At 37.7% G+C, this 144,179-nt stretch overlaps 1 protein-coding gene across 1 annotated transcript; it reads left to right on the top strand.

Annotated features, from left to right (window-relative positions):
• Nucleotides 1-29,746: 29,746 nt before the first annotated feature.
• LOC308633422 (uncharacterized protein) lies at nucleotides 29,747-30,123 on the top strand (the record flags this gene model as incomplete). Its single annotated transcript, XM_081266239.1, has 2 exons — nucleotides 29,747-29,815; nucleotides 30,034-30,123. The coding sequence occupies 2 exons, from the start codon at nucleotides 29,747-29,749 to the stop codon at nucleotides 30,121-30,123; spliced, it is 159 nt and encodes a 52-aa protein (XP_081122365.1).
• Between the last annotated feature and the right edge of the window lie 114,056 nt (nucleotides 30,124-144,179).

The raw sequence follows: 144,179 nt of genomic DNA, 5'->3' as shown, positions 1-144,179 counted from the left end.
TATAAGGCTTTTGTTGAAATTCCACTAATTATTTTAATCATCACTCATGATTCTTCTAGGCACAGAGTTTTGGTCACATTTTCATAACCCTAAAATCAATAAGGATTCTAATTATTCATTGCTATGGTACATTTTCATTATTGGTAATTCTAATGACCATGTGTATTGTAATGAAACAGTCCTGTATTATTTAAGATTAAAAAAAAAGTTTGTGGTAGATACAGAGATTAGTCTGGGATTAAAAATTCAGATTTAAAACATTTTAAGGGGCTGGGGATGTGGCTCAAGCGTGCGGCCCACGTTCGATCCTCAGCACCACATACAAAGATGTTGAGTCCGCCGAAAGCTAAAAAATAAATATTAAAAAATTCTCTCTCTCTCTCTCTCATTCTCTCTTTAAAAAAAAATTTAAGGACGAACTTTATCTTTTGTTTGCTAACGTGTGCTGTTTTCTCTCAAGGAAGAGAAAAGAAGACCATTTTTTATTTTTTTGGAGCTGGATTATATTGTATTAAATGTGTCTCTGAATAGTAAGGTGTACATAATATCTTGGTAAATTTATTTACTAAATTCTCTTTGTTAAAAATGTCTTCATTCTGACTGGGGCTATTTCCCAGAGGTGCAGTAGATGTGTGGTGCAGCGGGGACAGGAGGGACTCCCAAGCCCATGAGGGGTGACAGCATTCAAGCACATCCAAAGTCACTGGCATATCAGTTCCTTTGTTTGTTCTGGGACAATTTACCATTATCTGAAATGACACAAAGGGCTTTCTGCAATTTAATCTGAATATATTTAAATATGCTGAAGTCTTCCTATTATAAGCCTGGAAATATCTGCTGCCTGTACAGTACTTTGTCAACTTTTCTTCCATATTGTCACCAGGGCATTGTTGACATGAAATTCTGGTCATGTCATTCTGCGTGAGTACTTTCTGCACGTTCTGGGGCATGAGGTTGGAGTGTTTGAGCAGGATGCAATACTGCCTTTCCCCAGCCGCCTCTCTTAGCATGGTTTTACTGGTGTATCATAATTGGACTAGTTTTCTGTGTCCTGATTTGACATTTATATTTGGATGACAAGAGAGATCTTAAGTGAACATGTCCCAAATGAGCTTCAAATATGCTGCTTCCTGCCACAGTCTTCTCCTTTGGTCTTCCCATATTAGGACATGGTCATTTTGTTCTCCCATATTCTCAGGTCCAGATTCTGGGTGTGTCCCGATGCTCTTCTTCAATATCCAAACCATGACCATGACCATGACCCCCATTGCTTCTTCACCCTCTTGTGGAATCTAAACAGGGCAGTGAGTGTACCTCTGGTGCAATGAGTCAAGTCCTGATGTTTCCTTGATCAAGCCTTTCAGAAATGCCTCATTGAGAATTCCTCAGAAAGTATAAAGCTGATGACCTGCTCTCCCTTTGTTCTCTGGCTTCCCTGTGCCATTACACCTTCTTCATGTCAGCAATGACCTCCAGTGATTTTTAGCTTACCCCTATGGGAATTCTCCTGCTCCAGGAAATCCTTGTGGTTGGAGTCTCTTTATGCAAATGCCACATGCTTCCTGAGGTCTTCCCTGAAAAGGCATCTACACAACTGCAGCCCTGCCCTACTCTACACACACACACACACCATCCACACCATTATCCCCTATACTGCACACACACATCACCCACATCCTTATCCCCTACACCACACACACTACACACACACACACACCATACACACACTACCCATGCATACAGCTCCTTACATACCTCTCATGTATCACATACATATACATACATTACTACACATCTCCACACCCATACAAAGACATATACCCTAGACACCCACACTGATACCATGTACAAAGGCACACCCAAACAATACAAACCTCACACCCTGTATTCCCTACACACACACACACACACCCTCACCACATATCCCCCCCACACACCCTCACCACATACCCACACTGTATCCCTCCACAGACATTTCCTGTTCCCTTCTGCTCAGCAGGCACATGGCCTCACATATAACATATTTCACTATTTTAGCTTTTATAGGGATATTTTATCCACTAAAATGTCAGCATCAGGAGAGATTTTTATCCATTGAGTTCAGTGCCTGCCCAATATCTACTTATGGAATGAGTTAAAATACATAGCAGCATCCAGTAGTTACTATATACAAGAATGAAACAAGACCTTATTCCTTGAGCCCCCCGAGTTTCTGTGTGGAATCACAGGGGTATGTAGGAGAGTGTCCACTGGAGGGTCAGAAATCCTTGCTCTTGTAAAATATGCTGGTCTGCTGCTCTGCTGCCTTGATTTGACATTTGTAAGAATGTTCTATGGAATAATAGTCATTGGAGAAGCTCCTTAAGACAGCGTGCATGTGTGTGTGTGTGTGTATGTATGAATGCACACACTGGACAATGCATGTATTCATATATCCAATACATCATGGAATTATATGTATATACATATATAATATACATATATGCATAATATATGTTTGTAATGTACATATATGCACATATAATATACTGTTGTATATTACGATTATATGTAACATGTAATACATGTACATGTTATACACATATGTATATTACATGTGTGTATACATATATTTCCATGATACATTATTTATAAAAATGCCTTGGTACTATATGACTACATTCAATTCAAGAAGGATACTAGACACTGTGAGCAGCACCACACTGAGGTCTAAGTCCACGATTAGGAATGAGAGTTGGGCATTGCTTTGCTAAGTTGTGGCCCCATCAACGTGCATTTTAGATGTTTTAACAGATAGATTTAGTGGTCCAATCGAAGATATTATGAAGACATAGAATGAAAAAATCGGTATAAGACTGAGAGTCTTACACGTGTCCTCAACATATTCTCTTAATCTAATTAAAAGAGCCACAGCATCATTTTTCTTTCAACAAATGTTGACTGATCACTTACCACTTGCCAGATGTTTTTTTTTTTTTTTTAGTGAGGAGAAAGGACAGTACAAAGTCCTGCTCTGGTGTGGCTTACCTGCTGGTGGGAGAAGAAAGAAGGTAAATGAATAAATAAATACAGTTGACCCTCATTGAGGGGTGGGGTTGATTCCACGACCCTTGCCAAGGATTCCAAAACCCAGGGATGTGCCAGTCCCTTCATATTGGGTTAGGCCTAGTATTTGCACATGACCTAGGGCACACCCCTCTGTACACGTCCAGTCTTCTGAAGATGGCGTGAAGTATATAATACCACATAAATGATATGTAAATAGTTGTATTACGGGCAACTATTTGCCATCCACGTTTGGTCGAATGTGCTGATGCGGAATCCACGAGCGCAGAGGCGGAGCTTGTTACCAGGTCACGTGGTGCTCAGCACACGTGGAAGACAGCGATTGGTGGGACCTGTCGTGTGACCTCACGGTCTGACATAAGGCAGAGAGCGGTGCACACAGAGAGTTCCAGAACAGGTAGGCGTGGGAGCGGGCTGCGGGTGCAGGCGCAGTTCCAGGAAGGCCTCAGTGACAATGTGGCGTCTGAATGAGGACCTGAAGGAGGGGTGCAGGGGCTGGGGTACAGGGGGGACACTCCAGGCTGTGCATGTGGGCACCGAAGGGACTGTTGGCCTCGAGAGCGACAGGAAGGACTCCTGTTTACGGCATCCTCAGATAGAGGGGAAAGGCGGGGTAGAGGGGAAGAGTGAGAAGCGTCAACCAGGTGAGAGTAGGGATGAACTTTGAAGGCAGGGCCAACAGAATTTTCCAAGGCATTGAATATGAGAATGCAAAGGTGATAGGAAGTTCTAGAATAATGGAATTGCCTTTCCTGGAAGAGAAACCTGGAGGAGAAGATTTGGGTGGGTGGGTGGGAGAATTGTGTGTGGATCAAGAGTCAATGCTGAACTAATGAGAAAAAAAGTGCTGATTAGTTATTCAAGTAGATATGGTCGACCCACATGCAAAATGCACATGCATTTTAAAATATGTTCTGAATCCCTTTTTACTGTCTGATATTTTGGTGCAGTTAATAAGCTGATTGTAGCTCACATTCATTTGCCTGGAAAATTATATTTAAACTGATTCAAGGACCCATGTATCCTATGGGTCTTTGTTTAGACAAACAGGGGATTCATGAGGAACTAGATTACTTTGCGCAGCCCTCCCTCCCCAAATTAAAAAAAACAAAACAAAACAACAACAACAAAAAAACCACTAACAGGAACTTACACAGGCTTTTAGGGTATTTATCCTGTGTAGGTAGACACAGAGAATGTTCTCCAAGAATTCAACTAAAGCCTTGGAAAATGGTAATCTGTAAGGTGCAAATCCACTTCTCTCTTTGGGAGACGTTGAGTTTAATTTTGATTAAAGTTCTTCATTGTGCTGTGAATTTTTCTGTTTGAGAGGTTTCACTTGGAGGAAGAGAATTTCTATCAGCATTTATAATAACTATGGTGTGCTCTTGCTCTGCATCCTGCTCTTAACTGGATAACAGCGTGCACAGAAAGCATAGTAGGAAAAATGGGATGGACATATGTGCATTATTTTTAAAAAACAAGTATTTTTCTTTAGCATTTCACTCTGGATCAGAAGAGTTACCAGGGATTTTGGAGAGTCTCAGTGTCTTAGAAATATGTTATTGTAAAATAGCAGAACTAATTGATTAAGGATTAAGAAAAAGTTTAAGTGAGAGAAACTAGATAATGGTAAGACTGGTAAACTGTTCTGTTAATGCCTCTGAAACAAGTTTTGGTGTAAATGGAAGCATATCCTTCAGTTTAAACTAAAATTTAAAAAATTTATCTTCTTAGAATTATTCTTCTCCCACCCCAAATACTTTTCTCTTTCAGGAAGAGGAATGGGTAGGGCTATTGATTCAGCTGTTTGTTTTGGAATAAATAAAATATACTTTCAATGGACTTTTGAATTATGACTTTAACTGAAAGTAGATTTATTAAGTCAGTGTCTATGGACTGATTCCATGTATTTAGGGATCCCATTTGCTTATTTAAAACGTAAGTTTGGAGAGTTGAGACTAGGACTGAGTTTCATCATCCCTGCTTTTCCCCTTTTTTCCCTCAAAGCCAAAATAATTCAGAGTATATTTGCATTTGGCATTAATTTTTAGTTGAAATGTAGTTGTAAAATAAATAAGAGGGGGCAGTTTGCCTCCACTCTGAAAAATTTGGTGAAGGTTAAGTTATCAGTGATTCAAGCCAAACCATATTATACATGGCTATTCAATTGATAGAAATGGTATCCATTAAAATTTTTTTCTGTGGGCTGCTAATTGCTATTTTCAGCCTACAATTTCTTGCAGATGATTTGTTTGAAACCATGATTGTGGCTTCTGCTAAATCCTTTGAAATTCAGCCCTTTAATCCTATGCTGTACAAATTGTTTTAAAAGTACTGATCTAATTAAGCAAATTGATGCAAATATCACTTGCCAAGACCAAATTCTTTTTGTTTAATGGACACTCTTTGTTCACATCATAACTTTAATTAAATTCATGGATTATGACATGCACAATCATGCCTCAATCATCCATAGCATTGATGTCCATGAAATTGGAATGTATTTAGGTTTTCATGGCACAGAGTTGTTGCCCTGAACCTTGCAGCTTAAAAATACCTCCAACCGTGCACTTATTTATTGTTGTTTGTTGAGTCTCTGTAGAGCTTTTGTCTCTATGGACAGAAATTGTCCAATGACATATAGCTAATAGTTAGAATGATGCACTGAGGAATGATCACAACAGTGTCTTTTATACTCACCCAGTGTATTTTCATTTCAGATGTTGTATTTTTCATCTTTAGAAATTCTATGAGTCTTTTATATCTTCTTTGCTCACTAAATTACATTCATGTTTCTCTCTAGGTTCTTGAGTATAAGAAACACAGCAACTGTTTTAGCATTCTTATCTGCTAATTCCATCCCCTTTGTCATTTCTGAGTCGATTCTAAATTAATTGATCTCCCAGACATATTACCCTTCTTTTTTTTTTCCTGGTAAAGTTTGATTGCATGTCAGTCATTACTGTCTACATTGTGACTGGCAATGTTAGTCATTGTGATTGATGTTTGGTGTTGGTTTTTGTTGTGTATCTTTAAGTAGTGTTGGACTGGGTTCTGGGTGCAGTTACTTATAACCAGATGGATTCTTTCAAGGATTGCGTTTAACCTTTGTAAGGGGGGGGGTCTAGAACAGCCTTTTGCTTAGGGCTAATTTAGTCCCATTTCAAAGGCAATGCTTTTCTAAGGATGTTGCTCAGATTTTAGGAAGTCTTTCCACTTTGGCTAGTGGAACCACAAACTTATTTCCAGCCCTCAGCTTTCTAACTGCTTGTACTGTTCTGTATAGTTTCGTCTCATGTAGGGATCAGTACTCAACTGAGGATTTGAGGGGAGTTTTAAGTCTGCAAACCTTAGGAACTGTGTCCATGAGTATCCTTCTTCCTGATGCTTGGTGAATTCTACTCACCTCCTTTCAGACTCAGAACTCTGTATTCTCGGCCAAGCCAAACTCTCAGGCTTCTATCTGGAGGTTCAGAAAGTGCTTTTCACCGTGCCATTGCCCTGCATACCTGTTTTCTTCTGTCTGAACATTATTTCTTGTGCTCTGTGTGGGTTTCTAGTTGTTTAAGGTGGAAGGACAAATCTGATTGCTGTTAATTTTGGCCAGAAGAGGAGGTTTTATGCTTTGTGTCTGATAATTTGCTTCACATACTAAGTTGATGAACTAAGAAATTCAGCAAATGCTCGTTGAGTACATGCTAAGCTTAGATGTCAGGTTGAGCGCTCAAGAATTAAAGAAAAATCAAAATTTGCACTTATTTCTCTAATACACTCAGATAAACAGGAGGCAGAAGATATGGGATGTCATAAAAGAGATAAAATAATATAAGGATGTAAAGGGTGAAATAGGCTGACTGGACTAAGAGAGCACATGCATGAAAACATAAGAGAATGAAGAGAATTGGTGTAGAATGAAGGTGTATGGCAGGGTGGGGAACAGGGAGAGGCAGGGAGAGGCTAAGGCAAGGGAGGCAGGCAGGGGGGTCATTAAAGCAATGGGGAGTGACTTTAATAGAGCTGTGTTAATGCCTGCCTCTTTGATTTTTTTATTAGAACATTTCATGCTCAAGAGAGACAGTTTATTTTCAGTGCCATATCATAACAATAACATAAATTCTTAAAAAAATATGTTTTGGAGTTTGTGGTAGGCTGAATAATGGTCTCCCCATGTATGTCCATGACCAATCTCTGGAAATTTGCATGTTAGTTTATATGGCAAAAGTCACTCTGCAGCTGTGATTAGGTTAAGGATCTCGAGTGGGGGTTTATCCTGGTGGACCTCATGTATTTACATGGATAAGAGGATGGCAGGAGTCTCCAGAGTCAGAGGAGAAGGAAATGTAATAATGGAAATAGAAACTGGAGTAATGTGCTTGGAAGATGGAAGAAGGGGCCACAAGCCAAGGAATGCAGGTGGCCACTAAAGCTGAAAAAGGCAAAGAAACCAATTCAGAGCCTCTAGGAGGAAGCAGACCTACACATACGTTGATTTAACTCAGTGAAACTGAATTTAAAGTTGTGACCTCCAGAACTGTAAGATAACACAATTATTTTCCTTTAGACCATTACATTTTATAGTAGTTTGTTACAACAGAAATAGGAAACTAATACAGATTACATATTCAAAATAACAAAGTATCTCGGTTATTTTTTTTTAATATCTAAATGAAATAGAAGAAAAGAGGATGAGGAAAGAACATATGAAGTTACTTGTACTGGGCTTTTTCTGTATTGTGTTGTGTTACCTTGAAGTCTATTTTGGAGTTTCTACACAGAATGCATTATTGGACACAAAGGAAAATAAGGAGGTTACTGACCAACATTGTCTCACCTTTTAACTCTGTAAATTTGTGGACTGTTTAGAATCGAGGTATCATTTTCTGATCCTTCCAAATCAATAATTGTTGTTATTCTAGACAAAGTAATAAAGGTATAATTTAAGGAATAATAGTTGACTATTCTGAGTGTTTGACAGGATTAGTTTATTTAATCATGACAAAAAACTATAGATGGATATAATATTTCTATATCTCATTTTGCAGACATAGAAACTGAGGGTTGGAAGAGTTAAGTACCTCATCCAAGGTCACCCAAATGAGATGAGTTAGAGCTACTTTTGTCCTCTACTCTCCTGCCTCAAGAGCCCAATTGAAGAGGCAATCAGAAATCCATCTGTCACAGAGTTTGTTTATAGTCTTTGAGGACAAGCTTTATGTGAAGATAAGTAATCATGGGTAACCCTGGTGAGAACAGGTTTCTCCTAGCCACTCCGCCAAACAGGCAAATCTGTTTTCTGAAATGACAGGGATTTTTCTAAACTCTGTGCTGTGTATCATGAGATTCAACTATTTGAAGCAAGTTGACTTATTACTTGAATTAAAAGAAGACTCAAGTCAGATGGACAGCTCTTTTTTTATCAGATACACTGTGGACTCAGATGGAGGGACAACTCAGTGTTGCCTAACTGCCTGTCTTGTTAAACATACTAATGCAATTCTCTGCCTAGATGGTTAAGACAACCATGTGGATAGGTGTTGTACAATAGAAATATAATGTGAACCACAGACATAAGCTACCTATGTCATATAAAATTTTTTACTAGTCACATTAAAAAAAGAAAATGGAAAAGATAACATTAAAATATGGAACTCAGTATTATCGAGATATTAGCATATCAGCAATCGACATAAAAATTAGGTAGGATGAGATAACTGCTTTATTTATTCACACCACATCTTTAAAATCCAGTGTATATTTTGCACCTATGGCACCTCTGAATTTTTTTTTTTTTGCCTTTAATCTGTTTTCTTTTTTTTATTGATTATTTAAAGCATTACATAGCTCATGATATATCATCTTTCATACATTTGACTCAAATTGTGTTTTGAACTCCCATTTTCACCCCAAATACAGATTGCAGAATCACATCTGTTACATATTCACATTTTTACATAATGCCATATTAGTGACTGTTGTATTCTGCTACCTTTCCTATCCCCTACTATCCCCCCTCCCCTCCCCTCCCCTCCCCTCTCATCTTCCCTCTCTACCTCCCCTGCTGTTGTTCAGTTCTCTCCCTTTTTTTCCCTCCCCCTTGCCCCTCATAACCTCTTATAATTTTATGTATCATTGAAGGTCTCCTACTATTTCCATGTGCTTTCCCTTCTCTCTCCGTTTCTCTCCCCGCATTCGTCTTTGTTTACTGTAGTCTTTTCCTCATGCTCTTCCTTCCTGTTCTGTTCTTAGTTGTTCTCTTTATATCAAAGCAGACATTTGGCATTTGTTTTTTAGGGCTTGGCTAGCTTCGCTTAGCATAATCTGCTCTAATGCCATCCATTTCCCTGCAAATTCTATGATTTTGTCATTTCTTAGTGCTGCATAATACTCCATTGTGTATAGATGCCACATTTTTTTTTATCCATTCATCTATTGAGGGGCATCTAGATTGGTTCCACAGTCTAGCTATTGTGAATTGTGCTGCTATAATCATTGATGCAGCCGTATCCCTATAGAGCCCTTTTTTAAGGTCCTCAGGGAATAGTCCAAGAAGTGCGATAGCTGGGTCAAATGGTGGATCCATTCCCAGCTTTCCCAGGAATCTCCATACTGCTTTCCAAATTGGCCTCACCATTTTGCAGCCCCACCAGCAGTGTACAAGTGTGCCCTTTTCCCCACATCCCCGCCAACACTTATTGTTGTTTGACTTCATAATGGCTGCCAATCTTACTGGAGTGAGATGGTATCTTAGGGTGGTTTTGATTTGCATTTCTCTGATTGCTAGAGATGGTGAGCATTTTTTCATGTACTTGTTGATTGATTGTATGTCCCCCTCTGAGAAGTGTCTGTTCAGGCACCTCTGAATTTGACTGAACTATATCTCCAGTACCAAAACTGCATGGACCACAGGTCACCATATTGGGCTGCGTAGTACAACTGAACTCTAAGTAGGTCATCAGACATCTTGGTGTCCAGTGACATCCTGGAATTAAGGGAAGATAGAAATTCTCTTGCATTTTCAGGTTCCCAAAAAGGGTTCTATAGGAAATAATACTGAAGACCCAGGATGTGCTTTGCAGTGACCAATGATCGTCATGGTCTGTGTGTTTTGGCCATTAGAGAAAAGAGCCTCTGTTGCTCTGGTGTAGGAGGCAAAACGACCTCTGTAACTGCTCATACAAAAGTCCCTACACATGTAGATGTAATTATAACAATGCACTTCGCTGAGAAGCGAAGTGGTGTTTTGCTAGATTTCAAGTTATGTTGAGTGTGTCATAGTCATTGAACTAGGACACTCCCAACAGTAGAAATGGCAGAGTGTGTGTGTGTGTGTGTGTGTGTGTGTGTGTGTGTGTAATTCATGAATGATAAAAAAGTGGAAGATGATGTTTCTAGTTAGGGTTTCTGAGAGCAGCTGTAGATCAAGCAGCACTCCAACAGGATAGGATAAAGGCCTCTTACTGGGACCTCCCTCACCCCATCACTTCCTTCCGCAGTTTTTTTTTTTTTTTTTTTTGCTCTGTGAACCTGCTTCATTTACTTGCTTGTGGAGGATGAGCTTCACCCTTTACCAATAGCCTTTCAGTTTGTCCTTTCACAGGCGAGAGCATTCTCATAGAGTATGGCTCTTGTAGAAGAACACAGGAGAGAACAAAATATAGCTTTTGCCTTTTAGTTTACTACTAGAGGTGGAAAATTATGAGTTGCAGAAGAAACCCTTGCTGCAGTTGAACCTATGAGATTTCAAGTGTTTTTCTAGTTAATACTGATGCAAACAACATATCTGATTAAAGATCCCAAAGGCTCTTAGTAAGGGATAGTGTCAAAGCATCTTAGGGTTTGAGAGCTCCAGCAACTAAAACATTTTTTTTTATCACTTATGCCAAAGGAGATAAATGATTCATAGAACAAAATAGAACATTCAGAATAGACATGGATTCAAAGAGAGAATTAAGAATATATTAAAGGATATTTAAAATTCCTGGGGAAGAGAAGTTTGTTTATACTGTAACTGTCTAGATATTTGGGTACAATAAATTTTGATATTTATCTTGTTTCTTATATCAAAATAAATTCTTGCTAGACAAAAAATTTATATATCACATATAAAGAAATGGGATTGTTCCTGAAATGTCTAGAGAGTAACAGGTAAATCATTTAGACTGTATGCTGAGATCAGAATCAAGAGTTCTGAAAAACAAGGTTGGTGTTGCAGATACAAGACTGTTTGTAGATAATTGTGAATGCTTAGTTGAAGAAAGGAGATTTGGGCTATTGGCCATGGGATAGTCCTGGGTATGGCTGTTGTCCAGGAAGATGATCACTTGTTTGACATGTTAGCCTGCTGTATTAAATTCTTAGATAGCATTATGGAGCTCCTAAGCACATCATGATTCTAGAATCTCAGCTTTTCTATGAGAACCTTTCATTTGTCAAGTTTTTTATGTGTTAAATGAGTAAAACTTCACTAACGAATGCTGTCAAAATAAAATACTATTGGTGTTGTTTCCAAAGATCACCACACATTTTTTTTTCTCAATAGTCCACTGATTCCTGGAGAGAAAGAATTTACATGTATTTATCTCATATTTCCAATGTTGGCACAATGCTTGCTACATTTAACACCTATTTATACTTCCCTAATGTGCCCAGACACTAGCAGTGCTAGAAGACCCTGACTAGCATATCAGATGCATTCCCTGCCCTGTAGAGCCTGTGGTCCTGTGGAGGAGACAGGCAACTAGAGGAGGGCAGCTGAGGATGGAAGGGGTCAACAGTGTCTTCTGTGCAGGAGGGCATGCACAGAACTTCCTTGGATCTAGGGTAAGGATCAGGAAAGAATTCCTAGAGAAAGTGTCCTATATTCCATGTGCTAGTCATGAGAGCTCCAGACTTTCTCTGGAAGGATCTGCTTTGGGATGCTGGTACCAGCAATTCCTACCCATCTTGGTAGTCTGACAGTGATCTGTTAGCTTCTGCAGTAGGCGACACTAAAGTGAGACTGGCAGGCAGGACTGAGGAGGAAGAGACTGTTGCTTCTTTTTGTCAGTGTTCCCTGGGAGTGGCAGTTAACAGCTTTCATTCCCAGGTGTTTTTGAAATTACCCACATGCAGCATCCCCTAAAAGGCAAAATATACCCCTCCTTATTTGTCTCAGGTCCAACTTTGTGCTCCCCAGTGTACCCCCAGGAAGCAGCAACCCAAGGAAACACCTGGCCAGTTAGCCAGTGCTACCTCTGAGCTTCTCAATTTTGAAGATTTGTTATTGCAGGCCTAGGGCAGGGAAGCTGCTTTTTACAGGCCTTATCTATGGGCTCTTATAGTACTTTAGCCTTTTAATGTAATACCTGTGAGATGAATCGCCTGCATTAAATTCCTTCTGTTGACACATCTAGCATGGTTTCTAGTGTTTGGGTTGTATCTACAATTTTCAGGATTAAGGGTTTGCTATGTGAATAGCAGAGTGCAAGACTTCCTGGAAAGTAGAAAAACTGTATTTATGTAGCTGAGTGACCCAATTCTATTTGCATCTTAGAGGGTGTGACTTAACAGGAAAATAAACTGGTATAGAATAGAGTGGCAATAGGAAGTTAACTAGCAGTTATAGACATTCACCAGCTGCCACCCATTTGCTTAAGATCATTCCTGAGTATTTTCTCTTTTTTTCACACTTCAGTCTATTAGCAACTCTCACCAGAGGGCTCTTTTTCAACAATTCTGACTTAGCACTGATTTTTTTAAAAATGTTTCCCAGGTGGATTTGTATGTGTCCTCAGCCCTAGCTCTAGATCTGAGATCCTTACACTCTACCCTGCTTGAGAATCATGGGGAAGGCTTGGCAAACAGTACATTGGAGGTTCTGACACAGTTATTCTAGAGTAGGGCCGGAAATTCATTTCTGGTAGGTTCTAGGTGATGCTAAAGCTGCTGGTTTAGGGACATAGTTTGAGACCTACTGGTCTAGGCAGTGGTCCACACGTGTGGACCACTGGTTCTCTCCTGATTTATCTTTCTACATTCCATTTTTCATTATACTTGCCAGTCAGATTTCAGAAAAGTCAATTAGATCAGATGAACCTCTATATCCCTCTTATTTCCTGCTTTCAGGATTTAGAGAGCTTCCAGCACAATTCGAGGAAAATCCAAAGCCCTTTACCAGACTGCACCACCAGGTATCTGGCCCTGCCTACCCCTGGGAGCTTCTCTTAGTGCTCTGCCCCTCACCATTGCTCTCGGATCCTGCTGGTTTTCCTTCTGGTCAGTGTTTGCTGTGGGCTTTTTCCAGCTTCCTCTTCACCACTGGATGTCCTGCCCTGAGTATTCCCAAGCCAGCTCCTTATCAGCCAGGGCTCAGGTCAGTTGTTGTCTCCAACTTCCACTTGCAGAATTCACTCCCCATCTCATGGTCTGATTTAATTTTCTTCATAACACTTACCTTTTTCGATTAGTTGATAGTTTTGTTCTCTCTCTTTCCCTCTTGGAATGCAATCTCTGTGAAATTAGGGACAAGCATCTGCAGCACCTAGAAGATGACCTAGAATGTTGGAGCCACTAGTAAATATCAGGTGAATGAACAAAATACAGTACTATTGTAAGGAAAAAATATCCAAGGAAAAGAGACAAGTACGCTTATGTGTGTTTCAGTCTTCCTGGTTTGCCTGGGACTAGACTAGGAGATTCTTAGGATTTGTGAAATGCTGAAACCAGGAAAGTCCTTGGCAAGCCCAGTAGGAGTTCACCACCCCAATGCTTAGAGGTCTTCCAACACTTGGTTATATACTAGCACTCTCCTATTCAGGTCCCTTATCTTCTTTGGCTTCTTAGACAATTGTAGCATTATAGAACCAGTATGCTTCTTGAGAATGCATCCTGTGTTTTGATATTGCTTTCAGGTAAGACCAAAAAAATTATTCTCAGTTTCTTTGCTTATCTCATCCTATTTGACAGTACTTGTTGTTAGGAAACAAACAAAAAAATCAAGGAGAGGTTACTTAGGTTTAAATTTAAGGCATTGGGCTCTATACAGCTCAAGGACTTTTCAGGGTGGAACTTAAGGCAGGATCAAAATAGGCAAGAGAAAAATAAAGTAGAGAAAAATCAAATGGATGTTAAATGGGAGAAAAAGATCTGGGGGCCAAGATGGACTACCAATTTAGTGAGTCCTGCTCCAATCTAGAAAATAATGACCGAACAAGTTGTATAGTTTTGTACTGATAATTGTCATGATGAGGGCAACAAGTTATTTGGCAGTGGTTCATCTGCCTGCTCATAAGATGATATTTGATTTTGATGAGCTGTTCTTTTCTCCTCTTATGATGGCCTAAACTCATTTCTTCTATGCCCAGCTCCACACCCCAGTTACAGCACAAATTCACTGAGGATCTTATTTTTTCCTCTATAAGTATGTTGGAGATAGGAGGAATATGTACTTAGTCCAGAATCTAGCATAAAGATTTTGGGTTGGTAACGAAGTAAACGAATAAATAACCGAATAGGTATATAACATAGTAATCCTTTCAAAGTTTGTCCCATTACTTCATTAAAGATGAATATGTTTATATACTTAAATGCTGAGATGTTTTCTGAGCCATTTTTTCTATCCATAATCCTAGTAAAAATATAGATTAACACTTCCTGTGGGCCAGATGTAGTGACAGATTTCTTACACTCATTAACTCATTTGAAATAGGTGCTATTATTAATCCATTTTATAGATGAGACTAAGCATTAGCAAGGATAAGTAACTTGCCCAAATTACCTAGCTAAGGACTGCATCCTCTGTCAGCTGATTCCAGAGGTAGATCCCATATCTTTGTTATTTATGTAAGCTATCATCACAGAAAAAAGTGACCTGGGATCTTCTCTTCCACAAGTCCCAAGTGAATTTAAAATGTTTTCTCAAGTAATTTTGCAGTGTTAATGCCAAGTAGCAATTCCTCATGTTTTGAACAGTTTTATCATTTTGAAGTAAACACAGTCATTGCTCTATTTTGATGCAACTAGGACATTCAGGTGCCATTAGAGAGCATACTGCATTTTGCATGAACTGTCTGTCATGTGCCTAATCTCCACCTTGGCTTGTGGCATCATTAATTTTTTTTTTTTACAAAGCATTAGTAAATGAAAGTGCTTTTACAAATCATTCTCTATAAGCCAAAGCATTTTAAAAATAATTTGCTCAACTTCAGAGAGGTGCAGCCCATCAAATATAAGACTGGCAATTAATGCTCATTGTTTGAATGGTCCTGAAATGATTAGAGGCTCCCATGAGGGAGAAATTTGAAGTGGCCACATTTGGTACCAGGTGTTTGAGTAAAGGGTGTTATTTGTCTTGAGATGTAATTGGGGTCAGCTACACAATAAAGAGGTTTAAACTTTATGCCTCAGCTATTATTACTGGACCAACCCCAACCTCTTTCATCAAACTCTGGCTCCATTACCATCACTAACAATCGTTTTTTTCACTGGGAGTTATCAATAAGATTATAGCTATTGTCAGAATCTGTTATCCAAAAATGACTGACTCAGCATTTGAAGTTCAACAGCTGCAGAGTTTGTCATTCAGGAGGACTCCTAAAATGCAGTTGTGTTTGTGTGTGTGTGTGTGTGTGTGTGTGTGTGTATCAAAGTAATGTGTAGTATGTGTGTATGTTAAGTTATGTACCTACACAATGAAAAATGGTTGTGGATTTCTGAGGAATCGTTCAGCTGAATTTGAAGGGAGCAATCCCTTTAGCAGTGGAGATTGAATTGGTTACTATCTGTAAAAAAAATGCAGGAGAAATGAACTAGGAGTTCAAAACCTAGAAGCCACAAATACCATTATTATATTTAAAGTATAGGAATAGGCCAGACATGGTGGCACACACTTGTAATCCCAGCAACTCTAGAGGCTGTGGCAGGAGGATCCCAAGTTCAAAGTTAGCATGGGCAATTTAGATATACCCTGTCTCAAAATGAAAAATAAAAAGGACTGGGGATATGGCTGTTGTAGAGCATCCTTGTATTCAATCCCCACTACCCCACACAAATACTCCAGGTATTATATTTCTACCCCTGAATATAAGGCATATACAGGTTACATAAAAATGATGACAAACAATTTGAGATCTAAACCTGAACAATTATAAAATCTGAGTATATTTTTCAAGACAATGACATGCAGATGCATATTTTTCCAGTTACCTTTTGGTGACATTTCATCATTTTTAGTAGTCTAATGTAATATGAAAATCCTGAATGCATTGGTTACGTATTGGTTTAGTGTATGGAATATAATTGTCATGAAACAGATTCTCTTACTACATTAGGACCATTTAAAAAATTTGCCTAAATGCTTATGGTTTATGAATTTCTGTTATGGAAAACTCTTTCCAGCTAAGATTATTTTAATGACTCTCACTCTAAACTAAGTCTTCACCATCTGTTCTTCATTTTATTCTAAATGATAAGAGAAATTAATTTAAATGCATCATAAAAGTGCTATTTTATGTTTTTAACATCCCTGTCTGGGTCTTGACTCTCAGTCTAAATGTATGTTGGCGATCTCCAAAAACATCTGGGGTAAAACAGCTGTCCTTTGACTTCTGATTTGGAATACTTCCCAGAGAAGACAAGAAATCATTTTTAAATGACTGTATTACAGACTGACACGCCCCCTTTGTCTTCCCTGTCTAAAGTGTGCCATCACCAGTGAACTAGCAAAGGGGGAGTAATTTTAATATAATGCTACTAAGACTTTATATTGACTTTTTATACTCAGGGAGGTTTCTTCTCCTTGGTATTTTTAAAAAATATCAGTGCTTGAAAATTTTGTTGATGATTGATTTAATATGCTTTTTGGTCAAGTGTTAGGCATCACCATTTCTGGAGCCTGGAGAGGTTGGTGATAGTCACAAGTGACAGCAGGAAGTTTCAAATATCTGTGAGGTCACAAGGGAAGGGTGATCCATGCAGTGTCACATCTTAGCAATTGACAGTGTCAGCAAGGGCTCATTGTGAAAACTGAGAAAGGGCTTTTCAATGAGACCACTACAGCTAGGACTCAGCCTGTGCTGTAATATTGCCCAGGGCATTTCCCAACTTCCATTTTCTTTTTGTGCTGTGGAATCACCAAATGTGATAGGTGGCAGAGAACATAAACTGTAAAGTCATTACCTTGCACAGTGACATTATGGCAAGTTTGAGTTTCTCATGATAGACTTGGGGAAGATTCACAGCTGTTTTTGAAGCTGTGGGGACCCTGACAATGTTACCTAGCATCAGTGTCCAGAACTATCAAGGGATGTGTTCTCTGTGGCAGTGAAGACACCTCATGCCTGGTATGGGAGCTGCTCCCATGTAAAACTTGTGACAGGGCACCCAGGGGGTGTGTATTCTCATAGGCCAGCTTCAAGTGCTCCAGTTACAGAATGGCATTTCTTAGGTCTGGCTTCTGGATGGAAGGACTTAGCATCAGTTCCTTCATATAGAATTCCAAGGTATTCAGTGACATTCACTGCAGTGAATAGGTGTGAAACCTTTGCATTTAATTCTAGGTTTTCCCTGGAAATAGAATGACTTGAGACAAAATGAGTGCTACTAGCAGCAGGAAAGCTGAATGTCAATCATGATGGACAGGATTTTGAAAGAGAAGGCACGGGTAGGGTGAGGGGTGGAATAGCTTTTATTAAAGGTCATTGAATGATTGGAGTATTAAAAAAATGATGCAACTTGCATAAAAGGAGAGAAATTCCTGCTAAATGCCTAACCAATATTACTTTAAAATGATTATGGAATATGATACTGTACTCAATAAGTAGAACAAATACCATGATCAGAAATTAATTATATTAAGTACTGAAGGGGCAGTGAAACTAGAAAATTGGGAGAAAGAAAACAGAAAAGGTCTAGAGAAAGGAGAAGTTTTCACAAAAAGTGTTAAGGAAGGGACGAGAGTTATGGATGAGGAATGGCAGGAGAGAGGCCATTCTAAGAAAGTATAAGTTGAACTATTTTATAAGTTCAGTACTATACCCAGTTGTCCACCGGGTTGTGGACAATCAGAAGATTTTATCACTTTGTTTATTTATTTATACCACTGAGCTATATGCCTACCTTTAATTTTAATTTTAATTTTGTATTTTGAGATAGGCCTTGCCAAGTGGCCCAGACTGGCCTTGAACTTGTGATTCTTTTGACTCAGCCTCCTGAGTTACTGGGATTACGGGTGGGTGCCACCATGCTTGGCTGCTTTCACTTTTTATCTATTTTTTTTCCTTTTGTAGATTGACTTTGCTTATAGATGCTAAGCTACTCCAAAACTTAAATTTTTAGAACAGACATTAATAATTTAAATGTCTTTGGTGGGAGGAAACAAGAGTGAAGCTGTTATTATGTAAAACAAAACAAAAACAAAACAAACTCAATTGCTAGAAACAATCACATTTTACCAAACTGTAATTTAAACACAAACTGTGCACACATACACAGACATTGGTGTTTTTTTAATGAAGAACTAGAAATCTGACATTTGACTTCCAGACCAAGATTTCAAAATCAGGTCTCCCATTTTCTATTGTGAGGCAAGTACAGAATTCAGTTTTGACTCCTTTAATTTGGAGAGATTTAGATTAATTTGTTATTATGCTGGATAAGCTGCTGTATGCAAAGGAAGATAATTAAGCACATAGACACAATCTTTGTATAGATTTTTTATTGTCCTCAGATAGGGAAAAATATGGTTTTTCAAAATCATACTTGAATGCTACTGTTTTGTTAAGAGTTTAACAATTTCCATTTCTATCTTTTCATTTATTGGCTTATTATTATTTAAGAAAGGAAAAATCCCCATCAGTTCAATAACAGTGTGAATTTGTTAAATTCACAAAATGCTATGAATATGTAAAACAATATGTAGTAGCTTTACTTGTTTTATTCCTAACTGGAAAGTTTCAGTTTTGCCTGGTAATAGTTTTTTGGCAAACTGTGTCTCCCTCTAGTGATACAAATCATTATTCTTTAAAAAATATAGTAAATAAAGTTGATCCTCTGAAAGAAATATGTGTTCTAGTCCAGACAAAAGCATATTATTAAAAAATAAAGTTAACACGCTAATACCTGGAGTTTGCTTGACTGCTATAGTGGAGATTTTATTTTTTTAATTTTTAATTTTTTTTAATTTAATTTTTTTATTAGCTACACATGACATTACAATGATCTTGGCAATTCATACATTTAAATCATTGGGGTATAACTTCTCATTTTTCTAATGAGATTTTATTTTTTGATATGGTTTTCAGGTAGGTGTTCATTCTATATGATTATGCTCACTTTAGAAAAGTCTTTATAATGTGTGGCTCTCCTAATATATGCCATTTTGTCAGATAAAAAGACAGGCCACTTACCTATTAATTGCTGTAGTGGAAATAGGGAAATATGACAGCATTCTGGACTCCAAAGGATAGAAGCAAATTGGGTGTCCCGGCTCATGCCTAGAGGCCCAGCTACTCTGAAGATGATTTGAGCCCATAAATTTTGATCTGCTGGCTGACATGATGAGGTCCCTTCTTGAAAAGAAGTAAAAAGAAGCAGAAACTCAGTTTACTCTTGGCTTATAGGGTGTGTTAAAACTGCAGAGGTAGATCCCACTCATCCCTCACTCCTGAGTATCCACTCTCTACAAGCTAGATGCTGAAGCTACTCAGGTGAACAAGTCACAGCCATTGTTTGCAAAGTGATGTCACTACAGGACTCTCCAGAAGCATTGAAAAAAATGACCTATACTACTTTACCATTTAAATATTTTTTTCTAGAGTGTTAATTTTGGGACTAGGGCAGATCTACCCTGGACAGGCAAGCCTGACACATCTGCACAGAGGACAGTGTCTGGGGTAGGGGGCTGCAGAGACCTCCTCAAACAAGGCAAGAACAGATGTTGGCTCAGGCTGATTCAGAATTAAACAAATCCATCTAGATAACCAGGATCTTCTGCTTTAAAATGAAAGAGCTCAGTTTCAAAAGTAAATGTAACAAGACCTCAAATCTATGGAGACTGGCCCTGGTGGCTTGGGGTGGGTGTTGAGGGAATGTGAGGTGGGAGTAGTTAGAATGGAGGGGCATGGCCCCATACAGCTCAGCTCCACACAGAACCCTTGAAAGGCAAATGATCCTTACCTTGACTTCCAGTGGACTCATTTGCAGTGAAACCTGCAGGCAGACAGACTCCAAAGGCCGAGGAAGACTAAGTTAGCAAAACTCTGCAGCATAGCAATTAGGAGTTGAGTGGGGTCCTGGTGAGTCTCCAGTAGGCCAGGGACTCAGATGCTCAGGGGTTCCCACCCTCTACTCTCATAGGCTTTCTGGAGTCTAGTTACTTTGAGAGAGACTAGAAGTATTAAACAAGTGTCGTTTCTATTATCTTTAAGGGCTGTATTGGTGAGGGTTCTCCAGAGAAACAGAATCAATAATATGTGTCTCTATATATCACCATTCATCTATCATCTATGTATGTATGTATGTATGTATGTATGTATCTATCTATCTATCTATCTACCTACCTAATTACCTATCAATCATCTGTCTTTTAAGGAATTGGCTCAAGATGGTGACAGTTGGTGGATAGAACGGAGACCCAAAGAAGAATTGATCTTAACAGAATTCCCTCATACCTGTCTGTGCTCAGACTTTTTTTTTTTTTTTTTTTTTTTTTTTAACAGGGATACCAGTCACATTGGATTAGGGCCCACTATTGTGACCTCGTTTTAACTTAATTAGCTCCAAGATGATCCTATCTTTAAAAACAGTTATATTATGAGGTACTAGGGGTAGGACTTCACATATGAATTTTGGGGAGACACAATACAGTCTATAACATAGGCACATGAAATACTTTTGTTTTAAAAATGATTTATAAACAAATTACAGTGACTTCATGTTTTAGTTTTAGGATGGTTTAATACTCATGCCTGTACTATGTTAGGGCCTTTGTAATAACTAATTTAATAGTCTGTTATTAGTTAGGTGTTATTGTTATGCTCAGTCTGCAGATACTGAGGGAAGCAAACAAAGGTGAAGTACTTGCCCACCGATGTGGTCAGGAAGTGGAAACCCAGGCATTTGGGTACAGGCAGGCATTGTAGCCAGCCAACCACACCAGGCATTGTTGAACAGTCCCCAAAGTGATACTATTAAACTTATAGTCAAAATCCTTGGGGGCCCTCATTAAAATGCAGATTCCTGGCTCAGCACCAAACTTACTGAGTCAAAATTCCTGGAGAATTGGGAATGAGGGTATAGTCTGTATTATAACATTACCCTTCCAGGGGCTTTAATGTTCACAAAAATTGGAGAAGTACCAGAATTATTTTTGAAGGCTTATCTAACTCTCCTTCTCTTAGTTTTTGATTCCAGTATTCAGTGGCCTTTCCTATTTTGTAGGTGGGACTTTTGGGAGAATTTATTTACTTATTTAACTAATATTCACCAAGCAATATTGCTAGCTTCTGTGGGTTTACAAGGGTAAATCAGATGTGAAATTTCTCTTCAAAGACCATATAATATTATGTTGATATTATTAGGTTTTGAAATGTTCTTTCAAATGAGAAATATCTGTACCTCATTCTATTTTTAAAGGTTCTATTTTTCATAAATGTGAGTGCTTCTTCTATTCAGGAATGGCTCTATAAATCATGTATTTTAGTTAACTCTCTTAATTTTCTGGTAAGAAGGTGACTAACATGCATTATTATCTGTAAACAATCAAGACTATGTTTTTGAGAGAAGAATAGTAAAAAAATGTAGGCCAGCTGCTGCTATTATTCAAGGCTTTGTATTGCTCTTGGGTTTTTATGAATGTATTGAAGTGTGCAGGTGTGTGTATGTTTGTGATCCAGATAAAAATGTTAAACCTATCATTAAAATAGTTTTTAAAAAAACCTCACATCATCCTTTTTATGAGGAGTAAAAATAAATTCACTAGTTCCTAATGTCCTTCCTCTAAAAAATATGGTGGGAGGGATGTGGTTGCCTTTTTCCCTTTACCACTGGGTGCCTTTGAGTTGGAGGTAGTACTGGGACACAGATAAGCAGTGGCAGAATGCCAGGTCTTCTGTGCATGGAGGAAGTGTTCAGTCTGCTGTGGATGATACAATCTCCAGGGGTAAGTTCCCCTGTGGTTACAGAGTGTGTTGCAGAATTTAACCACTTCCACGAAGAGCTCTCCTCCCATTCTCTTTCTTCCTCCCCACATTTTTCCTTCTGTGATTATGATGAAGTTCAACATATGGGTAGACATTAACCAAATATCCAAATATCAACTGCCCATAGCAGAAGGGGGCTTATGCATTGACTGAATTAATGAATATATTCTTGTTTTTCTTTCTGTGTAGATGTGCAGTGTGGTAGAGGGTGAGGGTAGAAAGGCAGGAAAAATGAGTGAATTTTCTTCTTTTCCTAAGCTCCAAGACTGTTTTAACCAAGATTCTGATACTGTGACACACATCAAAGATAAATCAACTTAGAGGGAGGAAAGGTTTATCTTGGCTCACAGCTTCATTGTTTCAGCCCATTGTAGCTTCACTATATTGCTTTGGGCCTCTGGTGAGGCAGTACAGCACGGTGGGAGGACGAGCACAGGACGTCTGTTGACCTCATGGCAGCTGGAAAGCAAAGTGAGGTGGTAGTGGTAAGAGGAGGGGTGAAAGAATTCCCCACGCAAAGACACTTCGCCAGGAGAATTCCAATTTTATTGCAAAAAGCTGTGTGCTTATATAGAACTAAGGGGAGATGGTAGGGCTTAGATAAATGGCAGGCCACCTGTTTATTGGCAAGTTCTTCCAGATATCAGCTCCCGCGCCCAGGAATTAATTCTCATTGGGGCTAAGGTTCCCCGCCAGCGAGGTTTGAAATTGGCGCCGGCGGCGGGAGAGTTCACAAGGGCGGGAACTTTTCGCGCCACTGCAGAGAAGAAGAAGGTAGGAAGAAGAAGTCCTTAGGGGCCATGTTGGGGTTTTTTCTCTGGGGTAAGGCTGCAGTTTATACTTTTCCCAACAAGGGGCAAGGGTATTCCCTTCAAGGGCATGTCTCCAATGGCCTAACTTCCTTCCACTATTCCCATCTGCCACCTTCCAGTAGTGCCACAGACTGGCAACCAAAGCATTTAATGCATTGGCTTTGGGAGATGTTTAATATCCAAACCATTACAGAGTCATTCCAGTGAATTGGGGTAAGCATTGATATTCAGGAGTAATTTCCTTGAAGGGTCTGTGTAGCTGAGGCCATAGGGTGTGAATCCAATGAATGCTTTTTGTATTCAATTAAGGTTAATTGTCAGTTTTTTTTGTTTGGTCTCTACTGTTTTTAATTGTGAATGTTTTTTTTTTTTTTTTTTTTAAAGCCATACATATAATCAACTTGTCACCTAGCTAGTTGGTGGCAAGGAGCCTGGAACTCTTCCTTGAGAGGCTCTTCCTGCCACATTACAGGACAAGTTCTGACTTTCAACTAAGACCTGGGCTGTTACCTACCTTCAAAGGCAAAGGAAATGACTTGGGTTTACAACAAATAAGTATAATTAAGAACAGACATATAGAGTCTTTCCTATCAATTCTATTCATTAGTTCAGTTTGCTTATGGGTTGGCTAGAACTCAGAGTATGACACATTTGCTTTATATTTTGTAACATGTTAAGATCTTGAGTGAAAAATCTTAATTCACTACTCAGAATGACTGAATTAGCCTTTTGAAAAGATCTTCATTTAAAAGAGGAGCTAAGACAAAAACAAAGCTATTTTGGAAAATCAAAAATTTTTTGATTGCTGTGTGAACAACCAACAATAAAATAATTTAAAAAAAATTTTTTTTGAGTAAAATGGTATTATAGAATAATTGGTGGGCTTCTTTTTCTGTAGAGAAAAATGTAGAAATTCACTTTTCTATGAAAGAGTGCTGTGACTGGAAGGTGGAAGTACATCCCAGGTGTATTAATGTGCTGTATGTAGACTAGAGAGTTTGGGATCTTGTGTTACTTATGAATCACATGCTTTTAATATTTTCCTGGGAATATTCCATGAGGCCCATTTTTCCATTCATAAAGGGAATAGTGACAAAAACATGGAAATAAATTTAAAGATGAGGCAGCTATAGTCACAGAAATCAGGAGGCCACTGAGTGGACGTGAGCACAGCTGGGGGCCCGTGGTGTTGGGGGCCCGTGGCCCACCTCTGTGGCCATCCTCCTCACACCCTGGACCTGCTTTCCAGAGCTTCTTTTCTTGAATATACTTTTGCACATGCCATCCCTGTGTCAGGGAAGAATGCTGTTCCCTAGGTAGTGCTGAATGCTTTCACCATCTCATGGCTTATCTGACCCCCCTCCCAAATCCTCCACGGCTAGGTCGCCTCTGACTCAATGCTGTTCTGAGCAGCATTGGTTCAGCTTACCCCGGTTTGTAATGCTCAACCTAAAATTGATCATTGATTCTAGCTTTTCTAGGAGGATGTGGAATAAGCTCGATCTTTGCCTTTTCTAGAGTACAAGTTTGAAAGCCGTGTTCTAGAGCTCAAGGTTTCTTTGGATGGGATTTAGGTCTACTGCCGGGTGAAAGAGAAATTGAGTTTTCTGGGCTCCCATGTCCACAGACTTTAGTCTCAGTAGTAATGAGATTAACTAGCATGTAGCCAGTACTTACTATGAACAAGCACTGTTTCAAGCACTTTACACCTTATTTCAATTCCCATGGACAATTTAAAATGGGAAGTATGGTTGTTATCACATAGGGGAAACTAAGGCACAGGACAGGCATGTGGTTTGTTCAGGGTCACACAGCAAATGCAGAGTTGGGTTTGAAGTCAGCCGTCAGGCTCAGTCAGGCTCTAAAGGGCTATAATTTAACACCTTTCTTACCATGGCAACTTGGCTTTTGTATATGTTGAGGTCACAGTTCAGCATTTGAGGAGAACATCTGCTGCCATAAAAACTTAGAAACTGCCTCATTAGAGTGTGCCTGAGTAACTGGGCTCTTCTCAAGCAGCATTCAGTGGAGGTAAGTTTTATTTCCTCCACTGAATGTCAACAGTTTTTGGTAGGTGTGTGCATATGTGTAGAGCAACACTCAGTTCGGAACAGCCTTGGCCTGATGGAGAAAGAGAAATGAGCTAAACTTCTTGGAGCATCTTCACATGCTGGCTCTGGGCCTCATCTGTATGGAGGATGGCTTTTGGTCCTTTCTCCAATAACCTCACATGTGTGTTTACTCCTTCTTATACCATGGGAGGTAAGTCTTGAGTCTGGAAAGGATCCTACCAACAGGAGAGCTACAAGTGAGCCTGAGTAAAATTCCCGAAGAGTAGCCAATAGGCAGTTTCCTGTGGCTGCCTTGTTGTAATAATTTGTCGTCTAAATCTCCTCCTCCTCAATTTGTGTTCTTCAAGGATCAAAAGCAGAGCTGATCATCAAGGTCCACTACATAGCTCTCTGATGTAAGCTAACCTGCAAGGACAGCAGGAGTTCATCAGTATGGGTCGCCCTTCCTCAGAATTGAAAACATTCAGCTCTGGGTCTGGCAAATACACCTTTCTCCTAGGTGTGCTTGTGCTTAGCTCCAGGTTACTTTTTCTAAATTGATGACATTTGCCAGGAGTTCATTAGGAAAGGACTGCTTTAATACTTACTTTAATACTGTGCAAAGGAATATCCCCTTCTCTAAGCAGAATTGGGGCTTCACAGTAAGGTGGGACACAAAGAGGCTTTTTAAAATTAATAGCATCTGATTGCACAATAAAACAGTGTTGAAGCAACAGTGTCTTACAGCACTGGAGAGCAGATCCAACTACTTTTTTAAAAAATCTGTTATTTAAAAAAAAATGTTTGTTGTGTGCAAAGAATACCCATAGGTTCCATTTTGAGCCGTGGCCCCTGAACATTGTAAATGGACGTAATCTAGGGTAGCTGGGTCTCAATTCTGGTTGCTTGGTGCTGGCAGCCAATAGGGGGCGCGGTAGAGGTGGCAGTGCCAGGCTGAGAGGAGCCGAATGGCCGCGCCATATGGGTTCGCGAGGACGCGCCTGGAGAGACGCGCCTGGCTCTGTGCTCCTCTCCAATGCCATCTTCTTCCCATTTGCAGCTTCCCACTTCCCATCTGTGCCCACCCACTGGTTTCTCAAAGATTTTTTTTTTTAATTGGCATGGTTCAAGGAAAAGGAATCAGGAATATGTGGGTTCCCTGTCCTAGGTTCACACAGCATTGGAGATACGTGGCTACTGTGACCTGGCCAGCTTTTTGCATGCATTCTTGAAACTGTGATCCTGTGTCACTGCCGGGGGCTGTGCATTTTGCTGCACCGGTGCTTATCACAGTGCTCATGGTACTTTGTAAGTTGCCAGCAAAGCGTTTTCTTTTCCTTTTCATCTTTGCCAGTCCTCTCTACAGACTCTAAAAGGCATCTTCCGAAAACTGATAATTAAAGCTATGGAATCTGAGCATGAGTAATCGTTACCTATTTTGTTTGGGTGCAGCTTTTTAGAGATGATGATGTTCTTGCCAGTAATTATTAGGTTATCACCTTGTCATAGCAACTCCTTCAGGAGACGTGATTTTAGGATAAACGTTAGGCCAACCCTTGCTGTTTAGTTCTCTGATTCAAATAAATGTAGTATTCCAGGTTAACCCCTCACCCCCACCAAACTGAATAGAACATAACTATATGACTGTTTCAAGGATATTTTGAAAACAAGTATTCAGTAAAATATCTGTTTCATCCAGTAATAAATAGTTTACAGCAGCCAGAAATTCAAAATATCACAGCACATTTTGCAGAATACTATCTAGATTCTGCCATCTTGCTGAAAAATTCCTATGTATTACTAGCACAGTTTTTTATTGATTGAAGAGTGAGACTATTTGGTATAGTTAGGTTACCGCAAATTCAACTTTTTCAAAGATGCCAGCCTTAAATAATAGGTACTGGTAGACTCCTGCTTTGTTGATGTGCTTTGGAAGATAAGAGAGTGCTGATTGACAAACCTGAGATCTGCATTCAGGCTGAACACAGGATCTCTTTATTTTTATTTTATAATTATTTTTTAATCAATGAGGGGAGAGATGGGGATGTGGTAAAAAGAAACCGAGTCGAAAGGTTGTCCTCAGGGGCAAACTCAGTGGTTGTTTCTCTTAAGACTGTGATGTAGTATATGGCCCCAGTGGAGACCCTTCGACTTCTTTATCACATTTCTCTACTCCTGCGTCTCAAAGTTAGCTTCTGTATTCAAAGATTCTCCATTGCAGACCCAGAAAGGTAGAGGATGCATAGAATGTTCCTTAATGAATGGCTGAAAGGCTTTTGGTAACAGAGGAAATGGATAGATTGTGTTTCATTGACTAAATCAAATCACAGGCCCCAAAGGTCTGGATTTTAATCCCAGTATCTTTGACACTGCTCACTCCCTCTTCACATATATCTATTCTTACCCAGTTTCATTAAGGAAAGATCTTTGTTTGGGTATTCCTGAATTTCTTAAGCAGCTATTGTTTTTGTTTGGCTTTCATATTTCATTAGGTGAGATACCCATCTTTCCAAATGTGCCCACAAATTACCAGTCTTCATTTAGCAAGTGAAACAAAAATAGTTCAAAATTATATGTAGGAAAAATTTTCCCATCTGAAAATTTGAAGCAGTAGAAGTTGGATTTTGCGAGTTTGTTTTGGGTAAGCAGCAAGCATATTTCCCTTGGTTGGTTCAGCAAAAACATTTCTGTCCCGTCATCTAGTTAGGGATAAATGGCATATTGTGGTTTCCAAAACTGAGACTGCATATGCTGCACCCAAACTTGCTCAGTTTGGGAAGCTCATGAGTAGGCTTGCCTTTGATTTTTTTTTTTAAATTCCCCTGAGTTTCTCTTTTGGCCAAAGAGAAATTTCTTGTATGCCATTCAAAATACTTGAACTTATTTTCAACCCAGAATACAGAAGTAGCTAGTGAGGCCCTTCTCAGAAATTCATTGACATGGAGTCGGGGGAAAAAAGGTAGGAGGAATAGAAAGGTCACAAAAAGCTCTGGTGCCTTTTCCTTTTTCTGGATATTGGTCCACAAAGAGAAACTCCTAAAAGAAAATGCTGATGGATTTTGTGTTGTCTCTTGGGTTTCTCCAGTAAGAGTGTTAAGGTGTCCTTTGATCAGTTTTTGATTACCAACAACCCAAACAGCTTGTGCTTTCTATATGTAGTATAATGTTATATTTATATATGGTTCTTTGAAAGAGGTGGTACAGAGAGAGAGAGCATTTGGGGAAGGTGCATTTAAGGGAAAAATAATTTGGTATTAAGAACGTTTTAGAGCTGGCTAAGAAGTTTACGAGAAAATATATTTATTTAGATTTCTCTAGAATTACCATGATGAACAGCAATGGCTTAAAGTAAAACAACCAAATAAGAACAAGTAGGAGCAACAACTGCTGTGGGCCAGGAGTTGTGTTAGTCTTCCAGGAAACCTCAAAGAACTTAAAATACAGGGTCCCTGTCTTCCTGGAGCTTTTAGTCTAAAGGAAGAGTCTATCATATGTACCTTAATTAAGTACTTGATACTTTGAAAAGGCACAACTTTTGACAGAACCCAAATGCAACTTAATCTTGTTTCTGTAAACTTTATTCAGCGGGATCAAAATCTTCCACCTCTGGATAATATACCTGACCTGGAGGGCCCAGGGCTTTTCTGGTCATTCTCAGGTAGTACAAAAGATTACCTGATCAATTTGAGTCACACAGTCTCATTTCAAGCATTTAACATGTTTGGTCTTAGTAGTCAAAAACTGGATTTTGACCTAGCTATACAGTTCCTCCTTACTTCTTCCAAAGCCTGCTTGCAGTGGTAGGGGAGGCTACAGAGACAGCTCTCCGTGTGCAGTCTCCTATTTCTGTTTTTTTTTTTTTTCTACATCCTTAATTAAGCAGTGGGGTTTAGGAGGGTTGAACAAGTTCTGGGGGCCTTCCTCTGTGTAGTGGGAATGTGCATTAAGCTTTGTTTTGAGATCTGAGTGTTGGAGCCTTGGTTGTGTTTGGGGGGGGGTGGAGAGCTATACTGGAGCCTGGTCACACTCTGTTGCAGGCACCATAAGAGCATTCTCCATGAGTTAGGTCATTTGCACCTTATACCTGGTCAGATATGCACATTCATTATCACCATAAAACCCAAAGAAATGTATCCCTGAGTGAGTTTGATAGCTTATCTAAAGGCTGCAACTCAGTCAATGAGACTGAGGCTTCAAACTCATACCAGCTGACCAGATTCTGTATTTGTCACCTTGATGACATCATGTATGTCCAGGATAAATGAGCTTGTGGAGAAAGGACAGCTTCTGACAAAAATTCAGGGTTAACAAACAAAGAAACACAAGGTGAGAAAGTAAAAAGAGCCTCTGCCCCGCCCCCTTCCTTGACTCCTCCAGATCTGCGAGGTCTGAGGTCTAGGACTGTTTACAAGGGACCCTTGTAGGAAGCCCTGGAGGCCGTGCCACTCAGCGCCGGCCCCGCACCATCACCGGACCTCTGGGGATGTGACAGTGGCTCGGGACATGAGCCCGCTTGTTCGCTCACTCTCAGTGAAAAGAGTTTTGAAATGAGTTCTGAATAGACAGCATTTTCTTTGTGCGGTTGGTAAATAACACAGAGCAAAGTTAGCAAGTTGCAGTGCTTCTGCTTTCTGATTCTATGGAAACTTTTTGTAGGGAGAAGGGCAGGATGTTTTTAACAGAATGTGACCTCACGGGAACACTAGAGGTAAGGAGGAAAAACCTGATGGAGATAACTGAGTATTTTACATCTCAGAAAATAGAGCTTTTAATAAAGCTACAACAGCAGGTTTCTGCCACCTTACACAAAAACAAGTGCTTGGTAGTGTTGTGCAGTTTACATTGATTTGGCATTTGTTTAGATATGAGTAAAAATCAATGGTTTTCTTATGTTAATTTTCATGTGCACATTTTTTTCTTCTTTAGAAGGTAATAAAATATCTGAATCGGGCAGCGTGGAGAAATCCAAAGAGAAATAGCATAAGAGCATTTTGGAACATATCCAGGAAAAGATAATCTTTGACACACCTGTAGGCATTCACCAGGTAAAGGTAAGGCAAAAAAAAAATATTGTCAAAAGTAGATTTTGGTTATTTTATCACATCTCATGGTGGTTTGAACTTTGGGGGGAAAATACACCTCATCATCCAGGACTGATTTTTGAGTGGGGAGTTGGGAGGGGCCCACCTTTTGCCCCTCCCTCTTATAGGCATGGACATGGTAGCCCTGTGTATGTCCACTGTGCCAATGGGCGGTCACCTGGAGTTGTTTCTAATGTCAGCTGTGGAGGAGTAGAGAACATGGTAATTGGGATGGAAGGGACTTGACAGATCATGATATTCTGCTAAGAACGTCAAAGTGTGTAATACTGCAAATGTTACTTGTATAGTATGGAATTACTTTTGGATTTATATTTGCACTGAGACTGACTCATTTTCTATTTAGAATTTTTTAAAAAATCACTTTTTACGGTGCTCAGATGAGAAGTACATCTGTTGCTTACATATAATAAACATCAAATATGAAGATATGTTGAATACTTGAACCGTTTGTTTGTCGCTATAGGAGACCTGCAACATATGCGTGCTGTATGTCTCTTTACTGGAATCTAGACACTGAGAAATCAAACTTTATGGTTCTTCCCTTGAGCAGTGAGATTTGTTTTTTAATCCCTAGCAACTTTTCACTCACTAAAAAATGAACATCATTTAGAACCCTTGAATTGGGTGTTTTGAATGAAGCTTGGGACAAAGATTGTATTGGTCATTATGACCAATACAACTTGAGATTCTTAAAGTAAAGCTTAGTAAACACTTTTATTTATTGACATATTGTATATACATAACATTAGCATTATAACAAGATTGTTTCCAGCATGCATGGAAATCAAGCTGTTGGTTTTCGGGACTGTGTCAGTTTTATGTCTCATGATTGTGGGTGAAGAAAAGCAGTTACAACTAGAGTGGAACTGAAAGTGAGGCTAACAGCAGGTGTTCTGACAGAAAAGAGCTTCTGATTTCTGAGCAATTGGTGGATACATTTGTTGCATACAACTCAGAGCCTTGATCTTTCTAACAAATTCAGATAAATTGCTATCAGATTAACTGGAATGGTCCCTTCAGATCAACTTAGAATACTTAATGCAAAAGAAGTGCTTCTCATGTAAGCCATGTTCATGCAGCTGAGATACAAGGATATTCCTAGCAAATTAACCCTATGTTAAATAAATTCAAAATAATATGCTGCTTTCCTTACTAACTTTATTTTTATTTATTTTTTGGTACTGGGGATTGAACCTAGGGATGCTTTGCCACCAAGCTGCATACCCAGCTCTTTTCATTTTTTTTTTTAAATTTTATTTTGGGACAGGATTTCACTAAGTTGCTAAGGGCTTCATTATGTTGCCGAGACTGGCTTTGAACTTGTGATTCTCCTGCTTCAGCCATCTGAGTGTTTGGGATTATAGGCATGGACGACTGTGCCTAGCTCCTTACTGAATTTTTAGATGACAGAACTTTTTAGATAACCAAACTTTTTAGATAAAAACATTTTCAGTTTGTGGTGTGTGGATTATCTGGAAAGAGCTATATCTCTAATATGAAATAAAAATTAAAATCAAAGATCCAAAACCCCAAATAAATCTTTACTTTGTTTGTTTTTAACTGAAATGCAACTTTATATAGTACCACATAAGAAATGAGAAGTTCAGCCCCTTGAGCACTGTCTTGACCAATCTGGGGAGCAGGGATGTGGGAGGGTGGATTGTTTTCTGAAAACCACTTATAGAAGTTTACCAGCAGAGGGCAGCGCAGAGTAATGAACTCTGAAATGTTTCCAAATACACGTTCAAAAACCTAAAGAAAAAATATCTACTTAAAAGTATTCTTTTTTGAACAATATCTTTTACCAAAATCATATATGTCTAAAATGATAATTAAAAACTTCCAACACATTAATCCTTAAACAGGCTTCTCACAATGTTAAGTGTCAAGATACGAGGGAAAAAAATCATAATTCTCTTAGGTTCCTGATATTGCATTTCAGTTTTTCTTTTTTTGAAATTACAAAAGACTATGATTTCTAGTACCAGAAATGTGCACAAGGTCTCATTTCACAGATTTTTCAGGATGATATTTCTGATGAAAACTCCTAAATTCAGATTCAGGGAAGGATCTCTTATCAAATATAACATTTGAACTAACAGTTTAGGAAGTTTTTCATTAGATCCTATTTCCTTCATGCAAAACAATATCATGTTGTTCTACTTGTTAATTTTTTTTTCTTTTCAGAATTATTATGGTAAACTTTTTTGTTTTATAATAAGACATGTAATGCTCGACAGTTGGACATATATTGGAAATCTGGGAAAAACATACTAGATGGTCTCAAAGAATTTAGAGGACTTTTTGGAAGCATGTTATATTTTATTTGAGGATGATTATAAAACCCTAACTCATTGACCTATGAATAAATATTTATAATAGCTAAATGTCTTTATACTGAATTTTATCCTGTATCCTGAAAGTCATCATTGGAGATTATCATTTTTCTAGGCAGATTAGAATTATAAAATTCTTTTCTCTTTTCAAAAGTTCATGAGTACATAACAAATTGGAACCACTTTTACAAGCCAAGTGACCCCCCATATGTCCATTTGCTTTCTTGGATTTACCTTCTGAGTGACTGTGGCTCATATTGACTTCAGATATTTGACATATCAAGTATCGTTGTCTGCAAAGGTTTCCCAGGCAACTGCAGCAATTCTTCTGGTTCCAGTTAAAAGTGCCCTTGAACTCTCAGCTCATTTCACTTCCCTGTATGGCATAATGCGTGCAGCAGAAGGAAAACACCAAAGAATTCATATAACAGGCTAATGTGCGTGGGTGGGTGAAGAGAAGGATGTATTCACAAAAGTGTCCACTTGGGGTATTGAGTTGGCTGGTTTTGCTTTTTTTTTTTTTTTTTTTGGTATCAGGGATTAAACCCAGGGGCAGTTAAATAATCCACATCCCCAGCTCTTTTTAAAATATTTTATTTAGAGACAGGGTCTTGCTAAATTGCTTAGGGCCTTGATAAATTGCTGAGGCTGGCTTTGAACTCATAATCCTCCTGCCTCAACCTCCCAAGTCTCAGGGATTACAAGTATGTGCCACTAGGCCTGGCCCTTTGTCAAGCTCTTATTTGAATGGGTAGGGGGCAGGGAGAGGCTACAATCCAAACCCTGTGTTCTGGTTTGGACTTTATTTGCTCTCATGATTCATAGATTGACTTTTGGGAGTAGAGTCCCTAACTCTTGCCCTAGTCCCCCCAAGAGCTCCTTTAGGTGCAGATTGCTAGCCTACCAGGGAATGACCAAATCCCTGAGTGATGCCTTCCTTAGACCCTTGCTGTCACTCACAAACATTGACCTTTGCAAATCACGGTTTTAGATCTTGTTTCTTACATAAATCGTGAAGGTGGGAGTAGTCTTGTTCTATTATTATTATTATTATTATTATCATTATTAGTTTTCTTTCTTTTTTTCCTCATTTTTTTATTGGTGCATTATGGTTGCACATACTGATGGGATTTATTGTTACATATCTGTACAGTCACACCATACACAATATAACAACATAATTTGGCCAGTATCACTCCCCAGCACTTCTCCCTTCCCTCCCCACCTGTCACCCCTAGGTCCCTTTCTGCTACTGATCTCCTTATGATTTCCATAAATTCTGTCCCTGCTTTTCTTTTCCTTTTTTGGACGAAAGCTTTCTAAGTACCTTCCAAATAGTTTTTAAAGCACAGTGGAAGGAAGAAATTGGAATCATTGATCCTGTGGTTTGTGAGGGGTCCTGCTTTTTGGCATTGATAAAATAATAAAGATTTTACCTTTTGTAGACACACAGCAGAGTTTGAACTTTATTTTTTCTTCTCTTCCCTTTACTTCTGCTCTTGTTATCATTACTGAATAAAATAGTGACAAGACTTATTGAAAAATAAAGTAATAGATATATAGTCTGCACATCCTACTAATGGAACTCTTTAAATAGGAGCAGATTGCTGATCTAAGGACAGACTTCTGCAGAAATCTCTGTAATACATTGAACTTAAAATCTAGAGAGCTACACCAGTTAATTTTGTGGCATCTTAATCCTGCCATAAAAGTACAGTTATGCCCTTTCTTTCCTCCCCCTACCTCTTACCATTCATTTCTCCCTGTATTTGTTATATTTTGTTCTACCAAAAATACTCACTGGGATATAAATTTTCCATTGAAACATGTCTCAGTAAGCACTTTAAAAAAAATCTCTTGTGGGTCAGTAACAAATTTTATTAAGGACATTTTCTTATATATATGAAAGCATATATAATATGGAACATATATAATAATTACTTTAGCTACTGGCTCTCCTCACCACTGTGATTATTACTTTGAATAATCCTTGGCTTGTTAAAATCCACATAGATAAATGTAATTTTATAGTAGAAAATGTAGTTTTTAGGATATGAAATAATAGTAATCAATTTGAATAAATATTTGCTATTTGTTTTCATAAAAGTTTTAATCCTCAAAAGAGAACTCTGACCAAAATGGGGATCTAGCAGGATCAATGAAACAGGTGGCATGAGTCATATCACTGGCTTTTAATTAAAAGGATGCTGTGGATGTTGGCATGGACTGGGCTACACATAGGCAGTTTTAGAATTTCTTAAGCTGAAATCCAGCTGGAGAGTTCTTAGTCAGATGGACTTATTTTGATAATTTATAATCTATCTGTGTATGCAGAGCATTGATGTTATAGTTTTGATACCTAAATCACAGTTTAAAAATTTCAAAGAGGTATATGAATTCTGAGACTTGGACAGTTATTCCCAAGCCAAAGGATTTTTGCACAAAGCTAATATGTATAATAGGGAATCAGTCTTTCACTGTATAGTTTTGTCATCATGTTTCAATAACTGAATGAATATTCTGAATTAATAAGCATAACGTTTGTATAAACTAAAGACTAGTCTAAGCTCTGCATTCATTGATGGGAACCTTAAGCAAATGTTTCTTTTCATCAGCTTGTTCAAAAGGCATAAACATAATTATGATTCTGAGACAATAACATGTAGACCAGTTGAAATTTTAATTGGGTCGGGATGAGGTAACTTAAAGTTATAGGTTGCCTGTAGTTTTGAGTACTTGGGAGAATCTGGATGGAGTGCATTTTATTTTTTAAAAAATATGTACATATTTATAGTTTTTATCTTACAGGAAAATGTCTGAGCATTAAATCCTTTCAGTAGGATTTTGGAGGATTTGTTTTTTAACTGAGTCTTCAGTTCAAATTACAACAGATAAGTTGATATTCATTGCTTGGAGAAAATATAGAAATGTGGTAGAAATATCAAAGGATTAATTAGTTTTAAAGTTCTCAAAATGCTGAGAGGGGGAGTAAAGAGAAAAGGAAACTTGACTGACCATCTTTCCCCACAGTTCTGTGCTATGTCTCCTTTTAGAGTTCGCTCATGAAAACAGTGCTTGTTGTAGGGTCAGGTCTTGTTACATCTCTGTTTCCTCCTTCATTCTCTATCCTTTACATCACTTTCTCTTCATTTCGTAAACATTAGGGCTGTTACAAAGCTGGAAAAGGATGCAGGGAGTATGTGCTCACTGGGCGGGGAAATGTCTCTCTGCCTTGGCTCCCTTGTCTTTGAAGAGGGTGCCATTCATTCATGCAACAAATATGGGAGCACTTCTCTGAGTCGGTGTTGGTCTCAGTGCTTTGAATATGCTCTCTCATTTAGTTCTTTCTAGAGCTCTTAGAGTCGAGCTACCATATGACTCAGCTGCACCATTCCTTGATCACTTTCCAGAAGTTAAAGTCAGCATATAGGAATTCTTGCACACTCATGTTTATCAGAGCACAATGCACAATAGCCAAGTTATGGAATCAGCATAGGTTCTCCCACAGATGAATGGATAAAGAAATTATGGTATATATGCACAATGGAGTTTTATTTAGCTATAAAGTAAAATGAAATTATGTCATTTTCAGGAAAATTGATGGAACTAGAGACCAGAAGTTTGAATGAAATAGGTCAGAATCAGAGAGAAAAGTATTGCATGTTTTCTCTTGTATGTGGAAGGTAAAAGAAAAAACAGGGGAAAAAAAGATGTCATGAAAGTAGAAGGGAGACCATTGATAGAGGAAGAGGTTAGGAGGAGCGAGGTGGGTGTATGTGTGAGAGGTATTAGGAAGTAAAATTGATGGAATTGTGCTTTTATGTACATATGAACATACCACAGTAAAACCCACAATTATATATCTTTAACATATACAAATAAAAACACCCAAGAGTCCTTATGGGTGGTTACTGTTATTGCCATTGTTCAGGAGAAGAAGCTGAGGTTTTCAGAGAAGCAAGGAAGAATTTTCAAGATCACAAAGAGCCTAGTTACTGCTAAAGTTGGGTTGTGAATCCTACACCACAGCTTTTCTCATTACCACCTTGAAAATAGACCCTAAGGAGCTCATACTTTAGTACTGACATTTTACATTTTTTATTTTGAAATGATTTCAACTTAGAAAAAGTTGTAAGTGCAAAAACTGTAAGCATGAAGAATTCCATACATCTATTTCTCTGTTTCTCTCTATATGCCCATATTTACATTTTAATGAAATATTTGTGATATTTATAAACATACAGCTTCTTTACTGATGCATATTTCAGTGTATATTCCTAAACACACGGACATTATTTTTTATATCTTACATACACACTATGCAAGATCAAAATTATCAAATTAGCAGTAATATAATTGATAGACTTATTCTGGTTACCTCAAAAATGTTCATTACAGTAAACAATAAATAACTACAAAAATAAAGCAAAGAGATTCTGTGGTCTAATACTAAATTTGGGATCATGCATTGCATTTAATTGTCATGTGTCTTTAGTCATATTATTTTAAAAAATTTATTTTTAATTGATAAATAGTAATTGTACACATTTATGGGGGTACAATGTGACTATAATGTGTAGTGATCATATTAGAGTAATTGGCATAGGTGTCTCCTCAGACATTTATAATTTCTTGATGTTGGGAACATTCAAAATCCTTTTGACTAGTTATTTTGAAATACACAATGAATAATGGCTAATTATGTTTTTCCCACGGTGCTATTGAACATTCGATGTTATTCCTTTTATTTAACTGTGTCCATTAACCATTCTCTCCATCCTTCCCTCCCTGCCCTCCTTCCTGGGTTCTGGTAACCACTATTTTACTCTCTACTTCTTTGAGATCAGCATTTTAGCTTCCACATATGAGTGAGAGCATGTGGTATTTGTTTTCTGTGCCTGACTTGTTTCACTTAACAAAATGTCCTCCAGTTCCTTTTAATCTGGAACATTTCCTTAGTCCTTTTCTCTTGTGACCCTGACATTTTTGAAGGGTAAAGACCAGTTAATTTTCCAAATGTTCTTTAAGTTGGGTTTGTTTGATGTTTCCTCATGATTTGATTCAGGCTATCCGTTTTGGGTAGGAATACCACAGAAGCGATGTGTTCCTTATAGTGCAGTATGTCAGAAGGCTTTGTGCTGATCTGTCCTATGACTTGCTCATGTGGGTGAGATGACGTCTGCTGGACTCCTTCAGAACAAAGTTACTACTTTATCTTTGTAAGTGTTAATGCCTTGTACAGAGATATTTTGAGAGTGTGTAAATATTCTGTTATTTTATCTGATTTTTATCTCACTAGTTTAAACATCCATTGATGATTCTTGTCTGAATCAGTTATCTGAATAGAAAACAAAAGAGAAAGTAAGATACACTTCTACACAGAGCAGGGAGCCCGCTGGATAGGGGAGGAGCCCCAGAGCACAAGGCGAAGTCCTTCTCCCTTGCTGGGGACCTCCTTTGTACATTTTCCTCTTTTTTCATCTTTGAGGAATGGAGCTATATGGTCCTTAGAAAACCTGAAATGGATTCCTGAAGACCTGAAACAAATTGTCTTGTGGCTTTACTGAACTATGGGGAAAATCCAATATGCCTCCAAGGATGTAGACTGACTGACACTGATGGAGGGATTTTAAGTGCATTCATAAGTCCACCTACCCAAAACCCAAGGGACAGCTGCTGCTGACCAGGCTGCACCAAACAAAGTGATTCACTCGAGTTTACGCTCTGAGGAGCAGATGAACAGGGGTTGGCAACAGCGGGGCATATGCTAAGTTCAGAGAATTTATCTCAACTATCTCAAAGGAACAAAAGACCTGAAAAACTGTACAGATTGAATATAAAATGAAAGGAAATGTTGTGCTAATCAAGGAAAAATTACAAAAACAGGGAAAGGAAAACCAGAGTAAGATACAAAGGGAAGCGAAGGAAAATGGAGCATAGTGTGTAACAGGTGCTATATTTTTGAGATTCATCTGGAGGATTTCTGGATAAAAGAAAATGATCCAACTTGGATTTCTACACACATCCAAACTATCAGTCAAGTGTGAAGGTAGAATAAATATGTCTGAAAAATATGCAAGACTTCAAATCTTCTTAACTCCTAGGAACCCTATCTCAAGAGTATGAAAGGATGTGCTCTAAAAACTAAGGTTTTACACAGTGAAAGAAAGCAATGTGGATGCCGGAAACAGGATCTTTATTGCAGAGCAGCGAGGTACCTGGGATGTGAATAAAGGAGTTTGGGCATGATGGCTCTGGACCAGAGCTAGAAGCTGACCCATGCAGACTGGAGCGGGCAGGCTGTTTTCAGACAGATTCTCCAGGAAGATAAGTTGAAAATATACCCAAAGCATTGTGAGAGATTTATGTGACTGAAGGTCAAATTGGAGGCCAAATTTTTAATAACAATGTGGAAAAACTCTGCAAACAAACTTTGAGATAATTATAAGGACACAGACCCATATTGGGGACTGGAACTTTGGATAATTTTTAAAAATTCAAATGGATATTGAAAGCAAAACAAATTCCAGGTACTGATTTATTATAAAATTTATTTTAATTTTTTTATTGATTACCATTCCTGTATCATCTCTTTTTCCTACCTTTTTGAGCATATTTATTGACATAAACTTTGTAATATTTTCTGTAGAAAGAGTGGAAAGATTATTTAGTGTAGTTAATTGTTCCTATTTTTAATTAATGATGGTTTTGTTTTTTCAACATCACAATTTATTATTGGGATTGTCATAAATTTTGTATATCTCTTCATTGTTCTTTCTTCAATTATGATAGTAGATTCTTTTCAGAACTGATAAGTCAGTATTATTTACCCAAGAGCCACAGTGATAATCAAATGATTATTAAGGATAATAATGGTATTTAGGATAACACAGAGTCCAACATGGCGGTGGGCGCGGAGAGATCAAGTCTCTGACCTCTTCAGCTGTGCAGGCATAGGGAGTCGTAAACAATCTAAATTCTGTTTGCTCAGGATCACTAGGCAATGCTGAGCTGACCTGGATCTGGGGCGAACAGTCTGGGCCTCTCAGAACACTGAGCCCGGATCGGCTGAATTCAAGCTCCTGTTCGCCTGCTTCCCGCAGACAAACAGCTGTGACTCAGCACTAATCCATCCGGCTGAAGCAACTGGTCAGCCCTTCTGATCCTACGGAGGTAAATGCCAACCGAGCCTTCATAGGTAGTGGCCACAGGTTTGAAACGGGGCTTGGGAGAGACAGTAAGGACCCACCCGTTGCATTGGTTGCCCGGCAAAGGGAAACGAACTGTCACCATTTGCAAGAGATACCACCATGGCAGAGAACTGACGTCATCAGACTGCGGCGGAGGAGATTACTTCATTGAAACCTGCGGCTACAGGTGTGTAATTCCCTAGCCTTCCCTCTCCACACATCGGGGAAACCTTAAGGGCCCCTCCCAGCTCTCCCGTAAGGGCCCCTCCCAGCTCTCCCGTGAGCGCAATAGCCAGACCGAGGGAATCAGACGTGGCGCGGGAGCCGCGGTGCGGAACTCCCAGCTACCGCTCCCACCAGTGCTGACAACTGAGGTCTCTTGCACCAGCTACCAGGGGCGTGGCTACCGGAGGGCAAGTAAAATTCGCTGAGAATTCTCAGCCCCAAGCTCTACAAACTTAGGGTCTGAGGGAATGGCAAACTGGGAGAGTGTGCCCAGTCGTTCATGAAAACAGGGCTCCCGGGAGCAGCAGACCTGGCGTGTAGCCAGTATTGTGGTGAGTGCACCCGTGAGAGGGGCCTGGCTAGAGGAAAAGTGGGAAGTGACTAGACACAAGAGGAGGCCCTAGGCACTCAGGATTGGAGACTCGCCCAGTCTGGGAGGAGCTGCTGCACAGTGATTGGTTCCCGCGTATTGACAGGAGAAACTTGGCCTGGCAGGCACAGTGCCACGTACTGGAAGAGAAGTTAATCAAACTCTAAGACTGCATTTATTAGTATTTTTTTCTCTTTTTTTGATTTGGGTTTTTTTCTTTCATTTTCATTTTTCTTTTTTTGTTGTTTTTTATATTTTTTTCAATTTTTTTCTTTTAATTTTAATTTTTATTTTTTTAATTATTATTATTATTTTATTTTTTCATTTTTTATTTTCTATTTTTTTTTCTTTTGTCTTTTCATTTCTTTTCAATTTTCTTATTCCCCCTTCCTTGAATTCTGCCTGCTTACTCTCATTCTCTTTAGTGACTTCTTCCCTTCCCTTCTAATACCTTTCCTCCCAAGCATCAAATAAATCTATAGGAGTAAACAGTAACTCAGCTGTCAAACAGAACAAGAAGTAACATGAGCAGCTTCAAAAAGCAAGGAAGAAAAGGAGTACAAACAATGCAGGACAGCCTAAATATTCAGGAGGACCTAGAATCATCAGAAAAATGGTCATATAAAGAACTCAAGGAACACCTTAGACAAATGGAATGGAACCTTAAAGAGGATACGAGACAGCAAATTCAAGCAGCGAAAGAACACATTGAGAATGAATTACATAAACAGATAAAAGAAGAAGTTAAGCATCTTTATCAGGATATAGAGATTATAAAAAATAATGAAACAATAATTCTAGACATGAAGGAAACGATAAACCAAATTAAAAACTCAATTGAGAGTATCACTAACAGAGTGGAGCAAGTAGAAGCCAGAACGTCAGATAATGAAGACAAAATATATCATCTTGAAAAGAGTCTAGCCAACTCAGAAAGGCTGGTAAAAAATCATGAGAAAAACATCCAAGAGATATGGGATAACATAAAAAAACCAAACTTACGAGTCATCGGGATAGAAGAAGGTACAGAGATTCAAACCAAGGGAATGAGTAACCTGCTGAATGAAATAATTACAGAAAACTTTCCAGAAATAAAAAAGGAAACAGATATACAAATTGTAGATGCATACAGGACACCGAGCACACAAAATCACAGTAGACCAACGCCAAGACACAGTGTTATGAAGATATCCAATATACAGAACAAAGAGAAAATATTAAAAGCTACAAGAGAAAGGAGACAGATTACATTCAGGGGTAAACCAATAAGGTTAACAATGGATTTTTCGTCACATACGCTGAAAGCAAGAAGGTCATGGAACAATGTATTTCAAACACTGAAAGACAATGGATGCCAACCAAGAATTCTGTATCCAGCAAAATTAAGCTTCAGGTATGACAACGAAATAAAAATCTTTCATGATAAACAAAAGTTAAAAGAATTTGCAGCCAGAAAACCAGCATTGCAAAGCATTTTGAGCAAAACACTACACGAGGAAGAAATGAAAAACAATAACCAAAACCATCAGTAGGAAGTGCCTCAGTAAAGACAGAGGGTGAGGGGAAAGATAATCATGGAGAAACAAACTAAATTTGTTTAAAAAAGGATAAATAATCAAACATGGATGGAAGTACAAACCATATATCAATAGTAACTCTGAATGTTAATGGCTTAAACTCTCCAATAAAGCGACATAGGCTGGTATCATGGATTAAAAAAACAAATCCAACAATATGCTGCCTCCAGGAGACACATCTGATTGGAAAAGACATACACAGGCTGAAGGTGAAAGGATGGGAAAAAATATACCATGCACACGGTCCTCGTAAGCAAGCAGGGGTGGCCATCCTCATATCGAATAAAATCGACTTCAAGACTAAGTTAATCAAAGAAGGACATTATATACTGTTAAAAGGAACCATTCACGAACAAGACATAACAATTATCAATATTTATGCACCAAATAATTGTGGTGCGACATTCATAAAACAAATTCTCCTCAAGTTCAAGAATCAAATAGACCACAACACAATAATTATGGGTGATGTCAACACACCTCTCTCACCATTGGACAGATCCTCCAAACAAAAGTTGAATAAAGAAACTATAGAACTCAATATCACAATCAATAACCTAGACTTAACTGACATATATAGAATATATCAACTATCATCAAATGGATATACTTTTTTCTCAGTAGCACATGGATCCTTCTCAAAAATAGACCATATATTATGCCATAGGGCAACCCTCAGTAAATATAAATGGATGGAGATAATACCATGCATTTTATCTGATCATAATGGAACGAAACTGGAAATCAATGATAAAAGAAGGAAGGAAAAATCCTACATCTCATGGAAAATGAACAATATGTTACTGAATGATCAATGGGTTACAGAAGACATAAAGGAGGAAATCAAAAAATTCTTAGAGATAAATGAAAATACAGACACAACATATCGGAATCTATGGGACACAATGAAAGCAGTTTTAAGAGGGAAATTCATCGCCTGGTGGTCATTCCTCAAAAAAAGAAAAAACCAACAAATAAATGAGCTCACACTTCATCTCAAAGCCCTAGAAAAGGAAGAGCAATACAACAGCAAATGTAGCAGAAGGCAAGAAATAATTAAAATCAGAGCGGAAATCAATGAAATTGAAACAAAAGAAACTATTGAAAAAATTAACAAAACTAAAAGTTGGTTCTTCGAAAAAATAAATAAGATCAACAGACCTTTAGCCATGCTAACGAAGAGAAGAAGAGAGAGAACTCAAATTACTAACATATGGGATGAAAAAGGCAATATCACAACAGATGCTACAGAAATACAGAAGACAATTAGAAATTACTTTGAAAACCTATATTCCAATAAAATAGAAGATAGTGAAGACATCGATAAATTTCTTAAGTCATATGATTTGCTCAGACTGAGTCAGGAGGATACACACAATTTGAACAGACCAATATCAATGGATGAAATTGAAGAAGCAATCAAAAGACTACCAACCAAGAAAAGCCGAGGACCGGATGGGTATACAGCGGAGTTTTACAAAACCTTTAAAGAAGAATTAATACCAATACCAATACTTTTCAAGTTATTTCAGGAAATAGAAAAAGAGGGAGCTCTTCCAAATTCATTCTATGAGGCCAACATCACCCTGATTCCGAAACCAGGCAAAGACACCTCAAAGAAAGAAAACTACAGACCAATATCTCTAATGAACCTAGATGCAAAAATCCTCAGTAAAATTCTGGCGAATCGAATACAAAAACACATCAAAAAAATTGTGCACCATGATCAAGTAGGATTCATCCCTGGGATGCAAGCATGGTTCATTATATGGAAATCAATAAATGTTATTCACCACATCAATAGACTTAAAGATAAGAACCATATGATCATCTCGATATACGCAGAGAAAGCATTCGACAAAGTACAGCATCCCTTTATGTTCAAAACCTTAGAAAAACTAGGGATAACAGGAACTTACCTTGACATTGTAAAAGCTATCTATGCTAAGCCTCAGGCTAGCATCATTCTGAATGGAGAAAAATTGAAGGCATTCCCTCTAAAATCTGGAACAAGACAGGGATGCCCTCTCTCACCACTTCTATTCAATATAGTTCTTGAAACATTGGCCAGAGCAATTAGACAGACGAAAGAAATTAAAGGCATAAAAATAGGAAAAGAAGAACTTAAATTATCACTATTTGCGGACGACATGATTCTATACCTAGAAGACCCAAAAGGGTCTACAAAGAAACTACTAGAACTAATAAATGAATTCAGCAAAGTGGCAGGATATAAAATCAACACGCATAAATCAAAGGCATTTCTGTATATCAGAGACAAAACTTCTGAAATGGAAATGAGGAAAAACACTCCATTCACAATATCCTCAAAAAAAAAAAAATACTTGGGAATCAACCTAACAAAAGAGGTGAAAGATTTATACAGTGAAAACTACAGAACCCTAAAGAGAGAAGTAGAAGAAGATCTTAGAAGATGGAAAAATATACCCTGTTCATGGATAGGCAGAACTAACATTATCAAAATGGCGATATTACCAAAAGTTCTCTATAGGTTTAATGCAATGCCAATCAAAATCCCAACAGCATTTCTTGTAGAAATAGATAAAGCAATCATGAAATTCATATGGAAAAATAAAAGACCCAGAATAGCAAAAGCAATTCTAAGCAGGAAGTGTGAATCAGGCAGTATAGCGATACCAGATTTCAAACTATATTACAGAGCAATAGTGACAAAAACAGCATGGTACTGGTACCAAAACAGGCGGGTGGACCAATGGTACAGAATAGAGGACACAGAGACTAATCCACAAAGTTACAACTATCTTATATTTGATAAAGGGGCTAAAAGCATGCAATGAAGGAAGGATAGCATCTTCAACAAATGGTGTTGGGAAAACTGGAAATCCATATGCAACAAAATAAAACTGAATCCCCTTCTCTCGCCATGCACAAAAGTTAACTCAAAACGGATCAAGGAGCTTGATATCAAATCAGAGACTCTGCATCTGATAGAAGAAAAAGTTGGCTCCGATCTACATATTGTGGGGTTGGGCTCCAAATTCCTTAATAGGACACCCATAGCACGAGAGTTAATAACAAGAATCAACAAATGGGACTTACTTAAACTAAAAAGTGTTTTTCTCAGCAAGAGAAACAATAAGAGAGGTAAATAGGGAGCCTACATCGTGGGAAGAAATTTTTACTCCTTACACTTCAGATAGAGCCCTAATATCCAGAGTATACAAAGAACTCAAAAAATTAGACAATAAGATAACAAATAACCCAATCAACAAATGGGCCAAGGACCTGAACAGACACTTCTCAGAGGAGGATATACAATCAATCAACAAGTACATGAAAAAATGCTCACCATCTCTAGCAGTCAGAGAAATGCAAATCAAAACCACCCTAAGATACCATCTCACTCCAGTAAGATTGGCAGCCATTATGAAGTCAAACAACAACAAGTGCTGGCGAGGATGTGGGGAAAAGGGTACACTTGTACACTGCTGGTGGGACTGCAAATTGGTGCAACCAATTTGGAAAGCAGTATGGAGATTCCTGGGAAAGGTGGGAATGGAACCACCATTTGACCCTGCTATTGCCCTTCTCGGACTATTCCCCGAAGACCTTAAAAGAGCATGCTACAGGGATACTGCCACATCGATGTTCACAGCAGCACAATTCACAATAGCTAGACTGTGGAACCAACCCAGATGCCCTTCAATAGATGAATGGATAAAAAAATGTGGCATTTATACACCATGGAATATTACGCAGCACTAAAAAGTGACAAAATCATGGAATTTGCAGGGAAATGGATGGCACTAGAGCAGATTATGCTTAGTGAAGCTAGCCAATCCCTAAAAAACAAATACCAAATATCTTCTTTGATATAATGAGAGCAACTATGAACAGAGCAGGGAGAAAGAGCAGGAAGAAAAGATTAACATTAAACAGAGACATGAGATGGGAGGGAAAGGGAGCGAAAAGGGAAATTGCATGGAAATGAAGGGAGACCCTCATTGCTATACAAAATTACATATAAGAGGTTGTGAGGGGAATGGGAAAATAAACAAGGAGAGAAATGAATTACAGTAGATGGGGTAGAGAGAGAAGATGTGAGGGAAGGGGAGGGGGGATAGTAGAGGATAGGAAAGGTAGCAGAATACAACATTTACTAATAGGGCATTATGTAAAATTGTAGATGTGTAACCGACGTGATTCTGCAATCTGCATTTGGTGTAAAATTGGGAGTTCATAACCCACTTCAATCTAATGTATGAAATATGATATGTCAAGAGCTTTGTAATGTTGTGAACAACCAATAAAAGAAAAGAAATAGGAAGGAAAAAAAAGAAAAAAATAATAATGGTATTTAGAAGATTTAAATAAAATGTAGGACCAGAAGCTTCTTGTACTGGTGAGCATGTTTGGTATCTATTGGGAGAGACATGCCTGGTCCCCGGTTGCCAAAGTTTCTGTACTTTTTGGTTTATAGCTTATAATTTTACCAATGTATGTTAGTTTCCCGTTTGATGTTGTTGATGTTTAAATCCCTTAAAACCTTATTAAATGTTAGAGAAGAGTGATGTTAGCAAGGTGGCCAACTAGAGGTTGCTTAATGCTTGTCCCCTTAGAAAAAAGGACCAAAACAATGAATAAGAACTATTTTTTCTATAGTGACGGAAGGAGAATGCTGAAGTACAGTAATTGAGTGGCAAAATCTTTGAGGAGTACAGAATCTCAGGATGGCCACAGGGGGAATGAAAGCAGACACTTTCTCTCTGCCACTCCATACTTCCAGGCAGGATCACCTTATAGGAGGTACTTCTCCTTATAGGAAAAACATAAGCAAGAAGTCCCCAGCAGCCTCTGCACCACTGTTTTTATTCCCCCAATACTTTTTTAGTTGTAGATGGACACAACACCTTTATTTATTTAATTATCTATCTATTTATTTATTTTTATGTGGGGCTGAGAATCGAACCCAGTGCCTGGCACAGGCAAGTGCTGTACCACTGAGCCACAACCCCAGTCCCCTCTGTAGCACTGTTAGCAACTGAAGTCTGTGTTGCTGGAGAAGCTTGGAGTCCTCATAGGCCCTGAGCCTAGCTTAGGGAACTACCTGGAGTTCACACACTGCCCTGCTCCAGAGAAGGAGCTCACAGTGCTCCATCCCAACCCCCAGGGGCCCAAGCTGCTACAGCACTACACCATCTTGAAATCAGAGCCACTGCTAGAATGCATCTTGCTTTGGGTCTAGTGGCTACTATGTCCTTTTATCTCTGAGGCACTACTGCCATTGCAAAACACAGACACACACACACACACACACACACACACACACACACACTGGGTTCAATTCTCAGCCCCACATAAAAATAAATAAATAAATAGATAGATAAATAAATAAATAAAGGTGTTGTGTCCATCACACAACTACTGCAGATACACAAACAAGAAAGGAATCAAAGCTTATTACTGTAGAAAATGACCAAATCACAAAAATAGACAATAATAGAGGAAGAAAAATATAAAAGAGCTATAAAACAAGCAGAAAACAATTCACGAATGACAGGATAAGTCTTTACCTATCAGTAATAAACTCCAGCGAAAATGGATTAAACTCAACAACCCCAGGTTAACTTTAAAGATACTAATAAGCTAAAAAGGAAAGAATGGAAGAAGGTATTTCACATAAAATAGTAATAAAAAGAAAGCTGGGTGGCTCTGCCTGTATGAAATAGAATAGTCTTTAAGTCAAAACTGTTACAAGAGTCAAAGAAGTTCATTATCTAATAATAAAAGGGTCAACTCATTAAGAGGACCCAACAACTGTTGGTAAATAGGCATGCAATACTGGAATGCATAAATACACACAGCAAATATTAACATACATGATGGAAAAACATAGCAAGATAATAATAGTAGGGGGCTCAAATACTCAATTTTAACAGTGGATAAATGAACCAGACAGAAAACTAATAAGGAAATACTTGACTTGACTTGAACCTCACTTTAGAACAGATGGACCAAACGGATATATGCAGAACTTTGCATCCAGCAGGACCAGAACATTATAGTCTCCTCTAGTGCATATAGAACAATCTCCAGGATAGACCATATATATTAGTCAGGGGTTCTCTAGAGGAACAAAACCAACATTGAATCAAGCTATCTATTTCTCTCTCTCTCTCTCTCTCTATATATATATATATATATATATATACACACACACACACACACACACACACACACACACACACACACACCCCACATACTTTTTTTTTTTTGTAAAAAAGGGGTTTGTTAGATTGGCTTACATAGCCAGACCTGGATAGTCCCACAATGGCTGTCTGAAGGCTAGACAGTGGGAGGAACCACCTGCTCAGTCCAAGAAGCTGAATTCTCTAAACAAGAGGAATCAATGATGCAGCTCCAGTCTGGGACTGAAGGCCTGGAAACTCCCTTGGAAAGTCACTAGGCAGAGTCCACTTTGGAAGAATGAAGGAGCTGGAGTCTGATGTCCTCAGGTGATCACAGCAGCACCAGAACCCATTCAAGAAGAATTTAGCTTGTGTTTGCTGCTGCTTCCATGTTTTTTCATCAAAATCTCCTATTATAACTGTGCTGTCCACACTTAGGATAGGTCTATGCTTTAGTTCCACATATTTTAGTTCCATGTCCAACTGTATAAAAAAAAAAGAGCAATGCCAATTCTTAGAAACACTCTCACTGAGACACCTGGAAGCCTTGTAATCCCATCAAGTTGACAATTCAGATTAACCATCATACCATATCTGAGTCCACAAAATAAGTCTTAACAAATCCAAAACCATTAAAATCGTATCTAGTACGATTTCCAATCACAACTCCATGAAACTGGAAATCAATAACAAGATCAATCTTAGAACATTCACAGATATGTGGAAATTAAATAGCTATACTCCTGAACAATCAATGGGTCAAAGAAGGAATCAAAAGAAAAAGTAAAAAAAATTGAGATAAATGACAATGATAGTGCAACTTGCTGAAACCTGTGGGTATACGACAGCAGTTGGAGCTTATTGAAGTAGATGCTTAGATTAAAAAAGAAAAAATATCCCAAACAAATAGCCTGATATTATATATCATGGAAGCAGAAAAAGAACAAACTAAACTTAGCAATAGGAAGGAAATAATAAAGATTAAAACAAAAATAAATCAGAGAAAAGGAAAACCAAAGGGAAAAAATCAATGAAACAAAGAGTTACTGCTTTGAAATGTAAATAAATAAATACATAAGTAGTCCCTAGCTAGACTAACCAAGAAAAAATAGATGAAGAAGATGAAATAAATAAAATCAGAAATGAAAGTGGGAACATTTCAACAGATACCTCAGAAAAAAGATCATAAGGGACTATTATGAACAAGTAAATGCCAACAAATTGAATAATGTAGAGGAAATATGTAAATTCCTAGAAAAATATAACCTACCAAGATTGAATCAGGAATAGAAAGTTTTGATAAACCAATTACCAAGGGATTTAATAACCTTCAACAAAGAGAAGCTCAGGACCAGATGGTTTCACAGCTAAGTTTTAATCAATCAAAGAACTATTACCAATATTTTTAAAGCTATTTCAAAAATTAGATCTGGAGGAAATACTTATAAACATATCTTATGATGTCAGATGTTAACCTCAAAAAAGTTAACAATTCAGAGATACTACAAAAGAAGATCATAGGCTATCATCTCTCAATATTTATGCAGAAATCCCCAATAAAATTTAGCAAACTCAATTCAGCAACACATCAAAAATATTATGTATCATGACCAGGTGAAATTTGTCCCTGGCATGCAAGGCTGGTTTAACATACTCAAAGCAATCGATGTGATGCACATTACTAGATAAAATATCACATGTCATCTCAATTGACATGGAAAAGCATTTGACAAAAGTTCAGCATCCTTTATTAATAAAAGCTCCTATTAGTTTAGGTATAGATGGAAAGTTCCTCAACTTATATAATAAAGGCCATTTATTTTTAAAAATTTTTTATAAGAAATAAACAATTTATTTAAGCAGTCATTACAGTGTTCACTAGAAGTTCATTGATAATATGAGATGACAAATAATTAGCATTGTTGCAGTAATTCCAACATTTATGTCCTTTGTTCAGTAAAAGTATGTGGGGAAGGAAAGTCAATATCTTTATGTCTTTAAGAAGTATGTGCTCCTACAAGGTAGGAAGGAGAAATGTGGGGACCTGTGAGAGAGCAGAGGTGACTGAATGATGGGAGCGTGTTTCTTCACTTTGCTGCTGTTTTCTATACAGCCCAGTACCAACTTGTAAAGATTGGTGGATCCTGAGTGGGTAGAACTGTCAGTCTAAGAGGAGGGCAGATTGAAGATGAAGGTGGGTGGGACAAAGACGAGCTAATGTAGAGCCAGGTAGAGCAGAAGTGTGCAGCTGCTGATGGTTAGCAGGGCTGCTTGTCAGATGTGATTTATATTGAAACCTATCACCTGTCTTCATTTATGTTCTTAGCTTGTGCAATTTCTTTTCTAGTGACTGTCCAGGAATAAAGTGCCAGGTGGAGGAAAAGTGTTTATTGTGTGGGGTGATATGCTATTACTACTTCCAATTGCTCACAGGCCCTGGGGCTTTACAGCTGCAGGATTAAAGATTAATACAGAGTGACAGATCAAGAGGGTAGATCCTCATACATAGTAGGTGCTCAATAAATGACATAAGTGGTGGAGGGGACAGGGTTTGCATTATGAGGCATGAGTTAAGGGATTGGGGGTTTAGCTCAGTCGTAGAGTGTTTATTGTGTATGAGGCTGGGGGTTCAATCCCCAACACCAAAATAAAATTAAAATCATGCATTAAGACAATAATGTATTTTCTAACAGTTTCTGTCTACATTTCAAAAGTACGCACCTTTTTCCCTTCTAAAACAAATACTTTCTTTTTTTTTATTTTTATTTTTATTTATTTTTTATTTTTTTATTTTTTTTATTTTATTTTTTTTTTTTTGGGATCAAATAATGAAAGATTTATTTGAAAATGCACTCAGTCTTAATTACTTGTGGATTCCATATTTGCAAATGCACCTACTCACTAAAATGTTTTAACCCAAACTCAATACATAAGTCACTTTTATGATCATTCATGAGTATGAATAGAGTAGTAAATATTTGTTTTTTTTTTTAATTGGTTGTTCAAAACATTACAAAGCTCTTGACATAGCATATTTCTTACATAAGCTTTGAGTGAGTTATGAGCTCCCATTTTTACCCCCAATGCAGATTTCAAAATCATATCAGTTACATATCCCCATTTTTACAAAATGCCATATTAGTAACTGTTGTATTCTGCTACCTTTCCTATCCTATACTATCCCCCCTCCCCACCCCTCCCCTCCCATCCTCTCTATCTACCCCATCCACTGTAATTTATTTCTCTCCTTATTTATTTTCCCATTCCCCTCACAGCCTCTTATATGTATTTTTGTATAACAATGCGGCTCTCCCTCCATTTCCATGTAATTCCCATTTTCTTTCCCTTTCCCTCCCCCTTCATGTCTCTGTTTATTGCTAGTCTTTTCTTCCTGCTCTTCCTCCCTTCTCTAATCTTAATTGCTCTCATTATATCAAAGAAGTCATTTTGTATTTGTTTTTTAGGGATTGGCTAGCTTCACTAAGCATAATCTGCTCTAGTGCCATCCATTTCCCTGCGAATTCCATGATTTTGTCATTTTTTAGTGCTGCGTAATACTCCATGGTGTATAGATGCCACATTTTTTTAATCCATTCATCCATTGAAGGGCATCTGGGTTGTTTCCACAGTCTAGCTATTGTGAATTGTGCTGCTATGAACATTGATGTAGCAGTATCCCTGTAGTACGCTCCTTTTAGGTCTTCAGGGAATAGTCCGAGAAGGGCAATAGCAGGGTCAAATGGTGGTTCCATTCCCAGCTTTCCCAGGAATCTCCATACTGCTTTCCAAAGTGGCCGAACCAATTTGCAGTCCCACCAGCAATGTACAAGAGTACCCTTTTCCCCACATCCTCTCCAGCATTTGTTGTTGTTTGACTTCATAATGGCTGCCAATCTTACTGGAGTGAGATGGTATCTTAGGGTGGTTTTGATTTGCATTTCTCTGACTGCTAGCGATGGTGAGCATTTTTTCATGTACTTATTGATTGATTGTATGTCCTCCTCTGAGAAGTGTCTGTTCAGGTCCTTGGCCCATTTGTTGATTGGGTTATTTGTTATCTTGTTGTCTAATTTTTTGAGTTCTTTGTATACTCTGGATATTAGGGCTCTATCTGAAGTGTGAGGAGTAAAAATTTGTTCCCAGGATGTAGGTTCCCTATTTACCTCTCTTATTGTTTCTCTTGCTGAGAAAAAACTTTTTAGTTTAAGTAAGTCCCAATTGTTGATTCTTGTTATTAACTCTTGTGCTATGGGTGTCCTATTAAGGAATTTGGGGCCTGACCCTACAATATGTAGATCGGAGCCAACTTTTTCTTCTATCAGACGCAGAGTCTCTGTTTTGATATCAAGGTCTTTGATCCATTTTGAGTTAACTTTTGTACATGGTGAGAGGAGAGGGTTTAGTTTCATTTTGTTGCATATGAATTTCCAGTTTTCCCAACACCATTTGTTGAAGATGCTATCCTTCCTCCATTGCTTGCTTTTAGCCCCTTTATCAAATATAAGGTAGTTGTAACTTTGTGGGTTAGTCTCTGTGTCCTCTATTCTGTACCATTGGTCCACCCGCCGGTTTTGGTACCAGTACCATGCTGTTTTTGTTACTATTGCTCTGTAATATAGTTTGAAGTCTGGTATTGCAATACCGCCTGATTCACTCTTCCTGCTTAGTATTGCTTTTGCTATTCTGGGTCTTTTATTTTTCCATATGAATTTCATGATTGCTTTATCTATTTCTACAAGAAGTGCCATTGGGATTTTGATTGGCATTGCATTAAACCTATAGAGAACTTTTGGTAATATCGCCATTTTGATGATGTTAGTTCTGCCTATCCATGAACAGGGTATATTTTTCCATCTTCTAAGATCCTCTTCTATTTCTTTCTTTAGGGTTCTGTAGTTTTCATTGTATAGGTCTTTCACCTCTTTTGTTAGGTTGATTCCCAAGTATTTTATTTTTTTTGAGGATATTGTGAATGGGGTGTTTTTCCTCATTTCCGTTTCAGAAGTTTTGTCGCTGATATACAGAAATGCCTTTGATTTATGTGTGTTGATTTTATATCCTGCCACTTTGCTGAATTCATTTATTAGTTCTAGTAGTTTTTTTGTAGACCCTTTTGGGTCTTCTAGGTATAGAATCATGTCATCTGCAAATAGTGATAATTTAAGTTCTTCTTTTCCAATTTTTATGCCTTTAATTTCTTTCGTCTGTCTAATTGCTCTGGCCAGTGTTTCTAGAACTATGTTGAACAGAAGTGGTGAGAGCGGGCATCCTTGTCTTGTTCCAGATTTTAGAGGGAATGCCTTCAATTTTTCTCCATTCAGAATGATGCTAGCCTGAGGCTTAGCATAGATAGCTTTTACAATGTTGAGGTAAGTTCCCGTTATCCCTATTTTTTCTAATGTTTTGAATATAAAGGGATGCTGTACTTTGTCAAATGCTTTTTCTGCATCTATTGAGATGATCATATGGTTCTTATCTTTAAGTCTATTTATATGGTGGATAACATTTATTGATTTCCGTATATTGAACCATCCTTGCATCCCAGGGATGAATCCTACTTGATCATGGTGCACAATTTTTTTAATGTGTCTTTGTATCCGATTTGCCATTATTTTATTGAGGATTTTTGCATCTAGGTTCATCAGAGATATTGGTCTGTAGTTTTCTTTCTTTGAGGTGTCTTTGTCTGGTTTCGGAATCAGGGTGATGTTTGCCTCATAGAATGAGTTTGGAAGAGCTCCCTCTTTTTCTATTTCCTGGAATAACTTGAAAAGTATTGGTATTAATTCTTCTTTAAAGGTTTTGTAAAACTCCGCTGTATACCCATCCGGTCCTGGGCTTTTCTTGGTTGGTAGTCTTTTGATGGCTTCTTCAATTTCATCCATTGATATTGGTCTGTTCAAATTGTGTGTATCCTCCTGACTCAGTTTGGGCAAATCATATGTCTTAAGAAATTTCTCGATGTCCTCACTATCCTCAATTTTATAGGAATATAGGTTTTCAAAATAATTTCTAATTATCTTCTGTATTTCTGTAGCATCTGTTGTGATATTGCCTTTTTCATTAAAACAAATACTTTCTGAGCACGTACTAAATGCTTAAATAATTTTGGACATGATACATCTCTCGGTAAAGGCCATTTATGAAAAACCAATAGCTAACATGATCAGAGGGGAGACACAGAAAGCTTTTCTACTGAGATCTGAAAGGAGGCAGGGATGCCTACTCTTACCACTTCTGTTCAAACATAGTACTGGAAGTACTAGTAAGAGCAACCAGCCATGAAAAACAAAAGATGTCTAAGTCAGAAAGGGAGAATTAGAATTATCTTTATTTGCAGATGATACTATCCTATATACAAAACACTCTTAGAACCAATGAGTGAATTCATCAAAGTTGTGGGATACAAAGTGAATATACACAAATTAGTTGCACTTCTATATGTAAATAATGATTCATCTGAAAAATAAATAAAGAGAAACATCCCATTTATGACAGCACCAAATACTTAGGAATAAATTTAACTAAAGAGATGAAAGATTTGTATGCTAAAAGCTATGAAACATTGATGAAAGAAAAAGAAGAAGAGTTTCAAGGACTGTGTTGAATAGAAGTGATGAAAGAGGGCATCCCTGCCTTGTTCCAGTTTTTAGAAGGCATACTTTCAATTTTTCTTCATTTAGAATTATGTTGGCTTTGGGTTTATCATAGATAGCTTTTACAATGTTGAGATGTGTTCCTATTGTCCCTAGTTTTTCTAGTGTTTTGAACATGAAAAAGGTGCTGTATTTTGTCAAATGCTTTCTTTGCTTCAATTGATATAATCATATGATTCTTATCTTCAAGTCTATTGATGTGATGAATAATACTTATTGATTTCCATATGTTGAACCAACCTTGCATCCCTGAAGGAGCCAAAGACATACATTGGAGAAAAGACAGCCTCTTTAACAAATGGTGCTGGGAGAATTGGACATCCATACGCAGCAAAATTAAACGAAATCCCTCTCTGTCCATGCAGAAAACTCAACTCAAAGTGGATCAAGGACCTAGGAATTAGACCCAGAGACTCTGTACCTAATAGAGAAAAAAATAGACCCAAATCTTTATCACGTCAGATTAGGCCCCAACTTCCTTAACAAGACTCCTAAAGCACAAGAAATAAAATAAAGAATTAATAAATGGGATGGATTGAAACTGAAAATCTTCTTCTCAGCAAAAGAAACAATCAATGAGGTGAACAGAGATTCTACATTTTGGGAGCAAATTTTTGCCACACACGTCAGATAGAGCACTAATCTCCAGGATATATAAAGAACTTAAAAAACTTAACACCAAAAACCCAAACAGCCCAATCAATAAATGGGCTAAGGAACTGAACAGACACTTCTCAGAAGAAGATACATAGTCAATTAACAAATATATGAAAAAATGTTCAACATCTCTAGTAATTAGAGAAATGCAAATCAGAACTACCCTAAGATTTCATCTCACACCAGTCTGAATGCCAGCTATCAAGAATACAAACAGTAAGTATTGGTGAGGACGTGAGGGAAAAGGCATTGATGGTGGTGCTGCAAATTGGTGCAACCACTCTGGAAAACAGAATGGAGATTCCTTAGAAAACTTGGAATGGAACCACCATTTGACCCAGCTATCCCACTCCTCATTCTATACCCAAAGGACTTAAAATCAGCATACTATAGTATTGCAGCCATATCAATATTTATAGTAGGTCAACTCACAATAGCTAAACTGTGGAAGCAACCTAAATTTCCTGTAATAGATGAATGCATAAAGAAACTGTGGTATATATACACAATGGAATATTACTCAGCATTAAAAGATAAATGCAGGTAAATGGATAAAGTTTGAGAATATCATATTAAGTAAAGTAAGCCAATCCCCAAAAAGCAAAGGCCGAATGTTCTCTCTGATAAGTGGATGCTGATCCATAATGGGAGGGGGGTGGATCATGGGAAAAATGGAGGAACTTGGATTGGGCAAGGGGGAGGGAAGGGAGGGAAGCTGGTATGGGGGTAGGAAAGATGGTGGAATGAGATGGACATCATTACCCTAGGTACATGTATGACTGCACATATGGTGTGACGCTACATCACATAAAACCAGAGAAATGAAAAGTTGTGCTGCATTTGTGTACAATGAATCAAAATGCATTCTGCTGTCATATATACCTAATTAAAATAAATAAATACATTTAAAAAAAGAATTGGGGATATTAGCTCAGACTTTGGAGAAAAGCCATAAAAAATAAGGAAATAAAGTCCTGTCATTATATATATAGGATTATCTTAAGATAGACTTTATTACTGTGGTAAAGGAGAACATTTCAAGATCAAATCTTACTGAACTTATGCTAACTAAAAATCATGAGCCAAAAATTATGATATATATATATATATATATATATATGAAACTAACAAATAAATTGAAGAACTAATGCCTCAAAAAAAAAAAAGAAAAAAGAAAGAAAATGAAGAAGACACAAAAAATGGAAAAATACTCATTAGAAAAATTAGGAATCTGCTAATTTAATGCAATCCCTTTCAAAATTCCAGCATTGTATTTTAAAAAAGTGGAAATATAAAGAAAAATCCTATAATCCTTATGCAACTAAAACAAATTAATCCAAATAGTCATAGCAAATAGAACTAAGAGGAAGAGGAAAAATAAGTTTGGAGGCATCCTACTTCTTAATTTAAAATTATATTACAAAGCTATAGTAATTAAAATGGTTTAGTACTGGCTAAAAACAGAAATATGGACCAGTGGAACAGAATAGAGAGTGTAGAAATCCAAGCATAATATAGCCAACTAGTTTTTGACAAGGGCACTGAGAGAACACAATGCAGACTAGATTGTCTTCTCATAAATGGTGCTGGGAAAACTGAATTTTCACATGCAGAAAATGAAATTGGATTTTTAAAAAAGGATGGATTTAGATCTTTGTTTTAAAACATATATGAAAATCACATTGAAATGGATAAAAATCCTAAATGAACCACAGAATTCTTAGAAGAGAATGTAAGGAAAAGCTTATTGACATTGGCCAGTGTTATACACCAAAAGCTACAAAACAAAAGGGGCTTCATTAAATGAAATAGCTTCTTCACAACAAAGGAAACAATTAACCAAGGAAGAGACTACCTACAGCATGGGAGAATATACTTGCAAATCACAAATCTGGTAGGCGGTTAGTATCCCAAATCTTACAACCCAATAGCAGCCAAACAAATAACCTAATTAAAAATGGGCAAAGAATCTAAACACATGCATCTCAAGAGACATAAAAGTGGCCAAAAGATAGATGACAAGGTGCTCAACATCACTAATCATCAGAGGAGTACAAATAAAAACCACAATGAGAGATCACCTCACACCCAATAAGAATGGCTTTTGGGTACACATCCAAAGGAGGTATAATCAATATCTGCATTGCCATGTTCACTACAGTGTTTTCCCCAACAGCCAAGAGATGAAACAACCTGAGTGTCTGTCAATAGATGAACAGATAAAAACAACAGCAACAACAACAACAACAATAACAACAACAAAAAACTGTGGCATAAATACAATGGAACATCATTTGGCCTTAGAAGAAAGGACATCCTGCACTTGCCACAACATGGTTGAGCCTGCAGGACATTAATAAGCTAAGTAGTCAAAAACAGAAAAAAATGTTGCATGATCTCATTTATATGTGGAATCTGAAAAAGGAAAAAATGCACAGAGATGGAGAATAAAACAGTGGTTACCAGGCTTGGATGTGAGGTGTGTTTATGTGATGGGGTAGGGGCTGGGGAAGTGGGAAGGAAGGTGTAGTTGGAAAATATGAAATAGCAGATATGTAGGATGAAGAAGTCTAAAGTTCTTCATGTAAGACATGAACACTATAGTTAATAAAATTGTATTGTAATAGGGACTTTTGTTAAGTAAGTAGAGTTTAGCTGTTCTTTTCACAAACAGTATCTGTAAGATGATGAATATGTTAATTTACTACCCTACGGAACCATTTTACTATCTATATGTATCTAATAATATCATGTCACACAATAAAATTTATTCTAAAAAAGAGCTAGAAATTCTGTTTACCATCTTATTTTTGTTTTTGTCTATTTTCTATGTATTTACATATTATGGGAATGCATATTCTGTGTTTACATATTCTTCAATTTTTGTAAACATTTCACTAGTTTTAGCAATTTTATTAAGTTTCCCTAAGCTTAGTTTGTAGGTTTAGATAAAGGGTGTCTTGACTGAGTTCATCAAGTTTGCTTGAATCCTAAAATTAGATATTTTGGTTAGAGAGCACTTCCAGTTTTGCGGAGAATATTCTTTCCAGGTACACTCATTCCCAAGAACAGGTTTGGCTGGTAACTTGGCAGTATTTGAAATTATCCTCTGTACTTAGCACAGCTTTTTGTGTTTGGATCTCTATCAGCATATCAGATTTTCTTCATCCTTATGGTAAGTTCTTTCTCATAGACCAGGAAAAAGTCTTTTTTCTAAAATGTGGCTTCTCTCTACCATAGTCAACCTTCACAGTCATCAGATCAATTTTAGTACTAGATACATGAACCTCAGTCAGTTCTCCCCATGAAATTCCTGGGCTCTTCCCCAGCTCTTCCATGGCTCTCTTATGTCATCACTTCTGAACTGAAATGTTAATTTCTCAATAATGTATTCCTGGACCACCCTGTTAAGATGGCAAGCCCTATTCCTACTCCCTCTACTCACTTTGTGATTTCCCTAGTTTCAAAATCACTTAACGTTCTTTGATGTAATACATATTTTGTGTGTATATACATACATAATATATGTATCTTCTATTCTTTGTTCATTGTGCTCACTACTCTGTCTCTGTCCTCAGAAGAGTTCTTGGCACATAGTAGGCACTTAGGAAGTTGCTTAGGAAGTCCTACTATGGCTCAGCCGGAATACTCTGTGACATGGTATTTTGAAGTTTGCTCTGATAGATATTTCCCAGCAAGACACTACCTTAGTCACTCACACTGTAGACTTTGTGGTCTGTGGGTCATATGGTGTCAGGAGTATTCTCTTGAAACTCATCCATTCTCATGTCTTGAACATTGCTTCCCAGTATTTCTATAGTTTCTCTTCTCTTCAGTTGATCAGTATGTTCATTTCCAAAAACCAACAGTTTATACCAAGCACAGAGGACAGGTTTTGGGAAAAGTAACTCTTTCATTGATTTAACAAGTGTTCTGGGCTCTTTCCTTGAGGATTTTTTATTCCACAGGGAGAGAAAAGCAGCTAGTGGGTCAGGCATATGATGGAGCACACAGACAGCATATCAAATGATGGGTTTGTACAGTGTCCCTTTTGTGACAGGGTTAAAAATATTATACATGAACTCAGCTTCTGATTTTAAGAAGTTGAACACCAGAGGAACATCCGCTTGTTTCACAGAGGGAACTGTGACTCAGCAAGTAGAGCCAGTCCAAGCTGAAATCTGAAAAGAATGGGTGGAGAAGTTGGAGCAGGTCTCAGGAAATGTGAGATTTGCAAAGAGAAAGAACTGAAAAAGGTTTTGAAGACATAGGCTGTATGCTCTGCAGCTTACTGCCTACTCCCATCCCAAATCCCTCCAGATTACATCAGTGAAGATCCACATTGCACAATTTTCCTAATTTATTTTTTTAAAGAAAGATTGGAGTATAGAAGGGCAGCTACCCACAAAGGAACAATTTGATGATAGATGGAATTTGTACTCTCCTGAGAGGTGTGGCTAGAGACTAGGTGTCCTTTGCTGAGGCTGGATAAGTAAGCAGTACCTTTTAGACATTCTGGTAGAGAATATACCACACCTCATAGATGTTGTTGAGGATTGTGAACAGGAAAATGATATGATGAGGATTGCATTCAGAACTCAGGGACTCTTGACCTCTGAGCCACATCCCCAGCCCTGTTTTGTATTTTATTTAGAGACAGGGTCTCAGTGAGTCGCTTAGCGCCTCAATTTTGTTGAGGCTGGCTTTGAACTTGCAAAACTTAGCCTCAGCCTCCAAAGCTGCTGGGATTACAGGTGTACACCACCACACCTGTCCAGAATATTTTTGTAGTAGTCCGTGATCTCTGTTTTAGAGTTAGAAGAAACAAAGTACACACTATATGTATTTGAAGGTGTGAATTATATTATGCAAGATTATCAGCAATGATTTCATGTTTCATTTCCCTTAAATATGCAAAATTAGTATTCTCCTGGGTATGGTTTTATATTGTCTTCAAGTTACTTTTTTTTTTTTTGAGAGGAACACATCTCCAGTTTCACATGGTATATCAATGGAAAATGGAAAATGGAAGCCAGAAAAAGAAATTCTATTCACAATACCTTAAAAAAACAAGAACAAAAACAAAACCAAAGAATAAACCTAAGAAGGAGGTAAAAGACCTCTACGATGAAAACTATGAAACACTAGAGAAATAAATAAAAGAAGACACTAGAAGCTGGAAAGACCTCCCATATTCACAGATAGGAAGAAATGATGCCATTGAACTAGCAATATTACTGAAGGATATCTAATGATTCAGTGCAGTCCCCATGAAAATTTCAGTGATGTTCTTCACAGAACTAGACAAAAACACTCATAAAATTCATATGAAAGAACAAAAGACCCACAATAGCCAAAACAGTCCTGAGAAAAAAAAGGACAATGCTGGAGGCATCATGATACCTAATTTCAAAATGTACTCCAGAGCCATAGTAACAAAAACAGGTTCTGGTATAAAGACAGGCATGTAGATCAAGGGGATAAAATAGAAGACAGAGACAAACCCACACAGCTACAGTCATCTGAATCTTAACAAAGGTGCCAAAATGTACATTGGAGAAAAGACAGCCTCTTAAACAAATGGTGCTCAGAAAACTGGATGTCTGTGTGCAGACGAGTGAAATTAGATCCCTGCCTTACATCCTGTACAAAAGTCAACTCGGTGGATCAAAGACCTAGGTATAGAACCAGAAAATTTTCAACTACTGGAAGAATACATAGGGAAAACACTCCAGCATATAGGCACAGGCAATGGTTTCCTAATGAGGATGCCTGTAATTTAGGAAATAAAACTAAAAATTGGTAGATGGGATGACATCTAGTTATAAAGCTTCAGCACAGCAAAGCAAACAAAAGTGTGAAGGTAGAGTGTGGGAGAAAATTTTCGCCAGCTATTCTGAAAGAGAATTAATATTTAGAATATGAAAAGAACTAAAATATTAACAAAGAAACAACCCATTCATGGGCAAATGAACTAAACAGACTCACTTCTCAAAAGAAGTACAAATGACCAACAGTTAATATGAAAAATGCTTAACATATTTGGCCAGTGGGAAAGTGCAGATCACAACTCTATTGAGATTTCCTGTCATTTTAGTCAGAATGACTATTATCAAGAATACAAACAATAATAAAGGCTGTTAAGGGAATGGAGAAAAGGAACTCTTACGCATTGTTGGTGGGTCTATAAATGAGTGCAGCCACTATGAAAATCAGTATGGAGGTTCCTGAAAGAACTAAATATTGAACTACCATACAATTCAGCGATACCACTGCTTGGTATTTATCCAAAGGAATTAACGACAGCATACTTTAAAGATGAATATTGCAAAACAATTCACAATAGCCAAGTTATGGAATCAAAATTGGTGTCCATCAACTGATGAGTGGATTAACAAAAACATCACATATATATCAAAGAAGACATTTGGCATTTGTTTTTTAAGGATTGGCTAGCTTCGTTTAGCATAATCTGCTCTAATGCCATCCATTTCCCTGCAAATTCTATGATTTTGTCATTTTTTATTGCTGCGTAGTACTCCATTTTGTATAGATGCCACATTTTTTTTTTATCCATTCATCTATTGAAGGGCATGTAGGTTGGTTCCACAGTCTAGCTATTGTGAATTGTGCTGCTATGATCATTGATGTGGCAGTATCCCTATAGTACACTCTTTTAAGATCCTCAGGGAATAGTCCGAGGAGGGCGATAGCTGGGTCAAATGGTGGATCCATTCCCAGCTTTCCCAGGTATCTCCATACTGCTTTCCAAATTGGCCGCACCAATTTGCAGTCCCACCAGCAGTGTACAAGTGTACCCTTTTCCCCACATCCTCGCCAACACTTATTGTTGTTTGACTTCATAATGGCTGCCAATCTTACTGGAGTCAGATGGTATCTTAGGGTGGTTTTGATTTGCATTTCTCTGACTGCTAGAGATGGTGAGCATTTTTTCATGTACTTGTTGATTGATTGTATATCCTCCTCTGTGAAGTATCTGTTCAGGTCCTTGGCCCATTTGTTGATTGGGTTATTTGTTATCTTATTGTTTAATTTTTTGAGTTCTTTGTATATTCTGGATATTAGGGCTCTTTCTGAAGTGTGAGGGGTAAAAATTTGTTCCCAGGATGTAGGCTCTCTATTCACCTCTCTTATTGTTTCTCTTGCTGAGAAAAAAACTTTTCAGTTTAAGTAAGTCCCATTTATTTATTCTTGTTATTAACTCTTGGGCTAGGAGGAAGAGCGTGAGGAAAAGATTAACATTAAACAAAGACGAGTGGGGGGAGAGAAAGGGAGAGAGAAGGGAAAACATATGGAAATGTTAGGAGACCCTCAATGTTACACAAAATTACATAGAAGAGGATGTGAGGGGAAAGGGGGGGGGAAACAAGGGAGAGAATTGAACAACAGCAGATGAGGGAGAGAGGGATGATGGGTGGGGAGGGGAGGGGGGATAGTAGGGGATAGGAAAGGTAGCAGAATACAACAGTCACTTATATGCCATTAGGTAAAAATATGAGTATGTAACCGATGTGATTCTGCAATTTGTATTTGGGGTAAAAATGGGAGTTCATAACCCAATTGAGTCAAACGTATGAAAGATGATATGTCATGAGCTTTGTAATGTTTTGAACAACCAATAAAAAAAAACATCACATATATACACCACTTCTTTATTGCTGAGCTTTTTTTCCTGCTATAAAGAAGAATTAAACATGTCACTTGCAGGAAAATGGATAAAACTGGCGAGTATCATGTTAAGCAAAATAAGCCAGACTCAGAAAGTCAAGGGCCATATATTTTCTCTCATATGTGAAAGCTAAAGAGAAAAAAGGAGAAAAAAGGGATGTTAGGAAAGTAGAAGGGATAATTGGAGTAGAGGAAGGGGAAAAGTGGGAGGGAGGGGATATGGAAGAATGAAACTGACAAAGTTATGTTATGTGCATATGAATATATCACTCTGTGTAATTAATATGCACCAGTTTTTTTTTTTAAATTGAGATCTACAAGTTGAAATGTATTTTGAGACAGCTTGTCTGGAACTGGTAATGGGACTCCACCTGCATTGTCCCCTTTTCTGTCTCACCCCTCCATTGGAGACTCTGCCAGGTCTATACTACCAGATAGCACTGACCATGTTTGCCAGAAATAGCAGAGAAGGATACATTGTTCTTAACATTTTCCTGTCATGGATCCTTAAATCAGTTTTAACAGATGACTGAGTTGCACACAGTGTTGACCTTGGGAACCTGCAGCAAGTTGGGTTTGAGGACTCTTTTGGGGCCTCATTCCTGCTTAGAACTTTGCAAACCCAAGTCCATTCCACATCAGAAGTCATCTGCTAAGTTAAGGCCATGTATCCCACATCTGTATTGCTTCTGTTATATTGAGGCAATGTCCCCTGTTCTTAAGCCTTGCGGGAGTCTCACATGCTTCTTTCCCCACCACACTGAAGCACTTAATCCCTCCGGAATCTCTCCACTGTGCCCTTCACCTCCAGTTCATGATTGCTGTCACCACCATTCCTGTCATCAGCATCACCACCACTACCACCAGCCTCACCACCACTAGGATCAGCACTGCTACCCAAAGTACTCCTTGCTAGGATACTGTGCTGAGTTCTTCATCTACCTGCTCTGCGCCCTCCAAATCCTAACCAAAACCTTCTGAGGTAGAAATGAAGTCAATTGGAACCTCAATTCCCAGCACAGATCTTGTCATGTATAAGACCTCGATAAATGTGTTGATTGAATGAATTCTCATTGCTCAGAGGAGGAAATCAAGGCTAAGTAATTTTCTGAAATTAAATAGCTAGTCATTTTCTGTAGTTTGAATGTTTCCTCTTAAACTCATGTGGAAATTGAATTGCCATTGCAACAGTGCTGTGAGGAAGGGCTTTTGAGAGGTGATTAGATCAAGAGGGCAGAATGGATTAATGTCATTATCGTGAGAGTTAGTTAGTTATACATAAAAGTTGATTTGTTAGGAAATCTGACTAAACTGACTTTTCTATCTGTATCATGAATGGTTGCTTGCCCTTCTACCATGTTATTACACTGGATGATGGCTTCTGGTACATACCAGTGCCATACTCTTGGGCTTTCCAGCCTCCAGAACTGTGAGCCAAATAAACTTCCATTGTTTATAAATTACCTAGTCTGTGGTATTTTATTATAGCAGCAGATAATTGACTGAGGATATCATTGGTGGATCCAGAATTCAAAATGACATGTGGACTGTTACCCCTCAGATACTACCTGCATCCTCCAGACTATATACGTATGTTTTTACCTTTCCATCTACTTGAAGCATACTTCCTCCTCTTTCTGTCATTTGAAATCCTTCCTTTTCCAACCCGTTCTTCAGGTAATAGCTTAGATTTGACCTCTTCCCTAGGGTCCTTAGCATGGAAATTTCCCATTTGGAATTAATTCCCCATCTGCCAAGTTGCTTCAATGGCAATTTCTTTGCATTTGTTAGACTACTACAAGTTGTCTGTACTTTACTTCCCTGTATATATTTGCATCCCTTGCTGGTATTATCAGCTGTAGGGTTGTGACTGTGTTTGAGTTCTTTTAAAGTCTCCCTTATCATTTAGCTCAGTGCTTTGCCTACTAGGTGTTAAAGAAACACTTGTGAAATCAAATGATATTATCGCAAGACAATAAGAGAAAAATCTGAGACTGGGTTTGGACCACGAGAAAGGGGTGAGATAGCTGGGGTGAGACCCTGACACCTGGAAGGATAGAAAGACAGCAGCACTGGCCAGCTGGCTCGACAGGACATAGAGACAAACTTTGCGTGGTTCACAATAGGAGAAAGGCTGGTCCTGGGGACACAGAACATCTTTTATAAATAAAACAGTTTTATTCATGGTGAATCAGAGACAGGGAGAAACAACAGGTGCCAAAGATGAATAGACTGTTGTTATCCATTTATTGATTGGAAACCAATTCTAGATTTTGCTTCTTCCTGTCCTATCAAGTGGCCTCTGCCTGTGTGTAATTTTTACTTTTTAGTGCTGTCTGCACCTGTGGCCTTTGGACCTACCGTTTATGACAGATGGGCCAGGCTGTATTTGTACCGTTTAGTGGATACTTTCCTTCTGCAGTGCTCCATGCCACTGCCGCTGTGGCACAGGCCCAGTGGGCATGTGTGCTGGGGAAGGTCTGCATCCATTGTTCAGCTGCTGTCCTCAGAGTCTAACTCTCCCCTTTTGGGTCCCCATATTGCCCATTGTTTCTCTTTCTTGCCAGGTTACTGTCCCTTAATGTATAGTGCTCCACGGCAAGCAAATCAGTGGGGATCGGGGCATCACCTCAAATGCTGAGATCAGACACATTTCTATGACTTTTTCAATCTAATATGCTATTAAAAGACAGCCTTCCTGACTATGTTTTATTCTTTTAAAGGTTTAAATCTACCTTGTACCTGGATATATGGAAAGGGAGCCTTGTGTTTTGTCTTGAGAGATGGAGTGATATGCCTATAAATAGTGCACTTTGGACTTTCTTAGGGGAGATTTACCTGTTGGTTTCCTTGCTTTTTCTCCTAACAGATTGATAACACATTTCAGGCCAGCACAGAGTAAATGTTTGCTTAATAGACATGAAGATAATAAAGGGAGGGATCACATCTTGAAGCTGTTTCAGCCCAGATAAATAGACTCAATGTCAGAGTCCAAAGAATCCCCCTCTTCTCTTTATCCAGACTTCTCACAGCATCAACTTGCAAGGCCATTGATTCTCTCTTTGTAACGTCATACCCTGGTGATCCTCTCTAGTCCCACTCAAAAGAGAATAGTCTACTTGAATAAGAAGGGAAGTGGTAAAACATGTCTGTTCCTATATTAAATGTTTAATTCAGTATATTTTGTTGAAGTCAATATATAGAAAAATGCATAATGGCTAGTGTTATCCCTGTCTTACTTTTAAATGTTTCCTGTGCCTAATACCTTGTCAGTGGTTTCCCAGTATTGCCTCTTGTATTGCCCCACAGCCCTGGAGCTGCCTGGGGAATAGGTATACCTAATGGATGAAGTTAGGACCACTAAGCACGGGTGCAAACATGTGCACACAAACAGGACAGATGACATTGGAACCACCCCCCAACCCCCCCGCCATGAGTATGGTTTCTAGTGGCCACAATGGAAGGCCCATGCAGAGTCAGCTTTGGCATCTGCCGCAGTCTGGCTGGGCACAGAATCACGAGCCACTCAAGCAGGAACAAAACTTTATTTTTGAAAAATGCCACCAATACCCCGTACGTGTCAGGCAAGCAAGCAGGTCCACCCACGCGCTCGCGTCTACTGGAACCGGGGGCCCAGGACCTCCCCCGGAATTCCCTCCTACTATCCTTCCCCAACCAATGGGAACTCTCCAGGAGTCCGTAACGTGAGTCCAGTAGCAGGCCAAGGTGAACAGCAGGAGTCCAATTTCCACGTGAATGTAAATCTTAACATAATCATATCATCTCAATGGCTAGCTGGCGTCACCTTACAACCAAAAGTGCCATGCATCATATTATTTGGTTGTGGCTCCTAGCAGGCATCTCCTCCAGATGGCCTTCTCATGCTATGTGTGCATGTGCTATGTCATCAGAGCAGGGTGAGGTTGGGCTGTCTGGGACCCAGTGGGTTTCCATGGCTGCTCTGCCACTTTAGGGATCCATGACTTAAGGCAACTTCTTTTTCTCACCATGCCTTAGATGGAAGGAGTCGGTATACATAAAGCACTTAGCAAGTGTTCAGTCTTTAGGGTGGATACTGATGTTGATGGTACTCATGGTAATGTGCATGGAGGCCAGCAAGGGTGAGATTCCCATATCCTGGAGTCATTTCTTAGTTTTGTCACATTCCACTGTCCACAAGACTTATCCAGGCTGTCTCTGGAATGTATCCTCCCCTGCCCAAGGAAAAAGCAACTGTTCAACAAATCTAGTTTGCTAACTTCTCATAGGGCTTCATCTCCCATCCCTTTCCATGGGTTCTCCAGTATGTCACCAGAGTATTCCTAACAGGAGTGTGTCATCTGCTGCTCCCTTGTTTAGAGACCTCCGTGCTTCTCATCAATGTCCACTTCTGACAGAGGCCTTTGGGACCTGCACCACCAGGTCCTGGCTGCGTGAGTTTTGACTCCTGCCTCCTCTTTATTCCTCTTGACTGTCAGGCTCACTAGTCTTCATCCAGGTTCACCAGCTGGAGCCTTCTCTGGGCCCTGCTTGGTGCCCTGCCTCTGCCTTCCCTCTCATACCAGTTTTTCTCATTCTTTTTTCTTCTTTAGGTTTTTCTTTTGATAAAGGACTTCCCTAATGTGTGTGTGTTTTTCCTATTCTTTAGCATTCTTACTCTGTGATACTCATGACCGTGGTCAGTTATGCCCTAATGCACTATGTAAAGTCATCCAGTAAACACTGAGGGGCTTATAGGGAGAATGGGGTCAAGGAACAAAACTCAAACCTTTATCAGTAACATGTTAAAATAAAAGAGAGAAGCCTAGTAAAATGCTAGCACACTTTTATATGTGGCAAATGAGTAAGACCTGTGAGTGCTACTATAAATGTGGAAATTTACCTTGACAAAAATCTGAACTTTGCTTTTGGGAGTGGGATTTGAGGTCTTTATTATTGTCCCAAGATGGAAGGAGATCATTTGAAATCAGAAGAAAAGAAGTGACATTAGCCCTGGTGAGTGTAGCTTCTCACTCTCAGGAGAAGCTACTTACCTATTCCTAGCTTTGCTGGGTCAAATAAGAAAAGGCAAACACCAGAGCATACCTGGGATCCCCATGGTATGCTCTGGTAAGTGTTTGCCTTTTCTTACTTGACCCAGCAAAGCTAGGAATACTCTTCTGTGAACCTAGCATTTCTTACAGATTATACTGCACATAAGCAAAACAAATTTGCCTTATGCTCTGTATGCTTATATTTTCCCTAGTGAATCAATTACTGTTGGACCAAACTTGTTACTTCAAAAAAAGAATCGTGGCAAAATGGGCTGTATCTATAAAAATTTATGGGAATCATTCCATCTCTCTCCCACACAAAAATAAACCTTACTGGGGCTGGGGATGTGGCTCAAGCGGTAGTGTGCTCACCTGGCATGCGTGTGGCCCGGGTTTGATCCTCAGCACCACATACGAACAAAGATGTTGTGTCTGCCGAAAACTGAAAAATAAATATTAAAAAAAATATATACCTTACTTGAAGGCATGCATTGTGTTCATTTCTTCATTGTTATGTATTTTCTAGAATGATGCCCATCACAGGAGAGAGGTCAGAGATTACATGTCAAGTGAATAGACAAATGGGTGCTCTATCAGTGTAGACTAAGCTAATTAAATAAGTAAGTTATTTTAGTCACTGATCGTGTCATTTTTACTTAAAACTTTAGAATATACCTGTGTTCACAACTGTTTTTTTTTTGAAAATTGTGTAAAATACCTTAGGCTGTCAGTGTCTGTCTAGATGTTTCTGTCAGGCACATCAGTATAGTCATCTCTGCTTGGACCATGAAACTGCTCCAAGTGTACACTTTTTATGTCTTATGTGACATTAGCCCTGAGAAAACTCAGCATTTGTATATATTTTTAAAAGTGCTAGAATAATGAGGAAAAGGAAAATGAAATTTTCACTTCTTGAAGAAGTAGTCTTCTCTATAAAATACACATGGCCTGTAAACACAGCAGTCTTTTAGGGAAGGAAATCCCAAGCAAGGCAGAGAAAGGCAATTTAGAGAAGTGTGACATAACATTGCTATGTGTATAAAGGATAGTAACTTTGAGTTGGGTTTGACTCAAACCAAGGGGATCATTCAGCACAACAAAGTTGTTGGTTGTACAGACAAGCTGCTATTGATAAGATTCATTTACAACTCCATCAAAAATGTTTCCTGAACTCTTGAAAACTGAGAAGAAAAGTGGAAAGATGCTGAAAATAACCTGGCTGAGAGGTCTAAATAGAAATTTCTATTATATTTTCCATCAGTTGAATTTTCAAAATTTCTGGGCTTATAGATAGAAGGTAAAAATATAAAAATGGAAGAAGGGAAGGAAGGATGGAGAGAAGGAGACAGGAAAGTGAAAGAAGAAAAGAATTTATCTGTAAACTTAAGTTCTCTTGTAATGACAGACTTTCATTTTTTCTTTGATTAAAAAAATTAGATATAGCTTCCAAGTGTTACTATTTAGAAAGCTTGGATGATTGTGCATGTGTGTGTGTGAATTTGAGAAGCAGAAAACTACAGGATAGTAAGATAATATCATCATCTTGGGATGTTGTGAGAGAATATCATCATCTTGGGATGTTGTGATTGTTTTTTGGTCTTTAAATGGGTCGATTATAGCAAGTTGATTACTTTGGCTCATTTGACATGGTTCTAAAATCAACTATATGTAATGATTTAATAGCCCTGGAATTTCAGGATTATAAGGATACTTTGTGTGTGTGTGTGAGTGTTGCATGAAATGGAGAAAGAAGGAACAAGGATTGGGGTGGATTGGTAGGAGATAAAGTGGGGAAGAGAGTTTGGAGCTTTATCATGGAGCTCCCTGACTGCTTTGACCTGGAGATTTGCCTATAATTTGTCTGTTACAAATAGTAGAAATAATTGTAATAATGTCTAGCAGACACTTAAGTGGTTCAACTGCTAAAATCAAGCCTTTACTTTGCTTTGATTTCCATGAAAGATTACCATGGTGGGACATTACTTGATGGGCAATATATGTAAGTCAAATTGTGCTTACATGTGCAGTTTGTGACATTACTATCCCATTTGATGTTTCTGAAATTCCCAACTCTGATTTGTAGACTTGACATATCTTAAGGATGGATTGCATCAAACATATTTTAAGGATGGTATAGAAACTTATTTTTGTCATAAATAGTGTTGGAAAGTTAAAAATCATGGAGATGAGGACTGCCATCTATACACTTTCTCAGATCTTTTTGTTTGATATTTTTCAGTAGTCAGGGTTGACTTTTAAATGGGTTTTCTGTGTGTTCTTCCTGGAAAAAGAACAAGGAAAGCCATTCGGGATAATAGAATGTGCTCACTCTTCTTTAAATGACTAACAGAAGGGCACATTTAGAATTGCATCTTCCTGTTTATCTTTCTAATATAGTAAAGTTAATTTGAAGTTTGAACCCTGGAATGGAAGTCTCCTTTTGAGTTTACTATTTCCTTTGGGTTTCAAAACATAAAAGGTTAAGCGCCTGATTCTGGTTCAGTGGTAGGGAAAGAGAACTCTTGCTTTTCTTTTTTTAAATATATATTTTATTAGTTATTGGTGGATCTTTATTTAGTTAGTTTTTTAGGTGGACACAATATCTTTATTTATTTTTATGTCGTTCTGAGAATTGAACCCAGTGCCTCATGGATGCTAGGCAAGTGCGCTACCACTTGAGCCACATCCTCAGCCCCAAGAACTCTTGCTTTTCAATGGAAGGGCTTAGGGAAAGTGTGTACTTAGTGCTACAGACAAGCATGGGATAAATTTATTCTGTGCCTCTTCCCCAGTGACGGTTTCTCAGTCACAGAGTGCCCATTTCTTGTGTCCCCCAGGAGCCACCTCTTCCAATGGAGCCCTCCTTTGTGTCTCAAAAGTCTGGCAATTTCTGAGTTTCACTTTCATCTGCCTCATATCTCTACCAGAAAAACTGCTAGTAATTTTCCTTGGAGGAAGTTCTTTCCTTCCTGCTTCTAACTGCTTGGTAGTGTCTGTGCTCATCGGATTGTTCTTGCTTTGTGTGACAGTCTCCCCTTCCGTTTCTCTTTCCTTTCATCTCTGTTCTTCCTCTTCTTAGTGTCTTTTGGACAAGATGTTTTTTGTCTCAGTGATTCCCAGCAAACAAGCTGTTCGCTATTCAAAAAAGAAAAAAAAAAAAAGCCTTGAAACACAACAAAGTAAATCACTTGCCTTCAAGATTAAGCTAAAAATGTTTCCTTGAGCTTCATGCTTCATGTCAGAGCATCTGAACATCCCACCACTTAACGAGATAACAGAGTGGGTTTTTATTTTTGCTACTTGTTTTTTTTCTGCCAGTAAACCATATCTATACTAAACCAGGGCCACCTTTCAGTGAGAATGGAACAGGAGGCTGCCCTCTGCCATCCAAACATGCCTCTAGCCCTATTTATTTATGAGAAGCTTTGTACTGGATACAAACTGCTATAAATGTTATCCAGCTTTATGAGAGACATCACACGGTCCTGGTAATCTGATAGAAGGCTTTACATGGATAGACCATTCTGCCAGTTTTGGGTGCCAGAAGGTTTTGGGCTTTGAAAGAAAGAAACAACAAACAAACCCGAAATCAGAATCCCTAACTATGATTGAATCGTGATGCCCTAGGAAATATTCTAAGTTTTTCTAGAAAGGTTTTTCTATAGAGATTCCTATAGTAAATCGATAACTTTTAAAAAATAAATAAGTGCATTATCTAGCTCTCAAAGATTAACTAGTAAGTTATTATATTATTTTGAATTTCAAGAGTTTTTCTTTTTAACGAAAAAAGCAAAATTAATGAGCTCTTTTGGACACAACCAATTTTGCATTGTTTGTAATGTGTTTCAAATGTAGCATTTCCAGTTTGGAAGGCAGTTAGAGAAAGATTTAAGAAAATACTCACAGGTTGGCCTCAGATGGGAGAATGTAGTCCTGATTAGCAAGAACACATACTAATAACATTCAGTGCTCAATATTAATTGATTACATTCCAGGATCTGGTACAATCTGCCCAGTAGAGTATGATAATTATTAATGTAATGAGTTAACATGTTGTAGTTATGAGATGAATCCAAGAATCTTTGCTTTTGGGCATAAGACATTATGGCCAGTTTAGAGTATGAATAGTATGTACTAAAATAGGTTGTATGAAAGGCCATTCTAATGGAAATCAAACAATTTTCAAATTATTTTTTAAGTAGTTGTGAAGTATTTAATATGTTTTTGAATATGAGTGGTAAAAATTAAGATCTCTCTTTTTGGGGGTATTCTGCCTAGTGTGGAAGGCAAAACTTTACAGAGAAAGCAGTGAGAAGCACAAGATGCTATGTAAATGAGCTCCATGTTCCATGGTGCTGACTATCCCCATTGTGGAAAGTCTGGGTCATCTAAGAAGACTTGCTTATGGAAGAGGTGGGATGATTTCCCTCGTTGGATAGGAGCTGCATATAGGGTTAGGTACCTCTCCCTAGTCCATGAGTCACCTTGACAGCTTTCCTTTTCTACCTCACTGAATGCCTCTGCAATACTAAATAAAGGAGACTTGAAATTTGGCTTCAGATACAAGAAAAGTTTGGTATCAATAAACTTGGTGTCACTTCATTAAATCCCATCAATATTGTCCACTCTTGTAGCAGACCTCTTCTTGTAATGCTTGGTCTTTGTATAATTGGGAGAAAACACCTAAAAGAGTAGAGAGTGTTGAGAGCTATCTGGTAATGAGCATGCACGAGCCCTGACACTCCACAATCATGGTCTCAGCCTGCAGTCACCCTCGTCATACTCATTTCAGCTCAGACAACCTGGTCTGCTTGTTCATCAGTCAACAGACATTGGTTGAATGCGTATCTCCTATTGAATTGTGTTAGTCAGCTTTTTGTCACTGAGGCCAGAATACTTCACAAGGACAACTTGGAGAAGGAAAAGTTTATTTTGGGTGTAAAGTTTTAGAGTTTCAGTCCATCTGGCTGCATTGTTCTGGGCCCCAGCAGAGGTAGCACATCATGGCAGAAAGGTGTGGTGAATGATAGCTACTGGGCTTATGGTGGCAAGAAGAGAGGGAGAGAGAGAGTGAGTGAATGCAAAGAATCAGGGACAAAATATAATCCATAAGGGATTCCCCAGTGATCTATATCCCATACCCCACCTGTTAAAGTGACGCCTAGTAGTGCAAACTATTTATTATCAAATGGATTAATCCACTGATTATGTTGCATCTCTCATAATCTAATAATTTCACCTCTGGCAAACCTGCACTGCTTATCATATGACCATTTTAGAGGATACCTCATATCCAGATCATAACAAATTGTAAACTCTGTGAATCATGATGTTAGGGACTAGGGAAAAGTGGGGGTAAGAATCAGTACTTGAGGGGAAAAATGAATGTGGCATTGGCGTGTTCAGACATGCCAGGTACTTTCAGAAGACTCTGGATTGTATTTCATATAGAAAATGTGTTTAATTTTGAGATTGGGATTCATCTCTGATGGTTTGAACAAAGATAGAATAATACAGAGGGAGAATTATAGATGGATGCATTGTTTCTCTGTGGATCAATGTAACATTAGATTTCAATGTTACATAGGCAACAGTCACCTATTAGTATAAACTTGTATCCATTTTAGCCTTAGATATAGATTTTCTTTTCACTCTAAAGAAAAATGGATGGATGGGCTCATTTGGTGTCAGCAACATTTGATCCATAGTGAAATTTCTAACAAGAATACAGAAAACAGGAGTTATAATCAACAACATGATGAGGAACACAAAATTATTGCTTGCAGCAGTTTACAATTATTTCATTGTTCTGACTCATAACACATAGGACTGTTTTCCTTGTCAGTACAACATTTGATACTTTAAGAAAACAAAGTAGGAATGTCCGGTGCTTTGAATATGTAACATTTTCTTATAGAAAAATTACTGGAAGAACAGTATTTTGAGAATGCAAGTACTGTTTATATTATAGTCTAAAAGTACTCTGATTAAGTAGTTAACTAGGTATGTTATGACATTGACAGAAACCAGCCAGAAGCAGAGGTTCACCCTACATGGTATTTGAAAACATATACTCTTGAAGTATTGAAGGTGGAACGTGAGAGAAGCAGTATATGTAATGCTCACTTCTTGCTTTTCAGTAATGGAAAGAGGAAGTTGCCTTCTTGAATATGGGAAAGGCTGCAGGTGGAACTTGTTTTGGGCAAAGAGGCCTCCAGCTCAGTTAGACATGAGAATGTAGTATGTGTGTATTGTCTAGTGGAGATAAGAAGTAGGTAGTCAATAGGAGTCTAGGCTACAGAGATAAATTTGGTAGTTATTGGCATATGGGCAGGGAGGAAAGGGAGCTAAGACTATTTATTCTGCTATTCCACACTTATGGGGGTGGATTTAGAAGGAACCATTAAAGAAGACTCAGTGTTGGAGGAAAATGAGAGTATATAGTCCTGAAACCTAAGTGAAGAGAGAGTTGTTAAAGAAAAGTCATATCTGTGTCAGATGCTGCTTAATGGTCCAGTAAGTAAGACAAAGCCTGAGAATGGGTCATTGGATGAAGCAGGTCAAGATCATTGGTGGCCTTGGCAAGAGTAGTTTCATATACTGCAAAAGTGTAATGGAAGTGATTTTGAGAGATAATGAGAAAGAGGAAATTTTTAGTTTTCCTGCAAAGAGGAGTGAAAAAAGTGGTGGTGGCTTGTGGGAAAAGAGCGGTCAATGCATATTGTGTTTTCATTATTTCATTATATGATTATTTCATTACTTTAAGATGAGAGAAATAACAATCTGTTTATATGCTATTGAGAATCATCCAACAAAGATTTTAAAATAGTGGTAGTGAGAAAGAAGTGATAGTCCTAAATGACAGGAGATAGGATCCAGTTGACAAGAAGAAGAGTTGGCCTCAACTACAAGTCTGGAGAGTCTGTGCTGAATGGAAGGAAAAGTTTGTGGATGCAGATGCTTATGGATGGTCATGTGAGTGAGGACCATATGAGATTCCTGCTGCTGTATAACAGTACCACCAACTAGCAGCTGAAAGCAATGAGAATTTATTCTCTCATAGTCCAGGAGACCCGAAGTCTGATATCATGGTGTCGTCAGGGTTGGTTCCTTTTGGAGACTCTAGGAGAGAGTGTTCTGTGCCTCATTCTCAGCCTCTGGTGGTTTCTGGCAGTTCTTGGTTTGCAGATACGTCACTCCACCTCTACTTTCTTTTTCAACTGGTATTCTTCTCTTTGTGTGTCCTCTCTTGCTCTATCTCATTTCTTCTTGTTAGGATATCAGTCATATTGGATTTCAGGACCACCATAACATAGAATTTTAACTTACATCTTCAAACACCTTTTTCCAACAAAGACCATACTCATAGGTCTGGGTAAATGTGAAATTTGAGGGGGATGTTCTTTAATCCAATACAGAGTCTCTTGAGAGTTTTTTTTTTTCCATTTTCTTAGCTTGATTGAATTTTCTCAGTGAAATTGAAAGCAAGGTTGTGATCTGAGTGTGAGTAGGCAGGAGCCATCCAAAGACTGAGGAGTAAGATAAAAGCTAGGAACGGTTGCCTGGGAGTGTGAAGAGAGTATGCTTCAGGAGGATGTACAGCCCTATGGCCTGAAGGCCCTTCTTGAGGCATGTGTTCCAGAATGTAGGGGTGCTGGGTCAGCACATTGCATGTGTTTCTCCAGCTTGCTCTGTGGATGCAGAGATTGAGTAGACACAGATTTGTATTTAACTGGGGTGGTTTTACAAACAAAAACAAAAACAAAACAAAACATCAAAATTAGGGAAAGATAACAGAGTTGCAGGCATATCTAAGCTATATATTAAAATAACTTCCCTGAGAACTTAGGCAAAGAAGAGGAGAGTGAAGACATCGAGATCATGAAGCTCAGTGGAAAAGGCAAGACATCCAGTAGCATCAGTCCATGTTGGGATGTGGGTGTTGGAAAGGTGAGAGCAGGCAGTGTTCAGAGAGGGTGATTCAAGAAACCAGCATGTGTGGAGTCAGCTGGCTTTGACTTCAGCAAGGAGCATCTTAGATAGGGTAAATTAAATATTCATTAAAGGAAAGGACTCTAGAAATTGAGAGATCAGGGTGAGAAAGATTATTTGAGCATGTGTTGGAATTACTAGAAATTAAGACAGGAAGCTGACAGTCACAGTGACAGTAAACCAGGATCTGAAGTCTTCCAGAAATCAGAGGGAATGAATTGGAAATAATAGGTGACAGTAAAATTGAAGGTATTATGTGATGTAATTTGATATCACAAGATCAGAAGTGTGGGCTTTAGGGAGACAGGAGAGCTCATGATCTGAAAGTGCAAAAGGGAAAACCAAGCAAATCCCTCCTTCCCCACAGGTATGCAATTCCTATCCCTCCTTCCCCACAAACACAGTCTTCTATAACTATTCATTACGGAGAAGAAGCCAAAGGGGAGTGACTTTGAAGGTGGGCAAAGAGCCAAGAACTCTGTGCTGCTTCCTTCCACCCCTCTCCCTGAGGTTTCTCTGCAGAGATCCCTGGTCTAAAACAAACATGGCATTCTACTGAAGAGAGTTTAAAGGAAATGGGTCTACAAAATGTTACATGGTGTTATTTTTTTACTAGTTTAATTTTTTATTGAAAAAATTCAAATATACACTGTGCAATAAACACTCATGTTCCCATAATCTAACATTTTGCTGTATTTATTTCATCCATTGTCTTTCTTTTGGTTGAATACTGGAGGAGTTTAAAGTATATTGTATGATTTTACTCAATGCACTTCAGTATGCATCACAAGAAGAGAACATTTTCTTAGAATCACAACACCATTATCATTCCTACAATCAATAATAATTCCTTAGAAGCATGTACTATCTTGATCTCTTTTCAGACATACCTTATATGCATGACATGACCCAGCTTTGACAACAACATTGACCTATATCACTTCAATGAATATTCAGCAATGAGTTGATGAACAATAAGAACCAAATGTATTGGTTTGCATAAACTGGTATATTTTTTCTTTTTCTCAAAAATTTTTTATTGGTGGATTATAATTATACATAATATGGGATTCGCTATGCCATAATCATACATGCGCCTAACATAATTTGATTACTCTCATTTCCCCAGTATCTTCCTTTTCCTTTCCCTTGTTCTTCAGCCTGACTGCTTGCTCTACTTTACTGATGTCCCTTCTATTATTATTATTATCATCATCATTATTATTATTTTCAATTATAGTTAAATGTTCAAGTGGGATTCAATATGAATATTCATATGTGGACATAGATATTTTAGCTGATGTTTATTGGATACTTTCTGTATGCCTAGAGTTGCTCTTAGAATTTTTGTAAGGATTAATTTATTAAATTCTCACAGGTTGGTTTCTCAGTGGTAGAGCACTTGCCTAGCATGTGCAAGGTCCTGGGTTTGATTCCAGCACTGCAAAAATAAAAAATTTCTCAACAATATTATGAAATGATTCCATGATCACCCTCATTTTTACAAGGAAACTAAGAATTCAGAGATATGTGTCTTACAAGCAATAGAGCTGAGAAACAACAATTTAGCTCAGGGGCTGGAAACAGGTTCAAGTTGTGTCTGAACGATGAGATACAGTAGAACCTATTGTATAGGACCACTTTGAGGATTCAGTGAGTTAATTTGTATATAAAATAGCAGGCACAAAAGTCCTGACTCTTGTTGTGTTGGGATTTTAATCCACTTTCGCCTGACTCCAGAGCCCAAGAACAACACTTGTTTAAGATCCACTATACAAGAATTTTATTAGTTAAGACATGGAAACATATTCCTCTTTTTGCACATGACAGAATCAATTTGCTTAGCCCATTATAAAGAAAAAATTAATTGGCCAGGAACATATATATATATATATGAAAAGAGGGTTTGTGATCACCAATAACTTCTTGGTAACCCCAAAGAGAAGGGGCATGTGATAATAATAGCTTCTAAGAGTAGAGGAGCTGATAAAGAGATGTTTGTGCCTGCAGAATCAGAGATTGGCAACGAGTCTATCACCTTCAGACATGGACTGTCTTAAGGTGGCCTGTTCTATGCTAGGAACAGAATTATTTCAAAAATATTGACTCTCAACTGTATAATTTGTATATTTCTATCAATGTATTAACTAAGGAGGCTCCAGAGAAGCTTAAACATGCATGCCTGTGTGACTCCTTCATATTACTGGAAGTCTGGCCACTAGGAAATTCATGGACTTTGTCCAGTGGTTGTATTATAGTTCTTCCTGCATATATATACACATACACACGTGTGTGTGTATGACACATTCAAACCATATAGATTCACATACACACATATATATTCACAACATCATTATCATATAATTATATATATGTATATATAATTATAGCTTCAGGAGCTAGGGCCTTTAAGAGGTGATTAGGCTATTCTCCCTCATCAATGAGATGAGATGCCCTTCTTGAGGGCTTGATGGAGAGAATTTGTTCCCTCTTGCCCTTCCACTTTCTGTCATGTGAGAACACAACCTTCCTCTTTTCCAGAGAATACAGCTATAAGAAGTATCTGGGAACCAGAGAGTAGACCTGCCAATATCTTAATCTTGAATTACTTGGTCTCCAGAAACATGAGAAGTTAAGTTTATGTTCTTTATAAATTTCTCAGTCTCTGGTGTTCTGTTATAGCAGAACAAATGGACTAAGACATAATGGCAGTTGTGTAGTAGTTTTTTCAAGCTGCTTTAGCTGAAAGAATGTGTGTGCACATTTACACACACACACACACACACACACACACACACACACACCCCTGTGTCAAAAGCTGAGGGAATTTCTCATTTGGCCATTGCTTCCATCCTCTTATTTTCTATCTGAGCTTAATAACTTTGGCCCTTCTTTTTGTACTTTCATAGCCATCACTGGAAATCCTCTCATCTGTTGTCACTACTCTTCGTCTTGGCCCTAAAGAACAACACACTATGTCATCTCTTACAACAATCCCAAATGCAAAATCAGAGGTATGCTGTTTTTGTTGGGAGTAATATACTACCTCTTAGTTAACCTGTGTGGCATGTGCACAAGTATCTGTTGCTGACTGAGTAGTGGGCAGTCACTGTGAGTGGTATCTGAAGGTCTCTGTTGGTTTGATGAGGTGAGTCATTCTCTTTTGGCAAATGTCATCACATTATATTTCCAGGGGAATACAGAGAAACCCTCCAGAACATTTTCAGGCAATTGTTTAAATAAATCATGGAGCATGTTTTCATGAGCATAATGATGCATTTTCCTCTGAGAAGGGATGGTGATTATTTTTTATTATGTCACCTTCAGTAGCCATACATTTAATGAAAAAGACCACTAATATCTAGTTCATATCATGTCGTATGCCTGGAATCAATACATTTATATTTTCTATCCTTGGCCAAGTTCCTTTCTTTCTTTCCCTTTTTATGACATTTTAAATGTTGAATTGAAGATGAACAGAATTCCATATTGTTAGCCATATGTACCAGTTATAGGTTTGGCATCTATAATGGAGATTTATAAAAAACAGTGGCTTAAACAAGATAGAAGTGTATTTCTCTCTCATTTAACTGTCTGGGCATAAATAGGCTGGATGTTTTCAGAATCTAGGCCCCTTGAATCTTTTTGCTCAATAATACCGAGGCTGTTGTCCTCATCAAATAGTCCCAGATGGCTGCCTACATTCCAATCAGGAGGAAGGGAAATTAATGGGAAGGAGATAGTAGTCCCATTTCCTGTAGAGTGTGACTCAGAAATAGCAGACTCTGCTTCCATACTCCTCCATTTGGTCAGAACTTTGTGACAGGAGCGTAGCTAATTATAAGGGAGGTTGGGAAATGTGTCTATTCTGGGAGACTATGTGTTTGGTTAAAACTTAGGGATCTCATACAACAGAAAAAGAGGCAGCATTAATTTGGGGAATGATTCACAATCTCTGTCATATCATGGAAATAGGATTTTCGTTCAGATTCTGGTAGTTATTGTTAAATAGTACACACCTTTTGCTGTCTTTGGCAGAGATGACTTTTGGTCACTAGAATCTGTTTCTCCACATCTTAGTGAACAGCGGTTGCTAGGATGTGGTCACTTACTTTTCTTGCATCTACTAGTCCCTTTTGCCACTGGATGTAGTCAAGCAATGCAGTGGGATATGAGAAGAAAAATGTGCTCTGTCCAGGGTAAGGCTGAATGATTGTGTGCAAAGTTTCCAGATTCTTGTTTATTTTGGGTCATACGTACGCAGATGATGGAGCTCCAGGCTCTAAGGAATGACAATATGAAGAACCCTGGATCCCTGAGTCACCATGTGGCTTTAGGCTTCGTGAAGAAAAACTATTTCAATGTGATACATTTTGGAATCTTTCACTTAATGTAACTTTGGTCTACCCTAACTAATAGATTAGCTCTTTTTTAGACCCCAATTTGCTATTGATTTTTGCAATCATTGTATTGTGGAACTAAATGATCCACAAAAAAACACCAGAACTTTGATTTCTAAGCAGCTGGTGAACATTTTTGGGTTGTAACATTTCTCCAAATTTTGTTGTTATTCACAAATTCTCCATTTGTTTGTGAATTTTGTTCTCTGTCAAAACATTTAAGACTATTTTCCATCTTTTAGAAATTGAACAGCAGTTTTTCTGACACCGGTTTTTCTGATGATAAATAGTTTTTTCCCTTCTATTTTTGGTGTTGGGGATGCTTAATGAAAAAAAAAAAACTACTAAGTATGCATTGAGACACAGGAATTCCATATAACAGTTACTAGAATATTTCTCAAATTGGAATTACAAATTACAGTTTATTCTTAGAAGACAAATATTTTTTTTTAAAGAGAGAGAGTGAGAGAGGAGAGAGAGAGAGAGAGAGAGAGAGAGAGAGAGAGAGAGAGAATTTTTAGTATTTATTTTTTAGTTCTCAGAGGACACAACATCTTTGTTGGTATGTGGTGCTGAGGATCGAACCCCGGCCGCACGCATGCCAGGCGAGCGCGCTACCGCTTGAGCCACATCCCCAGCCCAGAAGACAAATATTATGCATCTAGAAAATCTGAGGTCTTATCACATAAAGAAATAGACAAGACCCTGTCCTCACATTAAGCTCCCAAGTGAAAATTATATTATAATTCAGCAGAAATACTAGCTGGAATTTCTTGTCAATAAGCTTTTCTAGGCTAATAATTTTTACAAAGTCAATTGTAATATTTCCAAGGTCAAGAAAACATTGTAGTCATTTGCTTCCTCCCACAGATCTGAGTCCTTAGCTGAAGTTAGGATCATAGACTGGGAAATGGAAAGTGATCAGTGGCTAAAGACTCAAGTGCTTTATTTTAATGGTTATTTCCCCTACCCCTGGAGACTGCCAATTTAGTAAAATTTGTATAATTTGTTAATTAATTTCAACTATTAGTCACATTGAAACAATGTGGTCTTGGAGATGGAACCCAAAACACTAATTGGTACATGAGTTGTATGATCTTAGGCCAGTGCCTCCTCTTTTAGGGTACTCTACTTGGTTGGATTCTTCAATATTTTTGACAATTGCAATTTAATGTAATGTTCATCAGGCAATTTTCCTAGAAAGAAAGTTACAACATATATTAATGACCTTTATATATTTATGTCCTTTGATCTGGTAGTGATTATCATTTCTTAGTATCTGTCTCAAGGATATTTTAACCCTTTAATCAGTTAATTCAATCCACAATTATCAGGGCCCATTATTGAAATTGCCCATGAGTCCAGGCACTTTTCTAGGTCCTGAGGACCTAGAATTATACAAAGTCTCTGGACTCATGGGATTTACTTTTAAATGATAAAATGATATATAAATCAACAAATAAATATAAACAATAAAATAATTCAGGTGATATTAAATTTGAGGATGAAGACATGAGCAGGTTAAAGAAATAGCTCCTCATGCAGCAGTGTGTGTGTGGGGGTACTTTACGTAGTTTACATAAAGGGTAGGGAAGTCTTCTTTGAGGAAGTGACAGTAGTAGGTCTGTACATGAAGTGAGGAACCAAGTCTTGTGAATTTCATCAGATGAACATTCTAGGCAGATGTGTTAGCAAATCCAAAGTCCCTAAGAGAAAATGAACCACACTAAATTGAGGGCTAGCAGGAAGCTCAGTTTTATTGGAACAGGAAATGTGGTTGAAAAGAGAAGAGGGGCCAGGTCTTGTTAGGCCTTCTGGTCTAGGGTGTGGCCTGTAGGTATCTTTCTGAGTATAATGAGAAGCCACTGGAGAAAGAGGAGGAAATATGTTAAATATTAGCCATATATATATATACATGTTGTTGATGGACCTTTATTTATTTATTTATTTTTTAATTGCTTTTATTTTTTAAATACATGACAGCGGACTGCATCACAATTCTTATTACACATATAGAACACAACTTTTCATATCTCTGTATATAAAGTATGTTCACACTGATTCATGCCTTCATACATGTCTTTGGATAATGATGTTCATCACATTGCTGACCCCCTGCCCCCTCTCTTCCCCTCTCACCCCTCTGTCCTATCTAGAGTTCATCTATTCCTCCCGTGCTCCATCTCTCCCTACCCCACTATGAGTCAGTCACCTTATACCAGAGAAAAGATTCGCCAATTTTTGGGGGGGATTGGCTAACTTCACTTAGCATTATATTTCTCCAGCTGCATCCATTTACCTGCAGATGCCATGGTTTTATTCTCTTTTATTGTTGAGTAATATTCCATTGTGTATATATGCCATATTTTTTTAATCCATTCACCTACTGAAGGGCATTTAGGTTGGTTCCACAGTTTAGATTTAGATTGTGAATTATGCTGCTATAAACATTGATGTGGCTGTGTTCCTGAAGTATGCTGTTTTTAAGTCCTTGGGGTATAGACGGAGGAGAGGGATGGCTGGGTCAAATGGTGGTTCCATTCCCAGTTTTCCAAGGAATCTCCATACAGCTTTCCATATTGGCTGCACCAATTTGCAGTCCCACCAGCAATGTTTGTGTGTGCCTTTTCCCCCACATTTTCACCAACACTTATTGTTGTTTGTCTTCATAATAGCTGCCGTTCCAACTGGAGTGAGATAGTATCTTAGAGTAGTTTTGATTTGCATTTCTCTAATTGCTAGAGATGATGAATATTTTTTCATATATTTGTTTATTAATTGGATATCATTTTCTGAGAAGTGTCTATTCATGTCCTTGGCCCATTTTTTTTTTTTGTGTGTGTGTGTGTTTAGGTTTTTGAGTTCTTATATACCCTAGAGATTAGTGCTCTATCCGATGTGTGAGGGGTAAAAATTTGCTCTCAAGATATAGGCTTTCTATTGATGGACCTTTATTTTATTTATTTATATGCCATGCTGAGAATCAAACCCAGTGCCTCACACATGCTAGGCAAGTGCTCTGCTACTGAGCCACAACCCAGCCCAACATTAATATTTTTAAAAGATTGCCTGTTGCTATAGAGACTGGTGTCTGTGTGAGGGGCCACATGGAACAGGGAACTCATTGGGGAGTATTTCAGGGGCTCATCCAGAGAAGAGGAGGCCCAGACAGGTAGGAGGAGGTGTGATCAGAAGCTTGCAGGAACAGTGGAACAGGTGAGCTAAGGGCTAGCCTTCTGAGCACAGAACTGACTTGACTGAAGGCCTGGAGACGGACCCCTAGGTTCAAGTCCCACCTGGACCACTTAGTAACAGAATGATCTAGATGGTTATATACTCCCTCTGAGTCTCACTTACCTCATGTGCACAGTGAGAACAGTGATGGTAACTCCTTCAAAGGCTACTGAGAGGTAACTAGTGAATAATCCACAAGATACAATTGAAAGTGTGTTTGGCACATGAGTACTGTTGGCCTTTGGTATCTGAAGGTTCTGTATCTGCAAACACACCAAGCTTGGATAGAAAATACTTGGCCAAAAAAAAAAAATTGTACCCGAACTGAGCATGTACAGATTTTTTAAAAATCATTATTTTCTAAATAATATAAGTTATTTACATGCACTTACATTGTATTAGGTATTATAAGTCAAACAGAAATGATTTAAAGTATATGGGATTTAAAGAACCTGTATAAGTTATATCCAAATAATTTTACATAAGTGACCTTGAGCATCTGTGGATTTTGATGTCCAAAGAAGTCCCAGAACCATTCCCCCTCAAATACCAAGGGATGATGGTATCAGATATTTTGAAACTATTATTTATTGATGGTTCACAGTATTATAGTCATGAAAATAGATAACTGTAAGGGCTTTTCAAAAATTATTTTCTACCCTTGATAGAATCCACTATAAGGAAGTTAATATTTATATAATATTACTATTTATATAATATTACTATGTTTAAAATAGTTTTTAGTCATATAATTTTTAGGAAGTATTTTTGTCAGGAATTTCTCCATTTCCTTTACTTCTGTTTAGAATACATTCCTATTAATTCCTTGTTTTTATTCTAAAGAGATATAAAACATATTTCCCTTTTGGGGGTTGGTTTTCAGTGACAGAGTGGGAAGATTCAGTTGTAGGATCCTGGTTCTTGCAGTAGTCCAAGTCCCTCACCTTTTGTTGAAATACATATTCTTCATTTGCAAAGTTTTAGAGCAATACTGATTTAGAAGAAGTTACTAAAGGCACATTATCCAAAGTATCTTGTAAATATTGGATTTTATTAGTTTATATTTTCTTTTTATCCCTCATATATTTGTGCCTATATATAGAAAAAGAATGCCTCAAAGAAACTTTCTCTGGGAGTCATATATACTTGAAGACAAACAATGATGCAGTTCCCATGAATGAGATGGTGATACCAACTCTTCACCCCTCTTCTGAGGGTCCCCCTCACCGCTATTGCAGCTGCCAAAATTTTTGGCATGAAAAGATGGTTAAACTCACTTAACAGCCATAAAGTGTCTGGTAGGAAAATACATTTGGTGTCAGAAGATTTGGTCATAATGATAACAGAACATTTGAAATGTCTTAATTTCCTCCGCATAAATCAATCTGTTATTTCTTTCAAATAGTGTCTGAAGTGCATATGCACAAAATTAGCACTTCCAGGTTTTCATGCTGCAATACCCATTTGAATGTAGCAGTCCTAGGCAAGAGGTTTCAAAGGTCCTGGAATGCAGCTGGAAAGATATGCTGATCCCCAGGCTGGGCTGGAACTCACCTGGGAACCAGAGTCCCTTCCCTTGTGGAGCTGGTTTTATGAAATCCCCTTTGAGTTCTTTTAATGTTTTCGTCTGTATGGGGCAATCTAGTAGAGAATGAAAAGAAAGAATAATTAACAATTAAATTACATAAGGACTGCAAGTAAGGAAGAGACTCATGCAATGATAAGGATCATTTTATAATCATCAATGAAACTTTGCTTCAGCTCTTGTTTTACAAACTAGTGAAAAAGCATATGTTGTCAGAAACAATGATAGAAAGATAATTTCATGTGGCTGAATAATCCCCAAGTGTCAGGGAAGTGTACCCAGAGCTGTAATAACATAATAAGTTTTTTACAAAAAAAAAAAACAAAACAACTCTTTGATGCCATGATCATTTTAGGTTGTGAAGATCTTAAAGAAAACACCACACTTTCCCCATGTTGTGGTTGAGCCATATAACTTTTGCCTGTGATTCTTGCATTTCCATTCTTTGCAGAGCCATCTTTTCAGAGACAGGCTCAAAGCGCTTAGATTTAGTCCAGGCCTTATTTTTTTTTTTTAATAAATCTGATCATGGTTCTTATAAAAGTTTTGAAGTTAGGAAAGACACACACACACACACACACACTCACATTCACACACATATACATAATGTCTGCCACAATAGAGTGAATAATGATAATCCTGGGAAAGAAACCACTTGTATTCTTCTAAATTATTGGGTTGTAACCAAAGTGAGGGCCAGTGGAGTTTCTTATTTGTGTTTCTCATCTTGCTGAGGCCTAGCACACAGAATGTGCTTAATACATATTGAATGCATCAATGAAAAGGCACTAGTAGTTGTGATATTATAAGGCAATTCTGATATTACAAGAAAAGCATAATGCTTTGCCAATTTAACCATCCAGGAATATAATGGCCTGCTTAAATATACACAGCATGGAACTCTTTATGGTGTGTATAATCCAAACAGAGCCCACAATAGTAACCAATCCTATACAGTTGTTTTGTTATTAACAGGCTGAGCACGAGATATATATATGTAAAAGAATAAAAGGAAACAAATCACTCATTAACTCAAAGATGGGATGATTTACCAAAAAAGATATAAAAATTTTAAATGTATGTTCAATATCATAGATTCAAAATATATGAACCAAAAAAAAGTTGCAGAATGTATAGGTAATGTAGACAAACATGCAGCCATTGTGGAAAATTTTAATACACCTCTCTAATAATTAGTAGGATTTGTCCTTGAAGGAGAATATCAGAAGAGAAAGATACCTGCCTGATGTTGAGGTCCAAAGGATGTGGCTTTGGGGTACCAAAGACTGCAGAGTGGGAATGGATAGAACTCTTGCTATGGGTATCATGCATTGCTGTAAGTGTTAACTAATTTAATTCTCACAATAGTCCTTTTGGTAGGTTGAAGTTTTACTAGGATTGCCTAATTTTTTCTTTTCTTTTCTTTCTTTCTTCTTTTTTGGGAATTGGGGATTTAACTAGGGCCTTGAGCTTGCTAAAGCATGTGCTTTACCACTGAGTTATCCTCTCAGCAGGTTGTCTAATTTTATAGATGAGGAAACCTAGGCAACAGAAGATAAATGCACCTGATATCATGAATTGATGAAAACAGCATTTAAGCAGTTCACCGAGGAGCGTTTAAGCAGTAGCCCCTCCCCTAACTATATTGTCTAGAACTACTGGGTGATAATTAGGTATTTCTTGGTTTGATCTGATTTCTTGCCAAAATGTTGAATAAGCCTAATTTTATAGACATTTGAAACCATAATATCTTACATTATTTGTATTTATACAATATACCTTTCATATCAATCTTCAACATTAATTTCTAAGTGTTTGAGAAATGATATCACATTATTTGCAGAAGTGACCATCAACTGATCTGAATTGACAGGGAATATATTCCAAGTTCATAGTCAATCAAATAGCATGCAGTAAAAACTGATTTTATCGTCTTCCTCTTTTGATAAATTAACAGCTAGGCAGTATTTTAAAATTCTGAACAAAGATAATTGTTTCAAAGTGTAAACAATACAGATTTGCCAATAATTAATTTAGGATTGAAGCAAAACCTATCAAAAAACTATTTTCAGACATATTAGGTTTCATCCTGAAGAAAAAAAATGAAGTGTGAAAGCAACAAATGCTTGGAATTGCAGGGATGAAAATAAAGATCTGATCCTTAATCAGATAAAATGATCACTAATAAACAAAATCTAGAAATAAAATCCCACCTCTCAGCATGATCCCAAATACCAATTTTTTCAAAATTACAGAATTTATTCTTTAAGATCTTAACTCTTTGTTCCACTATAATCCTCCTTAATATTTGTTAGCAGAGTTTAGCTGTAATGTAGAATGTTAGGATTTGAAATTAGGTGAAAAAAAGTTGTTCAAAGGAATAGAAATATGCAAAATAATTCATGCCATCTTAAGAATTATAGAGAAGTCTCAAAAACATGAACAAAAGGAATTATTTAAATGTCATCCCATTTAAATGGTAAATGCTCCATGACATGTTTTTCAGTTTGTTGGCAGTGAGTGAACTGATCGACATGCCCCTTGTTTTGAATGTCCTTTCTCTCCCTTCTCCCACTCTCAGGCATCTTCATGTCTTCCATATGTCTGGATCAATCTGCTGATTTCCCTCATACTTTCCCATCCCCCTTAAGACTTCAGTGAATCATCTGAGACCCTTTGGAATGATCAGAAATTAGGAACCTTATTGATTATGTATTGTTTATTGATTATGTATTGTTTTCTTTTTAAACAAAAATACTTCCCTAGTCCACTTCTTGCTTCTCCTTTAGTGATTGAAGGTAGGTTAATTTGGCCAGGGGTAATTGATTCTGTATCTACTTAACAGAAAGGCTTAAAAATATTGCAAGATGGCATTTGGGGAGAGGGGGAGGAGATACTAAAGCGAAATACACCGATAACAAGACCTGATAAAATGCATCACAATGTTATATATAATATGTGATTTTCAGTTCAATGGTAAAAGAAAACTCACAATGGAAAGCTTTACAATTTTTCCTTTGAAAATCCTCACACAGTTTAAGAAGACTGGAGAAAACACATTTCAGCAGGATTGGCAGTCCGTCAAATCTGTGTGCTCTAAGTTTAGAACCAAACTCAATCTGCCCCCTCTTCAAGTTCTGTTCTGTGCTGGCAAAACACCACTTGCTTGTTCAGAGGAAGAAGGAAGGCTTTGTAAAACTTAAAAAACTTACTGGACATAAAATAACTCCTCAACAATTATATTATTCTCAGCTTAAGTAAAATGGAATTAAACACATATGGTTGACATTTCCCTTCAGACACATGGGTATAAAATAAATAGAAAAATACTTAGCAACACTTGTTTGGGGTTTTGTAAAACTTAATGTCTTAAATTTTCCTGAGTTCACTTGATTTTTTTCAAGGTACTAGGATTTCCTAGCTCTTATATCTGTTTTTCTTATTACTATCTCTTTTTATATTTCGAGGAGGTGTTCCTTTCCGGATAATTTTTTGCAGTATTTGAAATCCAAATATTGCAACATTTTGTTTTAAGACACAAAAACCTGAAATGTGAAAAGATGTATCATATTCTATTTACATTTAATTATGTAGCCTGAATGAAGTATATATGTAAATATTATAAATGTATAACTATTTATAAAAAGTTCAGCCTAATGATTTCATGTAAATTTTTGGAAATCAACTCTGTGGAATCTGATAGGTAGATCTATGTAGTTATATATAAAATATAGTGGAAAGACTCTCAGTTAAGATTGAAGGAATTAAACTGGCACAAAGCAGTAAATTATTTAGGTTCTCTGAGAGCTTTTCTTTAGCTACGGAACTTTGGAAGTGGACTTGATAATATTTAAATTCATCTTATACTAATTTTATGTAAGTCTGATTCCAACATAAGTCTGAAAATTACTTGTGATTTTTATGGTTAACAATGTGAATTTTAACTGGATTTGTTTTTTTATTTGTTGCTGTTATCTATTCTTGATCTCAAGTGGATGCAAGCCAAGTTGAATATTTCATGTTCTCTTAAAACCCTTCAGACTACTTACTATGTGCTTTTATCAATCTTAATGTGTAACAGCCAAACTTAATTATTGCGATCAAAACGTACGTCAGCAGGGTACTCAGGAATTTCAGCAATGCCATCTTCATACCCTAATTCACTTCTCCCTCCAGCTGTGACACTATGTAGTATCATAGTTACGTATGTAATCTCGGAATTTAGACTCTTTGGTTTAAAATCCTCACTCTTCTACTTTATGACACTTGACTTTATCTCTCTGTGCCTCAGTATTTTTCAGTTTATTGGCCATGGATGGACTGATCAATGTAGCCCCTTGTTTTAAATGTCCGTTCTCTCCTTCTTGCACTCAGGCATCTTTATGCCTTCCTTATGTCTAGATCAATCTGCTGATTTCCCTCATGCTTTGCCATCTCCCTCAAGACTTTAGTGAATCATCTTAGACTCTTTTAATTGATTAGAAATTAGGAACCTCATTATATATTGTTATTAGCATGCATTGTTGATTAATAAAAAGACGATAGACTATTTTATTAGATAGTTCTGAGGAGTTCATAATTTTGTGATCAAAGTACTTAGCATAGTGCCTGGTACACAGCAGATTTTCAACACATATTAGTTAATTCTTTGCTGCTCTAGAATTAAAAGACCTTTAAGAAGATAGCCCCCATTGGTCTAGCTCAACAAGATGATGGTGGCTCTGACTTCTTTATTTCTTTTTTCTTCTCTGATTTTTAAACTTGAAGTAAAATTCCTAGCACATAAATGAACCATGTAAAGTATAAAAGTCAGAGCCATTTAGAATATTCACAATACTGTGCAGTCATCACCTTTATCTATTCACTTACTTGTCCATTATCATGTGGAGGAAGTTCTTTTCTGCACCTACTTTGTTGAGTATTTTGTCATGAGATGGTATTGGATTTTGTCAGATGCTTTTCAATTGAGAACATCATGTGAGTTTTTCTCCATTTTAATGATTTCACATCCGTCTGATAGATTTGTTGTTTGTTTGTCGAACTACCCTTCCATTCCTGGGATAAATCCCACTTGGTCTTGGTGTTTCACCCTTTTAATATGTGCTAGGTTTGGTTTGCTAATATTTTGTTGTGGATTTTTGTTTGCATTTATATTCATAAGGGATATTGATCTAGAATTTTCTTGTAATATTTTCATCTGGCTTTGGTATAAAGATAATGCTAATTTCACAGAATGAGCTAGAATGTATTGCTCTGTTTTTCTGAAAGAGATTGAGATAGATTTGGTGTTAATTCTTTAAATATTTGGTAGAACTCATAAGTGAAGTTCTGCCTTTTTCTTTTTTTGGGACTCTTTAAATTTTTTTCTTAAAATTACTTATTTCAACCATTGGTGAGTATAATCTTAACTACTTTAGGATTTCTTTCATCTGAAAATATCCTAGTAAATATTTTTGAGGAAGGTGTTTTAAATGGTTGAGTATAGCATTAACATAAATTGATTCTCCATTTGCATTAACATTTGTTGGGAACAAATTATTTTGCTAACCAAAAACAGAAACACAACAACTTATTCAGTCTTCTTACTTGTAAAAGGTCTATGCAGGCTATTTATTTATCTGTTGATTTGTTTGTTTGTTTGTTTATTCTTTTTAGATACACATAACAGTAGAGTGTACTTTTGACTGTTGACATATTTTACATACATGGAGTATAACTTATTTTAATTAGGATCTTATTCTTGTGGTTGTACATGATGAGGAGTTACACTGGTCACATATTCATATATAAGGATAGGAATGTTATGTCTGATTCATTCTACTTTCTTTACTATTCCCATCCCCTCTCCCTTTCCTTCATTTCCATTTGTCTAATCCAGTGAACTTCTTTTCTCCCCTCCACCCATTTGTGGGTTAGCATCCACAAATCAGAGAGAACATTTGGCCTTTGGTTATTTGGGACTGGCTTATTTCACTTATCGTGAGAGTCTCCAGTTCCATTCATTTATTGGCACCTTTGTCTAGTATGAGATAACTGTATGTTGGTATGTCTCTGTGTCTTCTATTCTGTTCCCTTGGTTTTCATGTCTGTTTTTGTGCCAATTCCATGCTATTTTTGTTACTATAGGTTTGTAGTATAATTTAAGGTCTGGTATTGTGATGCCTCCTGCATCAGTTTTTACACTAAGGATTACTTTGGCTATCCTGGGCCTCTTATTTTTCCAAACGAACTTCATGAATGCTTTTTGTGTCTCTATGAAGAAAGTTATTGGATTTTAGTAGGAATTCCATTAAATCTGTATAGTACTTTTGGTAGTATGGCCATTTGACAATACAATATTAATTCTGCATATCTAAGAACATGGGAGATCTTTATATCTTTTAAGTTCCTCTTCAATTTCTTTCTTTAGTGCTCTCTTATTTTCACTGTAGAGAACTTTCACATCTTTGTTAGATTGATTCCCAAGTATTTTATTTTATTTTTTGAGGGTATTTGAATGGGAGAGTTTTCCTAATTTCTCTTGAGTGGATTTTTCACTGATGCATGCACTTGATTTATGGGTGTCAATTTTATATCCTGCTACTTTGCTGAATTCATGTATGAGTTCTAGAAGCTTTTTGGTGGAGTTTTCTTTTTGGTTATTCTAAATACAGAATCATGTTTTGGCATATAGGGATAGTTTGAGCTCTTCTTTTCCTATTTGTATGCCTTTAATTTCTTTCTTTTGTCTAATTGCTCTGGTTAGGGTTTCAAGGACCATGTTGAATAGGAGGGGTAAAAGAGGGAATCCCTGTCTTGTTCCAGGTTTTAGAAAGAATGTTTTCAATTTTTCTCCATTTAGAATAATGTTGGCCTGGGGTTTAGCATAGATAGCTTTTGCAATATTGAGGTATTCCTTCTATCCCTAGTATTTTCTAGTATTTCATACATGAAAGTATGCTGAATTTTGTCAATTTTTTTTTGCATCTGTTGAGAAAATCATGTGATTCTTGTCTTTAAGTCTACTGATGCAATGAATTATGTTTATTGATTTCTGTATATTGAACCAACCTTGTATTTCTGGGATAAATCCCACTGGATTGTGGTGCATTACTTTGTAATATGTTTTTATTATATTTTAAATATGTTTTATGTGATTTTTTTTATTAAGGATTTTTGCATCTGTGTTCATCTGGTTATTGGTCTGCAGTTTTCTTTCCTTTATGTGTCTTTGTCTGGTTTTGGTATCAGGGGGATACTAGCTTCATAATTTGTGAGGGTTCCCTCCTTTTCTGCTTCATGGAATAATTTGAGGAGGATTGATGTTAGTTCTTCCTTGATGCCCTCATCAAAGAAGAACTCAGCTGAGAATCCATCTGGTCCTGGGCTTTTCTTTGTTGGTAGGCTTTTGATGGCATCTTCAATTTCATTGCTTGAAATTGATCTGTTTAAATTCTATATGTCCTCCTGATTCAATTTGGGTAAGTCATATGTCTCTAGAAATTTTTCAATGTCTTTGAGATTTTCTGTTTTATTAGAGTATAAGTTTTCAAAATAGTTTCTGATTATTTATCTTTTTCAGTAGTGTCCATTGGGATATTCCATTTTCATCATGAATTTTAGTAATTTTAATTTTCTCTCTCTTTCACTTCATTAGCATGGCTAATTTGTTACTTCTATTTATTTATTCAAAGAACTACTTTTTAATTTCATTTATTTATTTATTTTTGTTTCAGTTTCATTGATTTATGCTCTGATTTTAATTATTTCCTATTGTTTACTGTATTTGATATTGATTTGTTCTTCTTTTTCTAGGGCTTTGAGGTGTATTGTAAGGTTATTTACTTAGTGACTTTTTATTCTTTTAAGGAATGAGCTCAGTGCAATGATCTTTCCTTGTAGAATTGTCTTCATAGTGTCCTGGAAATTTTGATATGTTTTATTACTATTCTCATTTATCTCTAAGTATTTTTTATTTCTTCTACTATCCATTGGTCATTCTGTAGCATATTATTTAGTCTCCAGGTGTTAGAGTAGCTTCTATTTTTTAATTTTATCATTGATTTCTAATTTCATTCCATTATGATATGATAGAATGCAAGGTATGATCTCTATTTATTTATATTGCTAAGAATAAATAAAGATTATAAGAATAAAATTGATATCTATTAATCAAACATGTTAGTTTTCAAAATGTTGATCCATGAAAAATAATTGCCTTCAAAAAATTCTAGAAATGCAAAAAAAGAAACAGATATGAATAAATATCCAGTTAAAGATGGAGTTGATTAAGAAGAAAGAAGAAAAGAAGGGTTTGTAGATTCAAAAGGTGAATAGGACAAATGCAAAGGTGACATAGGATGTGTTTATGAGGTGGTAAAAGGAAAAATAGAAAGAAAAGAATTAAAGGAAGAGTGAAAGAACAATAGAATTTGGCTGTTAGCAAGGTAAAAGAGATATAAAAACAAAGGGAAGAGTTGTGAAAGAGACAATAGAAAATCAATCCAAAATATACTAACCAAAACCTAACCTTCAAAAAATAGGGCATGGAAAAATAGGTCCCTTCAAAAATGCTAAAAATGAAAGAGCAGGAACAAATTTGTATGTTTACAAATGTAGAAATGTCCATCATGTATCAACCAGTGTATATTCAAAAACAAATAAAACAGAACAAAAACAAAAGAAAAGTCATTGAGACTATATTAACACTCCCTGTGCCAGACTACCTTTCTGTTTTTCATCTTTTCTTCTCAGCAGGATGATGTGAGGAGCTGTGGAAAACACTTTCTGCTTTAGTTCTGGGGTAAAGATGCTGCTGGGTTCTATGAGATGAGATTCTGCAAGTGAAGCTCCCAGGGGCAGGGATTTGGTCTTCTATTGCCCAGGTGTTCTATTGCATGGGGAGTTTTCTGGTGTTAATGAATCAATGCATTTCTATGTCTGTACCCTAATACTCTCCCCAGAGCATCACTCATGGGAAGGGGGAGTTGGTCCTTCTTCGATGGTCCTTTTGTTCAGGGATTCTGTTTTTTAGGCAGAATGGTCTCCAAGTCAGAAATTCTCCATGCAAGAGAGTCTCCTGATTTGCTGGGCTCAGTTTACATCTCGAAGTTGGCGTCTGCCAGATTCATGTGTTGGTCTCAGCTCTGAATTCAGGGATCTAAGTTCCTTGTTTGAGTTTGTGCCACTGTTGCACAGAAGTTCTAAAATGTCTCCCATTTGGGTTCCCAGTGCACGGCAGGCTCACTGTGACTTTTGTGCACCAGTTAAATGAGCTGAATAGCCTCTGGGTCAGACCAGAGCAGGCTGCCCCTCTAATCCTGGGATTCCCTATGCCAAGACTTTCTCAGCACTTTTTGGTCTTTTCTGACTTTGTGTATTAATTTTGTCCGTTCCTGCCAGGAGCTCAGCTTCAATTCTGTTCCTTAGCTTGTTTGATGTACCCCAAATTTTGCAATCTTCAAGGCTCTCAGTCCAATATTGTGTATCAGTGGAATGTTTTTTTTTTTTCACTCCCCTCACCGAGAAGTAGTTTTCCTGCTATTTGAGTCCCAAGTCACAGAGCTGTGAGAAAAGCCACTTTCTGCTAATCCACCATCTTTTCTGCTCTCCCAGGTTTTCTATGTCTTCTTGAGTCAGTTTTGGTAGTTTGTATGTTTCTAAGAATTTGCCCATTTCATCTAGGTTTTCTGATTTGTTGCTGTACAAATGTTTTTACAAAAAATTTTTACAAAAATTTTGATTTATTCAGATTTATTGAGACCTATTTCATGACCCAATTTTTGGTCTATGCTAGAGACTATTCTGAATGCACTCAGACAGGGGCTGGGGATGTGGCTCAAGCGGTAGCGCGCTCGCCTGGCATGCGTGCGGCCCGGGTTCGATCCTCAGCACCACATACCAACAAAGATGTTGTGCCCGCCGAAAACTAAAAAATAAATATTAAAAAAAAAATTCTCTCTCTCTCTCTCTCTTTAAAAAACAATAAAAAAATAAATGCACTCAGACAGGGTATATTTTGCTGCTGAAGATAGAGTGTCTATAGTGTCTGTTAGGTCTTGTTGGCTTCTAATGTTGTTTAAGTCCTCTATTTACTCATTGATCTGTCCAGTGCTATTATTGCAAGTAGGTATTAAGGTATTCAAATATTACTGTAAAACTGTTATTTATCATTTCATATGTCCCTTTCTGTCTAACATATTTCAGGCCTTATGTGTAAATATGGTTGTTAAGTCTTTTTCATGGATTGACTCTTTTTTTGATGTATTCTGTAATTTTTTGTCAATTGTGAAACTGATTACCTTGAAGTTATTTTGTTTGATATTAGTACAATAAACTCAGCTTTATTTTGGTGACTATTTTCTTGGAATATCCTTTCCTAATCTTTCATTCTAACTCATTTGCATTTTTGGATTTAAACCCTATACGGTATATAGTTGGATCTCATTTTTTCTTATCATTTTTTTCTTTTTCTATGTTAATTTGAGTAGTAAATCCATTTATAATTAATTACTAATAAAAAGGACTTCTGCCATTTTGCTGTTTTTTCTATAAATATTTAAATTTTTGTTCTTCAGTTCTTTCATTAATACCTCATTTTAGTGTACTCTTTTGATTTTCTTCATATTTCTTTTTAGTGTAATTTTTCCTTGTCCCTTTTTTAAACATTTTTTCCACATTTTTTTATTGGTATATTATAGTTGTACATACTCATGGGATTTGCTGTTACATATACATACATGCATACCATATACTATGTAATAATATAATCTGGCCAATATCACTCCCTAGTACTTCTCCCATTTCAGTGTATGTTTATAATTTTTCTTAGTGTTGCATTGGAGAATACAGTTAATATCCTAATTTTCCAAAAGTTAAGTATAAACTGGTACCAATTGAGTTTCAGTAGTATACAGAATCTCTACTCCCTTTAGTTGTTGTCATAAATTTCATGTTAATGTATTTTGTACCCATTAATATAGATTTGTAATTGCTGTTTTACACATTTGTCTTTAAAGTCATATAGGAAAAAAGAGGCATTAAAAACTAGCAGTATACTGCTACTAACTTTTTAAAAAAAATCTATGTAGCTACCATAACTGTTGATCCTTATTTCTTCATGTGACTTTCAGTTATCAGAAGTATCTTTTCATTTCAACCTTGAGGTCTTTCTTTAGCACTTTTTATAGGGCAGATCTACTAATGAAGATCACATAATTCTGTAAAAGTTGATTATGACACTTTTTGTCAGCTCATTAATTGCTTTTGTGGAGGAATGAAGTTTGGAAATCCTAATTCTGCTGTTTTCACTCTAGTTTTATGTCACCTTTCTTAAATGGTACAGAAATGTGGACATCCCCACCTGCATGTTCTTACTCTCTCTGCATTCCTGCAAACAGTTGCTTTGGAATACTCTGGAGATTTGGGCCACAGGCTTGGAGGATGAAACTAAGAGGAGACCAAATTTGCCCTAAAGGTAGGTTTAGGGTCATTAGACATTTCCTGGGTCCACTTACCAGAATATTATCTAGAAAGGAGCTATGTCTGTTTTGTTCTGTCTGAAGTCTGAGGCTATTGACCCCTCTCTTTCTTGATATAGTTTTTTCATTAGGCATCAGGACACCATACTCTTTTAAGTTTATTGCTATTTCACTGGTAAATTTTCTTAACTTTGATTTTTAATATTTCTCCTTCTCTTTCTCACCATGTAATATTGGAAGATGCCAGGATTCAATCCTTGGTCTTCATCTCTTTTCTGTCTATACTCATGTTATTAGATCTCCATCTCAGAGTTCCCTTGTGAATCCAAACACTGTATACCCACTTCCTGCTCAACATTTTTACTTGGATGTCTAATAGACATCTTGACTTTAACTAGAAGACACCTGCTCCATCTCAGTGAAGGTCAGTTCATCTTTCCAGTTACTCAGGTTTAAACTATCCTCTACTCCTCTTATATATCATAGCCAGTCAACTGGGAAATTATCTTTGACTTTGAACTGAAGACAGTGCCCTGGAGGAGTCTCATGACTCCTCCCTACCTTTATCCTGGTTGAAGGTACCCCTTCTGATTGCTGCTAGAGCTTCTGACTGGGCTTTCATGTTTCACCTTTGCCTACTATAGCAAATGTGAATCTTGTAAACTCAAGTTAGGCCATTCCCTCTTTTCTTCCCCCAAGCCTCCAAGGGCTTCCCCTTCATTTATAGTGAAAACTAAAGCCCTTCTAGGAGTCAGTGCATGAGAACATAACCCGTTCTGCCTAGTGGAAACCTTGTATATGATAGTGATTCCAGTTTTTGGAAAGATAGGTTCTCTATTTGGTGCTGGACTTTGGGCTGGGGGAGTGAAAACCTGGATTTGGAGGAAGCTGCTCAGCAGATGGAGTTGGCTAGCCCAAGAGAAAATTCCAGAGAAAGGGGGCTGATAAATGGAGAGGCATCTTCTTAACTCTGCAGCTGAACTATAAGCCAATAAATAATCCCATTTGGCTTAAACAGATGTGGTTGTATTTTCTTTCTCTTGTATCCAAAAACCTTAACCAAAGCAGTGGTGAAGGAAGAGGTAGAAATTGGCATTTATCATTGGGCATTTCCTTTTGGTTGGGTACCACCCTAGGGGAGTTGCATTAATTATCTTATTATATTCAATCCTTCCTTCTTGTTTGTTTATAGTCTCAATTCATTTTTCTTACTTATACTTATCTTTCAGTTCTTCTCTGAGAAGTGCTTTAAATCACTTAATCAAAACTCTTATTTCCAACAAAATACATTCACTTTGACTCTGATTAATATTTATGTAAATGACTTCTCCATGTTAATTCTCACCTGGTCATGTATTTTTTGTGTCTATGAAAGTGTATTTTATTTAGACTAGAAACTTTCTAGCAAAAAAAAAGACAATACCTTATATTTCTTTTAGTATCTATTTGTTGTGCCCAATGGGCTCTCTATAAATATTATTTATAGTGGTTTAAAAACATTATCTGTCTCAGGACACTTACATTATTTATGGGGGCTTTAAAATAATTTATTTACAGTAAGCCACCCAGGAAAGATTATGCTTATTTTATACTTTTAAAAATCTAGATAAAAACAAATAAAGTGTTTAGAACATGGTTAAGTATATTATTAAATGTACAAAACTGGTATTGTTATTATTTATGAAGAGTCTCACATTAGCACATTTTATTTGTCTGTTAGCACATAATTCTATCTTATGTAATTGTTGTTTACATCTACATTGGCTATAATTTGGATCTGGAATGTTCCCCAAAGGCCCATGTGTTAGAGGCTTGGTCTGTAGCCCTTGGCACTGTTGGGAGGTGGTAGAACTATTAATAGGTGAGGCCTAGTTGGAAGTTTTCCAGTCACTGAGGACATGACCTTGATGATAATACAGGGACCCCAGCCTGCTCCTCCCTTTTCCCTTTTCATCCTGGCCATGAGGTAAATGTTTAAATGGTTTTGCTCCCCCATGTGCTCCCACCATGATGCACTACCACAGACCCAAAGCCACAGGGCTGATCGATCATGGACTAAAACCTCCAAACTGTGAGCCAAAATAAACCTTTTATTTCAGGTATTTGTTACAATAAATGAAAGCTGACAATAGCTTCCTCCTTTTAACTTATGACAGACTCCTTGATCCTGGGTCACTGGTGTTTTGCATGTTTGTGGGAGCATGCAGTGTGGAGAAGAGGAAAGAAAAATTAAAATGCAGTCATAAATATATAGAAAGGGGCTTCACATACATAGATTCTGGGGAAAATAAGTACTGTGGATCTTTAAAACTCTGAATACCCTCTGGGTTGCATGACCATGTTTTTGTTGTTAAAAAAGAAAGGCGCTCACTTGAAGATATTTGTCTTTGTGCTCACTTTGTTTTTTGGGTATTGAAGAAACCTTATATCACACAACATGCAAGTGATTCCAGTGCCCAGAGAAAGCGGGGGCTCATGGCCTTGTTGAGCCAAGTGCAGTCGAGTCTGACTTTGTCTCTATTGTCTCTCAGTCAAGTCTCACTCCTCAAGAGTCACTCTCAGCAGACATGGTGCAAGGTGCCAAAGTATATGGGTGTACAAAGAGGTGGGGGGCAGGTGTGCTGTTTGGCTTTGGAACCTGCCAAATCGACTACACTTTGCATTTCTGGCTCTTTCATCCACCCGGTTTCCAACTCCAGGCGCTCTGCAGGTTTAGGTTTTCATCGAAGCCACATGTACATTGTTCTGAATTTTCATTTCAGCTACTTGCATACATTTTTTTTGGATCCCTGTAAAATTGATTCCAGTGTGTGTGACACATATTTAGACCAAGGATTGAATTATTCTTCTCAGACTCTGTGACAATATAACATAAAGATTATTGCTTTTTTTCCATCTGATATTTAGATTCTAGATTTTTAATTGATTAGTCTTTGTTGTGAACTACTCATAGGTCATGTCCCTGAAGTAAATCAAAGCTAGACCAATGGAGTTATAATTTGAAATTAAAATAAGTTGCTCCAAAATCTTCACTGATAATATCACAAATATGGCAAACAGAAAAGATGTCCTTATGTCATGAGGGTCTCTAATATACCTCAATTTTACAGATTCAGTTCATATTTATATGCGCTGTGTGAGAGAAAGGTGGTATGCTATTAGTCCTTGTCTTCAAGGAATATGTAAATAATTATTTGGTAATGAGAAATAAAAGGTAAGTAGGAAGAATTACTAATAAGACCTGAAGGGTAAAACAACATACTCTAGAAATTCAGTGGAAACATCACTTTAAGTGATCCTGGAAGGCTTCCTGGGGGCAGTGCCATTTGAAATGGGAGTTCATTGTTTTCTTTTCTCATCATGTGCCGATAAACTCAAAAGTGGCACCAAGCTGTTTGAAATTATTCATTTTGTACTAAGTCTATAATAAATAGTGCCTCAGAAAATGACTGTTTTGGTGTTCCTTTAACATTTATTAAGTATCTAATAGGAGATACCATAACAGAACCATTTTCTATCATTAAGATAATAACATTTACTGGGGGGCATTTATTTCAGGCTTTTCCTGCCTAGAATATCCCACTCTGCTTTACTCATTCCTCCCTCCTTGTTTCCAACTTTGCAGACTGTTTATTTATCATTCTTCACATTACCTGGCTTGAGTGTCCCATCTGTTACCTAACAGATACAAGAATAGATAAGGAAAAAATGGTTGAAGGTGTTACGGTGAAAGTGGAAGACCAGCTGTTATTGACTCCTCTTCATCCCTCTCTGGGAACACACGGGCTTGACTTTGTCTAAAAGTTTAAACATGAGTTTTCAAGAGCTAGAAAAGGGTTGTGGTTGGCTTGTGATTGCGCTTTCCAAATGCAGGATGGTTCTATGCTGTTTCACATTAAGGTCATGATAGGTAACGACTGTCCTTTGATGTTTGGGGCTGTGATAACAAGTTTTCTATCTGGGAGCCTCCACTTTTAAAATCTGAACTCATGTATTTATTTCCAGGTTATAGACAAACAGGTCAGTTTGTCTCAAGATCAGACACATCACAGAAGTTCATGTCCCCAAGGATTTTTTTTTAAATGCTCTGTTGCATCAATCTGCTACATTCTTTTGTTCTTAAAAGATGGCAAGGGGGCTGGGGATGTGACTCAAGCGGTAGCGCGCTCGCCTGGCATGCGTGCGGCCCGGGTTCGAGCCTCAGCACCACATACAAACAAAGATGTTGTGTCCGCCGAAAACTAAAATAAATAAATATTAAAAAAAAAAGATGGCAAGGACTGGGACACTTAATAAGAACGTCTAACAGCATAGCTATTTTTCATGTGCCAAATAATTCATTAAGTTGGAACCTCAGGGGAAATGGTAGTGTCCATTGATGCACTATTTTACTCTCTGTGGCTTCAGTTATCCATGGTGAACTGTAGTCTGAAAATGTTAAATGGAAAATTTCAGATATGAACAATTCATAAATTTTAAATTGCATGCCAATCTGAGTATACTGATGAAATCTTGTGCCATCCTATTCTCTCCCACCTGGAATGGGAGTCCTCTGTTTGTCCAGTGCATTCAGGTTATATATGCTACACACCCACTAGTCACATAGTAGTCATTTTGGATCAACTTTTGTGGTTCTACTGTTCTTGTGTTTAGGTAGCCCTTATTTTACTTAATATTGGCTTCAAAGTTCAAGAGCAATGATGCTGGAAATTCAGATATGCCAAAGAGAGCCTGTAAAGTGTGTCCTGTCAGTGAAAAGGTGACAGTTCTCAATTTAATAAAGGAAAAAAAATCTTATGTTAAGTTTGCTGCAATCTGTGGTAAGAAGAAATCTTCTGTGAAATTGTCAAGAAGGAAGTCAGAAATTTATGCCAGTTTTGATGTGGTGCCTCAAATTACAAAAGTTCTGACCACATTTTATCTGAGTTAAGAAAAAATGACATTAAATTGGGGGGGTGGATGATATGAATGGGAAACCTATTCCAGTGGACAGTATGTTGCACCAGAAAACCTTGAGTCTCACTTCATGTCTTCCCATAGCTATTGTTATCATTTTACATCATCACAAGCAAAAAAGAGTGAGTACAGTACAATAAGATGTTTTGAGAGACAGTCTGACAGCCTTCATTTATATACCTTTTATCACCATGCAGACAGCCTTATAATAAAAAAGTGTACCCATGCAACTATTGTTTTTCTCTTTCAGTAAATTAAGTGAGATATTCAACACCTTATTGTAAAATAGCCTTTGTGCCAGATAATTCTGCCCATCTGTAGGCTACTGTAAATGTTCTGGATATGTTTAAGGTAGCACAGGTAAGCCATGACTTTTGGTAGATTATATGTATGAAATACATGCTTGATTTTTTTTAACCTCTGAGTTTATGAGGACATAATTCCATGGTAAGTTAAGGGGCATCTGTATATCGTTATAATTATTCTGTTATTATTGGTTATGGTTGTTAATCTCTTGCTGTGCCTAATTTATAAGTTAAGTATTATAATTTATAAAAACAGGTAAAAATGTTTTGGTACTATCCTGGGTTTCAGGTACCCACTGGAGTTCTTGGGATGTATCCCTCTTAGAAGAGGGAAAACTACTGTATTTATTTAAAATGTTTTTATTAGTGCATTAGTGTTATAAATAGTATCGGATTTCCATTTTGATATGATCATACATACATGGAAAATACTTTGCTCCATTTCAGTCCCCAGTGTGTTCTCTTTCCCTCCCCTCCTCTTTCCTCCAGTCGGCCTTCCTCCATTGGTCTTCCTTCTGTTTATTTATTATTGCTTTTTATTGGTACTCTATAGATACACATAAAGGCACAATTCACGGTGGTATGTTTGTATATGTACTTAGCATCATTTGGTTCATTTCATTCCACACTTCCTTTTCCCAGCCCTCCTTCCTCCTCTATCCCCTTGCTCTGCTCCACTGACCTCCCTTCTCTTTTCATGGATCTGTCCCCTTTTCCTCTTTTCTTTTGCTCTAGCTTCCACATTTGAGAGAAAACATTCAATCCTTGACTTCTGAGTCTGGCTTATTTCACTTAACATGGTGTTCTGCAGTTGCATCCATTTATCAGCCCTCACGCACTGTTGGTGCGTGCAAATTAGTGAGACCACTTTGTAAAAGAAGGTGGAAATTCCTCACAAAATTAGGAATGAAACCACCATATGACCCAGATATCCTGTTACTTGGTATTTATCTAAAAGAACTAAAATCAACATACTCTAGTGATTCACCCACATCAGTGTTTATAGCAGCACAATTCACAAGATCCAAGTTATGGAACTACTGCATTTAAAAATACTATTTTCTGGTTTTCTGCATGGAAGAACTTGAATAGCATCTTTTCCCTCTGCTCCTCCAAACCTACTCTTCACATCACAACACTTGCTCTTTCCTCTGACCTCGGGTTGAATTCTGTGGATGGGAGGCCCTGCAGAAGACAGGACAGGAGGAAGGGCCTGAAGTTGATGTATTCGACACTCTTTACCCCACCATGTTCCTCCCTGAGGGATTGCCTGGGAAGAAGTATGCCTCTCAGAAACTGCAGGGGCAGCTCCCCTATCCGCCACCCCTCCTTTTTCTGCCTGGAATTTCCCCCTCTTTGCTAGTTTACCCTCCTTGCTCACAACTCTGCAGTCTTTTTATTAAACAATCCTCATATTACCTGGTTAGAGTGTGCCATCTGTTTCCTACCAGGATCTTCTGAAGGATACAGAGGGAAACCAGATTAGTGAGTTGAGCTACTCATTACTACTAGAAATCAGAAATTTTTTTTTTTTTTTGGTCTCCATAAGTCAGATTGGTTTCCACATAGAAATCAATCCATGTTCACCCAGAAAACAGTTGAATGACTATTTAGCATGGTCATTTTATTTTGACTTCTGAGTCTGGTTTATTTCACTTAACATGATGTTCTGCAGTTGCATTGTTCTATAAGGCGGAGTCATGATCTATTTTGGGATGGCTTTTTAGGATGGACTCAAATTCTATGAAACATATCTTTGAGTTGGTTACATTTAAAAAAAATCAGAGCAACACATTAACATTTTCATTGATTAGCAGAAATATTATCTCAGAATAATAAGACCTGAAATAACAGTGATTAATCAAGACAGAAGTGTGTCTGTAATTCACATAAAAGTTCAAAGGTGGCAGTCCAGGACAAATATGGCAGCTTTGCTTCATAGAGCCTCCAGAGACAGCCTTTCAATCATTTTCCTTCAGTAGGATGGGTGGAAGGCAAAGAAGGGAGAGTGTCGTAAAAAAGAAGGGCATCTTGCTATTTTTGAGAACATGGAAGGCACTGGAAGAGATTATGTTAAATGAAATACGACAGGTACAGAAAGACAGACATCACATGATCTCACTCATATGTGGAATGTAAAACAGCTGATATCATAGGAACAGAGAGCAAGATGGTGGATACTGGGTGTAAGAATGGGGCCTGGGGTTGAGAATTGGGGATATGTTGGTCAAAGGATACAAAATTTCAGTTAGAAGAAGTAAATTCAAGAGATCTATTGCATAGCCCAGTGAATATAGTTAATAAAGATATATTGTGTTCTTGAGAAATGCTAAGAGAGTGGATATTCAGTATTCCTATCACAAAAACAGTAGCTGTGTAAGGTAATGCATTAACCAGATGTAATCATTCCACAGTCTGATGTACTTCAATCACAGAGAAGCCTCATGGTCTTACTTGTTACAAATGAAGATGAGAAATGGTCTCAATTTTGGGCATCCATTGGCCAGCTTCCCACTATAGAAGCTGGAGAATTGGGATTGGTAAATCATTTCTATAAGGGGCCAGACTAAGAACATTTAAAGTTTTCTGGATCACATGCAACATCTTTCTCCTCCTCTTTTTTCCTTCCTTTCCACCTTTCTCTTCCCTCTCTCCATTTCTTTCTTTCCTTTTTCTCCTCTGCCCTTTCCTCCTCCTTCTTCCTCTAGTCCTTTAAAAATGTAAAAAATCCATTTTTAGCTTTATGGACCACCTCAAATAGGCTTCAGTGCAAACCTGGCTTATGAACTATAGTTTGTGGGTCTCTGCTATAGAAGAAAGGGCAAGTGGGTAGTGAGTAATACTATAATCTCTACCATTTGTGGGCTGGTAGGGTAGATTCACTGCTATAACAGATAGCTCCAACACTGTATTGATTTAACACAATAAAAGTTGATTTCTTCTTCATATCACCATCCAAGTGTGAGTTGGTGATATGTGTGTGTCTGTCTGTATGGAGGGGCTACTCTGTCCATAAGTCATTCAGGGACCCAGGCCCGTTCCCTTCCTCCCTTTTGGTTTCAGGAGTCCTCTCTATCAGACTGGCAGGAGGAAAAAGAGACAAGAGAATGGAAAAGGTCCACCTGCTCATAACCAGTGACACATTATATTTCATAGGTGAGAACAGACTTATGCACCCCTTACCATCCCAACATGTAAATGGTCTAAGGAAATGGACCCTTTTCGAAAAATGAGCTAGATTAGGTGCTCTGGAAGAAGAAGAGACACTGTTATTAACACACACACACACACACACACACACACACACACACACCAAAACCAAATTAAACAGAGAATAGAGAAGAGCTAAAATAATACTCTTTCCTTTCCAAGACCCCCAGTAGATTCCTGGAAACTTGGATAGTGCTGAACCCTATATATACTGTTTTTTTCTTTATGTTCATGACATTACCATATAATACCAGAGTTCATCTGTCTTTCTATTTTACATGCCCTGGTGCCCCCTTTCCCCTACTACACTTTTACTTTGGGACCATTATTAAGTATGTTAGAATTGTATGTGTTGAGGAAGTGTAGCATATTAGCTAAGCACATAACACTGGCTGAGGCAGGAGGATCATGAGTTCAAAGCCAGCCTCAGCAAAAGCAAAGTGCACTAAGCAACTCAGTTAGACCCTGTCTCTAAATAAAATAGAAAATAGGGCTGGGGATGTGGTCAGTGGTCGAGGTACTCCTGAGTTCAATCCCGATACACAAAACAAAACAAAACAAAACACTAGTATCAGAGTGACTTAGATCCAAATTTAAGAAATTCTGTTCTTTTTACATTCTAGCATCTTGTATTTCTCATTTGTAAAGTGGGAACAAAAATAATGATAATAATACATATCTTACGATTAAATGATAGGATAAATATAAAGTGTTAAACATGGTCCCTGGCACATGGTAGACTCTCTCATAAATCTTACCTTTATTATTTTTGTCAAATTCTTTTTTACTTTTAAAGTAAAGTTTATATGTATGAAAGTAATAATTTCAAGGGATCTGTCTATTCTGATGTTATCGATTAAAGTGTTCTTTTATTAAAAGTGGCAGTTACTATATGGAATTTTCCCATAATTACATGGTACATGTTACAACATGTAATTATAACATAGTCTTTGATTCTCAAAAAAAAAAAACTAGAAAAAATGTAACTTTTTTATTAAGTTTTCAAATATTCATTACATTAATTTTATTTCTCCAGGCTTCTGGAGAAAACTTACTTTTAGGGATATAAGATAGTCTCTAAGCATCTTGTGTAAGTTAAATTATTTCAACATTTCTTCACATTTAACAAAAAAAAGTTGAGTCCTATATTTTGTTACTTACATTTTGGTGAAAAAATAAAGTTCTTTTATAATTTCTCATTCTTTATTAATTGAAGTACTTAGAAAGCTTTGGGGCTGCATAAAATTACACATAAAAGGAGTCTTAATAACTTTTTGATAATAACAAAAGTTCTGACTAAATTGAAATTGATTTTGTACCTTAGTATTAATAGCTGTACAGCTATTATGTAGCTATTAATGATACAGCTATTATAATTACAGCTATTATAATAAATGAGGGAATTATTTTACTGGTTAAACATTACATTATCATCTGCATAAAATGGTAATTTTTTTCTGCTTGGAAATACTTATTAGCATATCCATACTGTATGTTTATGTTAGCTGAGAACACCTTCCCAATAGAATATAGTATTTCCTTTAACATAGCAGAAAATATTAACACTTTTAATTGAAAAGGCAACTGGCTACTTAAAATACATTTAAAGTATTTTTCAGGATGTGGAGTGAGGATTTAAAAAGAAATGTTTTGCAAATCTGTAATTAAATAAGGTAATCCCATTATTCTACTTAACTTCTTAGCTTGCTCAGCGGCATCCCTGTATCAGAATTGTTGATTTACAGAGACCATTTTAATCCTTTGTGATACTTTTAATTCACTTACAAATGACTCTCTATGTGAAAGGTCGTCCCTGCTCTGTCCTTTACGGACAGCGATGCTCCCACTGTGTGTGAGGGATTTGGTTTTGGGCCATGGAGACTTTGCTCCTAGGACTAATGGAACTTTTATAAAGCCAGTGTGGTCCCTACCGTTTGTTCTTCAGGGAGATTTTATAATCAAGCTTTAATGACAGAAATGTCTATGGTTGGTACATTCAAGGACATTGTTCCCAGCTCTGTGAGTAAAAGATATGATCGCCTCATATAAAGTAGGAAGGGGAGATGAGGAGCATGAACCTGAACTGCGCATCTGGGAGCAGTTGGAGGCACCGCGCTTTGTGAAATATGGTAGTAAAACCCAACTCTCCCGAAGCTTTATTATCTGGCGGGTTAGTAATGGCCTGGTTTATTTCTGTGCACGGGGCATTCACTTACACTCTGTGCCCCTACCTCTGCCCTGGCTAAAGAGCTTTCCTTCACTGAAAACTGCTTCCGAATCCTCCAACCCCTTGTTTATGATAGGCACTGTTTCCATATCCTGCTGACAAATACAGCACCTGCTTGCTCCCTCAGTTCAAGAGCTTCAGAGCTGTTGACATTTTGAGTCATTCTATTTTGATGAATCTAGGCAAAGTATTTCCAGATTGCTACCCCATCCATATGTCTTCCCCACCCCCACTCACAAAGATGAAAATATACCTTGTTCTTTCATTTTACCAGCCGCTTTTAGATGACACTGACAAAGGTCGGCATTAAAAAGGTTATTGCCTTGTTTGATGTCATTGAGAAGTAGTGACAGGGAAAAATACCTTGTCTTCAGGATTTTATCGAATGTTTTTGGAAGAGCAGTGGTGAATGAGGTGGGTAAAATGGGCCAGGAGTCCTGGGATCTTTGCTATGCAAAGTGCCGTTCCCGGATGAACAGCTTCGACATCTTCTGGGAGCCCCTTGGAAACACCCAGACCTGATCAGCATCTTCCTGAGAAGGAACCCTGGGAGGGCTGTGCTCATGCAGGTTATGGAGATGCCTGCCTCAGCCCACTGTCTCATGGAAAATGGTCTCTAGAAATGTCAGTTCTGATGAGAAATCTTATAATGTAATAGAATAAATCTCATGTTCTCATTCTCACAGGAGTTAGAATGTCATAAGCACCCCATGATGTTTGTTGGATGAAGAAACAGAAGATCTGAGCCACTGTTTCACAATAGCTTTTTATCTCCTAGATGATTTTGTACTATTTATGGGAAGAGAGTTCCATACATTTCCATATAACATCCTGGAATCTTCTCTTTTTTTCCCTCTTGTTTTGTTTTTGTTCTAGATTTCTCTTATGAATACTGTATCCTATTGTTTCTTTTTTGATTCTGAATACAACATATATTTGTGCATTTATTTGTCATTTTGCAATGCTGGCAATCAAATCTGGGGCCTCATGCATTCTAGGCAAGCACTCTACCATTGAGCCCAATCCCTTATTCCTCTATTTTCTTTAGTTGACACATAATTGTCTAAACTCATCATCCAGTGTGATCATTCAGTACATATATATGATGTATAATGATCAAATTAGGATAATTAACATTTCCATATCTGTAAAATTTTCTTATTTATTTGTGTTTGGAGACTTTGAATTCCTCTCTTTTAGTCTTTCATAAAATGTATAATAAATTGTTGTAAACTCTACTTATTCTTCTGTGTTATAGAACACATTTCTATAACATTTCTATATATTTCTATAATATTATGGAACTTATTTCTTCCTGTCTAACTATATTTTGGTATCCTTTGTTCAACTTCCCTCTAGTTCCATCCATTTTATTGTAAACAACAGGAATCCAGTATTTTTATGACTGAATAATATTCCATTATGTATATAAATCACTATTTACCCATTCATCTATTGATGGGTACCCTATCAATTCCATATTTTGGCAATTGTGAATAATGTGCAATAAGCATGAGAATGGAAATATCTCCTCCTCCTCCTCCTCCTCCTCCTCCTCCTCCTCCTCCTCCTCCTCCTCCCCCTCCCCCCTCCCCCCTCCCCCTCCCCCTCCCCCCTCCTCCCCCTCCCTCCTCCTCCTCCTCCTCCTCCTCCTCCTCTTCTTCTTCTTCTTCTTCTTTATTTGTTCTAATTAGTTCTAACTGTAAAATGCACTTTAACACACCAAACATAAGTGGAGTTTAACTTCTCATTCTTCTGGTTGTACATGGTGTAGAAACACACTGATCATATAGTCATATATGCACGAAGGGTAATAATATCCGATTCATTCTACTATCCTTCATACCCTCATACCCCTGAATCCCTGACCCTTCATTCCCTTCTGTATAATCCAGAGTAACTCTATTCTTCCCTCATGCAACCCCTTTATTGTGAATTAGCATCCTCATACCAGAGAAAACATTCAGCCTTTGGTTTTGGGAATTGGCTTATTTTGCTTAATATGATGTTCTTCAACTCCACCCATTTACCAGCAAATGCCATTGTTTCATTCTTTTTTAAGGCTGAATAATATTCTGCTATGTATAGATACCACATTTTCATTATCCATTTGTCTATTGAAATACTAGATTGGTTCCATAGTTTTAGTTATTGGGGGTTGAAACTGATAGAAACCTTGATGTCGTTGCATCACTGAAGTATGCTGATTTTAAGACCTTTGGATATAAACTGAGGAGTGGGATAACTCCAATAGTGGTTACATTCCCAGTTTTCTGAGGAATCACCATACTGCTTTCCAGAATGGTTCCACCACTTTGCAGTCCCACCAGCAATGTATAAGTGCACCTTTTCCCCCCATCCTCACCAACATTTATTGTTGTTTATATTCTTGATAATTGTCATTCGTATTGGAATGAGATGGAATCTTACTTTTGATTTGAATTTCTTTATTTTTTTTTTAAAGAGAGAGTGAGAGAGGAGAGAGAGAGAGAGAGAGAGAGAGAGAGAGAGAGAGAGAGAGAGAATTTTTAATATTTATTTTTTAGTTCTCGGCGGACACAACATCTTTGTTGGTATGTGGTGCTGAGGATCGAACCTGGGGCGCACGCATGCCAGGCGAGCGCGCTACCGCTTGAGCCACATCCCCAGCCCTTGAATTTCTTTAATTGCTAGAGATGTTAAACATTTTTTCATATATTTATTGATTGATTTTATTTCTTCTTCTTTGAAGTGTCTGTTCAGTTCCTTAGCCCATTTACTGATTGGATTATTATTATTTTTTTTGGTGTTAAGATTTTTGAGTTCTTTATATATCCTGGAGATTAATGCTTTATCTGAGGTGCATGTGGTAAAGATTCTCTCCCATTCTGTAGACTCTCTGTACATGATCTTGCTTGCTTCCTTTGCTGAGAAGAAGCACTTTAGTTTGAATCCATCCTATTTATTGATTCTTAATTTTAGTTCTTATGCTTTAGGAATCTTGTTAAGGAAGTCAGATCCTAAGCCAACATGGTGAGGATTTGAGAGTGGAGATATCTCTTCCATATGAAGATTTTATTTCCTGTGAATATATTCCCAGTAGAGGGATAACTGGGTCATATGGTAGGTTTTTTTTTTTTTTTGAGGACCCTCTATACTATTTTCCTTAATGACTATAGTGATCATATTCTTGCGAATAGTGTATGAGTTTTCCTTTCACTACATTCCTGATTGCATTTAAATAATATATTTTTAATCAACAGAGAAAATTTGTCTATATTTATGGTGTACAACATGATATTTTGATATATATCTACATTGTGGAATGGTTAAAGAGAGCTGTTTAACATGCATTACCTTATATGCTTATGCGTTTTTGTGGTGAGAAAAATTAAAAACAGTGATTTTTGGAATATAATATATGATATTAGTTGTAGTCACCATGTTCAATAGATCTCTTGAACTTATTCCTCCTAACTGAAATTCTGTGTCCTTTAACCAACATCTCTCCAATGCTTCCACTTACTGAGTACAACAGATGTCTAAGGAACACACTCTTGGGAAAGCTGTTTCTTTAAGTAAAAGAGGAGTGGATACTCTCTTGCATCTCAGTAGGGGACACTCCCTTGTCATCAGTGCCCTCCCCTGTGTCAGCCAGTGGCAGAGCTGAGACCCTATGGGGCAGGGGTTGATCCAAGTCCAGCAGCAAAGCTCTGGGGCTGCACTGGGGCCTAGGAGGGTCTGACCATGAACCCTAGGTCTTGTATGTGGAACTGTGGCAAAGGGTAGAAAGAGGGAAGTTTCGAGAGTCTTATCAAAATGAATCTCAGAGAACACACTAAATCTGTCATCTTATATAAATTGCTGTAAAGCAATATTCTAGCCACAGATTTTTTTCAGGAATAATCAAAAAATCTAGACAAATGTCCAAATGTGAATTATGCAAATTGAGGGGAGATTTTCTGTGGTGAGACTGCATTTTGATCTTGGAATTTACCTTAGGAAGAAAACACATTTCCTTATCTGTAAAGAAATCTGGAGAATAGCACATGAAGCAGGAATCCTAGATTCTTGTCTGGATTCCACCACAGCAAAGGCTTTGGCACATAGAACAATTGGCTTTGCTATTTTTCAGGATCCCTGGAGAATCATGAATTAGAGAGGATCATAGATTACAAACATGAACATGGCCCCTCTCAGGGGGCACAAGGTGGAATTATGATATATACACTTTTTTGCCATCATTAATGCAAACTGCTGTGCTAACCTAGTGGTTAGTATAAGGCATTCAGTTCATGCTCAGGACCAATTAAGGTTTGTCAATTCAAATACTATTCTTTCTCACAAATTCTAGTAAGAGTTCTGCATTAGTAAAGATGTGTTGGGGATCTGGACTATTCCCCAAAAACTGATGTGTTGAAGAATTGGTCCCCATTGTAGCAATGTGCAGATGAGGGCTATGGGGGAAGTGAGTGGATCATAAGGGCTCTGATTTCATCAATAGATCAATGTGTTGATGGATTCATAGATCAACAGACTATTGGAAGGGGGTGGAAACCATAGTAGGTGGGACCTAGCTAAATGTAGTCCATCTTTGGGGCATACCCTTGGGGACTATATCTTGTCCCTAGACAGTTCCTCTTTGTGCTCTGCTCTACTATGTCTTTCTACCACAAACCCAGAAATAATAGGGTCAACTGACAATAAACTGAAACCTCTGAAACCATGAGTCAAAATACATCTTTCCTTTGTTTAACTGATTTTATCAGTGGTTTGCTCACAGTGACAGAAAACTGACTAATGCAAGATGTGTTATGTGCTGTATTAGTTTTCTGTTACTATCAAACAAATTATTATGAACCTAGTGGCTTATATTTCTTGTAATTTTGTGGGTTGGAAGTCTGTTTTTTTCCGGGCTAAGTCAAGGTGTTGGAATGGCTGCATTCCTTTTTGTGAACTCTTGGATTCTCTGTTTCCTTATTCTTCCAAGTTTCTAATGGCTGCCCACATTTCCTGGCCGTGATAGCTTCCTCCATCTTCAAAGTCAGCAAGCGTGGGTGAAGTCCTTTTACAATGCATGATTCTGATTTTTTCTCTGCCTCTCTCACCTTCATAATATGATTACATTTGGTCCATCTGATAATTCAGGGGAATCTCTTCATCTCAAGGTCAGCCCATTAACATCCCTAATTTCCATCTGCAAAACCCAAATTCCCTTTTGCCATGTTAAGGTAACATATTCATGGATTCCAGAAATTAAGACATGGACCTCTTTAAGGAGGGCATTATTCCACCTACCACAAAGGGGGAAAAGAAAAGGTCTTAATAGTTTTAGCAAATTTTTGGATATTTTTAAGATTCTTTCCTTCAGTGTTTTAGAAAATTAAAATCAATTGTGTCCTTTTCAACTTGTAGTCAAATGTATCAACCTAATGAATTTGCCAGATGAAAGGGCTTTGTGGCATCTCTTCCTGCTAGTTTGACTTTGGGGAATCCAAAGAAAAGGAGGAAATTTTTTATTTTTTTTGGTGGGGGGATGGGTTACAGTCCATTTTGAGTATAAATCTCGGATGTCCTGAGAAGCTGCCGCTTTGGCACATATGCTATAAAACCCAACCTGACTTTGTTTATATGCTATAAAATGAAGTCAGGTTGGGAGGAGATTCTTGATTCTTCCTCCCTTGTATTTAGTATGGTATAGGGTAACTACCTAGTCTAAGCCATTCCTGTTATACTTTTAGCCAAAGGATCTGGGGAGTCTTACATTTTCAATGTTCCTATCTTAAACTCAGGAGAAAGGTAAAGAAACTCATTTCCAAAATCCTTCATGAGTACTTTCCAGATCATTCCTTCCCCTGTTTTCAAGGTTCACCCCAGGGAACTTCTCAGTTTCTTTCTTTTCTCACTTCACAGTTAAGACACACTGAGTGACAATAGGGAGATGGATTTTAAGTTGTACTTTGAAAGAAAGTGGAGACCTCATTGCACCCTTCCTTCGGGAGTAGAAAGCACTAGAGCATATCTTTGCAAAGCTGTGTGGGGTGGCTGGGATGAGGACTGATAATTAAGTGGAGAGGGACTAGTTGCTGGTGTTGGTGGAGAAGTAATGGGATCAATCCATCTTTTCTTTTCTGAAATAGAAATGAAACCACATTCAGGTTACAGTTTCGTGATGAAAACATTTCCAGTAGACTTTGGGGAACATAAAAATGTGGCTCTTCTCTACTTTGTCCATGTGGTTAGAGTCACATCTCTGCTTTTCTAACATGGGTGAGGACCAGAGAGAAGAGTGAGGATTTTCTTGTATTCCTATGAATCAGACAATTCCAAGTGTTTGGAATACTTCAGAAGTGAACCTAAGGACTCGTGACAGGGCTCAAAGAATTGTCATTCTGGTATTGTGATAATAGTTCCAAGCTTCACTTTTAGAAGAGTTTGAAAGAATTTCAATGTCAGAAAAATATTGTAACTTCATCTTAGAACTGTTTCTCAGGGTCTAACTGGATAGGCACACCCTGAAAGGGTGCCAAAAGATGAAATTGCTTTTACAAGTCGGTTTTCGAGTTTCAAAGCAAATTTTCAATATTCATTTGCCTCTACTTTGAGTTAATAGGCATAAGAAGAAAAAAGACTTGGTCTCTGAGGAGCCCTTCAATCTTGTGTGTAAAATAACCCTGCTCCCTGTGCTGCTTATCACTTTACATCAAAAATTAATTCAGGGTTAAAGGCAAAGCAATGTAACTTACAGAAAACAGCAGTGGTAAAACATTATTTGGCAAATTATTTAAAATGTTCCCAATGCCAATATCAAAGGGTGAGAAAACTTAATAGGCATGGGAAGAGAAGAGCAATTAAAGGTGTCAAAAGATCCTCAAAAATGAGTAACATCCAAGTAACTAAAATAGAGCTAGCAAAGAGGTGATGGAGGAAGGGAGAGATGACAGCTCAGAGCAGTAGCCTCTGGAGACCCCTCCATGTGGCCATCAGCAAGTGTCCTTGGGCTGGCCCTGAGCCAATGGAACATGAAATAATGGTGATGAAGGAGTGAGATGAGCAGCCATTAGACCTCAGACCATGGACCTCAGCCAGTGCCCACATCACACTGTGTCCCAGTCAGATTCCTTGGAGGGAAAGCTAATAGATAAATCTGCAGAACCAGGGATTCCTTAATAAAATACAAAACTTTGTGTGGAGGTAGGATTTTGAAGTAGCCTCCAGATCTGCACCCAATGCTCTACATTCCCTGCATTTTCCCTGGGGCTGTGAATAGAAAGGAGATGACCTCCATGATTAGGTTTGGTTATACTACATGGTTGGTGTTAAGAAGAGGGCTCATCCTCAGGGCCCTAACTTTATCCAATGTGCCTTTTCTATATGGGACTATATATAGGTCAGAGAAGAAGGATGTCAGGGACTCAAGGCAAGAGAGGGTTTTAATGTAAGGAATTCCTATTGTTGACTCTGAAGGTGGAGTGACCACATGGTAAGGATGTAGAATGACCTGTCAGAGCTCAGAGCTGCCTGACTAAAGCCAGCACATGAGAAGGGAGTTGGTCTATAGCCACAAGGAACTAAATCCCATCACAACTTAGAAGAGCTTGGACAATGTCCCCACCCTGGATTCTGTCAACACCTTGATATTGGACTTGTGAGACCCTCCAGGGAGAACTCAGCCACTCATACATGAGCTTCTGACCTAAAGAACCCTGAGCCAATATGTTTGCATTGCTGTAAGCTGCTACAGTTATGTAATTGGTTATGCTATGACTGACATGCACAAACGATTGCACTTTCTAGAGTAATTATATAAAGAAATATTTTCATCAATGGAATTCAAACAGTAATTTATAAAATATCTTCAAACAAGTTATATGTCTTGATGTACATTAGGAATCAACAGAAGATGTCATTAAAAAATAAAGTTCCTTGAAATCATTGCAGTTCTATCTTATATTTTTAAAAAAGTTCACCCAGAGAATGGCATTTTGTTTTGAAAGATGTTATCCAACCCGTCCCAGCTACTTACCCCTGTTGCTATTGAGACCAAAAATAAAGGGCATGAAATATAATTTTAAGTCAATTTGGCCTTAAAACTTAGACAAAAGAAGAAAGAAAAGAAAAACTTGGAAGGCTATAGCTAGTTAGGTTTCTTCACATTGCCTTTATTCAAAGATCACTGCCCATTGAACCATAGTTTTGCAATCTACTGTACCAGAGGCAAAGTGCTCTGTGATAAAGTTTTGTGAATTCTCTGTAAATAAAGAAAGTTTCTGTGTTAATCAGCTTTCTGTGACAAAATACCTGAGAACAGTCAATTCACAAACAAAAAAGTCATATTTTGTTTCCCAGTTTTAGAAGTTTCAGTCTATGGCCACTTGGTTCTGTTGTTTCCAGGCCTGTGGTGAGTCAGAGCATTATTGTGGGTAGACATGTGATAGAGTAAAGGACAGGAGGGGTGGTTGAGAGATAAAGGGGTTCGGGATAAAGTGGGCCTTTCAAGGGCATGTTCCCAGTGGTCCACTTTCTTAAACCAGGCTTCACCCCTCAAAGTTTCCCAAACCTCCCATAAACCCACTAAATTATGACGTCAGAGACCTTATAATGCAGTCATCTCCTCATCTGAACACTGTTGCATTGAGGATCAAACCTTAAATACGTGAGCTCTTAGGGAACATTTGACACCCCCAAGAAATGCGCACTTTTTCAGCACTAAAGGTGATGACTTAAGCCTAAACAAATTCGTTTCAAGAGACTCTGGGTTTAGCCCCCCTCTCTTCATACTGCTTGCCCGGGGCTTTGCTCTATACATAAGGGAATAAATAATTGAACTGTCTGATGAATGGGACTATATAGATAAATCATCCTTCAGAATTTTAAGTCAACAACGAGATAATTTTCTTTTGTGTTCAAAACTGTTTTGGCTCATATCTTCTTTTTACTCTTCCAGGGTGGAAAGACAGAGAGAGTACTTGCAGTTTCCACCAGTAGACAGGCATAATAATAATCAAAGAACATGAAACTGAAGCCAAAATCTTTGCCAGGCTAAAAGAAGCAAATTGCACCGAAAAATCATCCCAGACTTACTGGCTGCTGCGATGGCAGCCCTTATTGTGTTTCTCAGCCCCATCTTTCTGTTTTTCTTATGGCAAATGTCACATTGTTGACTTTCCATCATGTAATGTCAGAAAGAATGATCATTAAGCAACCTTTTGAAAAAACAAACATCTTCCCTTGGTTCTTGAAAGAATTGGAATAAAAGAATTTCTGAAAATGATTTCCCCCTATTTCATTACAGTAGGCATGTGAAAAAGTCCTGGTTATTCTGGAAGCTCTGGTTGATTTATTTATTTAGAAACTGGTTGCCTTACTTTGGTGTCAAAATTGTATCAAATGAAGGTAGATGGCATTTTGATTATTTTAAAAGTAGAAAACAATTTTTATGCCTTCTGAGGATTGTGACAGAGACTTTATAAGGGGCATGGTAAGGATTGTTGCACTCCGTGGCTTTGACTTATCACATACATACATTGTCCTGGGGGTAAAAGGACAGGCTTTGTGCTATGTCAGAAAAAGCAGCTTCTTTTTTAAAATTTAATTACTTATTTTTAATTGACAAATAGAAGTCTTTCTTTCTTTCTTTTCTTTTCTTTTCTTTAGATTTTGAAAGCAAGTCTCATTGCTTTAGTTTTATTGGTGTTAAATATTTCAGAATTCTACAAAAAAATCCTTGAAGATTATATTAGGATATGATAAATCTGACAAAGGCTTAAAGATTCATAAGTGCAATTTCTAGCCCATATCCCAGTGCTTATAAACTCTTTCATGATAAATTTACATATGTTCTTGACAGGTAGGGAGCAAGAATTCCCTAGATCTGCTTGCTCCCCATACCCCTATAAACCTCTGGGAACAGAGAGAACCATCAGAGCTTTTCCCTGATTCCTCTTTGGTTAATGCTGGCACCTTGATTCTACCTGGCTGGTTATGTTCGTCTTTCTTCCTGACTGTGGGAGAGCAGAAAATTCAGATCTGGCTCCTGGGATGGCTTTGTTAATTATTTTGTATTTTCACCTAAATAACCCAAGAAACAAGGGTAATAGTGATAAATTCCATCTACTGCATTTCTGTGTATCAGTGACTCTGGAGATAGCAGTCAGCTAGGTACAGAGGGCAGGGAAGAGTGTCTCTGGGAAAGACAAGGTCAGCTGCAACAAACTAGGAGGGTGATGGGACAAGAGGGGCAGGGACAGTGAGGATCAAGGACAGTGGAAGTCTAACCTGTGACCACTTTGTAGGCCACTTAAGATCCTTTTCTCTGTTCTAACAATAGTGGAGGATTTGGGAAGGATGTCAGCCTGGGGGTAAAAGGACAGGCTTTGTGCTATGAGGAGTTCCTGGGTGAGTGGATTAAAGGAAAAACAGAGAGCATAGGACAGTAGGGAGAGTGTTCTGAGGTCTAGGCAGGAGGTGGCATTTCTTTGGATTTGGTGGAGCAGAAGAGAATGGCAAAGTTGAAGCTCTGTTTAGGAATTTGAGTTGACCAGGTTGGTGATAGTTTGGCTGAAGAAGTGAGAGGAAGGGGACTGTTATGGGATTTTTTTTTTTTTTTGCTCTGGAACTGAGAACCTTGGATAAGAGGCTTTTTTTTTTTTTTCCTTTTTGGTTTTGTTTGTTTGCTTTATATTTACATAAAGGGCTTGCATTTCATTTGGATGTAGTCAGTGGGGGTTCATTTTGGATAACCACAAGATATCAGAGAGCTGGTATCTTTATCACGTGGTGAAAAAGTGAAGAAAATAAGGTAGAATTCTAGAAACAAATTTCTACAGTGGTAAGGCCAAAAAAAAAAAAATCAGAGAAATTTGAGATTACCTATTCAATTCTCAAGACACTCCTTCCAAATACTGTAATTTTGTTATTTTTCCAATAAACTGTGGCAACATTTTAATTTCTGTTACAACCTCTGGGAGGAAAAAAAAATAAAGGTAGGAATAGCATGGTGGGTGAAGCGAATCTGTGAGGTAGGATATGGAAAAGGGAAGTTTGGTAGATGGAGGATTCTTCATGCTTTATCTGGAACAGCTGAAGGCAACAAGTGACAGAGAGCAGGTGAACTGTTTTGATCTAAACCTTGGAATCATAACAACTGATGGAGGGAAAATATAGTGCCAGCTTAAGGGAAAACATGTTTTCTCACAGCTCCCTTTGGAAGGCATAATATTGAGTTTGAATTTTGAGCAAAAAGCCCCATAGTCCCTCCAAAGCTTACTCAATCCTTGGAATCATATTTTAACAGATCCTTAAAACCAGGCAAGATGTTTTCCTACAAAAATGTCCTATAGACCAGGAAAAAACTGAATCTAAATTCAGTATTTGTCTGTATTTCATTGCCTACATTTAAATGTTCCAGCAGTATAATTCCATGATCCAGATTTCTATGAGAGAGAGTGATCTTCATATGAAGAATTTTAAAAGTGATTTACACATTTTGTGGGTACTTTCCTTTTTAGCTTTGAACACAATATAATTTGAGAACAGCGTAAATAAGGGGAAGTTATATCTTGCCCTCATATTTTAAACCAGAGCTATCAACTGAAATAAGTTAGAATTAGAAAACAAAACCTGTCAAATGTTTTTTTTTGTGAAAAGTTTTTATTTACCTATGTGTTTATTGAATCAGAGAATGAAGTGTGCAGATAGAGATAAGTAAATATTGTTAACTAAAGTAGAGTAGAAGGATTCAAATTATTTCAACTATTCTAGGTATTTTGTGGCATCAAATATCCTGCCAAGGTTATTTTATTTACTTATTTATGTGTGTGTGGTACTAGGATTGAACCCAGGGGTGCTCTACCACTGAGCTACATCTGTAGTCTATTTTATTTTTTATTTTGCAACAGAGTCTTCCTAAGTTGTTGATGCTGGCCTGCCTCAACCTGCTGAATAGCTGGGGTGATGGGAATATCTCACCACATCCAACTAAAACAGAATTTTAAATGTACAGTGGTCTGTCTTCAAACTGCATATTCATTGCCTCACATGAGTAAGCAAACAGCCTTAGTGTTGAACGTCTGAGTGTTGGACCTGAGACACACAATGGTTTCTCCTGGGATGAGACTGACTCCCTCCCCAGGAACAACTCCCTTTAACAGAAGTGGAGCCTCTTAGCTTTCTCCAAGACCTGGCAGAAATTTTATATTTGTTCTGATAAAGATCATGTCCTCATGCTGCTATTAATAATCAATAAATGTAGAAACAAGATATTCTGTTTGGTATAGGTAACTTCCAGTAGCAAAGGATTCATAGTTTTCCAGGACTCAAAGATTTATATTTGCACACATTAGTTTTGGGGAAAGTGAGCACAGTTTCAAAGTTTATCAGATATCAAGAACACAACTAGAAGAGTGTTGTTTCTCTTTTTCTGGAATATAGATTTCTTTCTTCTCCTCTCCTCCTAAATGTCTTTCTTTGAACTTACATTGGCATTACCTTCTGCAGTTGGCTCTTTTCAAGAATGTATTGTTCTCAGCGTTCTTTTCTTTCTTTTTCAAATTGCGTTCTCCCATTTCAATAGGAATCAGGCTCCTTGAGCCCAGTGACTTCCTAGGCAAGAAATGTGTCTGACTAATTGGCTAAATATAGGTGCCCCCACTGAGCTGTTCACTTTCTTTAAGGAATTCTCAGTGGTGTCCTCTCAGCCACTTGTCTTTTGTATTTAACTTTTTTTTTCTTTTTCTTAACAGAAAATGCTATGCAAGTCTTATTCTAGTAGAATGATTAGTTACACAAGAAAATGCAGAAGAATTTCCCTTGAGAAACATTTAGGATAACCTAGTTGGAAGAATTTCCTCTTTAATACTTCAAATACATATTTCCTGCATCAATGGCTTAAACCAAAGTTGATTTTCTCCTCTGGTTGGAGCAGGTGACAGTTAGCTTCATGGTAAGAACTTAGGGTCTAGAGTAAGACCTGGGTCTGAATTTTGCCTCTGTTGCTCACATGTTGTTCTATGTTCTGATACAAATTGTCCCACCTCACCAAGAACTAGTTTTCTCATTTGTAAATTGGTGATAATAATAAGGATCTCTACTGCCTTTAAATAATTACTACTACATGCCAGGCACAGAGGCATAGACCACTGAATTTTCTATAAAAAAAGCTATACAGGAGGGTCCCTGGAGAATTTGAAGAAATATATTTTTTTAATCATGCGTTCTAATAACAGCAAGAATGAATGAGTTCTGGGTCCAAGTAAATATGCTTTTATTTTTTAAAATATTTTTTAGTTGTTAATATGGAAAGAAACCCTCAGCAAAGTTTAGTGATTTCAAAATATTCCTTCAAGAAAATTTTGCGATCTTGGGAATAAAAAAATGAAGAAGAAGAAAAAGAAGGAAAATAACATCAAGACAGTGCCAGGGGAACCATACTTAAAATTAAGATCCATCAGTCAAGTATTTTTGATGCAGGGATGGGTGTAGCTCAGTAGTAGAGCACTAAGCTAACAAGTGCAAGGACCTAGGTTTTATCCAAAGCACCATAAAAGACAAAAACATTCTGTCCCATAAGAAATATTATTTCTCCAAAATAGCAGATCAATTTTGGTTACTATCTGATTGTGTTGTATATTATTTAGTATAATTTAGTATATACTATGCAGCAATTGGTAGCTAAACTTCATAGTGGAAAACAAGTTTGGTTATTTTTTTTTTTTGTACACATATATTTGCATTTTTTTTTCGTTTTTTTTAAAGATTAAAATTTATCTTTATTTGTGTTCTTAGGGCCTCTGAGATAAAGTTACAAAAAATATGTGACTACATACCAAATTATATACTGCTTATTAGAGACAATTGAAATATGATCTATGCAACCATTAATCATAAGAAAGCATTAATATGAGTATTAGAAAAAAGGACTTGAAGACAGAGTACATTATGAGACAATTTCAAATAATTTAAAAAATGACAGATAAGATGAACAATCAACAAATAAACAATTATAGTTGTCAATTTTAATAATTTCCTTTCAATAATTGATAGAATAAGCACATTATACACAAGTAAGAAATAACATAAATTTGAACAGTACTATGATTCAACTTAACCTAATTGGCATTTATAAAATAAAATCTTACTATAATATAATGCACATTTTTTTCTGTTGGACAATATTTGCATATATTTTTAACATAGAATTATTTTTCAAAAGTGTAAACTTTTGAGGAGATGGTTCTGATATTGAAATGTGTTACGAAGAGACTTTCCTTCTCTCTTAAAGCCTCCAGCATAGTCACTGAGACCTTTTTAAAGTATTTCCAGGATGTGGAGTGAGGACTTTAAAAGAAAAGTTTTGCAAATCTGTAATTAAATTAATAATAAATTAATAAATAAATAATAAATTAATTAATAAATTAAATAAGGTGGTTCACTGCATAGAACCATGACCCCATGTATGTCTCACAGTGGCTTTGCCCTTTAAGATCCACACTTGTCTCTCACAGAAGGTCTGTCAAATCATTCAGTCTACAATACTAGTAATTACAATGATGTGTCGTCATTCGCCCATACACTCACTAAAGTTTATTATGTAGTTTTAATTTATTCAGTCATTTTGTTAAACTTTATAATATATGTAGATTTAAATGTCCCCTCCCAAACTCTGTCAACCCTAAGTTTCTTGCTCTGTGATTCTCATTGCGGAAATAGGTTGAATACATTCATACTTGGTTATTTGTGAATGTGTATAGATATGTACAATGATCTGGAAATGACCTATTGATAAATCTGTTATAGTCCCATGGAATTTAAAATGACTTAAGAGATTTTTATGTGTGTGTGTATATGTATATGTATATGTACATATTGTATAACATAAACATTGCTTATTAATACAAATAAACATGTAAATATTTTATGTAAATATAAATCTATAAATGTAATATGGAAATGCATATGTTTATATCTACATATTTCTGAGCTCCAAGTGGGCACAGGTTGACAAGATATATAGTGTGTTAATATGAACTTACCTCTTCCAGCCAAGGGTGTGACTCCTCAAGGTTGTGGCTTGGCAAATAAGAGGTTAATGGAAGGGGAAGACTAGACAAAGTAAATAAAGTCAGTTAATTGCAAGAAGCAGTTGCACAGCAACTGCAGCCAGGGAAACTGTTCTCTAGAAGCAGCCAATCAAACAGAGGAATGAGTTAACCAGGGAGTGCTTGCCTCCCTTGCCCTGTCCCATGTTCCTTCTGCCCTCTCTCTGTCCTCTCTCCCAATTTCTGCATCTCTGTCTCTTGATTTCTTCTTTTCCTTTTAGCCTCTTTGTTGTTTCCTCTTGGTCTCTGCCTCTTTGCCTTTTTCCCCCCAATACATGCATCTAAGATTCTAAGATTTACACATTTATACACACACACACACACACACACACACACACACACACACCCCGTCTGTGGAAGCAGATGAGAGATACTTCATTGCTTCATCCTCTCCAGCTTTCTGCCCATTGCTCTGACAGTGTTCATGCAAGGCAAAGTCAGGCTGCACACTTCCCTTACATGCCAGCTGAGCACAAGACATGCCCAGAGTCACCTATATGTATTTAATGTGACATCATAATCCATGGAAACTGTATTATAGCTACATAAATTCCAACATAGCTATGAAGGTAACTTGATTAATGATAGTCAATGATGTGGATGCTACATATTATATCAGGAAGTTAGTGGGCCAACCATTTATTTTTGCTTTATCCCAAATAATGAATTCTATATTAGTTAATCTTTGAAATGGGACATTTAATATCAGAGTTCTGGTTAGGCTTTTAATTTTTATAGAAGAGGTGTTTTGGCCTACAGCCTAGAAATGCCTGCCTGCCTGTCTGTCTGTCTCTCTTTCCTTTATCTCTCTCTCTCTTTCTCTTTTTTTTTTCCTCAAAGCTGGGATTGGCAGGGGATTTCCCAGTATTAATTAATTAACTCCAGGCTCTTTTGGCAAAATGCCTTGAAAAGGATGGCATGTCCTGAGTGACCCCCATGTGTACTTTCTGCCAATGATCATTAAACTCGCAAAATCATCTCACCTGGTTCCTTAGGACATTAAATGAAGATAACAAGAATAATAAACTCACCTATTAACATAAAGGAAATATTAATCTACTAGACACATAAAGAAAATGGTATAAAATTCCTTCTGGATCCCGAAACAAATGCTTATTTTAAGACTAGCTTTAATGTTTGCTGCTCATGGTGCAGTACAAATCCTGAGATGATCAGGGCTCTGTTATACCCAATCTTTTATAAAAATGTAAACATACAAGACAAAGAGCCCTTGGAGCCAAGTGGTGCAGTCCATAGCATGGCACAAACATTTCACTAGCAAACTCACTGTTATCTAGGAAAGAAGGTGGTTCCACCTTTTGAATATAGAGTAGGAGAAATGATATTTTTGCAAACTCTTTAAACCTCTGGGGAAGCATTAATAGGATTTGGATTCATCTCTTCTTGGTTTCATCAGAGAGTTCCAGATTTTATAAACAAGGAAATTACCTAGGAAGACCTCTGTCACAAATCTTCTAGATTCAAAGATCTTGTTTGATCCATGGATCTGCTACATGTATGTGATGTCTCCATGAAGCCCATGCTTGCATACTACTCCCAATGCACACCTATATACTTACATAGAAACACACATGGAAGTATACACACAGAAATATGTAGACAAGAATACACCCAGACAGACACATAGAAACACTCAGAAAAACACACGCAGCAACATGCACAGAAATTCACATATACAGAAAAGTGCATGGAAATACACATACAGATGGGGAAATCCAAACACACACACATACACATAGTGCCTCCATTTAAAAAAAGATTCTCATGTTTAGACATTGGAGAATGTTGTGAAAAAAAGCAAAATGAATAGCAAATTTAAAAACAAACTTACATAAATGAATTATAAGGGCACAAAGGTGGCATTAGAGAAGCAAGGAGATGTGGGAAGGGAAGTTCTGTTTTATGAACAGTCCCATCCCCAAGTTTCAATGTGAATGACTAGAAAACTTGGTGGGGAGCCAACACCAGCAGATACATATGACACATCTTCACCCAACAGACTGAAACTTCCCTGTTTATCACCACGCAGCCCGGCACTCATCCACACTCAGTCCACTTGCTGGAAAGGCTGATTTTATTTTTTACTGGAATAACTGAACTCTAATAAGTTTTCTCTCAAAATCTTATATCTCTGAAATGTTTTTCTCAATTGTCATCATCCTTAGGTATATAGGGAGTCTCCCGTACTCAAGATAATATTCTAAGCAGTAGGCTGGAGGTGTCAGTATTATGAGCACATGCCGTGAGGTGCTGTCTAACCAGGAGGCCTGAGTGATGGAGCTTATATTGAAATTAAAAATCTTTGAGGATTGAATAAACTCTGGAGAGGTGACTATCATGTGCTAAATGGTGGATGTGAAACATGATACACATCCATGTTTTTATTTCTCAGTAGCAATAAATGTAATTATTAATAGATGGGTGGAGGTTATATTAGGGGCAAAGTTGCATTGAGTACCTACTGTGTCATGGCCTGATGGCCATGTTATGAAGATCTTTGTCCTATAGATACCATTTTACACAGAGCAGGTTATGTAATTGGGCTAACTCTACCCTATTAATAAGTTCTTGTTCTGTTCCTTTTTTCTACTATGCTCATTATTCAATAGCTTAGAAGATAGAAAAATTATTAAAGCTTAATTAGTGTAGGATTATATGTCTATATTTTCCATGCATGATTCAAATTTAATCAAAATCCAAGTGTAGGATGAATACTCAGAGAACTTGCCTTCCTGGGGAAATTCTCTCACTTTGCAAAGGTCATTGGATGCACTTTGGCTTTATTTTCTTGAGTTCATATTTCTCTCGCATTCCTTAAAGAAAAGGTTACTATTCCCATTTTCCAGACGGGATATCAGCACCATATCCATCTCAGTTGTAAAACCAATTGCAACCACAAGATCTGCAAACATAAATTAGTGAACACGACTGATTCTCCTTCTGCATTTTCCTGCAGAGGTATTTTAGGGACCTGAATCACAGCTGAAATGGAGTGCCTTTGTGAGTGCCCTGTAGGAGGGAGGTATTGCATGGAAGCAAGTGTTGGCTCAGCTTCATAATGAGAAACCTGGATACTGATGGGGCTTAGCTTTGATTGGATTCTGGAACTTATTGCACTCAGCTGGGTGTAGTCCAGCAACTGGGTGGCACTGGCAGAGGGAGGCCTGCTTCTGCAACAATTACTGGTCAATTGCAAGTGATTATAATGGCACCGTGTCTAAAACAATATGGAGAAAAATGCTGCTTGGAAAACATGAAACAGTGGTGTTCTACAATGGAATGAGCAAGTTGCTGGGAATATCAGAGTTTAACAGGAGATGTTGAAAATTTGAGTTGCTGCTCTTGATTACATTAAGATGGCAATTAAAAAAAAAAGACCCTCTATGATATATTTTCAATAGTGTCCTCCTTCACAAGTGGACAGCTAAAGGCCCAGTAGGCTCTACTCACAGTCTCTTTTGTTGAGTAGAGATGACTGGACAGAATTCAAGGAAGAACACGGCTTGTATATGAATCCACCTAAGAAATACAAAGATCTGAAAATACCTTACTGCATCTCTTATCTCCACCCAAAAAAAATCATCCTAAGGGTCTGGGGGGAATGCAGATTCTCACAGGCGATTGAAAGGAGCATTGGGTATGCTTATGAGTAAATACTGAGTAGACTTGACCAGTAAGGTAATTGCTCTGATATTTACAAAGTGTAGTAGTTATTTTTGCTTGTATGGCTCTTTGTTGCTTGTAAGTTATATGGCCCTAGGAGTTTGTAAGCAACAGTGGTCCAAACAACTATAAAACCAAATGGAGACTGTGAGGCTCCCTCCCCAGTAGCAACCTTTGGTGAGGTGCACATAGCTTCCCTGGAGCTGTGCTTCTGTGGCTTCCCCAGAAATGCTTCTTGGTTGTGGTCAGGGCTAGTGTATCCCTTGTAGGCTGTTGATTGGCTACTACCAGATCTTGTGACAGTTTCCTCACTCCTGTGAGGAATTGTGACATATTTGTTCTTGGCAGTCACTATCTCGGGCGTTAAATCACTTTCCTCAAATTTCCAGAGTTCTGACACATATAATGGGCTCAGTAGGGGATTTGCAATAATTCTTTTTCAGTATTTATGAAATCATGCACTCCCTGTGGCTCCTAGCCCTCTAAACTGCCTTTCAGAGATCCCACCCATAAATTTTCCATGATTATCACTTCCTATCTTTAAAATAAATACTTTTTGCATAGGGATAAGGCAGGCACTCTTCTGACTTTGACTTCTGTTATTGATTTGTAATATGCCTATAGCCTCTTCTAGCTAAATACAGAGGTAGCTTATGGCCTTTTAAACACAGAATGAGCTTCATTACTATGCATTTTTCATTTCTGAAAATTTGAAGCAACAGTGGACCAAACAACTGTGATTTCCCCACCCAGTCATATGAACCTTCACACACTAAACCAAAGGTCACACCCATAAATGGTTCCTACATGGGCACCTAAAGTTGCCAGGAGAGTCTCAATTTTAGCATTCTATGCCTGTGTGGTAAATTTTCTCATTTCCTATTCTTGTAAATTCCCTTTTCCCTACTGCTCCGGCTGAATCCAGTGTCACTGTCATGAAAATAGGACTAGAGATTAAGATCAAGGCTTTCCAATCAAAGTTTATCCTCATTTTTGGAATTTATATACCACTTTAGAATATAAATGGTTGGAAATGTATTTGTTGTATTTTGAGAGGTACAGGGGTTTCTGAACTTTTATCTGTGGCTTTTCATTTGTACACTGAGTCTGAAGTCAGATTTGGATGCAACCAAAAGTTTTCCAACACAGAACCAGGTATTCTTTATAGCCCTCTCAGAAGTAGGTCAGTACCTTAACATATTGAAATGGAACTTTAGGGAGAAATTTAAGGTGGTGTTGTTTTGTAAGGGGACTTCCAACAAAGCATCATGTGACCAGGTTCCAGTTCTTCACATGTAATTGGTTTTGAGAAGTTGAGGGGCCTACGTAGTCTTTTTTTCTTTTGGATCCTCAGTTTTTCCAAAATAAGGGTGAATTAGAGCAGCAAAATATAGCTCACAATCCTGCCTGGAGAGGGTCTGGGCAAAGATTCTTAGCCAATGGTGTCTGGGAATGCAGAAATTTAAAAACAAAGCATTTTATAAATATGAATGTTAGTGTAAAAATACTGAAGATTGGAAAGGTCATTCTAAGCATAAAACACAGAAAATTATTCTCTGTCTTCTGCTCACTGTTTCCTTTTTGAAAACTGCACGTATAGTAATTCATTAGTATGGAATGATCATACTTATAGCAATATAGACACATTGTTCTAGTTTTGTACTCAGAATCCATAACAATCATAGGGAATATATCATTGGTGTGTAGTGATACCAGAAATTGACCATTCTTAGATTATATATAATGCAAACATAGTCATTTCTGTTTATTTTAAGCAGTCTGGAATCAGGCATGTTTAAATTCTTTGCTAGGAAATAAACTAATTCTCTTTCAACTCATCTCCTTGGGATGTTCCAGTTTCTCTCAATGGTGCCATCATTTCCTCAGTTATCCAGAGTTGAACTACTTCAGCTTGGCCATTAAGTGTTTCAATGATTTCTTTGTACCTCAATCATATTTTTCTTCTTTTTTTCTCTCTGTTTCCATCCCCTCACCAGCACCTCTGCTTTTGTGATCATCTCTATGTTCGTCCCTCCCTCCCTCCCTCCTGTTTTTTGACTCACAATTTGCTCTAAACGTTGCAGCTGGTTAATCTTCATAGAGAAACATTTGATCTTGCAACTGCTCTCTTCAAAATTTCAGTGGGTTCTCTGATGCTTAAAAATTAATTCTCCCAGCCTTCCACTGGCATTTAAAACTTTATAAAACAATGTCTCCCTTAATTTTCCAAACTTGTTTCCCAGAACTATCACAAAGGAGGTCTTGACTGCTTTTGTTAAAATTTTTAATTTTTTAGAAATTTGTTCTTTTTAGAGATACATGACAGTAGAGTGTATTATGCATACATAGAGTATAATTATTCTAATAAGGATCCCATTCTTCTGGTTGTGCATGATGTGGAGTTTTACTGGTGTTGTATTCATATATGAACATAGAAACGTTATGTCAGATTCATTCTGTCTTTTTTTTTTTGATCATACACATCTAGGCTTTAAGCCCAGCTTTGTGAACAAATTACACAATCTCTATCATTATTGCCATAAAATATGACTGATTTCATTGACAGTTACATGGATTAAATGAGAGGATGCACCTCAGGTTCTTTTTTCTGTGCTTAGCATAATCACCAAAAGTGTTGATTATTTTTTTTCCTCTCTTGAAACATTGATAATGTGTACCTTACAAAGTCAATATAAGGATTAAATGAAATGATTTTTTGTAAGGCATGCAGTATATTATTGGCCCTAATGTAAGCCCAGGAAAGGCTTAATCATAGCATTTTATGTAATTCCTAGTTATTTGGTCCCATCTTCATGCTTTTGCCTACATGGATCCTTGCATCTGGAAAACCTTTGCCTTCCTGCTATAATCTGTCCACTGTCCACTGAAGTACCTTTCTAGGACCCTTCCTGTGTGACCTTACCTATCTATAAAGTTCCTTGTGTCCTCAAAATTCCTTTTTTAGTTTCATTGCTGGATATTAAACCCACACTCTCCTGCATGGTAAGCATATGCTCTACCACTGAGCTATACCTGCAGCCCCTGTCCTCAGAATTCTTACTCCCTACACTGTACATTTTGAACCTCTTGCTAGTCATTATTATCATTTGTCTGTCTCTGTCTATCCATCCATCATCCATCCATCCATCCATCCTTCTACTATCACCTATTTTTTTATTCTTATGTCTACCTTGTATAATCTATCTGTGATGGACAAAAATAGTTTTTTTTTCTGTTTTCTTGGAATTTCAGACAGTCATAACTGTGAGGCTCAAGGACACCAGAGACCTCAACAAGCTCCATGCTGCCTCTCCACAGGGCTTTGTAAGAGAAACCAGCTCAGAAGGGATTCACACACCAGCCACAGTCCCATTTCTAGCTAGGTGACTCTTCTTTTGGGAGCACATTGTTCATGGCAGAGGCCGGGGTACATTCTTTCCCCACAGCCAAGGGACAACAGGGTGGTTTTAAGCCCTGTAACTTCTAGGGCAGATGTGGTCTCATCTCTTGATTGGATGTGTGCCCCTGGTGTTTGGAGACCTTTCCTGAAGATGAACAAACTCTTTAACAACCAGGTTCAGTAGAACAAAGAACTCTTTTGACCTCTCTCCTTACAGAGGTCATACTTGACCTTTTTACTCTTTGTTTTATCCTTTGCCTGGAAAACTGAGCCGAGCTAGCACCTGAAAAAGATTGGAAGGGAAGATGTGCAAGAGGAAACCACCTTGCCCAACAGACTTTACCATGGAATCTTCTAGAAGCTTTGGGATGGGAGACAGTGAGTTTAAAGTTTTGAAATTAGCATTTAAAGCAAACAGGACCAAGTCTGAAATGCTCTCAGACCCTTTTGGTAGCTGAGCTTGTTTTGGTCCCTTCTGGTCCTTACCATGGCACAGCATACTGTGACCAGTAAGTAAAACAAGTATTGGACCAGCCTAGCAAGGGAGAGAAGGGGAGCATGAGAAAGGAAATTCTTTTAGGTTTACACCTCAGCCGGTGGAGAAAACACCGTCAACCAGTAACTTCTTTTTTTTTTTTTTATTGGTTGTTCAAAACATTATAAAGCTCTTGACATATCATATTTCATACATAAGCTTCGAGTGAGTTATGAACTCCCATTTTTACCCCAAACACAGATTGCAAAATCATATCCGTTACACATCCACATTTTTACATAATGCCATACTAGTAACTGTTGTATTCTGCTACCTTACCATGGAGTATTACGCAGCACTAAAAAATGACGAAATCATGGAATTCGCAGGGAAATGGATAGCACTAGATCAGATTATGCTTAGTGAAGCTAGCCAATCCCTAAAAAACAATACCAAATGTCTTCTTTGATATAATGAGAGCAACTAAGAATAGAGCAGGGAGGAAGAGCAGGAAGAAAAGATTAACATTAAACAGAGACATGAAGGGGGAGGGAAAGGGAGAGAAAAGGGGAATTGCATGGAAATGGAGGGAGATCCTCATTGTTATACAAAACTACATATAAGAGGCTGTGAGGGGAATGGGAAAATAAACAAGGAGAGAAACCAGTAACTTCTGACAAATGTGTCTCCTTGATAAATATGTCAGTTCTCTCCTCCAGGAAAGCTGGTGTGCTTAATTTCTTCCAGTCTCAACATGGCGGTGTCTGAATGTACATTTTAATGATGTCACACTTATTTGAAATTATGTCTTTCATTGAATCTCAGATAAAAACTGAATCAAAGGCAACACTTGTGGTTAAAGGTAGGAGTCAGGAACCTTAGCGCCTGGCCTCTTCTAGCTTTATGTGATTTTTTTTAAAATTCATAAATCTAAGCACCTTGCTTTGGTGTCTAGAACTCAACTTTTCCCATTCTCATCCAGCAGTTACTGCAGTTGTCATTTTGGAGAATGTGACTTAATTAAACAGCTCCTTCAAGGAGCTACCCAATGCCACCTGTTTGCTGGTTCTAAAGTCCCTAACACAAAGTTCACTGCCCAGTCCTGCTCAGAGAAGGGCTCTCTGTAGTTTAATCACCTCTAGGTAGCTATGGATTCCTTTGAAAAATGCAGCATTTTCAAAATATATTCCAACACACCAAATAATGGACTGTAGTTATCAGTATCATTTTAAAATAAATTCTTGAATTTGAGTATTTTCTTTGCCTGAGGGTATGACTTCACTATGTTTATTGTTTTGATTTTAACCAAAATGAGCTAGATGACAAAGGAGATTCTGTGTTCTTTGGATGTGAAAACTATTAGCACTTTATTTGATTTACTCTACTAGAGAGAAATGCCTTCAGGTGAAGGAGCAAGACACAGCTTTATAATCACACTGAACTGTCTCTCTGGACAAGCAGGGCAAATAATTGGTCCTTAGAGTAGTTTGGGTAATATTTTATTGAAAAGAGTACATGAGGAAATAACCCCATTTTGTAGAACTTATAATTTATTGCATAATTGAAACAGTTATTTCATTAAAGGTGTTTTAATGAAAAATAGATCAGATATCAGTGTCAGAGTTTTTATAATTTTATTTTAATTGATTATACACATAAAAAATGACAGCTGGTAAGAGTATTCACAAAAGCTGCTCTTCCTTGCAAGTTAAAGGAATCTTATCTGAAATAACTTAAGTAAATATAAATGGAAGGAGGGATCTACTAGAAGAGTATCTGAATATTAACACAAAACATCCAAGCCACAGAACGGACGAGGATTGAAGCAAAAACAGGAAAAGGAACTCACAAGGTGCCAAGACTCTCCCTCCCTCCTGCCCACCCTCTCTGCTGGCTTCATAGTCCCTTCTCATTATAGAATAATTTTTTCCAAAAATTTCAGAAAAGAATCCTAATTGATGCAATTTCATCAGTTTCCCACTTCTGATTCAATCAAGATTGCCAGGAAAGCAGAGTTGTATTGTAGAAAATGGTTGCTCCCACAGTAACCATATGGGAGGGAGGAGACAGGGAACAAAAGAAATGTGTCTAGTTTAACAAGTCTTCAAAAATATGGTTTTAACTTAATTATTTAGAAGTTGATGGAGATCTTCTGTTTAGTGGTGAAGGTTTAGAGACAAAGAAACTACTGGTTCTATTTAATGTAATTCTAATGACATGATATCATGATAACTCAGAAGTCTCATGATATGATGAGGAACTACTTTTGCTGTATAAATCTCTATGAAGATTTTGTTATAAAACTTTCAATATTAAATTTTGTTGATAAGATGATTTGTTACATGTATGCAATGTGTAGTGATCAGGTCAGGTAATAAGCACTTCCATCTCCTCAAACGTTAATCATTTCTATGGGCTGGGAATTTCATACTCTTCTGGTGATTTTGATCTATTTTAGACTGTTGTAACCAGTAGTTAGTTACCCTACTGTGGTATAGAAAACCAGAAATAACTCCTTTTTCCTAATTGTTTTTCTGCCCTTTAACTTCTTTTCCATTGTCCTTCCTACCTGCCTTTCCTATTCTCTTAGTGATGACTATTCTACTCCATTCTTATGTGAGATCAAGTGGTTTTGCTTCCACAAATGAGTGATAGCAGGTGGTATTTGTCTTTTTGTGTCTGATTTATTTCACTTAACATAATGATCTCCACTTCTGTCCATACTGCTGCAAATCACAGAATTTTATTCTCTTTTATGGATTAATAATATTCTATTGAGTATACATACCATGTTTTCCTTATTCATTCATTTTCTGGCAGACACTTTTGTCAATTCCAAGCCTTGGCTATTGTGAATAGCGAAGCAATGAATATGGGAATTTAGGAATCTCCTTGATATAATAGGGTGTATGCCCAGTACATTGCTGTTTCTATTTTTAGTTTTTTAAGGAATCTTTATATGTGAAACGTTGTCTTTTGGCCACTCTCCCTGACAGGAATCATGAAACCTATAAGTAATATAGCTTGTATTGGCATCAGTCTGTAGTTCTAGAAATATACAAAAATATGATTCCTGTTAACAATAGGTAATAAGATTATTCTCTTTTACTATTTGCAGCTAATTCTCTCCCACCCTGGCCCAAAGCAGCAAACCCAACAAACAAAGCAACAAAAACATTTTGTGAATTGTTTGCACATGTTGGCAATTGTCTAGATTATTATTTATTCAGTGATCAATTTTATAGGGCCATTAAAATTTTTTGTGGTTTTTTTATCATCCACATTTTTCACATTGAGAGAAAGGTGTAGATAAAACTAGAGTGAACATTTAAAACACAGTATCCAAATATTACAAATATTATTCTTTCTCTAGACTTCTTCAGATCTTTGTTTCTCTAAGAAATTAAAAATGGTCATACCCAGGTTGAGCCTCCTGTGGGCTCTCCATTGATCCCAAAGCCTTGTTTTACTCCCCAAGGGAATCATCCTGGAAATATATCTTTCTTGGCTAGGTTTTTGTGTTTTTCCATATGTACATATAGATAAACAATATACTGCACTGTTTTTATGTGATTTCAGAAGTTGTTGATTCCAAAGCAATCTTTCCGCAACCTGAAATTTCTCACAATTATTATGTTTTTTAAATTCAAACATGTTGAAAGATGATGCCACAAGGTAAGTTAGCCAAATATTTTAATTATGTTGCCTTGTGTGAATCTATGTCACTGTGTCCCTACTGATGAGCATTTATTTATTTCCAATCATATAAGCAATACAGCAGGAGCATTGTTGTGATTGTTTTGTGAACAATCTAGAGTGGCTCAAGGCAGCATCTCTAGTAGCTGAAGATATGAGTCAGAAGAACAATGTATCTTTCACATTTCCAGGAGTTACCAGATTGTTTCAAAGTTGTATTCATTTATAAAAGTGTGTGAAAACTTCATTTTCTGCATCCTCACTACAATTTGGTATTGTGATACTTCTAATGTTTACCAATCTGGTACTACCTCATGATTGTGTCAGCATTTCTCTATTATTAGTGAAATTGAGCATATTTGTTTTTGAGTATTTGGTTATCTTCTTCACTGAATTGACTGCTAATATCCATGGCTTGCTTTTTCCAAAATTGGGTTTTGTGTGTGTGTGTGTGTGTGTGTGTGCATGTATTGATTTTATGAATCCTTTGTAAACTCTGAAAAATAAATCAGAGCAGGCACTGGGAAGCCAAACACAACCAAGGGAGAAAATCTGAAAAAAAAAAGATACCATGTATGGATACAGCATGATGAATCCTATTATGTAAAATTATACCAATATTTTTTTAAAAAGAAGATATCAAAATCAGCAAGGAAAAATAATGACTAGATTTCCTCCCAAAAGCTATAGGGACTTGGAAAATGGAATAGGGTAAAAAAAGACTACATTCAAAATAGTAACAGTAACTATAAAGTATCTACAATAATATCTAATCAAAATATCCATGGTCTTTATGGATAACACTATTAAAAATTAATGAAGTCCATAAAATAAAACTTAAATAAATGTGGAGTTATAGCATGTTCATGGGAAGGCTCAGTATTATAAAACTGTCAATTCTACACAAGTGATAAAAAAAAAGCTTTTAAAAAATTAGAAAGTTTGCTAATGTTAGAGTAGCTGAGGATGTTAGCACATGCTCTTATATACTGTTAGGGGAGTCCACATCAGTATAAGCCCTAGGTGGCATTTTTTTCAGTGATGATATAAATTCAACATATGTATATTCTATTACCTGAAAATTCTACTATCTGATATTTACTCTTAAGGACTATGCAAATGAACAAAGAGAGGCATATTCATCTAATATGCCTCTCTTTGTCCATCATAAAGGGAATGCTTAGAAAATGTCGGTATACTCACACTATAAGTTTCTAATTAGCAACTTAAAATTGACCTATGGGCTGGGGATGTAGCCTAATGATAGAGTACTGTATTAATTGGTTTTTCATCACTGTGACCAAAATAGCTGACAGAAACAACTTGGACAGTTTATTTTGCAGTTTCAGAACTGCAGTCCATAAGTGGGCCCTCTTCAGTGCTCTGGGCCCAAGGTGAGATAGAAAGAACATCATGGTGGAAGGGTGCAACAGATGGAAGTTGCTCAGTTCCTGGAGGCCAGGGAGCAGAGAGAGGGGAAGAGGTCACAGGGAAGGTGGACCCTTCCAGGGCATGCGCCCAGAGACCCACTTCCTCAGTGGCAAAAGTTACCACTGAGCTAGTGCCTTTAAACTAGGATGGACTGATGAGGTTACAACTCTTACAGTACAATGATTTCAGCTCTGGATAGTGCTGCATTAACATGGGAGCTTAAAATACAATACAATGATAATAAGCACTTTTCTATAGCATGCATTTTTTTAGCAATACCAAAAATAAAAATAAAGTTGATCTATGTGATCTTATTCTAGTTCAGTAAAACATTTAAGTTGTAGACTATGCACAATGTGATACTATTTGCTTAAAAACACCACAGTCATATTTGTGAGTCCATCTATGCATATATCAGTAAATAGAGAAGATTCTGGAAGGTCGTACAACAAATTTCTTATAGTGCTTATATTTCAGGATGATGTCAAACTTTATGTTATCTGTAGTCATTTCTATAAAGAGAATTTCTTCTTACTTTACTTCAGCAGTTAAAAAAATAACAAAAGGAACAACAAATAATGGGGATGTGTATCACCAAGAAAATGGGAAAGAATTTTTAGTAATATGGTTTGAATTTAAATGTGCTTGGCAGGAATGTAACTAACTTGCAGTTATCTAAAACATATACTTTCTTCAGAAAACATTTATTTGCATTGCTCTAATCTGGGTACCATTGTAGGCATTTGTCCCAGGGAAAAGGCAGTAAAAGCTTAGAAGCTTACTCTTCTGTTGGAGCGTAAATTTCTGTGAAATGAAGAGGACAATACAATGATAATAAGCAAATTAACACTAGAAGATGATAAGTACTGTAGACTCAAAAACTAACAAATTAAGACAGATGGTGGAGAGTCCAGTTTTCAGTACAGATATCCAGGTTGGTCTCCTTGAAAGCTTGACATCTGAGCAGAGGTTTGGAAATGTGAAGGACTGGCCATGCAAATATCGGATGCATTGGCTATACAACTCATTTTCCAAGGTTAGTGGGTCAATGAGGGGTTGTTATATGTGCCTAATTTAAAATGTATTGTCTTTACAATGAAGGCTTTTAATAAATAGCCTCTTCTATTTAATACCACATCAGAACAAAGGATCACATGGAATTAAGGCAAAGCCTTGTTGAATTCCCTTATTGAATAGAGTCTATTTAGTTCTGTATAAGGGTGAAAATAGAATATAATGAAATCAAACACTATTTTGATTGTTTCAGTTTATTTTACCTCTAGAAAAGCAATGTAAAATCAGGGAAATGGCATGTATGAAAGAGGAGAGCTGGTTTCTCTTCAAAATAAAGCATTCCTGTGAGTACCTTAAGATTAGGAAAAGTGGTTTGAAACCAGATCATATTCAGTGGAGGCCAATATGTGTGCCCCTGTCTCCTGGCTCCCCCGTTTTTCAGAGAACAAGATCTGTAGTACTTACTAAGTGTTATGATTGGATTTGAATTTCCCCCCAAAAGCTCATGTGTTAGGCAATGCCTCAGTGCTCAGAGGTGAAACAACTGGATCATTTGGGCTATAATCTTATCAGTGGATTATCCATTTGATGGGTTAATAATTTGAACAGATTTACTGGAAGTGGGGAAGACTACAGGCAGGTGGGGCATGGCTGGAAGAAGTAGGTTACTGGGGTGTGGTCTTTCAGACTTTATCTGTTCATGGCTCCTCTCTCTGCTTCCTGGCTGCCATGAATTTTCACTAGCATGCCCTTTCCACCAGATATTTTGTCTCAGATCCAACGCTGTGGAGCCAGCTGACCATGTACCTCTGAAACCATGAACCAAAATAAATCTTTCCTCCTCTAAGTTGTTCTCATCAGGTATTTTGGTCACAGAGATGAAGAACTGACTAATACAATAAGAGATCCCTTCTTTGGTTTAAAATCAGGGTTAGTGGGGTTGGTCAGGGTAGAATTCTTGCTCTTTGTGAGGCACCACTAAAACAGATACACTGGTATCTGCAGTTTTAGGAATCAGGAGGGAGGACCCAGAAAAAAAGCAAAGATAGTCTTGCAACAGGTGAGAGGAAAAGTGTAATGGCTGCAGACATAGGTGAATGCTAGGCCATTTGGGCTCTGGCTGGTTGGCAATTTAGGAAAAGATGAGTCTGGAGAATGCTGGAAGCTGTCAATGGCTATGATGGCTCACAGGTCTAAAGTCATAGATACTTTCAATACACTTCAAAAAAGGCTGGGGGCAAAGCAGAGCTAGGTGACTTACACAGGAACAAGACTCAGAACAGGATCAGCTATTAATCTAATCTACTCTGGAATTTATACTTGTTGAGCTGAATTTGAGGCAGTGCTTTTGATAGTTCTGAAGGAAATAGGTATAGTAATTTCTTAAGAGAACTGAGACAATGAGACACCTTGGATGTCACATACCATATATAAAGGAAATAAAATTGCGTATAGAGGGTTGAAGATGTGGCTCAAGTGGTAGTGTGCTCGCCTGGCATGTATGAGGCACTGGGTTCGATTGTCAGCACCACATAAAAATAAAATAAAGATATTGTGTCCATCTAGAAAAACTAAAAAATAAATATTTAAAAAATTGCTTATAGAGTCAAAGGACTCAGCCTATGTGATCCATTGAAAAATGTCCTATTGTCCAGTCCATATCATTATCCATCTACCAGCTCTCAATATTGTGCCTATGTTCTGAAGGCAGAGACACTATGCCGTGGTGGACTTCTGGAACAGGAGCTAGGTTAGGAGGGCAAGAAATTTACTGGGAGTTAAACCCTGTGAGAGACACAAGGAGGGGACAGGGCAAGGAGAGTCTCAGACCACACCATCACTGCCAACCAGCAGGAGCTCACAGCAAGGATCACCCATCGTGCACACCCTGTGTTGGGCATGGATGGAATGATTGGTCCCCTGTGGTACTGTCATTAGCAACAGCGGTTGCCAGGGAAGAGTCTGGCCTTGGCTTCAGAACTAAAGTGGGTCGAAGGTGGTCACTGTGGAGCTGTCAGCAAATCAGACTCCAGAGGAGATGAGCAGCTTAGCCCGTGGCTACCATGCCTGTTTTTTGTGTCTCCACTTCTCAATGCATAGTTGGGGAAAGCACGTTCAGGGACATGGTGGCCTCTTTTTCTGGTCAGAAACTTCCAAGAAGAAGGTGGGTTGGAGAAAAGTCAGCTCCCATTTCTGCAGTTGGCCTCAAGGAAGCCACTCTCCATTCTAAAATCCTCTGAGCCTCAGCCATCACCTCTGCCAGTCTTACTCAGTCTGGTGCTAACTCTAGAGTATGTCTTGAAGATGACCATTGATACCTATGCCTGGCTTATTATCCTGGTTACTGTTGCTGTGTCTTCATACATGGCTCCTGCTGTATATCCCAACAGTCCCAGTAAGCTCACTTGTGGTGTAACCCTGGCTATCCTTCCTGAGGTGTCCAAACACATGTGTCTCTCCATAGTCACGCTTGGGCAAGGGAGTGCCAAGGGGGAGTGCCAAGAGGGGCCTAGAGAAATAGAATCCCACACATATTCTTTTAGCTCCAATGATAAAAATATTCCTGCTTCACCTTATAAAAAAGCAGGAGCTTTCCTTTACTTGGAAGTCCTTCAGCCTGAATGATTCATGGGTGATGTGGCTTTGGGCCACTTGATTCTGCAGCTTACCTGTGCCTTCAGGTCTCACTCAGGGTCCACTTTTGAGGACCCACTTCAAAGTGGGATGCTCAGGATGCATAGATACCTGGGGTCTCTTGGTAACTGGACCTTGGCCTGGATGTAATAACTAGGAACTGGTTTTGTAACGTGCAGAGTTTTCTATTGTAGACAGCAGGTTCTTCCTTTAGAATTCTAGAGCCTGGCATAGTGTCTCTTTCCCCTAAGGCTGAACTGAAATCACATTGCATCTTTCTAAACCCTATTTTACATCTCTTTGATCCTCCAATATCAGAGGGCCTACAGCACATATATATGGCTGAAGCAACAGAGCTTCTGGGACTGCAGCCTGGACCTCTGCAGAGCTATGTCCTGCTCCAGGCCCCAATTGGAGCTGGCTTTCTTTCTCACTACTAGGTATATGGGCTGGAGCAGCATTAAATGAAAAAAAAACTGTTTTATGTTCCATGTTCCTAATCCTCTTTTTTTTTTTTTTTTTGATTGGGATGTGAAAAAATATACTCTCTAAATCAATACCCGTGTGCCATGTGGCTGAGGCTGTGTTGATCCCCTTTAGCAAAGACTATTCTTCAATATCCCTCTCGTTTCTGAAGGACTCATACTGGTGAATTTACTGTAAAGGTGTTAAGAAATACCATTCTGCATCCTTGAGATCCTGAATGGTGCTGATATCTGCCACCCTATCCTCTCTCCTGGGCATAATACTGTTTTTGATTGACTTCCTTCACAGTGACAGAAGGTGAAAAACGGTGTGGTGTCTCTTAAAGAGATTCCTTTAAGAAGATGTGGCATTGTGAAGACATTGGCCACTGGAGTCAGCCTCCTAACTTCCTTTCTAACAGAATGAATGGAGAGCTCTTTCCTAAAGGGTCCTGAGTGCTACCCTGTCCATATCTGTGGGCCCTGTACCTCAGGGAGTGGACTGACTACTTGAGAGCTCATCTAGATCAACTATGGACAGAACACAGGCTGGAGGGAGAAAGCTGTTTGGGCCTGTGTCACTATCTAGCTCTTTAACTTAGAGAAGGTATTAAACATCTTTCCACTGGTTTCCTAAATTATTAACATGGGATAATAAATCTGTAACATATATCATGAGAGTCTATGAGAGATAAATACAAAGGCTTGTGTTTAAATAGTACAAGTACACTGACAAGACATTATTTCTATTTGCTTGTGTATCACCCAGTCACTCAATGCTGTCAGTGATGGTTTTTATTTCTAGGTATTTTGCTCAGTGCTTTCAATAAAGTCTCTGAAATGGGGTCAAGAGCTCATTTTTGATGAGACAATGAACTCTACAGTGGAGAAGACTTTTGGCCTGGATTGCACAGGCAGGAAGGGGAGAGCCAGGGTCAGTATGATTCTTTGGGAGGGATCTTACTAGGTGCCAGGGGCTAGGATAATGTTAAGTTTAAGGTCACATCAATATTAAAGGATTTTAAACTTTAAAGAAGACCCTCTAACAAGTAGGCCTGGGAAAGAAGCCCTCAAATATCCTACTGTGCTCCCTCCACAGAGTCCTGTGCAAAGGTTCAGCTGCCCAAGTGGCAGCTCCCAGAGGGTCTGATGAGCATTTCAAACAGAAACTTTTACAAATTAAATTTTGGTGACTACCCTTCCTACCTGCTGCCCCCAGCCTTCAACAGTCTTCTGTTTGGCCTGGAGAGAACCCAGAGTTTCCTGTCTTCCTTCAGGTATGATTCATTAGGAAGTCTGGCGCTAACTCCAGAGTGTGTCTTGAAGATGACCGTTGATACCTAAGCCTGGCTTACTATCCTGGTGACTGTTGCTATGTATTTTTACATGACTCCTGCTGTATATCCCAACAGTCCAGGCACTTTAAAAGTATAATTTGGGTCACATTGCTGCCCTGCTCACAACTCCCCAAGACTCCTTGCTTTACCTGGAATAAAATTCAAGTTACTTGACATGACCTAAGAGGCCCACCTGCCTGTGTCTGATTAAACTGGAGACTACGTGAAGAAAAGGAGAGGAGCGATGGCTAAGGATTCACTAGCAGGAGTGTGAGGTTGTGGAGACATTCATAACCACTGAAGTACAGGAGTACAGGATGCCTAAAAAAAAATTGACTTTTTACAATTACCTTTATTTGCCCCTTAGAATTCATTTCTTTCTCTAGCAATTATTTTTTCCTATAAAAACAGAGCACAGAGTACCCCAATCCAACATCTTCACTCCATCTTGCCTGCTCACAATTCAAACCTAATTCCAATTCAAAACCAAAAGGGATACTGTTTCACTGAAGCAAGGTGTATGGTGGAAATATTGAGCAACCTTGGATCAGGGAGAGCAAAGACACACTAGTGACTCGGCATCAATGATAACGTAGATGTGTGAACGACTTAGTTGTGGCGCCGTTGCAATTTTATTATTAAAAGCAGACCTGGTGTTGCAGAGTCCTTCAGTTGCTTTATCTGTCTTCTGTCTATTCCTAATGCTGATGATAGCTATAGCAACCAAGATGCTTAATTGTCATGCCATCACTACTCCCATTAAACTGTGTGAATGAAAAATGAGGTCTCTCATTTTCTCTCTCTAATCCATATTTTAAGCATTGCAGCACCATGGGTACAGAACATGTCACAAAGCGAGCAGTAGAAATATAGATGGATTAAACACTAAGTGAGGTTTTGAATGACTAAGCAACCAGACCAATGTCCTTTTTGAATTCAGGATGCAACATTAGCACTCCTAGATTTCTTTTCGTCATCCTCATGGATAGTATACATTATGTGCACCATGTAGAACGTAGGCAGGTAGAAAAGGAATGGCATTGACATCTAGTTTCTTATATTAAGGGCTTCTGTTTCTGAGTCCTGAGTGGTTAGAGTTAAATAATTTTTTGCAAGGGATTCAGCTGCTGACCAAGGACTTCATCTTGCCCTGAACTTCACCAGGCCACAAGTGGTCAACGCCTGCAGGTGTCTGCAGGTAAGAGAACAAAGAAGATAATGTCATACAGCTTCGTCCACACCCAGCCTTAGATACCTGTCAATGGGTACTACCTTCCTAATTATTTTATATCTATGCATCACTTTTCTATTATTTACCAGTATTTTTTCTTAAACAAAATCAGTTTAAAGAAAGTAAACTTTAGTTTCCTACTAAGTGATCATACCCATATTTCATAGTTTCAATGCACTACTTGTATATGTGCCACCATTAAAAGGAACACACAGCTGACAATTCTACCTTGAGTAGCTATTGCCACCCATCTCCCTTCACTTCCTCAGCACTTTTCCTGCTTTATTTTTCCTTGTTTACCTGACCTTAGGTTAGATCTATATTTATATCTTTATTCTTTGAAGACAGGAACTTTGTTTGGTCTCTTAGTCTTCTCTTGTGTTTAATACAGTGACCAGAACACACGAGGCACTTAATTAATGTCCAGTGAAGTCATGTAAAAATAAGATATGCCCATGTGCATATCCTGCTGAGCACTAGCAGATCTGCAGCTCATGATTAAAACCTTGACTTTGAAATTGATCATCCAGCGGTCCCAATCCCTCCAAGCCTCCACAGGCATTGACGAGGACAGGGAGTGTGGAGAGTATGGTTGGGACAGTGTGGGTTGCTTCTCAAGCACCAGGATCTTCTCTGCAGCTCACTGCTTCAGGGAGTGGGCAGATGATTGGTTCTGTATGGTTCTAATCCTTTTTCTGGGATGAGTTCAGAAACACTGGCCAAAGCCACCTGCACCCCTAGATACACTTTTCCTTTCTGGAGGGGGTGTGGGACTTATACACCTCAATGAAATTCAATGAAAGTTGTCTTGGAAATATTTCTCACTTGAGAACCTCCTATAATCAAGCATTTTCCCCTCTGAACTCACATGATGGAGAGAACACTAGGAAGAAATGAGGAAGCCTGTCTTCGAGCCATGGCCCCACTTATTTCTTTCTGTAAGAACTTTAAAGAAGATCCTCTACCCTGTCTGAGCCCATCTTCACCAAATGCGAAATAATTGCTAAATTATTATAAAATAATTGCTTCTATTACCAAATTCATAGTTATTTTGAAATTAAATGAGAAATTCATAACAAGATGCTCTACAAAATATAAAATGCAAATAATACCTGTATTGGTCAATTTTCTGTTACTATAACAAAAATAGTTGAGACTGGGAAACTAATAAAGAAAAGAGATTTGTTTTGACTCATGGTTCTAGAAGCTCAAGGTCAAGGGACCACATGTGGCTGGCAGAGTCCCAAGATGATGCAGAGCCTCACATTGGCAATAGACAGGGAGCACACATTAGTATGGATATGTTTAGGTATCTCTCTTTCTCTTCTTATAAAGCCACAAGTATTCAATCACAGGGGCTCTACCCTGTGACCTTATCTAATCTTAATCATCTCCCAGGGGACCCACCTGTATACCCTATAGTTGGATTGTTTTTACCTTCTTAATACCTCACAATGGGAATTAAATTTCAACACATGGACCCTTGAGAGGCACATGCACACAACTAAAATACTTTTTTCTTTGTTAGTGTTTTAAAAATAGTGAGAGATGTGCAACTTAGTGTCAGGGTGCTGTCACTCACAGCCTGTGTGGCTTTGTTTGCTTCTGTGGTATTGTGCTTTGGGGCCAGTCTTGGTGTTGAAGAGCAGACCAGAGTGAATGTTTACAGAAATATGTCTGGAATTGGCAAAGTTCAGGTGGATGCATGCTCATTCATTCTCCCCAGTCTTCCTGGCAGAGTTTCTGTGACCTTCAGAGCTGTTGTGAGGTATGTCAGTGTCAGGAATCAGTGGGAAAACAAAAGGCTCCAAAGGCTTCTTTAAGAAAAAACACTTTATGCTTTTATATCAAGGTGACGATTCATGCTACTTAAGTCTGTTTTCTTCTCTTTTCATGTCATTTTACAAATGTGAAGACTTAAATCACCTGGAAAATATCAGTATAACCAACATTAGAGTGGTCAAGCAAATGATAATACATGCAAAGGAAATGACAACCATTAAGTAATTCTTGAAAAGAATTCTAGCAACAGGATGTTGCTTATGCTATTAGAATAAATGGGAAAAAACCAAACATATATACAGGACATAAAACTGTGTATGTGGATGTTGTATACACACATTTATTCATACATATGAAATGAAATGGAAGGGATGTAGCAAAATAGCAATAGTAATTATTTGATAAGATCAGAGGTGATTATTCTTATTTTTCCAGAATTTTCACAAATGTCCACTTAATGATTTTATAATTCAG

The sequence above is a fragment of the Spermophilus citellus genome (assembly GCF_964194105.1).
Source record: "Spermophilus citellus genome assembly, chromosome: 14".
NCBI classification, from domain to species: Eukaryota; Metazoa; Chordata; class Mammalia; order Rodentia; family Sciuridae; genus Spermophilus; species Spermophilus citellus.
This window is presented reverse-complemented; position numbering and strand designations above follow the sequence as displayed.